Here is a 144,179-nt window from a genome sequence, read left to right as displayed (position 1 = left end):
ATGATCTCATCGCACGTGACTTCTGGGAATGCGTGATGGCCCGACCATGGTGGCCATGCGGTTGGTTCATCCCTGGGGAATAATCCTTCGACGATGCAGTCCACCCTGCCCGGCAGCGTGAGTCCTGGTATCGGTCTCCTGCCCACAAGCTTCTTGGTCACCAGTTTGTAAGGTAGGCCCCAGGGATCCGTCTCCACTTGGTCGCATAGGTCTTTCCAGCACTTCTCTTTGCTTCGCTTGATAGCTCTCTTCAGGTCCTTCTTCGTCTGTTTAAAGTTATCGCGTGCCTGCTCCTGCAGCTCCGTTGGCCTATGGCGCCCTCTCTTATACTTACGCCTGGCCCTCTTGCACTCGTCACGCAGGTCAGATATTTCCTGGGTCCACCAGTACGCTGGCTTTTTCCCCCCACGGTAATTTCCTTTCGGCATGCAACTGTCACATGCGTCCTTTAAATACCGGTTTAGGGCTTCTGTGGTAGATAGCGCTTCTGTTCCTGGTTCAAAGTGAGTCCGCTCAATGAAGCTCAGTAGTTTGGACTTGTCAAGCTTCCTCCATGACCACCTTTCCTCTACTTGAACGCGATCTGCGTGCAACGTCCATGAAACGTTGAAGTATATATAACTGTGTAGCGATCCCGTGTACTCATCCGAAACTTTCCAGTCTTTCACTACTCGGCTCTCCATTTCCGATACGAATGTGATATCGATGTGTGACCTTGATATGCCGCCTTCGTACACCCTCGTAAAGGTAGGCTTGTCGCCGGAGTTGCATACTACCATTCCGAGACTGGCCGTCATATCCATCAATGTTTTTCCTTTTTGGTCCTCTCTGTGATCCCCCCATGCTGGTGATTTAGCATTAAAGTCTCCGGCGACTATCACCATGCCATTCTTGCTTCTTATACTGCCTTCTAATCTGTCAAGGAAGTCGACAAACAGCGTGTAGTCCGTGTTGGGGGACCAATAGCAGGCATAGATCGTAATATTCTCAATCTTAACCCACCGGAAGCCTAGGTTGTCTTTTGGGCCAATTTCCTGTACCTGTATTCTCGGATTGAATGCCATGATGGCTGCTTTGTTGCCCGCATCGCTGTACCATCCGTCGTAGTCTTGCCCGCTGCGATGTGGTTCGCTGATTATCAGCACATCAACTCCCTGCTGACTCGCTGTGGCCATCATTAAATCATGAGCGTTCATTCTTCCGTCCACATTGATTTGCATAAACTTGATCATTGCTGGCTTGGATTGCCTGCCGTTGGCGATCTTTCCACAGTTAGTTGAGCCCTGAAAGTGGCTTTGTCCTTATCGCTTGCCACGCAGCCAGCCTCAAAGTGGCCTGTTGCGCCACACGCGCGGCAGCAGTCCCGTCTATTTGGCCCTTTACAGTCCTCAGAGGCATGACCGGCGACCAAGCACCTTGGGCACCTGCCGCGTCCGCGTTCTTCCCACAATCTCACCCTGCAGTTTACATACCCTACTCGCAGTTTTCCGCTGGCATGTGCTATGCTAGCTGCCTTTGTGGGTAGTGAGACCACCATCCACTTCTGTCCCCTGTTGGCCGCTATCGTGGTGACCACTTTCGCCTCTCCTGCCGCGCCTTCCGTTACGGTTGCTATAGCTTCTAGCACTTCTGCCTCGCTCGCCAATTCGTCAAGATCTTGTATCACCACCTTTTGATATTGTATCAGTTCTTTGACCAACTCATTTCCTCCCACAGCCGCCCCCAGAGCTTCAGTTAAGGGAGCCATTCCCTCTTGGCCAGGGTTTACACGCACTAAGAGGTCCCCGTTTTTAGTTTTTGTGAGCGCTGTTATTTTGTCCGCGACTGCTTTGATCTCATCACTGTTTCTTACTTTTTGGAGTACGTTCTTGTAGTCTCCTTCCTCTACGCGCACCAATAATGCTGGAGGTTTCCGCTTCATCGGCGGATTCTTCTGGTTGGTCCGTCTTGTTTCCGCGACTGCCAACTCAGCTGGTTTGTCGACTGGTTTTTCGCCTTTTCCTCTCTTTGTATTTTTCCTGACGACATCCGTCCAACTGGTCTGCTTCCCGAGCTCAGCCATCTCTTCCATCTTTGCGCTCTGTGCTTCTAGCATCATCTGCAGGTTAGCGACTGCCGTCTTGACCTCCGCGCTGTTGGTGCTTCCAGGCCTAACGGAGTCACCATCCTCATATGCTCCCGTAACCTTTTCGCTTACGCTTGCAATGGCTTCCAGTACTGCCTTATTGGACGATTCCACTGTCGTATTCAAGGTTTGTGTGAGGATCGCCACAACTTTCTTTGCGTCGACAACTACCAATTTGTTGCCTGCTTGCTGGCTTCTTGCCACTTTAAGCTCTACGTTGTTGTTCTCAATGGAGCCTATGATGCTGCACACCTGGTCGACGCTCTCCTTGAGCCCCTTTACCTGAGTGCGCTTGGCCATTTCCTTCAGGGACTCCACCTCCGCCTTGAGCATTCGGAAGAGACCCGTGACTTTGCCCTCGAGATGCTCCAGCGTGCTAGTAGCCAAGTAGCCTGAATCGCTGCCTGCATCTGACCCTGCTGGCTTGCCGCCTGGGGTACTACGGGAGTCCATGGCAAGGGGGAGGTCCTGCGACCCTTGCCCCCTTTGTTGCTACCACTTCTCCTCTCGGCAGCGGGCGGTGAAGCAGTGCAGGAACCAAATCCGAAGGTATCGGTGCCTGCACTAGCTACGGGTGCCTATGGACTCACTGTCCCTATCCTATTTCACTGTCCCTATCCTAGCTCCTCCCCAAGGGGGGGTAGGGGGGTCTAACCTACAGGAACTTGTCGGGGATCGTCCTGGTAGGATAGAGGGTTTCGGGAGGGCAAAAATTTTTTCCCGAAGCTCTAAAATGAATCCCCGCCGAGTTATCACCAAAAAACTGTATTTGGAGGCAAATTTGAATTTGCCGCCGAAGGGCAGATAAGGCCGTCGGTTGGCCGCCGACACTTGGCCACACACCGTCGGCTGGTCCCCGTCACGCCTTGTCAAGGGGGCAGTTCTTCCCGGGCGCGTTGTGATAACAGCTTGCTAAACAGCTGTTACTGCGGAATTCCCGTTTTCCGCGCTGCGGCTTTGGGCGGCCGTGTTACGGTATAGGGTAGAAGAAAAACTGTCCTACCTGGTCATCGCGTTGTCGGAAAATCACGTGTGAGGTGTCCCTGGATTCGGGACGCCGTACTTGATCCGCTGAGACTTCGCGCGCGGAAATCCGTCCAGCCGTTGGTCCGCAGAACCGATTAACACGGCGCTATAATCCGGGATGGAGGGACGGGATTCCCGGGTCCCCAATCGGCCGATTTCACCGCGCGAAGGCTTTTCCGGCTAGTGACGACCCGACGGTTCCGAATTTGTCGGCAGCGGGCCTCTAACGCGAGAAAAAAGCGCACTCCGGCGACGACTAATTTCGGCCAATCACAGCGCTCCGATTTTAGCGTACCACGAAAACTAAGTTTGCGGGCGAGCCGGTGAACCGATTTCGACGCGGTTTTCACTAATCGACGCACGGGTGCGAAACGAATCGATAGGTACCACTGTGGCAAAAAACGATGCGCTTTTTCCACTGAAAAAACACTGACTCTCGGGAGCTATACGCAAGCACGTCCTACCGTCACGACAGCCACCGCTGAACTAACCTAACCTAACCTAACCTAACCTAACCTAACCTAACCTAACCTAACCTAACCTAACCTAACCTAACCTAACCTAACCTAACCTAACCTAACCTAACCTAACCTAACCTAACCTAACCTAACCTAACCTAACCTAACCTAACCTAACCTAACCTAACCTAACCTAACCTAACCTAACCTAACCTAACCTAACCTAACCTAACCTAACCTAACCTAACCTTTTTTTTTTTTTTTTTTTTTTTCGGTTAAATCGAGGACCGGAGGAGGAACCGCGTGAGCATTACTTCCCCTCCGGACCCCATCGTTTATTGATCACAATCACAATACAAAACTTAAGTCAGTAGCGGTGAGCTAATCTCTCACTCGCTGCCTGTCACAAACAACAACATAGGTGGTATGGATTACAAATGGGGAGACTCTACTCTCCCAAAGTTGCCTTCAGCTACAAAGAATTTAACTTAACTAATTTTTTTTTTTACAAAACGACGGGTTATACGTCCGCTCCATCAGCTGGTTCTGCGGCTTGGCGGGCTCTCTCCTCGTCCTCCTTCGCTGACATGATTTCTTCGACCATCCGGTAAAACAGGCGGAACGTTTCCTCCGCGTTCGTCAGGATCGTCAGCTTCTCTGCTTGGTCTGCCGGGAGCTGGTCGAAGGGGGGACCGCACACGATGTCACCGATGTCGGCTGCGGTTGGACTGCGGCCCAGCTGAGTGGCCAGGGGGACCCGGAACGTGCTCCAGTAGGGGCACTCAGTGAGGGTGTGCTCTGCGGTGTCCTCGTGGCTCAAGCACTGGAGACAAATGGGGCTGGTGGCCCTGGCTCGCCTGTGCAAATAATACTGAAAACACCCGTGTCCCGACAGTGCCTGTGACATGTGGTACGTCAGAGGCACTAGCGGGACCGTTCTTCCGAGCCAACGTCCCACCGATGGGATGCACCGTCTGGTCCAGGACGCCTTCCTGGTGGTCTCCCATCTCTGTTGCCATGCCTCGATTGTTCGGGCCCTTTCCTCTCTTCTCACGGACGCTTTGGACGGTCGTAGCGCCCCGGGAGCCGGCTCGGTGGCGAGGCGAGACTGGATTCTCTTTCTCTCGAGGCCGAGTAGGTCCGCGGGAACCGTCGAGGCCAGTACCAGGGCGGCTTCGTCTGACACTGTGCGGTAGGCGCGGATGGTCCTCAACGCGACCGCTCTCTGCGGGCGGATCAGATTAGCTCTGGTCCTGGCCGCGACGGCTGCTTTGCCGATCCACGTGGGTGCGGCGTACAGCAGCTGGCTGTCCACCACTGTGCCGAGAAGCTTCCGCTTCCATCCGCAGGGACCGCCGATGTTCGGCATCAGCCTGGACAGCGCGGCTGCCGTGCGCGAAGCTTTCTTCGTCACCGTGTCTACGTGGGCCGCGAAGGTCAAGTTCTTGTCCAGGATCACCCCGAGGTATCTGATCTTCCCGTACAGCGTGATCGGGTGACCGCCGATCGATAGCCTCGGGGGGACGAACGCCCGTCTCCTTGACAGGATGACCGCTTCGGTTTTCTGATGAGCCAGCTCCAACCCGTGACGCAACATCCACTCATCGATTTTCGCGAGGACGGGGTTGACTAGGTCCTCCAACCGCTCGCCCGTCACGGCCGTTCCGACGACTGCCAGGTCGTCAGCAAACCCGACGAGTTGGACCCCCGTGGGCACCTCCATTGTCAGCAAGGAGCTGTAGGCGACGTTCCACAGAGCCGGCCCGAGCACGGATCCCTGTGGTACGCCGCACGACACTGTCCTTGATGACCTCTCGGCTCCGGTCAACAGCGTCCTGTCGGACAGCCATGACCTCAGCATCTCCACCAGGTACTCAGGCGTCCGCACACGTCTGAGCGCTGCGTCGATCACTGGCCACCTCAAGGAATTGAAAGCGTTCTTCACGTCCAGGGTGACCAGGACGCACAGGCTCTTCTTCCGGGGGGTGGTGGCTGCCTGGGCTGCCATGCTCAGGACGCTGTTGACCGCAGACTCGGTGCTGATGCCCTTGCGGAAACCAAACTGGTTGGGCGCTCTCCTGCAGCCTCCGTGCTCGTCCAGGTGCGTCTCCAGGCGTTTGAGGAGGAGTCGTTCTAGCAGTTTTCCGGTCGAGTCTAGCATACATATCGGCCTGTAGCTCGATGGGGCGTCCGGGGGCTTGTCGGCACCTTTCCTTAACAGCACGAGGCGGGCCCTTTTCCAGCGTGGTGGAAATGTGAGGGCGCCTAGGCAGTCGTTCATTGTCCTAAGTACTGCATGAGTCTGCGTGGTGACGAGGGCCCTCAAGATCTCGTTCGGGACGCCTGATGGTCCGGGAGCCTTTCCTGGCGAGAGTCTGCGGGCAGCCGCTCGGAGTTCCTCAGCCGTGAACTCGGGGACGCTCCTCTCGAATTCGGGTACGCCGGTTTCGGGGTCGAACATGCCGAACAGGTCACAGACGACCGACGAAGGCTCCAGGCTCCAGTCCGTGGCGGGAGCCGCCGGGAACAGGGAGTCCGCTATCTGGGCCTCTCTACCCCTGGAATCGGCTGCGGGGTCGCGGGTGCCAAACTTCTTCATCACCAGCCGGTACGGTCTTCCCCAGGGATCCTTGTCCACAAGTGAGCAGAGATCAGCCCAGGCCTTTGACTTGGCGGTGCGGATCGCGATCCTCAGAACTTTCTTGGCCGCGGAGTAGCTGCACCTGGCTTCCTGAACGCCCGGGTGGCCGGCGCGCCTGAGGCATGCCTGGTACCGTCTTCGAAGTGCCAGGGCCGATCGGCGTAGTTCGGCAATCTCGTCGCTCCACCAGTAGACGGGACGCCTGCCTGCGGGGCCGGGCCTCTTCTTCGGCATGCTAGCGTCGCAGGCGCCGAGGAGGAAGTCTTCGATTTTGTCCGCCGCCGCGAGGGCCTTCTCCACGCCTGTCAGCCCCAGTACGGGACTCAGGCGCGTGGACGCCAGGTGGAGGCTCAGGGCGTCTGCGTCCAGCTTCTTCACAGTCCAGCCTCGGTGTGTGTCGACTTGCGGCTCCAACCGCGCTTGGTCCTGGTCAGGACTCGCTGTTTGGAAGAGCACGTAGTTGTGGTCGCTCAGAGACTCGGCTTCGGACACCGTCCAGTCCGACAGGGCTACGCCTCTGTAAAAGGTGATGTCGATGATCGAGGTGGCTGCACCGCGCCTGAACGTGGGGGCTGTACCCGAGTTGGCCAGTAGGAGCCCAAGACTGGAGGCGAGGTCGGAGAGCGCCGTACCCCTGGGGTTGCTCGCTCTGGAGCCCCACTCGTTGTGCCAGGCGTTGAAGTCCCCGGCCACGATGACGGACGAGTTGCCCCTGGCTCTGATGGCGTCTTCCAGATCGCCCAGCGCAGCGTTGAATTCAGGCATCGTAGCGCCCGGGCGGAAATAGCAGCTGAAGACGGTGACGTCTTGGAGGACCATCCAGGCGAACCCGTTCCCGGAGCCGCGGAGATTGCAACTGAGGGTGGAGTGGCGGGAGATGCCCACGGCAGCCTTACGGTCGGAGCTGAAGCACCACCTGTCCTCCTGACCGTAGTGGGTCGCTGGTTCGGAGACTAGGAGCACGTCCGCTCTCTCTTCGTCCGCCGTTTGTGCCATCAGCTGCTCCGCTGCCCAATTCACGTTTAAATTGATCTGTAGGAATTTGATCATTGGCCTGCTTTGTGACCTGCCGACATCTTTCTCGCGGCGCAGGCGCCCGAGCCCGGTTTGTGCGGAACCTTCGGGAGTCCAGCAGACTCGCAGGCTACGCAGCGGTCGTCGGCTTCGACGCAGTCCTTCATGGCGTGCCCGATGACGCCACACCTCCAGCATGCCCCGGTTCTGTCGGCAGCCTTGCAATCCCGGGTATTGTGGCCGAACGCGTGGCAGCGGAAGCATCTGGTCGGGGCGAGGGTCCTAGGGCGCACTCGACACATGGTCCACCCGATCGGGACCCTGGTGATGGCGGAGGCCAGGTGCTTGGGCATTTTGGCCGTGGCGATCTGTTGGCCGGATCGGGTGCCCCATATTCGGACGTCGCTGATGGCGTCACGGTCGACCTTCGACGTCGGGTCGTCCTGCCCTGGGATGGCGTTGCGGAGGGCCTCCAGCACCTCCTGGCCTGTGGCCGCAGCGTCGATGTCCAGGACTTCAACCTCCACCTGTATACCGAGCTGGTGGACCTTGCCGATGGCTTGACCGAGCCTATCCGACATGGCCGACACTAGGTTCCTAGCCGCGGTGGTGGAGCTCGCCCCCTTTGGAAGCTCCAAAAGTAAGCTGCCGTCTCGCGTCTGCCTCATCGTGATGCTGGCCCCGAGTTCCTCCCTAGATAGTCCACAGTTGCGGACCGCCAGCACCGTGTCGCGGAAGCTCTTACCCTCGGCGTTTCTGACGAGGATGGCTGGGGCCTTCTTCGAAAACCCCGACGGCTGCGGTGGTGCGGCCGGAGGACGGTTGGCCGCAGCCGTCGTTGTTTTCGGTCTTCTTGAACGCCTACCAACGACCCTGGACCAGTCTTCGGCCTCGGTCTCCATGCCGGTGTCGGCCTCGGTGTCCGGGGGGGGAAGGTGGGCGGATGGATTCGGTGGACGCTTTTGACGGTTGGCCGCAGCTGTTCTCCTTGCAAGACTCTCCCAGTGCGCTGGGGTGAGCTCCATGTCAGTGGAGGCGTCCGACGTGGACTTTCCGGTGGTGGGTCCGGGCAGGTCCGCAACGTCGCCGTTCTTCTCCAGCAGGGAGTCGACCGTGCTGTAGGCGTCGCTGGTGCGGTTCAGGATTTTTTCGATGTGGTTACGCAGGTCTGGGTCCGAGGTCCTCTGCATTAGTTTCTTTGTGTCAGCGGCGACTGCCTTCAGGGTGGACCTGGCCTTGTTCAACTTCTCCCTCAGCCTGACACTCCAGTCGCTGCTACAGGGTGTCTGCGCCGATGCGTGGCTGGTCTGGCGGTCGTCCGCCACCTTTTGTTTTTTAGTCGTCGGTTCGATCAGAGCATTGGTGACCAAGTCAAATGCTTCCGAAGCGCTTAAGGTCGAGCGGCTGGACCCCGATGACGGGGTCGGGTCGGTAAGGTCTATCTCCATAATGGAGGGGGGGTTCGGCATGTCACCTGGGGCCAGGCCCCGGGCGCCTTGTGGAGGAAACGGCTTCGCTCCTTTGTTTTCTACAAAGTCCAGAGACCGCGATTTGGGGGTACCTCTATCTCCGCCCCTGGGGGGGATAGGGGGTCCGGGTTTGCGGGGTCTGGTCGGCGTCGTCTAGAACTGCTAGGGTTACGTCAAGGGGGCAAAACTTTTTTCCCGAACCTCTCAGACCACTTCCGGCCGAGATATCGAGGAAAAACCACGAAAAAGCGGGGTTCCGCTAGCAGCGCTTGCGTCGAGTCCGGGGACCGCGGTTTTGGAACGCCTCTATCTCAGCCCCTGGGGGGGATAGGGGGTCCGGGTTTGCGGGGCCTGGTCGGCGTCCTCTAGAGCTGCTAGGGTTACGTCAAGGGGGCAAAACTTTTTTCCCGAAGCTCTCAGACCACTTCCGGCCGAGATATCCGAGGAAAACCAACAAAACGGGGTGCCGCGGAAAAACGCGAGCGGTAGCGGGCGCTACGAAGCGTGTAAACACGTGACTAGTGCGTGTTGGATACGTGGAGCGTACGCGGAGAAGGGTAAGCTGCGATAACGGAGCGACCTGCTGCGGAGTACGTCCTCACTGAACGGCAGACACGTCTCGACTCAGAACGGCAGACACGTCTCGACTGAACGGCAGACACGTCTCGACTGAACGGCAGACACGTCTCGACTGAACGGCAGACACGTCTCGACTGAACGGCAGACACGTCTCGACTGAACGGCAGACACGTCTCGACTGAACGGCAGACACGTCTCGACTAACGGCAGACACGTCTCGACTGAACGGCAGACACGTCTCGACTGACGGCAGACACGTCTCGACTGACGGCAGACACGTCTCGACTGACGGCAGACACGTCTCGACTACGGCAGACACGTCTCGACTAACCTAACCTAACCTAACCTAACCTAACCTAACCTAACCTAACCTAACCTAACCTAACCTAACCTAACCTAACCTAACCTAACCTAACCTAACCTAACCTAACCTAACCTAACCTAACCTAACCTAACCTAACCTAACCTAACCTAACCTAACTAATCTTTGACCAACTCATTTCCTCCCACAGCCGCCCCCAGAGCTTCAGTTAAGGGAGCCATTCCCTCTTGGCCAGGGTTTACACGCACTAAGAGGTCCCCGTTTTTAGTTTTTGTGAGCGCTGTTATTTTGTCCGCGACTGCTTTGATCTCATCACTGTTTCTTACTTTTTGGAGTACGTTCTTGTAGTCTCCTTCCTCTACGCGCACCAATAATGCTGGAGGTTTCCGCTTCATCGGCGGATTCTTCTGGTTGGTCCGTCTTGTTTCCGCGACTGCCAACTCAGCTGGTTTGTCGACTGGTTTTTCGCCTTTTCCTCTCTTTGTATTTTTCCTGACGACATCCGTCCAACTGGTCTGCTTCCCGAGCTCAGCCATCTCTTCCATCTTTGCGCTCTGTGCTTCTAGCATCATCTGCAGGTTAGCGACTGCCGTCTTGACCTCCGCGCTGTTGGTGCTTCCAGGCCTAACGGAGTCACCATCCTCATATGCTCCCGTAACCTTTTCGCTTACGCTTGCAATGGCTTCCAGTACTGCCTTATTGGACGATTCCACTGTCGTATTCAAGGTTTGTGTGAGGATCGCCACAACTTTCTTTGCGTCGACAACTACCAATTTGTTGCCTGCTTGCTGGCTTCTTGCCACTTTAAGCTCTACGTTGTTGTTCTCAATGGAGCCTATGATGCTGCACACCTGGTCGACGCTCTCCTTGAGCCCCTTTACCTGAGTGCGCTTGGCCATTTCCTTCAGGGACTCCACCTCCGCCTTGAGCATTCGGAAGAGACCCGTGACTTTGCCCTCGAGATGCTCCAGCGTGCTAGTAGCCAAGTAGCCTGAATCGCTGCCTGCATCTGACCCTGCTGGCTTGCCGCCTGGGGTACTACGGGAGTCCATGGCAAGGGGGAGGTCCTGCGACCCTTGCCCCCTTTGTTGCTACCACTTCTCCTCTCGGCAGCGGGCGGTGAAGCAGTGCAGGAACCAAATCCGAAGGTATCGGTGCCTGCACTAGCTACGGGTGCCTATGGACTCACTGTCCCTATCCTATTTATGGACTCGCTGTCCCTATCCTATTTATGGACTCACTGTCCCTATCCTATTTATGGACTCGCTGTCCCTATCCTACTTATGGACTCACTGTCCCTATCCTACTTATGGACTCACTGTCCCTATCCTATTTCACTGTCCCTATCCTAGCTCCTCCCCAAGGGGGGGTAGGGGGGTCTAACCTACAGGAACTTGTCGGGGATCGTCCTGGTAGGATAGAGGGTTTCGGGAGGGCAAAAATTTTTTCCCGAAGCTCTAAAATGAATCCCCGCCGAGTTATCACCAAAAAACTGTATTTGGAGGCAAATTTGAATTTGCCGCCGAAGGGCAGATAAGGCCGTCGGTTGGCCGCCGACACTTGGCCACACACCGTCGGCTGGTCCCCGTCACGCCTTGTCAAGGGGGCAGTTCTTCCCGGGCGCGTTGTGATAACAGCTTGCTAAACAGCTGTTACTGCGGAATTCCCGTTTTCCGCGCGGCGGCTTTGGGCGGCCGTGTTACGGTATAGGGTAGAAGAAAAAACTGTCCTACCTGGTCATCGCGTTGTCGGAAAATCACGTGTGAGGTGTCCCTGGGTTCGGGACGCCGTACTTGATCCGCTGAGACTTCGCGCGCGGAAATCCGTCCAGCCGTTGGTCCGCAGAACCGATTAGCACGGCGCTATAATCCGGGATGGAGGGACGGGATTCCCGGGTCCCCAATCGGCCGGTTTCACCGCGCGAAGGCTTTTCCGGCTAGTGACGACCCGACGGTTCCGAATTTGTCGGCAGCGGGCCTCTAACGCGAGAAAAAAGCGCACTCCGGCGACGACTAATTTCGGCCAATCACAGCGCTCCGATTTTAGCGTACCACGAAAACTAAGTTTGCGGGCGAGCCGGTGGACCGATTTCGACGCGGTTTTCACTAATCGACGCACGGGTGCGAAACGAATCGATAGGTACCACTGTGGCAAAAAACGATGCACTTTTTCCACTGAAAAAACACTGACTCTCGGGAGCTATACGCAAGCACGTCCTACCGTCACGACAGCCACCGCTGAACTAACCTAACCTAACCTAACCTAACCTAACCTAACCTAACCTAACCTAACCTAACCTAACCTAACCTAACCTAACCTAACCTAACCTAACCTAACCTAACCTAACCTAACCTAACCTAACCTAACCTAACCTAACCTAACCTAACCTAACCTAACCTAACCTAACCTAACCTAACCTAACCTAACCTTTTTTTTTTTTTTTTTTTTTTTTTTTTACAGGTTGAACCGAACACTGAGGGTGGTACTGACGCGAGTCATTTCACCCCTCGGTGCCCATCGTTTATTTAATAAAATACTTAATCTTAATACAATTTACATAATTATTATTTACAGGCAATAGAGGGCCTCTAACCCTCAAGGTGTGGCCTTCGGCCCACAGATAGATATCTTAACTACGGTTGGTTAATTAGTGCTTGACGGCGCCTCTCTTCAGCTTCCTTCATTGATAGTACTTGGGTGGCGAAATTTCTGACCGCGGACCAGTTCTCCTTGGAGCGCAGCATCATTGGGATGATGGTTCGCGGGCTCACATCACATCCTAGGAATATGGCGAGATCGCGTCTTCGTGAAGCCCAGGCATCGCAGATGAATAGAGTGTGATTGGCGTCGTCACATGCGTCGCCACAGAACCAGCACTCAGGGGACTCTAACTTGCCAAATCGGTGCAAGTATTGAGCGAAACAGCCGTGACCAGTGAGGGCCTGGGTAAGATGAAAGTCTACGTTGCCGAATTTCCTCATCACCCAAGGCCTGATGTCGGGGATCAGCTGAAACGTCCACCTACCATTGGAGCAAGTGGCCCAGCGAGATTGCCAGTCAGAGAGCAACGTTTCTCGGATAGTGCTGGGTAGGACGCCAGACTGTCTTCCATTGAAGAGATCGCGGCGCTCGGCTGCGAGTAGGTCGATCGGAGGGGTATCAGCGAGGAGTAGGACCGCGTCTCTCGATACGGTGCAGTACGCTGAGACCACCCTCAGCGCAATCCTGCGTTGGCATTTGGCCAGTTCTTCGATACCAGTATTGGACATCCTTCCAGACCATACCGGGGCGCCGTACAATAAAATTGAGTGAACAACCCCTGCTAGGAGTCTTCGCTTTCTTGGAGTAGCAGCGCTTATGTTGGGAAGAATCCTTGACAAATTTGACGCCACCTTGCTTGCTTTGGCGGCCACGCTGGCCGCGTGCGTGGTGAAATTGAGTCGCTGGTCAATGTGGAGGCCCAAGTATTTGACGCTATTCACCGCTCTAATCTGAACACCGTCGATGGTAATTCGGAGGTCATTGTGCGTCCTTGTGTTGGTGATCACGATTGCCTCGGATTTCTGGATTGCCAAATCAAGACCCATCACTTTCATCCATCTGACGACAGTGTCAGCTCCTTCAGAGAGAAGTCGTTCCAATACACAGATGTCCTTGTCTTTGGCGATGAGAGCCACATCGTCCGCGTATGCTAGAAATTCGACCCCTGAGGGGAGAGGCTCACGCAATAGGCCATCGTACATGATGTTCCACAGGGTTGGGCCAAGGACGGAGCCCTGCGGAACACCACTGGTGACGGCTGTGACAGATTCTGTGCCATTTGCTGTCGAAGTTAGGTAGCGGTCATGGAAGTAGCTGTGCAGAATGCGTAAGATGGGAGTAGAAATGCCCTTGTCTTCGCAGGCGAACAGAATCTTCTCCCAGGAGGCTGAATTAAAGGCATTTCTAACGTCGAATGTCAGAATGCCAATCTTCTGACCCGCTGAGGTCTCCACACAGGATAAGAGTTTTTGGATAGCGGCTATGGTGGACCGGCCTTTCCGGAAACCAAATTGACAGTCCGCTAGGTCATCGCCTCGAGCCAGCTCCTCAGTTATGCGGTTTTCTACCATTTTCTCAAATAGCTTGCCTGCAGTGTCAAGAAGACACAACGGGCGATAGGACGAGGGTACGTCTAAAGGCTTGTCACCTTTCCTGAGAAGAACAAGTCTGGCCTTTTTCCACGCAGTAGGGAATCGGCCCTGCAGGAGGCACTCGTTTGCAATGTGAAGGAAAGGTGCGGGTTGTTTGTTGATGAGAATTTTGAGAATTTCGCTCGTCACTCCGTCTGGACCAGGGGCAGTACCGCTCTTTAGTTTTTTACACGCTGATTTCAGCTCCTCTAGGTCGATCTTCCGTGCAGGGGTCGACAATGATGGGCAAAAGGTGTTCAGGTGATTAATCTGATGTGACGGAAAGAGGTGCTGGATTATAGCTGGGAGCCTTCCTGGGAGATTAAGCCCGGGGATGGGAGTCCTTACATTCATTCTTCCCATTACAATCTTGTAGGGCTTTCCCCATGGGTCCCGTTCGACGTCGTCACATAGTTGTCTCCAGGCTTGATCTTTGGCGTTTCTGATTGCTTTAACGAGGGCCAGTTTCGCGGATTTTGCAGCAAGCTCTTCATCAGTGCAGGCGGCAGCACCAAGGCGTCGGCGCTTGCGCTGGAAAACACGACGCAGATGGTTTGCGGTCTTGCGCAACGCGCTTAGGCTCGGGGACCACCAGTGTACGCTCCTCCTTTTACCTTTATTGTCTGCCAAGGGTAGGCCACAAACGGCGTAGAGCGCCGAGTTCAGATTGATAGCCATTTCATCCACGTCAGTACTGTTGCTGAAGTGTAGTAGTTGACCGGTCGAGAGAAAGGACGCCAGAGCGGGTGCGTGGAGTCTCCGAGAGTATGTCGCGTTGACTGGCTTAATGGGCGCGGACAAGAGAGTGAACTGGATGTAGCTGTGATCGCTTAAGGTCACCGTGTCTAAGACAGACCAATTAGATATTCTGGAAGCCACACGGGGGGAGGCCAGAGTGATGTCGATCACCGAGGAGCCAGACGCCCTCTGGAAAGTGGGGGTCGTGCCAGTGTTGCATATAATGAGGCCTAGGGACTGGATGAGGTCCATCAGTGCATCACCTTTCTTGTTATTGGAGCAGCTGCCCCAGGCGGAATGGTGCGCGTTGAAGTCTCCACAAATAAGAGAGTCTCCGCTGTGACTTCTAATGCTGTGCTCAAGGTTGCTGAGAAACGCAGAGTATTGGGCGAGGTTGGGGTCAGACCTGGGGGACCAATAACAAGAATAGATGCGGAGGGTACCAGCCTGGATCCACGTGAACCCTGGTTCAGTAGGGCCGACTATGTCCACTGGGAGACCACGGAGGCATGCTATAGCCGCTTTACCGTGAGCGTCGTAGTACCATGCGTCGACCTTCGTTGGGCAGGGCTCGCTGACGATGAGGAGATCGACGTTGGACTCTGCAGCCTGCTGTAACGCCAGCGCTTGAGCTGCCTTGCAGCAGTTGAGATTGATCTGTAGGAAGGTACTCATGATAACTGGTCAGGACGCACCTCGCAGCCCCGAGCGTTTGTACCAGATGGGGTGATTGATTCACTCTTGCTGTTTGTGTCCGTGGCTGACGTAGATTCGTCAGCAGGGGAGGGACAGACTGCTACAAGATGCCCGGATTCTTTGCAGCGAAAGCAGCGACGTTTCTCTGCACCTGTGCATGCACTGGCTGAGTGCCCTTTCTCTTTGCACTTGTTGCATGCTAGGGCTCTGTCGTCCAACTGTCTGATTCTGCAGACTGCCCAACCAATTTTAATTTTCCTAGCCTCCGCGAGCTTGAGACCAGCCCTAATTGGGACCCTGACAACTGCCGATCTGATTCCACTTTTGCCCTGGCGGATATTGACAGAGTTCATGCCTTGCAGTTCAGGATCAAAACTTGCTAGAGCAGCCCGGAGTTCTGGGTCTTCAACCGAGTCTTCTATCCCGACTATGAGAAGCGCAACACTTGGAGCAGGGCGTCTGATGCCAATGTTTCCACCGAGTCTAGTCCGCAGGGCCGTAGCGAGGTTGTCCGCTTGATCCTTTCCAGGGATCTCCAGGATGACGTTACCCGACTTGGCCCTTCTTGTCGTGATGTCAGACGACGAAATATTTTCTTCGACAACCACTGCCTTGACCGAGCGGATCATGTCCGCATATGATGTTGAGCCGGTGGGTTTCTCAATTATGACGGCTTGATTTTTAGGAACTCTGATGCGTTTCCGAGCGTTTGGAAGGTTGGAAACTTCAGGCTTCGGTCTCCTAGTTTTCCGAGATACCAAGGTAAAGCCGTCCTCCGGATCTGTCGGCGAGAATTCCGTGTCTTGGGTGCATTGCGACGCAGTTGCAACGTAGCCCAGTGCGTCGGTGCATTCGGTGTCGACGACTTTAGGTGGCCCAAGCCGGTTAGTGCCACTCTGGCTCTTATCATTTTTATTTACTGGCTTCTTTTTATTCGAGGTAGTGATGCTCTGCTTTTCAGTTACCCGAGCATTACCCGAGCCTTTTCTCGCGGCTGATCGGCTGCTGGCAATCTCCTGCCGGCTTTGGAGTTTGTCGATTTGCTCTTGCTGCTCGGTTACTCTGGCATCAGTCCTGGCTATTATCACCTTGACTTCGGCGATGGCACTGAGTATAGCCGAGCTTTGGACATCAGTGCTGCCCGAAGTTTGAGAACCTACGTCCTTTGATATCCTCTCAGTTTGTGCAGCCGTGTCCATCTTGCCGGCTTTGGGCGTCTGCTCGCTCTTTGGGACGCGCTGGGTCAGGGTGTTGAAGGCCTTAATAACGTTTTCGCGACTACCCTTGAGGCCCGCGATAACATTCAGCAAATCGTCAATTGCAGTTTTGACGTCCGGGCTCCTCGTCTTGATCGACCACGCCTCCAGAGCCGACGCCTTCTGGACTAACAGCTTGTAGCCACCATCCTGTGTGGCGATACACTTACGGAGATGGATTACCGCGCTTTGAAGCGTGTCTCCATCTGAACCAGCTACGCCGCTGTCTCTTCTAGCTGCGGGTGGAGTTGCAGTCTCCGACTCGGATTTTCGTCCAGAGGTAGAGTCCTGCCTCGCAGCGCTACCAACGGACACAGTGCCAGCACCAGCTGGGGAAGCCTGCCTCAGATCTTCCACATTTCTTCCCAAATCTGCGTTTTGCATTACTTTTGCGGTTTGGCTCCCGCTCATCATTTGGCCAGTTGATGAACCTGGGTTCTTTATGTTCAAATCCATATAGTTCCCACGAGTGGGCATGAAGGTTGCGTCGCCCCGTAGCAGAGCAGCGTACCACGGGGAAGGCTAGATACTGTGGGGGGCGCCAGGTGCCCCACAGGGTCCTCGTGGACACGTTCCTACTTCCGTGCCAAGAGACCCCCATGACGAGTTGGGGGTTGAAGGGTTTTCTGTCAGGGTTGTCCTTCCCTTAGGGCATTTGCTGCGAGCGAGCAGGCTGCCTCCGACCTTGCCACCCCATCCAGCTAAGGACAGGGTGACTCAGAGTTTTTAAGTAGTGGACTCCTTACACTAGGGCTTTGCTAAGTGCTAGCAGGCTACCTCCGACCTGCCACCCACAGCCATCCAAGGCCAGGGGGGGCTCTTTTGCTCCGGCCCCAACCAGTTAAGGTCAGGGCCGGGTATGGAACCGCTTAGTAGGACCTAACTAAAGGCCCGCAAGCTCCCCCACCACGACAAGGTGGGTCCCGTCGGGGGAGAACCTAACCTAACCTAACCTAACCTAACCTAACCTAACCTAACCTAACCTAACCTACCTAACCTAACCTAACCTAACCTAACCTAACCTAACCTAACCTTTTTTTTTTTTTTTTTTTTTTTTTTTTTTTTTTTTTTTTTTACAGGTTGAACCGAACACTGAGGGTGGTACTGACGCGAGTCATTTCACCCCTCGGTGCCCATCGTTTATTTAATAAAATACTTAATCTTAATACAATTTACATAATTATTATTTACAGGCAATAGAGGGCCTCTAACCCTCAAGGTGTGGCCTTCGGCCCACAGATAGATATCTTAACTACGGTTGGTTAATTAGTGCTTGACGGCGCCTCTCTTCAGCTTCCTTCATTGATAGTACTTGGGTGGCGAAATTTCTGACCGCGGACCAGTTCTCCTTGGAGCGCAGCATCATTGGGATGATGGTTCGCGGGCTCACATCACATCCTAGGAATATGGCGAGATCGCGTCTTCGTGAAGCCCAGGCATCGCAGATGAATAGAGTGTGATTGGCGTCGTCACATGCGTCGCCACAGAACCAGCACTCAGGGGACTCTAACTTGCCAAATCGGTGCAAGTATTGAGCGAAACAGCCGTGACCAGTGAGGGCCTGGGTAAGATGAAAGTCTACGTTGCCGAATTTCCTCATCACCCAAGGCCTGATGTCGGGGATCAGCTGAAACGTCCACCTACCATTGGAGCAAGTGGCCCAGCGAGATTGCCAGTCAGAGAGCAACGTTTCTCGGATAGTGCTGGGTAGGACGCCAGACTGTCTTCCATTGAAGAGATCGCGGCGCTCGGCTGCGAGTAGGTCGATCGGAGGGGTATCAGCGAGGAGTAGGACCGCGTCTCTCGATACGGTGCAGTACGCTGAGACCACCCTCAGCGCAATCCTGCGTTGGCATTTGGCCAGTTCTTCGATACCAGTATTGGACATCCTTCCAGACCATACCGGGGCGCCGTACAATAAAATTGAGTGAACAACCCCTGCTAGGAGTCTTCGCTTTCTTGGAGTAGCAGCGCTTATGTTGGGAAGAATCCTTGACAAATTTGACGCCACCTTGCTTGCTTTGGCGGCCACGCTGGCCGCGTGCGTGGTGAAATTGAGTCGCTGGTCAATGTGGAGGCCCAAGTATTTGACGCTATTCACCGCTCTAATCTGAACACCGTCGATGGTAATTCGGAGGTCATTGTGCGTCCTTGTGTTGGTGATCACGATTGCCTCGGATTTCTGGATTGCCAAATCAAGACCCATCACTTTCATCCATCTGACGACAGTGTCAGCTCCTTCAGAGAGAAGTCGTTCCAATACACAGATGTCCTTGCCTTTGGCGGTGAGAGCCACATCGTCCGCGTATGCTAGAAATTCGACCCCTGAGGGGAGAGGCTCACGCAATAGGCCATCGTACATGATGTTCCACAGGGTAGGGCCAAGGACGGAGCCCTGCGGAACACCACTGGTGACGGCTGTGACAGATTCTGTGCCATTTGCTGTCGAAGTTAGGTAGCGGTCATGGAAGTAGCTGTGCAGAATGCGTAAGATGGGAGTAGAAATGCCCTTATCTTCGCAGGCGAACAGAATCTTCTCCCAGGAGGCTGAATTAAAGGCATTTCTAACGTCGAATGTCAGAATGCCAATCTTCTGACCCGCTGAGGTCTCCACACAGGATAAGAGTTTTTGGATAGCGGCTATGGTGGACCGGCCTTTCCGGAAACCAAATTGACAGTCCGCTAGGTCATCGCCTCGAGCCAGCTCCTCAGTTATGCGGTTTTCTACAATTTTCTCAAATAGCTTGCCTGCAGTGTCAAGAAGACACAACGGGCGATAGGACGAGGGTACGTCTAAAGGCTTGTCACCTTTCCTGAGAAGAACAAGTCTGGCCTTTTTCCACGCAGTAGGGAATCGGCCCTGCAGGAGGCACTCGTTTGCAATGTGAAGGAAAGGTGCGGGTTGTTTGTTGATGAGAATTTTGAGAATTTCGCTCGTCACTCCGTCTGGACCAGGGGCAGTACCGCTCTTTAGTTTTTTACACGCTGATTTCAGCTCCTCTAGGTCGATCTTCCGTGCAGGGGTCGACAATGATGGGCAAAAGGTGTTCAGGTGATTAATCTGATGTGACGGAAAGAGGTGCTGGATTATAGCTGGGAGCCTTCCTGGGAGATTAAGCCCGGGGATGGGAGTCCTTACATTCATTCTTCCCATTACAATCTTGTAGGGCTTTCCCCATGGGTCCCGTTCGACGTCGTCACATAGTTGTCTCCAGGCTTGATCTTTGGCGTTTCTGATTGCTTTAACGAGGGCCAGTTTCGCGGATTTTGCAGCAAGCTCTTCATCAGTGCAGGCGGCAGCACCAAGGCGTCGGCGCTTGCGCTGGAAAACACGACGCAGATGGTTTGCGGTCTTGCGCAACGCGCTTAGGCTCGGGGACCACCAGTGTACGCTCCTCCTTTTACCTTTATTGTCTGCCAAGGGTAGGCCACAAACGGCGTAGAGCGCCGAGTTCAGATTGATAGCCATTTCATCCACGTCAGTACTGTTGCTGAAGTGTAGTAGTTGACCGGTCGAGAGAAAGGACGCCAGAGCGGGTGCGTGGAGTCTCCGAGAGTATGTCGCGTTGACTGGCTTAATGGGCGCGGACAAGAGAGTGAACTGGATGTAGCTGTGATCGCTTAAGGTCACCGTGTCTAAGACAGACCAATTAGATATTCTGGAAGCCACACGGGGGGAGGCCAGAGTGATGTCGATCACCGAGGAGCCAGACGCCCTCTGGAAAGTGGGGGTCGTGCCAGTGTTGCATATAATGAGGCCTAGGGACTGGATGAGGTCCATCAGTGCATCACCTTTCTTGTTATTGGAGCAGCTGCCCCAGGCGGAATGGTGCGCGTTGAAGTCTCCACAAATAAGAGAGTCTCCGCTGTGACTTCTAATGCTGTGCTCGAGGTTGCTGAGAAACGCAGAGTATTGGGCGAGGTTGGGGTCAGACCTGGGGGACCAATAACAAGAATAGATGCGGAGGGTACCAGCCTGGATCCACGTGAACCCTGGTTCAGTAGGGCCGACTATGTCCACTGGGAGACCACGGAGGCATGCTATAGCCGCTTTACCGTGAGCGTCGTAGTACCATGCGTCGACCTTCGTTGGGCAGGGCTCGCTGACGATGAGGAGATCGACGTTGGACTCTGCAGCCTGCTGTAACGCCAGCGCTTGAGCTGCCTTGCAGCAGTTGAGATTGATCTGTAGGAAGGTACTCATGATAACTGGTCAGGACGCACCTCGCAGCCCCGAGCGTTTGTACCAGATGGGGTGATTGATTCACTCTTGCTGTTTGTGTCCGTGGCTGACGTAGATTCGTCAGCAGGGGAGGGACAGACTGCTACAAGATGCCCGGATTCTTTGCAGCGAAAGCAGCGACGTTTCTCTGCACCTGTGCATGCACTGGCTGAGTGCCCTTTCTCTTTGCACTTGTTGCATGCTAGGGCTCTGTCGTCCAACTGTCTGATTCTGCAGACTGCCCAACCAATTTTAATTTTCCTAGCCTCCGCGAGCTTGAGACCAGCCCTAATTGGGACCCTGACAACTGCCGATCTGATTCCACTTTTGCCCTGGCGGATATTGACAGAGTTCATGCCTTGCAGTTCAGGATCAAAACTTGCTAGAGCAGCCCGGAGTTCTGGGTCTTCAACCGAGTCTTCTATCCCGACTATGAGAAGCGCAACACTTGGAGCAGGGCGTCTGATGCCAATGTTTCCACCGAGTCTAGTCCGCAGGGCCGTAGCGAGGTTGTCCGCTTGATCCTTTCCAGGGATCTCCAGGATGACGTTACCCGACTTGGCCCTTCTTGTCGTGATGTCAGACGACGAAATATTTTCTTCGACAACCACTGCCTTGACCGAGCGGATCATGTCCGCATATGATGTTGAGCCGGTGGGTTTCTCAATTATGACGGCTTGATTTTTAGGAACTCTGATGCGTTTCCGAGCGTTTGGAAGGTCGGAAACTTCAGGCTTCGGTCTCCTAGTTTTCCGAGATACCAAGGTAAAGCCGTCCTCCGGATCTGTCGGCGGGAATTCCGTGTCTTGGGTGCATTGCGACGCAGTTGCAACGTAGCCCAGTGCGTCGGTGCATTCGGTGTCGACGACTTTAGGTGGCCCAAGCCGGTTAGTGCCACTCTGGCTCTTATCATTTTTATTTACTGGCTTCTTTTTATTCGAGGTAGTGATGCTCTGCTTTTCAGTTACCCGAGCATTACCCGAGCCTTTTCTCGCGGCTGATCGGCTGCTGGCAATCTCCTGCCGGCTTTGGAGTTTGTCGATTTGCTCTTGCTGCTCGGTTACTCTGGCATCAGTCCTGGCTATTATCGCCTTGACTTCGGCGATGGCACTGAGTATAGCCGAGCTTTGGACATCAGTGCTGCCCGAAGTTTGAGAACCTACGTCCTTTGATATCCTCTCAGTTTGTGCAGCCGTGTCCATCTTGCCGGCTTTGGGCGTCTGCTCGCTCTTTGGGACGCGCTGGGTCAGGGTGTTGAAGGCCTTAATAACGTTTTCGCGACTACCCTTGAGGCCCGCGATAACATTCAGCAAATCGTCAATTGCAGTTTTGACGTCCGGGCTCCTCGTCTTGATCGACCACGCCTCCAGAGCCGACGCCTTCTGGACTAACAGCTTGTAGCCACCATCCTGTGTGGCGATACACTTACGGAGATGGATTACCGCGCTTTGAAGCGTGTCTCCATCTGAACCAGCTACGCCGCTGTCTCTTCTAGCTGCGGGTGGAGTTGCAGTCTCCGACTCGGATTTTCGTCCAGAGGTAGAGTCCTGCCTCGCAGCGCTACCAACGGACACAGTGCCAGCACCAGCTGGGGAAGCCTGCCTCAGATCTTCCACATTTCTTCCCAAATCTGCGTTTTGCATTACTTTTGCGGCTTGGCTCCCGCTCATCATTTGGCCAGTTGATGAACCTGGGTTCTTTATGTTCAAATCCATATAGTTCCCACGAGTGGGCATGAAGGTTGCGTCGCCCCGTAGCAGAGCAGCGTACCACGGGGAAGGCTAGATACTGTGGGGGGCGCCAGGTGCCCCACAGGGTCCTCGTGGACACGTTCCTACTTCCGTGCCAAGAGACCCCCATGACGAGTTGGGGGTTGAAGGGTTTTCTGTCAGGGTTGTCCTTCCCTTAGGGCATTTGCTGCGAGCGAGCAGGCTGCCTCCGACCTTGCCACCCCATCCAGCTAAGGACAGGGTGACTCAGAGTTTTTAAGTAGTGGACTCCTTACACTAGGGCTTTGCTAAGTGCTAGCAGGCTACCTCCGACCTGCCACCCACAGCCATCCAAGGCCAGGGGGGGCTCTTTTGCTCCGGCCCCAACCAGTTAAGGTCAGGGCCGGGTATGGAACCGCTTAGTAGGACCTAACTAAAGGCCCGCAAGCTCCCCCACCACGACAAGGTGGGTCCCGTCGGGGGAGAACCTAACCTAACCTAACCTAACCTAACCTAACCTAACCTAACAAATATTTTACATACGGGGGAGGTAGACGGGACAATACCCCGACTTACCCCCCCTAAACATGACATTTATGGTAATTTAAATTAGTTTTGAGACTTAGCACCTTCCTTCTGTGTTCTAGGGCCGACCGGAGTCCGCCGCCCTGGTTGTCTCGTTCATCCTGTTCATCCATTCCGGTATGGTCTAGATCCCTCCCGTGGTGTCATCGTGGGGGATGAAGAACGGTGGTCGGTGACACCTCCGACGTATCGCTGTTGCGAAGTCAATGTGTACGCGAGCCGTTCTTCATCCTGCCGCTGGGGTCAATCGTGCAGCTGGTCCTCCCGCTCGTCCGCTTCTTTGCTGTTCAGAATTGTTTCCACCATCTCGACGAACTCACTTCTGTTGATCTTGGCTTGTTCCAGGATCCTCCGCCGGTGTATTGGTTCGTCAGGTAGGTCGTCGGGCCGTGGGCCGCACAGGAGTTCCTGCACGTCCCCCGGCTCTGGTGGGCGTCGAAGAATCCTGGAAAGCACGGAGCGTTCGTCCTCCCATCTGGGGCACGCAAAGATCGTGTGCTCCGCAGTGTCGTCGGGGGCCATACAGTATGTGCAGTAGCTGTCTACGGCACGGTTGAACCGCAGCAGGTAGCTGCGGAAACAGCCGTGCGCAGACAGGGCCTGAGTCAGCCGGAAGGTGAGGCTCATCGCGGGCTTCGCAAGCCAGCGTGCGACGTCGGGCAGCAGCCGGTGAGTCCATCGGCGGCCGACGGCGTCCGGGCCAGCTGCTGACCGGTCCCATCTGGCCTGCCAAGACGACATGGAGATCTCCCTTTCCTCCTTCTTGATTGCGTAGCTGGTTTGTACTTCTCCGTCGTAACCTAACCTAACCTAACCTAACCTTTTTTTTTTTTTTTTTTTTTTTTTTTGGAACCGCGAACCAGGGAGGGAACTAGGTTTCCCCATGACTGCCTCCCTGGACGCATCATTTATTGTAAATGAAATACACAACTACAATATAAAGTACAATAAACAACAAATAACAATGTATGATACAATAACTGGGGGGCCTCTAACCACCCTGAAGCGGCCGTTCAGCCCACAATAAAACGATGCTTAACTAATTGGTTATGTTGAGCCTTTGATCACCCTGATCACCGGCACGCTGTCGCTCTCTTTCTAGCTCCTCCTTGCGTCCCATTATCTCCTCCACCATGTGGGTAAACAGCTCCCTCCTTCGGTTGACTGCCGACATTATTCTACTCCTTGTTGGTTGGTCCTCCGGTAGCTCCGTAGGTGCTGGTCCGCAAAGGATACCCACAACATCCTCAGGTCGAGCAGGTCTGCCCAATGACTGTTCTAATTCTTTCCTCTCACCGCTCCAAAACATACAGACGAACAGCGTGTGTTCGGCGTCATCGTTGTCTGCAGGGCACAGCAGACAAGCTGCGCTGCGCGCTCTTCCCCTTGTCCAGAGGTAACGCTGGAAGCACCCATGACCCGAGAGAGCCTGGGCCATGTGGAACGTAATCTGCCTCGGGCCATAGTGCCACCATCTGGACAGATCAGGAATCAGTCTTTTCGTCCATGCCGCCTTGTCTTGGGTGGACTCCCAGAGAGCCTGCCAGCGTCGGATTGTGTCAGCTGTGACCTCTTTCTTGCTGAGCATAACTCCTGACTTCCTAGCCTCCGCCGTCCTCTTCCTTCCAATAGCTTGCAGGAATACTGGGGGCATCCTGGCCAGTACGAGCGAGGCTAAACCAGAAACAGTGCGGTAACACCTGGCCACCCTTAGCGCCGCACATCTCTGCGCCTGTAGAAGCGCATTCTTGGTCTTCTGCGTTTCAAGAACGCGCTCCGACCATACTTCGGCACCATATAAAAGCCGGCTATGGACTACGCCCATAAGCAGCTGCCTCTTTGACTGGGATGGGCCACCGACGTTAGGCATGAGCCTCCCGAGAGCGGCTGCAGCCTTCCTTGCGCCTGCCGCCACTGAAGTGACGTGGTCAACAAACGACAGCCTGGTGTCCAGCCGGACACCAAGATATCTAATCGCTCTCTGGATGGGGATCTGGCAGCCTTGAACATACAATACGGGAGCGCGATAGGCGTTCTTATTTGTAAGAACCACGCACTCAGATTTTTCCGGGGCGAGGCTGAGACCATTGGCGGTCATCCACTCGACAATATCAGCTAAAGTTGGATTGACTAGTTGCTCAACCAGCTCAGCATTATGAGCTACCGCCACCACCGCCACATCATCAGCAAAAGCCACCAGCCTTACGCCCTTGCGAACCGGCAGCCGCAATACTGCATCATAGAATAAGTTCCACAGAGTCGGACCCAGGACCGAACCCTGTGGAACGCCGCATGTAACAGGTATCGTCATGTCGTCACTGATTATGAGGTTCCTATTCTCCATGTACGACCTCAGGACTTTCACCAGGTAGTACGGGACGGATGATCTCCGCAACGCCTCATCAATGAGCCTCCAGGGCGCCGAATTGAAGGCGTTCCTGACATCCAAGGAGACAAGAACGCACAGATCCCTGTCCTGAACTGGACCGCGTTTGGCTGACTCGGCTGCATTGAGGACGTCTTCGATGGCACACATGGTAGACTTCAACCTCCTAAACCCATACTGAGAGTCGCTGAGGGCACCTACCCTAGCGATGTGAGTCTCTAGCCTGTTGAGCAGAACGCGCTCAAAAACTTTACCAACTCCGTCTAACAAGCTAATCGGTCTGTAACTCGAGGGGAGATCACGCGCTTTACCCTGGCCCTTGTACAATAACACCAGCTTTGCGCATTTCCACCTTGATGGGAAGACCCCGTTGGAAAGACACGCGTTGTAGCAAGTTATAAATTGCTCTGGAAACCTGCTATAGGCCACTCTAATGACTTCGTTAGGGACATGATCCGGACCCGGCGCCTTACCTGACGGTAGCCTGGCGACGGCGGTGCTTATTTCTTGAGCAGTAATGGGTGGTGCCAGATGGCCGTTGTCGAGCGTCAATGATAAATCCAGTATTTCCGTCGGCTGCTGGGAAACATTTGGGATCCGAGCCCAATCGGTGTAAGGAGACAACGGGAACAGTCCCTGGGCCACACTGACCACCAAGTCGTGGTTCAAATCCGGGGCACGACTGCCGAGTCTTTTAGTTACCAGTTTGTATGGGACGCCCCATGGATCATTTTCCACAGACAGACACAGCTCGCGCCAGCTTTCCGCCTGTGCCTTCTTTATGGCGTGCTTTAGGTCTAGTCTCGCTCTTTGGTATAACTCTCGCTCCTGTTCTCGAGGAGACGTAGACGATCGGCGACCAGCCCGCTGATAAGTCCTGCGGGCAGCAGTGGCGACCTTTCGAAGCTCCGCTATTTCGTTATTCCACCAGTACGCCGAACGCTTCCCCGTAAATACAGCCCTCCTTGGCATTGTAGCGTCACACGACTTCGTTAAGAATTCACAGAGACGATCAGCGTGAGTCTCTGCTGATGCATTTACCGACTACCTAACCTAACCTAACCTAACCTTTTTTTTTTTTTTTTTTTTTGGTTAAATCGAGGACCGGAGGAGGAACCGCGTGAGCATTACTTCCCCTCCGGACCCCATCGTTTATTGATCACAATCACAAACTTAAGTCAGTAGCGGTGAGCTAATCTCTCACTCGCTGCCTGTCACAAACAACAATACATAGGTGGTATGGTTTACAAATGGGGAGACTCTACTCTCCCAAAGTTGCCTTCAGCTACAAAGAATTTAACTTAACTAATTTTTACAAAACGACGGGTTATACGTCCGCTCCATCAGCTGGTTCTGCGGCTTGGCGGGCTCTCTTCTCGTCCTCCTTCGCTGACATGATTTCTTCGACCATCCGGTAAAACAGGCGGAACGTTTCCTCCGCGTTCTTCAGGATCGCCAGCTTCTCTGCTTGGTCTGCCGGGAGCTGGTCGAAGGGGGGACCGCACACGATGTCACCGATGTCGGCTGCGGTTGGACTGCGGCCCAGCTGAGTGGCCAGGGGGACCCGGAACGTGCTCCAGTAGGGGCACTCAGTGAGGGTGTGCTCTGCGGTGTCCTCGTGGCTCAAGCACTGGAGACAAATGGGGCTGGTGGCCCTGGCTCGCCTGTGCAAATAATACTGAAAACAGCCGTGTCCCGACAGTGCCTGTGACATGTGGTACGTCAGAGGCACTAGCGGGACCGTTCTTCCGAGCCAACGTCCCACCGATGGGATGCACCGTCTGGTCCAGGACGCCTTCCTGGTGGTCTCCCATCTCTGTTGCCATGCCTCGATTGTTCGGGCCCTTTCCTCTCTTCTCACGGACGCTTTGGACGGTCGTAGCGCCCCAGGAGCCGGCTCGGTGGCGAGGCGAGACTGGATTCTCTTTCTCTCGAGGCCGAGTAGGTCCGCGGGAACCGTCGAGGCCAGTACCAGGGCGGCTTCGTCTGACACTGTGCGGTAGGCGCGGATGGTCCTCAGCGCGACCGCTCTCTGCGGGCGGATCAGATTAGCTCTGGTCCTGGCTGCGACGGTTGCTTTGCCGATCCACGTGGGTGCGGCGTACAGCAGCTGGCTGTCCACCACTGTGCCAAGAAGCTTCCGCTTCCATCCGCAGGGACCACCGATGTTCGGCATCAGCCTGGACAGCGCGGCTGCCGTGCGCGAAGCTTTCTTCGTCACCGTGTCTACGTGGGCCGCGAAGGTCAAGTTCTTGTCCAGGATCACCCCGAGGTATCTGATCTTCCCGTACAGCGTGATCGGGTAACCGCCGATCGATAGCCTCGGGGGGACGAACGCCCGTCTCCTTGACAGGATGACCGCTTCGGTTTTCTGATGAGCCAGCTCCAACCCGTGACGCAACATCCACTCATCGATTTTCGCGAGGACGGGGTTGACCAGGTCCTCCAACCGCTCGCCCGTCACGGCCGTTCCGACGACTGCCAGGTCGTCAGCAAACCCGACGAGTTGGACCCCCGTGGGCACCTCCATTGTCAGCAAGGAGCTGTAGGCGACGTTCCACAGGGCCGGCCCGAGCACGGATCCCTGCGGTACGCCGCACGACACTGTCCTTGATGACCTCTCGGCTTCGGTCAACAGCGTCCTGTCGGACAGCCATGACCTCAGCATCTCCACCAGGTACTCAGGCGTCCGCACACGTCTGAGCGCTGCGTCGATCACTGGCCACCTCAAGGAATTGAAGTCGTTCTTCACGTCCAGGGTGACCAGGACGCACAGGCTCTTCTTCCGGGGGGTGGTGGCTGCCTGGGCTAACCTAACCTAACCTAACCTAACCTCTCCTGCCGCTTGATCGTACTAAGTGTCTCGGTGGCGTCCTGGTCTTCGCGGCGTCGGCGAATCCTCAGTCTCTCGTTCGCAGCGAGATCAGCCGGTAGCATTGACGCGAGCATTGAGGACCCGTCTGCAGATACGGTTCTGTACGCCCGTACGATGCGGAGCGCTACCGTCCGTTGCGCTCTCGCCAGCTCGCCTCGGTTCTTTGCCGTTTTTGTGCCTTGGTTGGCCCAGGTCGGCGAGGCGTACAGCATCTTGCTGCTGACGACCGTTCCGAGCAGCGCTCTCTTGGACTGCGACGGGCCTCCGACGTTGGGCATCAGTCTCGATATCGCGAGTGCCGCTGCGGACGCCTTTCGGGAGACCTGTTCGATGTGTCTCGTGAAGGACAGCCTGGTGTCTAGTTCGACGCCGAGGTACCTCATGGACTGCTTGACGGGTACGAGGTGTCCTTCGACGAGCAGCGTGGGGTTTTCGTATCGGTTTTTCCTCGTCAGCACTACTGCCTCGGTTTTGTGCGGGGCTAGTTTGAGCCCGTTGGCGTTCATCCACTCGGCTACGGTGTCGAGCACCGGGTTGAGGAGAGTCGCGGCCGCCTCGCCGTTACGGGCTATGCCCAGGATGCAGACGTCGTCCGCGAACCCTATCATCTGAACGCCGTGAGGCATTTCGAGCTGGAGTAGTTCGTCGTAGAAGACGTTCCACAAGGCTGGTCCGAGGACGGAGCCCTGGGGAACGCCGCATGTGGTGCTGCGTCTGCGTAGCGTCTCACCTACCAGTATGGATCGGTCCTGAAGATACGACCTGATGAGACGGACTAGGTATGGGGGAGTGTTCTTCTGTCGGAGAGCGGCATCAATTCTGACCCACGGAGCCGAGTTGAATGCGTTTCTCACGTCCAAGGAAACGGCGACGCAGAGGTCTCGGTGTTGGACTGCGCCCAAAGCTGCGCCGTGGGCCATCTCCAGGACTCGCTCGATGGCATCCTCCGTCGACCAGCCGCGTCGGAAGCCGTATTGGTTTGGCGATCGGTGGCCCGTGGCGTCGAGGTGCTCGTTCAGTCTGCGGAGGATGAGACGCTCGAGAAGCTTTCCGGCGGAGTCCAGCATGCTCAGCGGCCTGTAGCTGGATGGATCTGTTACCGGCTTCCTTGAGCCCTTGTGGAGGAGGACGAGCCTGGACTCCTTCCATCGCGACGGGAATGTGCTGTGGGCGAGGCAGCTGTTGTATGTTTTCAGTAGCGAGAGGGGCCTGAGGACTGCTACTCTCGCAAGAACCTCGTTTGGAATACCGTCCGGTCCGGTTGCCTTTCCGGGTGGAAGTCTGGTGGACGCGTCCCGGAGTTCCTCAAGTGTCCACTCCAGCGCAGGGGGACCGTCGTCATCTTGCTCCAGAGGGGGAGGTTCGAGCGTCCAGTCAATCTGTGGAGGGTTAGGGAACAGATGATCCGCGATCTCGGATTCCCTACCTCTGGCTTCTATGCCCGGGCGTCGGCTGCCGATGCGCTTGGTGACGACTTTGTACGGGAGACCCCAAGGATCGGAGTCGACCGCGGCGCATAGTTCGGACCAGCTCTTCTCCTGAGATTTTCTAACGGCGTTCCGGAGATCTTTCCTTTTCCCTGCGTGGGCGGCTCGGGAGAGTTCGATTCGGTCGGGTGGTTCGTGTCTCCGACACGCCCTCTGATAACTCCTCCTCAGCTTACCGCAATCTTCGCGGAGCGTTTTAATCTCCGCATTCCACCAGTGGACTTGGCGCCTGCCGGACGGAGGATTTCTCCTCGGTGGCATGCAGGCATCGCATGCGGACGCCAAGTACTCCGTGAGTTGTTGGGCAGCTTCGTCGGCCGAAGTGTGTTCGTCTGCACGGGGCAGGGGTGCTGTGGCCAGGTGTGCCGCCAAGGCGTCGGAATTCAACCGCCTGTACGACCAGCCCCTGAGTCGTTCCGGGTTCTCCTCGATTGCGACGTCCTTGTCGAGCCGGAACTGCAAGTAGTTGTGATCGCTGGCCGATTCCACTTCCTCCAGCACTTTCCAGCCGCGCAGGACCAGGGGTGGTCGGATGCGGTGGAAGGTTACGTCTATTATCGACTCGGCGTTGCATCTTCGGTAGGTAGGGATGGTTCCTGTGTTTGCGACGATAAGATCGAGGCTGGCTGCCAGGTCTGACAGTTGATCTCCTCTCCTGTCGTTCCGCATTGATCCCCACTCCTGAGACCAGGCATTGAAATCGCCACCTACAACTATGGAGAGTAGAGGGTCGGTTGAGCGAATGGACTCGTCGATGTCCGAGAGGAAGGCGGAATATGTTTCGTCGGAGTCGTTTCGGGAGGTATAGCAGCTGTAGATCCTGAGCTCGGGACTCTGGATCCAGGCGAATCCGTGGCCTGACCCGACCAGATCTGGGACGAAGTCTGCAGTGGCCGTGAGGACGACCGCGCATGTGTGGTGTTCACTGGCAACCCACCTGTCATCTCGTGCCGGAGTCCAGTTTTGCTCGGAGACGAGGAGGACTTGGGCACCAGAAGCTGCGGCAGTCTGTTGGAGGAGGCTCAGTGCCGTGGCGCTCCGATGTAGGTTTATCTGTAGGACGTTTATCATTTGCGGTTGTTGGTGGCGTTCATCTCTGAGATGGCTTTCCGTCGTGCAGCGCAAGCCCCGGAGCCGGGCTTGTGGGGTACGCGCGGGACCTTGAGGCGGTCGCAAGCGACGCAGTGGTCGGCCTCTTCGCAGGTGGCCTGGGTGTGCCCGGTGAGGCCGCATCTCCTACACGCGTGGGAGAGGTCAGGCCCAGTGCACTGCCGCGTGCCGTGGCCGTAGCCGTGGCACCGGTAGCATTTCGCAGGCTCCGGCCTGCGCGGACGGACCCGGCACTGCGTCCAGCCGACGCGGATGGACGTCAGGCTGCGGCTGATGGCGATGGGCACTGTTGCGGTGGCCATTTGTCGGCTGTCCCGAGTGGCCCACAGACCGGTTATCTTAATCTCCTCGCCGGTTCATTATCTGTAGTAATTTTTCGTGATATAAAATTAAGAACAATTTTATTTTATAATTATTAATAATAATTTACCTACATACCTACATACTTACATTATTTTTTTTAAACCGTGTTAGACGCGTTAAAAAAATTATTTTGGGAATAAATATGGGCCCCGGGATGGTTTTTGGATATCATATTTTGTTTTTGCTGGTTTCTGAAAATATTGGGCATCATCTTGGGATTCTAAGGTTAGACCTCCCGTATTAGTATTTAGCCCCCCTAAAATGTTTTACTCTTCAGACCCTCCTTATAGGCTCGTAGTTCAAACCCAAAATCCTTACGAAGAAAAAAAAATGTTTAAAATAATTAACAGGTAATGATTATTATATTATATCTCCCTATATAAATAATAATATAAAATATAATATAATATACGTGGATGTACCAAGTACGAATTTATCGTAATATTGGTCATAGTTTTCGCGGAAGAAATGTGCGTGTTGTGCATAGTTTATCTGCTTATTGCATATTAGCTTCAAGCTTATATAACCCTATAAAGCTTATATAAGCCCATCATAATATTATATATTATTTTATTATATTTAAATAGGTACCCTTATTGGCGAACCTACCTATTCTTATAATATAGTTATATTAGTTGTATCGTACTGTGTGATCAAAAGTAAAAATTCTCAATAGTTTTCAAAAGCACCGGGAAAAACTAAAATAAATTAAGGAAAAACGGTAATTTTTACGCAAAATCGATAATGGCCGTAGAATGAAGTACATAACATTTTCACTGAATGTTTAAACCTCAGCATTGTATTAGCATTTTCCTTACACGATACAATTTTCAAAATGTTTAACTTGTTTTGAGCTGTTAACGGACATTTTTAGTTTTCAATTTTTTCTATAAATATTAATAAAATGTTGTTAATTAAAAACATAATACAAGGCTACTAATATATTGTGACAATAGCAGTTGAAAAATATTAAAAATACATAAGTCACAATTTTCTTTTTTAAAAGCATTTAAAGTTCGTATTTTGACACAATACGTAAAAATGACGAAAATGTGAAAATTATTTTAAGTTATAAATTCGTAAAAATTATTCTTTTTAAATCTAAGATTTGAAAATTGAATACAAGATTGCTTATAAGTTTGTCACCTTTATCAAAAAAAAATGTCTACAATATAAGAAAGACAAATTAAATTGTTGTGAGTGTTTGAAGTATAGATACCTACTTGATTTTAGCAAAGTTTTTGTGACTATTAAATTTCAGTGACGCTGATTAGGGGGGTGTGGAGGGCCCCACGGTGTATTTTACACTTTGGTTTTCTATGACTAGCCGCTGTAACTATTCAATCCTAGTTACGCCCATGTATACGAGACTATACCCTGTTTTTTTACAACATCACCTACCAAAATTATACTTTCCTGTTATACGAGACGACGGGTATTATCGCGACTACCACACAAGACTACCTACGTTATCGCGACTATCTATCTTATGTGATATTATAGCTGAACGATATCCATAAGCTGCGATTATATTTATTATGTATTTGATTTTTTTTTATATAATTCGATTGTGGCCACCCCCACAACACATATTATTAAAAACTATATCAAAGAAGTAAAGAAAAATAAGGTAGTCTCGTATGAGATGAAAGAACTATTTTGGTAGTCTTAGATAACAGGATTGTGATGTTTCATAAAATAAGCGCGGTGGTCACGATAACGGAGGTAGTCTTGGGTGGTAGTCGCGATAACAGAGGTAGTCTCGTTAGGTTAGGTTAGGTTAGGTTAAATTTCACTTTTCTTCATATACGGAAGTACCTTATGATTTTGACCATCAGTTAGTCACTAGTCAGTCAGTAACAAAAATTCAAACTTTGAAGCATGACAATTAAATAGGTATGTCAGCAATATTACCAGTTTAGAAACATATCGCGCACCCACCCTCCGCCAAGCCATGTACTGTGACGTAGGCATTTCTCCGGTTCTCATTGGTCCACCGCTGCCCCTGCCGCTGAAGACTTCACCGCTACTCCACCGCTCAGCCTGTTGGAGAAATGCTACGTCACAGACATGCGTATCACGAGTTGCTGATATACCTATTTAATTTGTCATGCTTTGAAGGTCTCCCCTTTTGAAGATGCATATTTATGCAATGTCTTAATTCAACTTAAACGCTTAAACTATACCTCAAATTTCAAAATTCTATCTTAAGAGGAAGCCGAGATTATGAAGGTTAGAAAACTCGGTTGAAGCTATTCGTATTAAGTTACACTGGTGTAGTAAGCAAGTTACTACTTAACAATAAAACAGATTTCACAGGTACATAATTATACTATACTGTAATTTAGCTATACTGTAATTCGGCATAAATCGGATATTAGAAACGGAAATAGGATTTCCTACTGTTTAGCATAAGAAGACAGGCTCACTGAATAATATAACTACTCGGGAAGCCCTGTATACGACAATGTTTAAATATAAAAATATAAAAGAGTAGAATGATTATTTCAATTGAATCATAGATTAGCATTTTAGCAATACGCAGAATTATACTGGGAAGTCATAAAATGCGTGGGCTGGAACGATGGTCACACAAATCACATCCGTGAGCCGAGATACAGTATCTATAGGCAAAGGGTACGGGGAACTTCATATGAAAGGGAGCCCGAATCGGCCTGTTTTCAGACATGTACTACCACCCATTAGTACAAGCACCTTCACGCCACTTTGTACAACATTATTTTGGACTTAGAAAATTATCGAACAATATAATAAAATTCATGATAAACAACATCTGTCTTTTATTTATTCATCAACCACGACTTCAACATTAAATAAAGTGTCTGCGACCTGCATCTATAATAACTTGGCAGCCACTTATCTACTATTAGTACTACGATAGTAGGTACCAAGCACCAAGATTATTACACTGGCGCAGTCGAACAAAGGAGGTTCAAGGAGTTAAAGACGAGGCGAGCAGTCGAAGCGGCGGATTTAAATTTCCAAAGGCGAGTCCAGCAGTCAAGGCGGCTACATTCAACTTCGGAGATCCAGTACCGACGCAGCGGCTACACCACGTCAGCAGCTCCACGGAGGTAACAGTTAAGGTCTGATCAACCAAGGCGACTCCGGAATCAATGAATAATTCAAGACGGGCCAGCAGACAATCAAGGAAAATGAACACAGCAGTGGCGACAGCGTTGTTGTGAGTATATTAATTAAGTGAAGATAGATAATTAAATTAAAATTGTATAGCTTGAAGTCCACGTCTCACGTTGATTCATACATGTCAGCGTTTATTTTATACTTGGTGGTTGTGTAAAATATTAGGGAAAAATATTCGAATAAAAATAAATAAAGAAAAAAAAAATACAGGAAACAAGCTTGGGAAGAACTATATACGTATTTTATGATAGACAGCTGTAGACTGATCTAGGATTTTTATGGTAAATAGACGGCAAGGACCGATCTAAGATTTTTTTTTGTGATAGGCAGCAGGGACTGACCTAAGTATTTTATGGTATTTTGTGATAAACAGCGGGGACTGATCTAATAAATTAAAGTAGACGGCGATAGGCTGATCTAGGAAATTGATGCACGCGCGTAGCATTTTTGAATTATATATGGGAATAATTGATTAAAGTGAAATATTGAATTTTGAATTGAAATATAGAATATAATTGTTGAAAGAAGTTAATTGATATATATTGAAGAAAATAGATTTTGAATTAAAAGACAGTAGATGACTTTGTTAAAGTAATTGACGTCAAATTTTGAAAAGTTTTGAAAAAAAAAAGGAATTAATTATAGGAGCCCTAGGATAAGAAATAGTATAACGTTACTAAGAATAAGTTGATATTAATTAATTTTCTGCTTGTCGTGTACTCACGATTAGTGATTATCTACTAATTTTCAGAGTTGGTCAGTATCATGATACATACTTTTGAAGTATCAACATATTTGTATTATTACTGAGAAGAAATTACCATTCCACGTCAACATTATTTGATAGGCGTACAGCGTACATACAATTGTATTAAAATATCTCGTATATATTATGCTTCTAAAATATCTACAAATAATAAATATAATTGTTTAAAAAAAGTTTGTAGATATTTAATCTAGACTTCATTAATCTAAATCATGCATAGCCGTATTATAGGTACATGTAAAAATGTAATACGATTCCGATTACGCCGAAACCGGTAGCATTTTTAAAACATTCGTAGGTTTTACTTGATATAACTATATTGTTTGAGTATATGATTCAATTGTAACTATTTGCTACTTACTAGCTGGCCACAAGCAAACTATACTGGCCACAATATAATACTACTGTCTACTACTATAGTTTATTTTTTTCGGTAACAAATAGTTTTTTGAAAACCGTCATTAAGTGTTTGGCTCTCATCCTTTTCGCCCGTCCGTTTACACGTCATATATATACAGAGATGGACGCCACATCGAGAACTGTCGTATGCCAACAGTCGTATGCCAATAACGAGGGTCGATCCATAGTAGATGTTCTGGATTTGGCAGTTGACCTCAAGAACACAGCCGCGGTCGAGACATCGTTACTGCACAGCGGACACGCCGCAGAGAAGAAAACGCGGTCGTCACCGGAATTGAGAATAATAAAGTCACCCATATACCAGCAGGACGATACAGAGATGGACGCCACATCGAGAACTGTCGTATGCCAACAGTCGTATGTCAATAACGAGGGTCGATCCATAGTAGATGTTCTGGATTTGGCAGTTGACCTCAAGAACACAGCCGCGGTCGAGACATCGTTACTGCACAGCGGACACGTCGCAGAGAAGAGAACGCGGTCGTCACCGGAATTGAGAATAATAAAGTCACCCGTATACCAGCAGGACGTAGTTATAATTGCACCATCATCGGAGCCTGCTGCAACTTTTTGTGTGACATCAAAGACGGACGCACCCGGGGAAATCTCATTGATTGACGCGCTGGACCTGGCCGTCGATCGTAGGATCACTCCCACGCCTGTCCTGCAGCTACCGATACGGCGGCGCGAACATTTCCGGTCGTCTTCTGAGCTGCAAATCCAGTCACCCGTGTACGGTGGCGTGAAGTCTGACCCGCCGGTACCCGCGGAATTCCCGGAAAACCCTGCAGCGCGGTCTGTTGGTAGGCGGAAGTCTGCCTGGAAGAGAACGAAAAAATTCGTTTGGAAATCCTTGGTGAACGTGGCACGCAGGGTTTGCTTTTGTCAAACCTTCGTGGACATAGAATAATGTTCGCCAAGTTTTCCCCTACCATCACCGTTGTACGCCACAGTGGTACCTGCAGCAGTTTCCGCCGTCAGCCGCCCGTCAACCTGCAGTTTTTGGCGTACCACATGATGGTGCCAGGCCGGTCAAAACGCACCACCTGTTGTTTCCGCCGGACAATTCGTCCGACACCGTTAAAACTAGTAATTTATTATTGTGCGCGTTCGCCAGTCCATCCGACGTTTTTCGCCCCCGCTTTTAAGTCCGTTCGTGCACGCTGTTTTTCGCATACGTACTTTGTATTACATTGTACTCTGCCGTTCTCCGCCGCGTGTTTAGTTTGTCGGGCTCCGTCAGTTCTTCGAATAAATATTAAATTGTATTACTTCTCGGTGCCTGATTTTTTTTATATGTTAGTTTTGTACAGCTTTCGGCTCCTTTTCGCTTCGTTTTTTCTTGCAGCTGAGTCAGCGTCTTTATGTTCCTGTTGCAGCACTCTCAAACCAAGTTGTACCTATGTGATTTAGTGAATATCGTTTAGTAATTATCGTTCATTGCAATATTGCATTATAGTTTGCCCTCATTAAATTTTTCTTTTCTCCAGTTAATATGGCGGTCAAATTAACCGGCGATATTGTTTTTGTGAATCAACTTGTTTTAATGTACTTTGGAGACAGTGTTCCTGTCCCGGCTGCAATCAGTCTTTTGATTTATGAGTGGAATCTTCATTAACAATTTTGAATACACATTCGCCCGTATGCAGGCCGCAGGGTCAACTTGTCTTATTTTGTATAAGATTTATTATACTTACGGACCCTGGTGCGGTAGCGTGAGTTTAAAACTAAATGTGTAGTTCGACTGTCGTGTAAGTCAATTATCAATTATTCATGTTTATTCTGGACGACGAGCCCTAGGTTTATATTATTATCACGGTCCATGGGAAATTATGTTTTATTGTGTATTGTTATATGGGACTGCTGTCTAAAAACCATGTATTATAATGAGACTGCGCATTATGATTCCACACATTATGTATTATTAAATGAGACTGTTGTCTAAAAATTATGTATCATTGTATGAAACTGTTGTAAATATATATTTAGCCATGAATTTATTATTGTTTATTTGTTTATGGTAATACGCACAAAGTTTTGTATTTCGTTTTGTGTAGCTAGCGCCCTATCGGGTACATCATATTATTATACCACGGTATAAGTACTGGCATTGACTTTTTATTGATTTGTTTTTTTTTTTTATTAAAGAAGATTTTTATTATATTATGTTATTAACAAAAAATGATACAAAGTATTAAGGGAAATAATAAAAATTACCTACACCTTTAAGCTAAGCTTGTGGTGGATGAAGCGAGTCACGTAATTGAATTAAACTACACAATTAAATAAATGATAATACGAATAATAAGAACAAAAGAAAAAATATACAAATGTTTCTTATACTAGATTTTGTAATACCGAATCATAAACATAATCACTGACTTATTTCACTAAATAAAACATTTCTTGATGTTGGTATTATCAATAAAAATATTTCTTTCCACATCCATTAGCAAAGATTTAAAATTAACAGGGCCCAGATAGTTAACGAACTTTTGTCCAAAACTCGTTTTTGTATATTCCACTTTAATATTAAATTATCTTACTTCCCCGATGGGCTTATTATTTTGTTCAATAAAGAAACAACACATTATGTGTGCGCTCACATCGATATGCAATAATTGAAGTAAATAAAACAGTAAGTTCATTATTCGTATATTATTATATGACTGAACTGGACGCCCACGTGAGAACTCCAAAATTCCAGGCTCCAGCAGAAAGTCAATCTACAGTGAACGATGGATTTCACCGCCGTTAACCCTTTGTCGACCGACGGTACTTTTGAGTACCACATTACAAATAAATGTATATTAAATAATACGATGCATTTATCTTTTTTGTGACCCGTCGGTACGCACGTCGCACGAGTACCTCTTTAGTTACAAGAAAAAAATAAAACTACTGTCCAAATTTAGAAATATAACTGTGTAATATTAGATGTCAAAGTAAACAATGTACACGAAAATTCTTAGAACCAAACATGCCCACATCAGGCTGGGTTTTAAACTCGTACAAAAACTATTTTTAGCATTCTTATCCGCTAGAATTGCTTGCAATTATTGTGTCTAGTTTATAAATATTGTCATCGTATAAATATCGATATATTAAAAGAGGGGAAAAAATCTGATTATATACAATGGACTCAAAAGTACCGTCGGGCCATTAGCATTTAGCTATGTCACGTTAGTCGTTGTCGATTATGTAGTATGTACACCATCGCCAAAATATTGATATTTGTTAATCCGTTTTCGCGTCTTCCTGCAGTGTCGAGATTAATATTTTATACTTACCTATACTTATATTTGCTATAATATAATATAAGATTTTACAATATATTAAAATGAATAATCATAATACCCACGAATTGGAACAGTGGTTGCTTGAAGATTTTCCTTCGGACATTGATACTGACATAGAAATGTCTGATGAATGTATTATATAGGCACAGCAGCATATAATTAAATTGTTTTAACATATATATTATATAATATTAAGACATAAGTTTTCTGTAACTTTTGCGGTTTTATTTAAAAATGTAGTATATTTTTTTACACAATTTAAACTTTGAAGTATATATCTGAATTAAATACCTAGCCTTATAAGCACTTGAAAGTTCAGATAAGACTATTTTCTATTGGCATCATGATGGACTATTAATTTAACTATTTGTGCAGTTCAGCGAAAATGTAAATTATTTTTTTTTTATTGATCTTGAGCCCGGCAGCTGAGGCCATTAGCTATTTTTAAGTTTTTACTGTAGGATATTAAGTCGATAGGGGGAGGAACACGTATGTGTTTAGTTTGGCAGAATTTTTGATTGGGCACCTGTAGGTGTCTGGCATGCCCGGGTGTGGGATGGCGACAATTGTTCTCCGGACACCGTGAGTTGTCCGAAGAAAAACGCCGCCCATGGCCTAGGAATCGAACTCGGGTCGACTGCGTCGCAGCCGACCCCTTAGTCCGCTCGGCCACTCCGTCCCCCGTAAATTATTATGATAGTTTAAAAGCATAAATTATGTGTTCATTATTAATTGTTGTTGAATCAAAAAATATTTTAGAGTACGGAAGACGACAAAAACATTGGTTACTTATACCTAACCGATGAAAAAAATTCTTGAAACATCAGTAAGTCTTACATAGTAAGATTAATATTATTTAAATATAAGCCACGTGTATAACTGCCTCGTACGTGTCTATACTTGCACCCTAATTTGCATTGGTTCATAACCGATCAAATTAATTCAAATAAACAGATGAATATAAAAAAGGTGTAATATATTACAGAGGACAAACAAACAAATATTCATTTCATAGTATGTACATATTATAGGTATATTATATTATAACTAACTCTAAGTGAAACTCTGGGAGGGTTGGACTCGCTGAGAGTGGGTACCAATTTTGGAGACAATGTCGTTGGAATTATAAAAGTCACAAAGGCTGTAGGACGAAAGTTTAGGATTTGTGATAAGGATTAGTGATATGGATTGGAGATAAGGCTTGGCGCTTTGGCGGGAATGTTTAAAAGTTTGAGCGTCTAGCAATCCGTCACGAACGTTGTAAATGGATAGGCTAGATACGATCTCCAGGATCATCTCCCGTTTCTCCGCTGCTTTTGGTTGTTAAAATTGTTAAAAAGTGTAGAGTCGATAGGTTTATTTGATTGTCTAGCTATCAGTCATAAAATCACATAGGTAGGCGATCCGACTGCGTCGGACCGCGGACTATATGCGAAGCGTATATTATCAGGTATGCAATCCACCTGCGGTGGATTGCGGACCCCGTTAGTTGCGTGGATAGGTGAATAATCGAAAAAATAGTTGGTCCCCTTGACCGTGTTAGTTGTAAGTGAGTACCGATTTTGGAGACACATTCGAATTATAAATGTCGCACCTATACATTAGAAGGTGATAAGAATTTCTGATATGGCCTGGCTCTTTGGCGGTCTCGTTTCGAAGGTGGGAACGTTTGAAAGTCAAGATTCAGTGTCTAGAAATCTCCCATGGCCCATGAAAACCGGCAATTCAATGATGATACTATCCCCCAGCGTATGTCCGGTGCTTTTTTCATACGTGTAAGAAAATGTTAATTCGAAAATCTGCATGTTAGAGTGTCCACCAAATCAGTCATTACCCATCTAAGACAAAACAAAAATAAGCAATCCACCTGTGGCGGATAGAGTGGTATGTGCCGTCGCATGTCCGGTGCTCTTTCTTATGTAAAAAGTGTAAAGTCAAAACCCGAGTTGGATTGTCTAGCAAGTCAGCCATCTCAAGTCAAAATCGATTAACATCCAATTAGCCACCTAGGTAGGCAATCCGAATTCGTCGGATCGCGGACAATGTGCTACAGCATATCAAGTAGGCAATCCACCTGCGGTGGATTGCAGACCCGACGTTGGGCGCCTATAAGTGAAAACCCTATTACACAACTTATGAAATAATTTACGAAAAATACAAACTATAACTATACAATATAAATACAAACAATTATAATATATTGTACCTATTTATTATAATTCATAAAAAAAATAACATATAGATACATAATATTATATTAACCAATACAATACATATAAACATGTACCTGTAATGTATACATAATTATATCAAAAAAAAAAAAATGTAAACACCTGCATGTTTAAGTGTTAAGCAAGTCAGTCAGCACCGTCTAAGACGAAATCAAAATGAGCAATCCGTCGACTGCGGATAAAATGGTAGGTATGTGCCGTCACATGTCCGGTGCTTTTTCTTATGTAAAAAGTGTAAAGTCGAAACCGTGTTGGAGTGTCTAGAAAGTCAGTCATATCAAGTCAAAATCTATTAACTTTAAAGTTCGTCAGCTAGGTTGGCTATCCGACTTAGTCGACTTAGTCGGATAGCGAACAATGTGCTGCAGAAAATAAGTCTAGTATGTCTAGTTGCTATAAGTGAAGAGAAAAAATAGTATTTTCCATAAACCCAATCAACATTCGAAATAACTTACGAAAAATAAATATGATTATTAGTATAATTAGTTTGATATAATAACAATGACAATTTAAAGAAAATAATATGTGTTGAATTCCTAATAATTTAAATAACATATAGGTACATAATATATAATATACAGTCATATAATGTAAAATTAACATGTATATTATTACATTATTTATGAAATATAAAGTGAAAAAAAATGCAAAAAAGTCAATTGACGGGCGGCCGTGCCATAGAATACACGGGGTACCGTCGTTGCCGCCCAAAGAGAGCTACGACGGTTTCGAACCCAGACCTATCTATCATCCTATGTTTGGGAAACCTACGCCTAACCTATCGAGCCACAGTTTGTGATACAAATCAAGGTCAAAACTTCAATAATTAAGCTGTGTGTCTACGTATTCTATGTATCTACACGGTTTAAACTTTAATTGTATTTTATTCACTTATCTGACCGTTATTATGTATGCTCGAATAATACATTTAATTGTGTTTACGTTAAGCAATATACCAGCTACGTTATTAACCCGGCGTTAGTCGCACTAGTGTATATTGCGTAGTTAGTCGCACCGCGGTCTTTTCGACCGCGTTATAATTTTCAAGTAAATAATTATAAAAAACCGTTGTTTCATAGGTATATGTTTAGTAATTTTATTGAAACAAATCAATTTTCATATAACTTTAATAACTTATGGTTTTATTTATAAAAAAAAAATCGAAACTGAAAGTTATTTCCTTGTACATAAATTAGGTACCTAATTTTAAAAAAGTAATGTACAAATTGTATTTAAATTTATATACTATATACTATGTATGTATGAGTTATTTAAATGAATAAATGAAATAAATAATAATAACACAAATATTTTGAGTATGTAAAAAAATATGTAATACGCACTAGAAAATCACATGTATCGTGTGTCACGTCCAACTCATAAAAGAAAAATATAAACCTTATGTCTGTGTATGAACTAAAACTGATACTTTTGATAAGATAAATAAAAACCCGAAAATTATTTCTACCTTCATAACCAGACTGGCAATGTTAGTCGTAATAATAACCTAACCGGCAATGTTAGTTGTAATAATAAAGATAATGACATCATTAGTCGCGATTTGGTCGAAATGACCACAGTTTATGATATCTCACTTTTATCTTAGTTTATTTTATATATATGGAATTAAATGTACTTAGAATATTATTATATTATTTTTAATAACATTATTGAAAGGTATACTGAGTATCAATGGTTGAAATATAAAATATCAATGTTTTATTAAGCATGTAAAAAAAGTGCGGTCATTTTGACCATAGTGCGACTAACGCCGGGTTAAGGACCAAAGAATACGTCTACAATCACATAATGCAATATTTATTGAATCAAAAACAAAACAAAAAAAACAGTATATATTTATTGTGCACTTGTGCGTTGGAACGAAGACCGACTGACATTTCGTGAACGCGAATTTTTAAGTGTACAAACCGCATATTCACGGGGTTCAAAAGAAATAAACTTAACAAATAGAGCACAAACGGCAATTGACAAGACGAAACGAAAAGCAATAATAACGACCTACGCTGGCGTCGATTGCGATGGCTATGGACCGATATCGCGTACAAACCACGCGGCTTTTAAAAGAAACGAACTATATGTGAAAATGTCTAAAAGTCGAAAAACAGCGTAAAAAGCGTAACATTTTTCGAAAACGTTTAAAAACCGACCGCCACCGCCGCTGCGAAGGTACGCGATTGGCCGCGCTATAGGGAATCGACGGGAACGGTCTGGCGGACTGGGGAAACGGAGCGGTGTTTAATTTTTTCAACCATGAGATCCTCCATGAATTCCCTATAGATCAGCTGTTTTTCTTGCGATTTTATAGAATAAGAAGATATTGATACATTATATTTTTGCATGTATATACACGCACGATACACATTATGTTCGTGTCGCCGTGACATTTACGGTTTTTTATGTTTACAAATTATATAATATTATATCGTCTGTACGATATTTGTATAAAAAATGCGATCTAAATATTATAAAAATGAAAAGAATCAGTGGCGTTAGCAGTTGTTGTTGCGGTCGTCTCTCATCCGTTGTCGCGTGGAGACTGCTGTGCGGTGGTCATCTTAGTTCGGAACGTCCTAGGGCCACCGCACACTAATAAAGCAAAACTGCTTAAAGCAGACTAAAACAACTTTATTATGACTAATGAATAATAGAACATGTGTAATGTAATAGGAGCGCGCATACACAATAGTCATAGTCAAAATAAAGCATTTTTGCCTTTAGTCATTTATAGTCATGTTTCGACCAGATAGAACACGCGCTATTTTGGCTAGTCAAAACAAAAAGTTTTATGTGTTTTCGATTATTATTTTAATTAGGTATTTTATTAATGAAGAGCTACTACCCGTCGCGTTGTTGCATGATCATATCCTGTACCGGTCACGATAAAATATATAATAATACGTACTATTTTATCGAGGTAATTATGAATATATTATTATTTGTTTTTATTATTTATATTATTATTTATTTATATATACAGAAAATAATTTTAAAATAAAATATATATAATATTATAATATTTTCAATTAACAATTGACGATGATTTGAATAGTATTCAAATTAATTTCAACTATCAAAATAATTAGAGATGTAGTAGTATCTAAATATCTACATATTTAGTTATACATTAAAATAACTTAAAATAATATTTGACTGATGTAAATAAAAAACATTATTTTAATTTTAGAATGTATTTATTAAATATTTTTTTTTTTAACAAACTAAAAAGTCAACATTTATTTATAAACATTATTTCTGTACTCTGTACAAAATTTAAAAACTACACCTCTAACCATATTTTGTAACACTCGTATACATAACGCATATTTGTGAAAAAATAAAAATTTATATAATTCTTATTTTATTTTAACATTAGACACCAGAAAAGACATCTGAAAGGCTACAATATGGCAGCTGAAACTTTTGATCTGGAAACATTAATAACACTAGTCCAACAAAGATCGTCCATTTATAACTATAAAGATAAACAACATAGTAATAGAGATATTCAGGACAAATTATGGACAGAAATATCTAGTTTATTAAAAGCTCCAGGTATGTAAAATAATTTTTTTTAACTAGGTATAAATATTATACTATAAAATGTATTACAATCTTGTATTTTTTCATTATTACAACACATAAAATAAAATACTTAAAAAAATAAAAATTAATAATAATATTAATATTATAATATATTTTATTTTATTATATTATACAATTATTATAATATAATTAATTATTAATACACTTTATATCTATATTTTTATACTAAATATTGGTCTTGCCAAGGGACTGAGCCATTTTCTGAATTGAAGTAGTCCATAAATTTATTTCGTAGTTCAATAGCTGCTGTAGAACATCTATTATGATCAACAATGTTTGTAGTGTTTCTAATCCCCATTTGATCATTACTATTTTCAATTTGATTATGAACTTCAACAAAGTTAGCTTCTCTAGTCATAATTAAATTGTGAAGTACACAAACTGCCTGAGTTATTTTTGTAGCTTTTTCAGGGCCGACTAGCATTTTATTTTCTAATACATTAAACCTTTTTACCATAATTCCAAATGCACATTCAACTATTCTTCTCGCACGGGATTGTCGATAATTGTATATACGTTTTTCGTTTGTTAAATTTCTACGAGGGAAAGGTCTCATCAAATTAGGTAATAGTGGGTAAGCCTCATCGCCAACAAATACAAAGGGGAAATCTTCATTAATATTTTGATTAATTTTTTTGGGTGCTGGCAAATCTAATTTATTTTGAAATAATTGTTTACCAAATTGAGATTCTTTGAAAATCCCACTATCACTAGACCGACCATAATCTCCAACATCTATCACAATAAACTTAGCGTGAGCATCGACTACTGCTTGCAGTACAATTGAATGAAACCCCTTGTAATTGTAATACTCCGATCCAGCCCCCGGAGGGCATATAATAGAAATATGTTTACCATCAATTGCACCAATGCAGTTTGGAAAGTTCCATATTTCATAAAAATCGTTTGCTATTTTAATCCAATCATCTTTTTTTGGCGATGGTAAGTAGATAGGTGATAGTAATTTCCATATCGCTGAACATACAGAATCGACAATTATTCCAATAGTTGTAGCTCCCAAACGGAAATGGTAGTGAAGACGTTGAAAACGTTCACCAGTCGCCAGATAGCTGTAATAACAGTTTTAAAAAAAAATTAATTATGAAGTAGAGTTAAATATATTATAATATTTATATACAATATATATTTATATATATTGTATATTAGACAGTTGATTTAATACATTAAAAATACATTTAATGAATCGCAGGCTTACACATTAAATTAATTTTTAAACATTGTAATTTAATATTATGAAGTTGATACTTGAGCAGGGGCTCAATTTTCAAATATTTTAACTATCGACATTTTTTAAAAAAAAAAACAAAAAAAAATGAATAATGCCTATATTAAGCTCCGTTACCATAAAGTATTATATATTATTATTATATTGAAGCCTTCAAAATGTATTTATATTTTAGTTTCAGAATGTAAAACAAAATGGACTACTTTTCGTAATTCATTTTCCAGACAGTTACGTGAACAGAAAAAAATTCCATCAGGATCGGGTGCATCAAAAAAAAGGAAATGGTACTTATACGACAATATGGCGTTTCTGACTGACTATATGATGCAACATAAAAGCATGGTTAGTAATCTCATTGAAGATGATTTAAACGAAACATCAGATTTAAACTTAGAAGAATCTGAAATTCTAAATATTATGGAAGAGCCTTATGACGTGTCAAGCGAATTAACTCCAACTTCTATTATGTGTGAAGAAACAATACAAAGCTCAAACTCTTCGCAGATATTTAAAATACCAAAAAAAATAAAAAAAGTTATGGCAAGTGAAATGGTAGCAGAACCAATGATTAATTATTTAAAATCAAAAACCATTCAAAAAGTTGAAGATTCTCCAGAACTTTTATTTTTAAAAAGTGTCATACTAGATTTTAAAAAACTGAACGATAAAAATCAGCGGAGATTTAAAAATACTATTTTGAGTTCACTAGACAAATTACTCGATGAACAAGAAACCTCGTCTGCGTCATCAATTATTTACTCAAATAACTTTATGCCATCGTATTCAAACCAAGTACCGATCCAACAACATACACTTTATCAGTCTCAACCATCTTTGAATAATGAAACCGAAACCGACCGCCATACTACACAGTTTCACTATTCTGAAAGTCCAGAGTTTTCTTCTTCAGAAAGTTCAACATCATACCAATAACACATCTAAGTTACTTTTAAAAATAAAATCTCCTACCTACTTCAACACTTCAACAACGTATTAAACTACATATTATCTAGTGTCTTTGTTATTTTTTTTAAATAACGAACACAATTAAAGTATTTAATTAAGTACGTGATTAAAAACTAATGTTATTATAATAAATAAGTTATGTTTTTATAGTAAAAATGTCCTCAAGATCAATTTTAAAAGTGTATTTCTTTATTTCCTACACACATATTTTAAAATAAGAAACTATTATGCATAGAACACTTGAAAAGTAATTTTTGTTATAGGTTGGTATCTACCTATAATATTTGATGAGTACGTATTATAAATGCATACCTAATAAATCAAAAGCGGCAACTTGTTTATATTTAATCTAATTTATTTTATAATTAATTAAACTTTATTTAATTTAATTTTACTTACCATAGAGTGACTAATAATTTTTCATCTGGTTTAATACTCATTCTGAAGTTGGTATCAGGTTTTTGAATTTCTTCGGTTATTATTTTCAAAATATAATTAAAGGTTTCGGAACTTACACGCGTAAAATTTTTAAATTTCAGCTCGTCATTATGAAGTTCACATAAAAAAGATTGAATTAAGTTACTTTTTGTACGTTTTTCATTTAAAGGATGAACCCACATTCTTTTTGGTTTTTCACGGTGTTCAGTTTCCAACAACAAAGACCACAAAATAGGCACAACAACGTCCTCTTCGTCGGAAGACATGTTGGTGACTAAATATGATTTTACTTTTTTTGCTTTTTTGGTGTGCTACATATTATGCTGTTTTATTATGACTAAGTCAACTTGGAATAAGATTACACAAATGGCTTCAAGCAGTTTTGCTTTTCTAGTGTGCGGTAGCCCTTATTCCAAGTTGACTTAGTCATAATAAAACAGCATATGTAGCACACCAAAAAAGCAAAAAAGTAAAATCATATTTAGTCACCAACATGTCTAAATAATATTATTGAATTTACAAACCACGTTATTATACATATTTACACGTTCTCTTAGAACACAAATGAACACTTATGATTTTTGTACTTTGTGTTTGGCGCAGACATTAGCCGCCGTTGCAGTTTTCGCGTCCGCCATGATGACCGCTTCTGCCAAACCAACTGAACTCGTGCCCGCCGCCGCCATCGCTCCAGTGGCCGTTGCTACGCCATACGCTAGCTCGTTCACGTCACACAGCGTGGCCCACAGCGTAGCCACCCCGGTCGTACCGGCCGCTCCGTACGTGGCCGCCGCTCCATACGCCGCGGCACCAATGCACCATACGTCGCTTCGCCTTACGCGGCCGCACTTTACGTCGCCGCGGCTCCTTACGTGGCCTCTCCTTACGCCGCGTCGCCATACGGGGCCTCTCCTTACGGTTACTACCCGTACGCCGCTCCAGCTTACCAGCTTACCCCTATAGCCTATATATATAAGTTATATAAAATTAAAACATGACACTTTTCTTCTGGGTACACATAACAAACATTTAAATGTTAAAGAATTATTGAGAGTATTGGTTGCAGAATCAAATATTTGTTGAAAAAAAGCACTAACGCACGGCCATTTTAAACTATTTGAAGATTGAAGATCTCTTGTATTTTCACTACTCGTTACCGTACTTAATGACATTTTTAATTTCGGATATATAAAATGTCTACCATATAATATTATAACAATACCTATAATCGATATGGACTAAATAAATATCGCACACAATAAGTAAACGATTGACGATTATGATAAAGTACGATTACGGACAACGTAAGGAACTGGTCGATGCAAGCATTGCAAGCGCACTATTTATAATTCATAATATTGTATTATTGTCTACAAGTATAGACCAGCATAATATTATCAATTATCATGTATATATTATACACAACTATAACTATTTACTTTAAACGATAATTTAGTTTTCAAGTTATCTTTAGAATTTTCTTTCCAATTTTCAGAATCTGGTGGTCAGCTGTATTTTTTCTTATTGATAATAAATTATTGTAATTACTTATTTCATATTTGTACTGCAAACATCTAATACTATAAAATGACAATAGCTTATTGCCTTTCTAATAAATAAAATATAATAATATTCACACAATTATGTTATCAAGAAAAAGTACAGAAATGTTTGTGTTATTATAGTATTGGATTATTTTTATTTTATAATGATATAGTAAAATTTACGCATAAACGAAAAATTTCAAAATGTTTTTAACTTATTGGTTTTTTTTTAAATCAACTGAGAAAAGCTAAGTTATTTCAACTATAAATTAAACTAGTTAAGTTCATAAGTTAATTAGAAAACAAACTAACTAGTTAAGTTAAAAAGTTTAAAAAAAATTAACTTTTTAACTTAACTTTAACTTTTTAACTAGTTAATGCCCACCTTTGCATATAACATTGTATACTTCACACTTATGGTGAAATATTTTTGTTTTCCTAAGACCATCGACTTAACGTTTAGAAAGTTAGTATGTACAAAATCTAATTGCTTAGCTATTATTTCAACAATTTAAATGTATCCTAAACTAATTGAGAATATCATCTGAATTAATCTTTTAACATGGTAAATGAGTAGATACTATTTTACCAATCCATGGCTTAAAATGTTACCATTACCTAAATATTAATAATACCCCTACAATAATAATTATGCTGTGCCCTGTCATTCCCCTCCATACCGTGCGATACCATCACCCTCCATACATATCAGCCCACGCTCGACCCGTTCCCATCCACCCATCTATCACATGAATATCTACCCCATCTAACATCGCGTACGTAACCGATCAGATCCACCCCCTCCCATCTATCACACCTAAATCCGATGAATCCGGCCACCCCTCCCAACCTATAGTTCTATGCTATCGCATACGTGCTCGACCATGCTCGGTAATGTCCGACAATGCCTGGCAATGCCCGTCAGTTCCCTACCCATACCCCTCCCATACATACCCTTACGATGCTATACCGTAAGTGATATATATATGTATATTATATATTAACCTCACCACCACACGCCTACTATGATGCCTAGTCCTCCTAATCACCCAAAACTATCCACACGCCTGCTAACAAGCACGTACACAACCATCATGCACATCATATACCATACTATACCCCTCCACACCCATCAATACCTAATGCGTATCACACCATACCCCTACCGCGTACCATCTATACCTAGTACATACCACACCATACCCTCTCATCAATGGCCATCACTAAAAATATATTCATCATATAATTACCTCCATTACCTACACCTTGAAAATTATACTTAAATAACAAATCGATTAGGTAGGTATACTAGTATAGGTATCATACCACCAAGCATACATACATTAATAGTTTCATAAAAAATAGGTATGCATTGTAAATAATATACTAATATACCTCCCCATTACCCACACCTTGAATATTATAATTCAAACTACTATATCAGTGTACCATACTTTTAAGCGTGCATACATTGATAGCTACATAAATAGTATACATAATAAATAATATACTACTATGCTATCGCATACGTGCACGACCATGCTCGACAATGCTTGTCAGTGCCACCCCCCTCCACCTCCCATACATACCCCTACGATCCTATACCGTAAGTGATATATATGTATATTATCCTAACCCAGCGGTTCCCAAACTGTGCACTGCGGTGCCCTAAGGGCACCGCGAGCACTTTCTGAGGGCACTGCGGTCTACGGTCCATAACAAATACTTTAAAATGTATAGATTTTTTTTCGTTTTTGTTTTCGTATAAAACTTTATAACAAATTATGTAATATTTTCTATTGCATATTCGGACATTCTAATTTTAACCTTATAAGTGAATTCGTAAATGTAATTTCAGATAAAATCATATGCCCAATTACTGGGATTGGTATTTATCAGTATTGTCAACGAGATTATTGAGCACCTCAAACAGCTAAAAAATTCGTTTGAGCAATATTCAAGTTTAGCATATCGGGAAGTATTGTTGAAAGACCATGAATGGGTACTGAATCCATTCTCAGTTTGTGTGAAACCTTCAAGCTTATCTTCAAGTGATTACGAAAGCTTGATCGATTTAACTTCTGACTTAACATTAAAATCTTCTTTCAACAGCAATTTGTGTGCTGAATTTTGGTTAGGAATTGTATTAGGTTTAATAAAATTGGTTATCAATGATGAGTACTTGTTTTGTTCTGTCTTTCATATTGTTATATACAGCAGGGCACCGTGGCCAACTTGGGGTCCCTAAAAGGGCACCGCGAAAAAAAAAGTTTGGAAACCGCTGTCCTAACCTATCCACACACCTGCTATCAAGTACGTACACAACCATGTAAATCATACCATACCATCCACACCCATCAATACCTAATGCCTTTTACACCATACCCCTACCCTCCCATCAATGGCTATCACTAAAAATATAGTCATCATATAATATACCTCCATTACCTACACCCTGAAAATTATACTTAAATAATAAATCGATTATACTAGTATAGATAACATACCTCTAAGCATACATACCTTAATAGTTTCATAAAAAATAGGTATGCATAATAAATAATATACCTCCATTACCCACACTTTTAAAATTATAATTCAAACTACTATATCAGTGTACCATACTTTTAAACGTACATACATTGATAGCTACATAAATAGTATACATAATAAATAATATACTACTAATCCATTATAAATAAATAATAAGCTAATATACTTCTATCACCCACGCCTTGAAAATTATACTTAAATCTGCTATACCAGTATACTACATTTCTAAGCATTCATACATTGATAGCTACATAACTAGTATCTATACATAATAAATAATATACTAATATACCCTCAATACCAACACCTTGAAAATTATACTTCAAACTACTATACCAATTCATTATACCCCTTAACATACATAAATCGATAGCTACATAAACAATATCCTATTAATCGATTATATACCCCTATTCCCCACTCCTTGAAAATTATACTTCAATCTATTATACTAGTATACCATACCTCCAAGCATACATACATTGATAGTTTCATAAATAATAAATAATATAATATAATATTAATCAATTATAATAAATTCAATGCTTATACACCTCTATTACCCCCCCCCCCTTTTAAATTATACTTAAATCTATTATACCAGTAGGTATATCATATTTCTAAGAAAACATCAGAATTATGAAAATCTCACGAATCCCCGACTACTCCGTTTAGCCTATAGTTCTATGCTATAGCGGCTGCGCACTTCCCTCCTACCCATGCCTAACCTTGCTCGTATATACAATATATATGTATACGGAGGTACGGAGGAATTATTAAAAAAAAATATATTTATGTGTTATAAAAAGAAAAAAAATTGTATGCCTCCAGAGAGAATTGAACTCCCGACCCCTGGTTTACAAGACCCGTGCTCTAACCACTAAACTATGGAGGCTATATACCTAAAACTTACTAAATGTGAGGCATTTGCATACAGTGTCAGTCATTTTTCCAGTATTACACGATAAGTTAGAAGCTAATATTTCTAAAATAACGTAAAAAGTGATAGATATAAAAATAGTATACATAATAAATAATATACTAATACCCCCTCATCGCCCACACCTTAAAACTAACTACTATACCAGTAAACTATATTCTAAGCATACATATATATTGATAGCGAAATAAATAATATACATAATAAATAATATACTAATATTCCACCGGGCTAAGCCTACATACCTACCCAACCTTACCCCTCCAAACCCATCCATAGCTATCATTTACGTACACGACCTCAACCCTCCCCTTCCATCCATTACTTACGTTTCAAACCTCACCCCATTCCCTCTTAACCACCTCTATCACATACATAAGAACCTGAGATAGATAAAAGGTTAAGAATAAATATATTTAATTATTAAATATATTACACATACATTACATTGTTAACTATATAAATAGTATACCTGCATAATAAATAATATTCTAATCTTTCCACATTATCCACGCCTTGAAAATGATATTTCAAACTACTATACCAATATATTATCTTACCTTCAAACATGCATACATTGATAGCTACATAAACAGTATACTTACATAATAAATAATATACTATTCATTTTAGAAAATAAGAAAGTTTACACTAAATAACCTATTAGGTAAAATATATATTTTATATATATTTAATGTGTTTGCGAGGGATATGTTTAATAGTTTTACACCTTATGATGATAATGACTCTGTTACTATTGTTAGTGACTTTGTTTTTGAACATAGAAAGTCTGGTGACACTTTTAATGGTGGAAATTGGTTGACAAGTGTCGGGGGATATTTCTGAGGAGAGAGATTTTCAATACTTAAATACGAGTGCTAACGAAGCATTTGATATCACTCGTCTGCTGTTCACTTCGCCGACACTCATTTGATGAGGAATATTTCAACTGAACTTCAAGGAGACTATTCAACACATTCAAAAAATTATTCATCATCCATAACATTTTAAGTGAGTGTTATATTCTTTAAATATTACCATGTGTAACTATTTTTAATACATAGCTCATATACCATGTATTTAGCTATAGTTATTATACACTTTACATATTATATTAATTATGTATTATTAACTTATAGAATGAACGTTTTAAAGGATACGTTAACTACGCAAACAAACACCCAATTCGTATCCGTGGGAGATCTCACGATCGAAAAACCATACCTGATATTGAAGATGGTTAACCGGGACACGTAGTACGGGAGGGCAATCATATGCACACTCGAAGGTGATGGAGGGTGTCCCCTAGAAACATATCTACCCAAGTCCATACAGCTGGAGGATGAAGAAATATTGGAATTCAATGCCCGGACGAATAAAAATTTGAAACTAGTGTACAAGGGTCGGCGGGGGAGGGCTTTTAATATCGCGTTCGAGTAGTACTTAAACGCACATATTCAATCATTTGATTGATATGTATGTATGTATGTATGTATGTATGTATATGTATTTATATGAAATAAATATAATATTAATACTTAAAAATGTTTTCCAACCCCGCATATTCACCATACATTACGTATCGTCTTATTATACGTAATTTTTGATTCGATACAAACTTATCTCGCTAATACTATTACCTTCCCCTGCCGCGTATTTTCTCCCTATTACATAGTTATCTCGTGTTTTTATTTAAATCTAAATATTATATATTACAATAATATTATTGCTCAAACAACCTTATTTAACTGGCTAATAAGTAATAACAAATATTAAGAACATGGAAACCTGCTTTATTTATTTATTTATATTTGTTCAATATTATATTTTGATCTACACCTATGGACAGATCGTGTATAATTACAGTAAGTACTAAATTTCATAGACGTTTTCGAGTGAAAATAATAATAATTAATAACTATTCTTATGTTATAGATTGAAGAAGATACGCTTGAAACATCCATTATGTATTCGAAAATAATGAATGTAGTCTTGACATTTATATATGTGGGCCTATTGGTCACTGTTATTATGTTATCAAACCCTGCGGGTAACCACCAACCGATTCTGGTAAGTCACAACTGAAAATATATATTTTGTACGTCTGTAAGACAAACTTCTAGGTCCGTAGATTGCACAAACATTTAAGGGTGTTTGAATTATTGTCGTTAGGTTAGGTTAGGTTAGATCGAATATATGTGATATAGTTGTTGTCTCTTTTTATAAAAGTCGTATATTATTGGAAACACTTATATTCGATCGAGGGCAATTTGGTTTTAAAAAAATGTTCTATAGTAATTATTCATAAATTTCACCATTTAGATTATAATAATAAAAAACCATTAAATGTCCTATGCTATACAATATGTAAAAACGACATCATTACGGTCCGACGCGCATTCTGGCGGAATGCGATAATTCCGGACCACTTTTATATACACAGTTCGGCGTCCTTCCTCTAATGTTCATGATCGCATTATTAATATTATGATAGTGAACTTTTAGGCGGTAAATTAAAATAAGCCAATCAGAAGCATCAAATTGATGCCGGGTCCATAACATGGTGCAGTATGTTAAAATGCTGCCTGGCGGCAAACAGCGACGGCCTGTTTACAAACCGGACACTGCAGATGGCGGGGGTCGGGGAACAGGTGTTATATAACAATTGCATGTTCACGGAGTATTTGTAGGGCGTTGCAATAGCGGGGACGATTTTCATACACATGATACCTACATACTATAATGATAAAAGAAATGCTCAGACTTAATAATCATACAGAAATTCTGTTACGTTACTAGTTTTAATATTTATTAATTATATATGTTATGTTGGTTATGTTGTTGTTGTTATGAGTGTTATGAGTAGGGCTCGGATGTTGTTGCACTAAAAATGTTATAAAATTGATTGCATTATTGCTGTGAAAAAAACCCAAAATTGCACTTAAAAATTGCAATAAAAAAATATTTTGTACCAAAAAATTTAAAAAAATATATTAACAAATTATTTTATGAAATGGATTAAGTCATTTTATTAAGTAATATTATAAAGTTTTATTAGGTAGGTTTTAAACGAGTAGATAATAAAAAAGATTTAAATTCAAATTCTCGTCAGTTGTCATTAAAAATCTGGTAAATTGTCCGGTCTTCTTATTTTTTCAGAAACCTACAAATAATTTTATCAAAATTTAAAACTTTTTATTTAAACTATTTTTTATTTTTATTTTTAAAATTTTACCTTACCTTAAAAATTATTGCACTGTACTAGGTATAAACGACTTCTTCAGGTTCTCAAACTGTGATGACCGCGATATCTACTATATTAAATGGTTTTTCCAGTTACCGCCGACGACGACGGTCAAATAAGCCGTCACGAGTCACAACCAACAAAGCCCGACATAACCATAGATTAAACCTTTATAATCTAACAAAAAAAAGTGAAAACACAAAAAAATACATAAAATTGTATTGAAAATGACGACAATCAACAAAATTGCAATAAAATTGAAAAAAGGTCAAAAATTGCAAAAAGTTGCACTTAAAATTTTTATATATTAATTGGTACTCGTTTGAAACAAATTTATAACCTACTTAGCAACGAATCCGAACAATAGAAACAAAGTTGCAAATGCAACAACATCCGAGCCCTAGTTATGAGTGTTATGAGTGTTATGACTATTATGGTGATGGTTAATCCTAACGTTACTAGCATTTGCTCCTGAAATTTCTGAAGCTGCCGTGGTTGGTGAAATCATTGGCTTTATATTTTTCCAAATGGTTTTCATGACTCCAATATTAGTTTCATTGGAAAATGGCTAAAAAAAAAAAAACATTGAATATTAGATCTACTCGTATTTTACTGACAGTGTTGGGAATAGATAGCGAGCGCAGAGGCCCCATTTCTCCCTCTCTCGGCCTGCCGAAGACGGCCGACACGTGGACACGTACAGCCGGTCGCCGGAGCGCGCCGTAGTTTGGTGGGCCGTCCTGGCTGGTGGTGGCACACAGGTTGGGTGCGCGCGTGAATGCGCGAAAACGGACCAATTTTGCAGGCGCACGGCGCGTTCTTTCGCTGAACAGAGTATAGATAATAATGACTAGATGACTTTGATTTCAAGATAAAGATATTTGTAATTGCTTTCAAATTGTGTTATAAATTAAAACTAAAAATTAATATTGATAATATACGGCGTTTTTTCTTCAATTGTTAGTGATTAGTACATTTTGGTATGCTACAGAAAAAAGCCGTAACCAGAATTACCGGCATTTTTGACAAGTAACCTATTCTAAATAATTAAGTACGTACTTAGTATGAATATCAAAACAAGCATATCTTGGTGAATTAAAAATTTTAAATAAAATTGAATAGTTCCGTTGCATTCGAGAGTATATTTCCTTAAAAATATACGTATTTTACTTTGAAAAATATTGTATTTATGAAAATAGAACTACCAAAAACTACTAAATATAAAAATTCATTTTCCTCGAAATGCATGAAAGAACTTACTGCATTCTTCCTTAGGACGGCAGAATATCTAGATATAAGCTTAAAATAAGCCAATCAGAAGCATCAAATTGATGCCGGGTCCATAACATGGTGCAGTATGTTAAAATGCTGCCTGGCGGCAAACAGCGACGGCCTGTTTACAAACCGGACACTGCAGATGGCGGGGGTCGGGGAACAGGTGTTATATAACAATTACATGTTCACGGAGTATATTTTGTAGGGCGTTGCAATAGCGGGGACGATTTTCATACACATGATACCTACATACTATAATGATAAAAGTCATTTCCTACTCCACGATGCGGATCCACGTTTTCCGATGACCAGGTGGGCCATGCCGGCCGCGTGTGCGCCGGTGGCCTTCCTTCCAGCCCACCCATATCATCGCAAAACCAGCATATCAACATCTCCGCGGAACCATCATCGCAACATCAACATCGTCGTCAGTAGTCATGCAGTAATTATGTTTCCCCTCGTTCCCCCCGTTAAATGAACGAGCTTCTCCCGGTAACCCTGTGGGAACACCCCATGATTGATATGGTGTGCCGTCTCCTGTGGGCCGATGAGGGTTCGAGTTTTGGTCGGTTAAGTGTGATTGCCCTTGTGGCCTGGCGGTTAGCCCCCTACCCATTCACATACAACTGGCCTAAAACCCAGTTGTCCCTGTGCGTGGTAATAGGTGGCGCCGGATCACACTTACCACCAGACCATGCTTTTGCTCGCCCCCTTCCCCAAAATCCTATTAAAAAATGTGCCTGTCACTTGCCCTTTTTCCCAACTGTAATAATTATTAATTATATTTGTTATATTTGTTATGTTGTTATGATTATTATTGTTATGGTTAATCCTAAACTTAGTAGCATTTGTTACCGACGCATCAGCATCATGGATTTAGTTTAATATTGATACATACATTTTTCACTACTATGTAATACCATATAGATTTAACAATAAACATAATACTATTATATCATAACAATGAATATTTTTTTATTATTTACATAAGTCTATAAAATATAATATATAATATCACACACGTAGTTTGTAATGACCATAAGCACGTGTACGTATCCGATTGTCGTCGACAACGCGTTTATCATCGAAACGATTGAGGGTCATTTTCATAGTCTTAATCGTTTTGATACGGTGCTCGAACGATCGGATCGAAACGTTCTCCCTATACGGCGTGTACGGTGAGTAGTGATCTCTCACTACAAAGTACATATATATATAAAAAAAACCGACGTCGTCACGCTTGGCTGTTGACGCTGGTGGTTCGTAGTGTTGAAGGCGAGTCAAATAATTATAACACTTTGTAAATTGAAAATATAGTATATTTAATAAACGTTAAATAATTTGTATTAAATTTGAGGACAGAGTTTTAAGCTCTTGCCCGAGATATTAGTACAAAGTTAGAGTATAGGGGGTTTGGACTTAGAGGCTCGCGGCGATGTTATTTTGGTAGGCAACGGCCAACGACGAGTATAAGTCTAAGTTAAACTAAGTCTGACTAAAATCTAATGTTTACAGGGAGCTCTACCCGTATATATACTCAAGATGGTAGCCTAGGACAATGTTTTACAATAGGTGTTGGTAAGACGTGCGCCAACTTATAACAAATGTCCTCGGTACGTGTTAATAGCTTTATGAAACGTGTGAAACGAAAAGAGTTAATTCTAGGAACGATAGAGAGTTGTGCCATATCCTGGGTTGGTTCCTAATCGTGACATAAATACAGTAGTATGTATATCGGGCTTACTACAGGTGTATAGGTTGGAAGTGGTGTTGGGGTAAATTTGACGCCAGCAATGTTGGCGGCTGTAGCAGCGGTGGAATTCCCGTGTATCGTCTCGATGACAGATCGAGCCATCAGACGTGCATGCCGTTTCAGCTCTTCATCCTTTAACGTTACGTCGTAATCAAAGTCGTCATCATCGTCATCACCTACCTCCTCACTCTCACCGCTATCATCAACGTCATCGTCGTCGACCTCGAACAGACAGCGCTTGTGATCCTCGAACGTCATATGATTACAGACCACATACCCTTGAATCCCCTTGGCCACGAGTTTTTCGTCCCCTTCGATTTTGTACGCGTAAGATTTCGCCCGGAGTGCAATGAACTCGTACATAGTACGGCCGGACGTCTCGTCCTTGAACAGTCCGGGGATCTTCTTACGTGTAGCAACGTAGCACGGGTGTGTTACGGGGAGATTCGAGGTGTCCATCCTTTCGAGGAGTGCATGGTTGTCCACCAGATCCTGATAGAAATCATCAGTGTACACCCGATACACCAGGGAATCTATAAATGCATTACGTGCGTTAGATATATGAGTGTAAATAATTTATTTATTTATTTATTTATTTGTATAATTTAAACGGGCGAACCCAGTTACATTTACTATAGACATACGTCTACAATTATATAATATAGTAATAATAATAATAATAATAATAATAATATTTGTTATCACATGAACACTAATTTTAAAATAATAATAAGACAATTATACAGATAGTATCCATTTGGTAAATATACAGGTTTAAGTAATGTATGTGATGAGACACTTATGAAAATAATTCACTGAAAACAAAAAGGTTAAGAATACAGAGTAAAGTAGTATAACATTGGAAATCAACTTATGAGTAATTGATATAGATTATAATATTTATACAGCTAAAATATTATTTAGGTAAAAATCAAAATCCTTTAAGGAGACGCAGGAAAATAGATCAACATTTAAATAATTAACAAGTTGCATTGATCTATTCATAGGAGCACTTAGACCATAGTTTGAACGTTGGAGTTGCACATAAAAAGTATTCAATTGCCTAGTTCTACGATTTGGGATATTAAAATTCAATAAAGAAAGTAGTTCAGGACAGTTAATATACCCATTCGTTAATTTAAAAATAAAACATAGATCAAGTCTTTTCCTTCTATTGACAAGGGTTTCTAGCTTTAAATAGGACAATAATGGTTGATACGATGAGTGAGGCGCTCGTTCGATACAACATCTGAATTGAATTATACGTAAAAAACGGTTTTGAATTGATTCCATGCTTTTTGTAGCACCGATTGATTGTGAGGACCATACTATAGATCCATAATCAAGTAATGATCTAACGAAGGAACAGTAGAGTGACTTTAACGCTAAAGGATTTACGAAGTCTTTACAGCTACGATTTATGAAACCTAACATTGAAGAGGCTTTATTTTGAATATAAATATAGTGATCATTAAATGAAAGAGATGGGTCAAAATAAATTCCCAGATCTTTGTACAGATAAACTCGATCTAATTTAATGTTGTTTATATAATAATTATATAAAGTAGGTGTACGGTTTTTAGAGAAGGTAATAATTTTACATTTGTTTATGTTGAGGGATAAATTATTTTGAGTACACCAGGTGCAGAGACGATTTAAGTCATCCTGTAGCAACAAATTATCAGCTGGTGATGTAATTATACGGTAAATTTTCATATCATCTGCATATAATAACGTATTAGAGTTTAAAAATTCGATGTCATTGATAAATAAATTAAATAGAAGTGGAGCTAAATGTGATCCCTGTGGAACACCAGTGTTAATTTTAAATAATGAAGAATTAAAACTCGTGCATTTTACATATTGCTGCCTTCCAGTTATGAATGAAACTAACCAAGAGTGGAAAGGATTACGTATACCTAGATTAAATAACTTTGAGCTAAGAACACAATGATCTACTTTATCAAACGCCTTGGAGAAATCAGTATAAATAACGTCGACTTGGAGTCCAGTTCTGAAAGCTTGTAGGATGTAATTTTGGAGTACTAGTAAGTTCGTGGTTGTTGATTTACCCGGCATGAAGCCATGTTGAACATCAGAGATAATATTTTTAAATAACGGAAACATTTTTTTGTGTACAATACTTTCAAACAATTTAGGGATAATCGAAATTATAGAAATTGGGCGATAATTAGTGACCAAAGTAATGTCTCCCCCTTTAGGAATCGGTTTAATATAAGAAATTTTCCATTTATCCGGAAAAACGCCAGATTTAAGTGACATATTAAATAAGTATAATAAAGGGATAGACAGAACACATTTACAGTTTGTGAAGAAAGCATACGGAATATTATCAGGACCAGGACAAGTAGTGGATTTTAAGTTGCTTAACTCATCATAAATATCGCTTAAAGTAATGACGCAGGTGTTCAAATCGACTTTCATCGATTTAATATCATCGGGTGGTTTTTGCATAAAATTTAATTGTTTGTAAATAGTAGAATAATAATTGGCGAAACTTTCCGCGATTTTGTCACCACCAGTGACAGTTTGATTATTATATGAGATAACAGATGGAATATTAGAATTTGATCGTTTGCTATTAATATAATTCCAGAACCTTTTAGGGTTAGAGGCTATTGAACTTTGAGTTCTCTGTATAAAATTGCCATAATCAGTCTTATTAACAACTTTACATTGAGCACGTAGATTAGAGAATATATTATAATTTACATTAGTTGGCGTTTGTTTATATACTTTATGGGCAACTTTTTTTGAGAATATTAACTGTTTTAGAGTTTTGGAAAACCATAATGGATACTTTGAGGAGAACATACGTTTTTTTTGACAGTGTACATCAATTATATCGTGTAATCTGGAGTAGAATATATCAAGTGCTTCATTAATATGTAAATCTTTAAATGTGCAACTCCAATCAGTTGAGGCCATACAAGACCTAATGGCATTATAATCACAACTAATAAAATCATGAACAATTTCATTATAATATAAATTGTTTTTTGTGGATGAAAGTGGAAGTGTAATTTTTAATGCAGGATGAAATTTATAGTCTAGAGGGACAAGAGGAGAAGTTTCCAAGGAAACATTAACATTGACAATATTTGAGAAAACTAGATCTAGTAATGATCCAGAAGAATTATGTATTAAATTATTTTGCATTAAATTAACATAAGATAAGGCAGATATAATGTTTGATTCATACAAATTATTATTTGACAATCTAGGAATAATTTTGCGGTTATTAGAGACCCAATTAACATTAGTTAAATTGTAATCACCTAACACCAAAAATCTATCATTATAATATATACTCATAAGATTATCGATTACATTAACATGGCTATTATATAAATTTAAATCAGAGCGCGGCGGGAAGTACACGGATCCGACGATTAGAGAAATGTGATTTATATGTATTTTTACAAATAGTTGCTCGACCAAATCTTGTTGTATAATTAAGCGATGACATGGATATTGAACTTTGATTGCAATTAAGACACCTCCTCCTCGAATGTCGGGACCATGTATTTCGTAACGATCACATCGGAAAACGGTGTAATGAGGACAAAGTCCAAGTTCAGAGTCATTAACAGAACGAGATAACCAGGTTTCAGTTAATATAATTAAATCATAATTAAGAAGAGCTAGGTTACGTATAAATACATCTAATTTGGTATTTAGACCGCGAACATTTTGATAATATACAGATAGATTTTTTGAGGTAGTTGATGTTATAAGTTTTTTGAGATAGTAGGTACATTGTTGATGTATCTAATAAATAAATTATCCTCGCCGGCATCACTACGTTGCTTAAGTTGAGATACAATTTTAGTAAAATATTGCCGTTGCTGTGTTGTCCGATCAGATGCAATGCGAATATCCTTGAAGTTAGCAGTACTAAGTAATTTACGTTTTACTTTTAAGACTTCAAAAACATCGGATGAATTAGGTAAAGTAGTAAGCAGAGGACGAGGCTTATTTGATTGTTTACCCAAGCGACGGACAGATACAGGATTAATTTGTAAATCAATGCTTTTGAGTATTTCATCAACAGTAAGAGTGTCAGTTAACTGATCAGGTAAGGAATTAAATTCTTGTATATTAAAAAATATAATATTACGTGCTCGAGATTGACGGTCCATAAGTTCAGAGTAAACTGATTCAACGTTAGTTCCAGGAGAAGCCGCAGTTTCTAAAGTTGTTATTTTGCCTTCGATCTGCTCAATTTTAGCTTTCAAGGTTTTATTTTCAGAAATAACTTCAGCTAGTTGATTTGATAGGGTATCTAATTTCGACTCAATAATAACATACTTTTTTTCCTGAGTTTTGTTAGATTCCCGGCATGAATTGATAGATGCAATGATTTTGTTTTGGGTGGATTTAAGTTCATTCACCGTATCCAGAATTTGTTTGAGAGCCTCATTGGTATCAAGCGTTTCATTGGTTGAAGTGGACATTGTGAAAAGAATAATTAAATGTTATAATAACAAAAGTACTTAAACCGTAAATGTTAAATAAAGTTAAGACTAAAATAAATTATGATAACAAGATTAATTAAATCGTTAATTGGAAAGATAGTTCCGCGAGAACCGCACGGCACGACGTCTGAATATCGACTGTGTAATATTAATTATATCGTAAATACCTGTATCCATGTACATCAGTCTAATTCCGAGTCTAATCGAATCGTTGTAATGTCGCCGCATCACATTGTAATGATAGTCATACATTAACTCCTTGCTTATTTCCAGGACGGCGAACCCTATGTAAATAGGCTTAGAGAAACGTATGTCACTATATGTTGTAGGGATACGGCGGCCAGATTCTCGGTGTACGTGGTCACGTGTTTGAATGTGGGTTTATTAATTAGCTTACGCATTCGACGTGGGTATGAAACCGAGTTCAAATTCGTTGCTGGCCTTTTTCCTCATCTCGGTGTTTAGATTTATATAATCGGCCAACCACGCAGACTGTTGAAATTCCAACACCCTGTGAACCTATAATTATTTTTCAAGGTTAATTTCACATAATTCAGGTGAAAACATGTATTATATATATTACTTTTCCCACTATCAATCCATTAGCAATGGCCTGCTTTAAATTCCTATAGTGAACTATATACCGTTCTTTCCTTTCCAACGTGGCCATTAGTTTATTCACTTTTGAGCCTGGGGGTACGGTATTCTGAGGTAAGAAGGGGAGATCGTTGTGCTTGTCATGTAGGTTGTCGGGGTAAGCGATATCAACCTCGTAGATACGCCCAACGTTGGATTTATCAGTCATAACGTCCAGCAGCTCTAGAGAGCGATCTAAATCACCATCATACCACTTGAACCCTCCGTGGGGCATGTATTCCCCCATGGCGTACCCGTACAAGTTGTTGCCTGTAAGAAGGTTTAGAGTTACTATTGTAATTAATAGTATAAACGTTGTATATTTACAATCCTGGTAGACGAGCCATGACGACGGCTTCTCAACATCATACCCCGGCGTCTTGGGGTTGTTCGCCCGACAGTACCGTTCGCTGGCCTGGACCAACCCTCCTCTTATCACTGTTCCACAAAGAGTACCATATCGTAATCGGTCAGCAACTCCAGTGAAACGCCCGTATACCTCAACATGGCGTCGAACGTAAACCCCGGCGCCGTATAATAATACACGGGGTCGAGGTTGTACGTTGACATGCACAGGTCACGGAAGTTCTCCACCACGTCAGTCAGAAGGAGAACATCAACCTTCAGGTACAGGTCGTTGTAGTCGCCGAGGGTCGTGCACTTGAAATGCTGCCACACCTCCGTCGCATGTACGTAGTCCTCGTCACTAACGTGCTTCTCGGTCAGCATACTATAGAACTCGCGTGACGAGCGGCATGTCGGCGGGCTGGAACACCTTGGCGGTCTCGCGGAACTTTCCAAAGTCACCGGGCTTCGTGAGGAGGTTCCCGGCCAACTCAGCCAAGCTCGAGGCCATGAACCGACATGAGTCCAAGAACCTTACACTAAAGTCGGGTAAGACAAGCTTCGAGAATGAGATATAGTTCTCCTCACTGTTGGGGATTACCGTTATCGACTCCTTATCGTAACCGAGTTCGGTTTTTTATGAAACTATTAATGTATGTATGCTTGGTGGTATGATACCTATACTAGCTAGTATACCTACCTAATCGATTTGTTATTTAAGTATAATTTTCAAGGTGTAGGTAATGGAGGTAATTATATGATGAATATATTTTTAGTGATGGCCATTGATGAGAGGGTATGGTGTGGTATGTACTAGGTATAGATGGTACGCGGTAGGGGTATGGTGTGATACGCATTAGGTATTGATGGGTGTGGAGGGGTATAGTATGGTATATGATGTGCATGATGGTTGTGTACGTGCTTGTTAGCAGGCGTGTGGATAGTTTTGGGTGATTAGGAGGACTAGGCATCATAGTAGGCGTGTGGTGGTGAGGTTAATATATAATATACATATATATATCACTTACGGTATAGCATCGTAAGGGTATGTATGGGAGGGGTATGGGTAGGGAACTGACGGGCATTGCCAGGCATTGTCGGACATTACCGAGCATGGTCGAGCACGTATGCGATAGCATAGAACTATAGGTTGGGAGGGGTGGCCGGATTCATCGGATTTAGGTGTGATAGATGGGAGGGGGTGGATCTGATCGGTTACGTACGCGATGTTAGATGGGGTAGATATTCATGTGATAGATGGGTGGATGGGAACGGGTCGAGCGTGGGCTGATATGTATGGAGGGTGATGGTATCGCACGGTATGGAGGGGAATGACAGGGCACAGCATAATTATTATTGTAGGGGTATTATTAATATTTAGGTAATGGTAACATTTTAAGCCATGGATTGGTAAAATAGTATCTACTCATTTACCATGTTAAAAGATTAATTCAGATGATATTCTCAATTAGTTTAGGATACATTTAAATTGTTGAAATAATAGCTAAGCAATTAGATTTTGTACATACTAACTTTCTAAACGTTAAGTCGATGGTCTTAGGAAAACAAAAATATTTCACCATAAGTGTGAAGTATACAATGTTATATGCAAAGGTGGGCATTAACTAGTTAAAAAGTTAAAGTTAAGTTAAAAAGTTAATTTTTTTTAAACTTTTTAACTTAACTAGTTAGTTTGTTTTCTAATTAACTTATGAACTTAACTAGTTTAATTTATAGTTGAAATAACTTAGCTTTTCTCAGTTGATTTAAAAAAAAACCAATAAGTTAAAAACATTTTGAAATTTTTCGTTTATGCGTAAATTTTACTATATCATTATAAAATAAAAATAATCCAATACTATAATAACACAAACATTTCTGTACTTTTTCTTGATAACATAATTGTGTGAATATTATTATATTTTATTTATTAGAAAGGCAATAAGCTATTGTCATTTTATAGTATTAGATGTTTGCAGTACAAATATGAAATAAGTAATTACAATAATTTATTATCAATAAGAAAAAATACAGCTGACCACCAGATTCTGAAAATTGGAAAGAAAATTCTAAAGATAACTTGAAAACTAAATTATCGTTTAAAGTAAATAGTTATAGTTGTGTATAATATATACATGATAATTGATAATATTATGCTGGTCTATACTTGTAGACAATAATACAATATTATGAATTATAAATAGTGCGCTTGCAATGCTTGCATCGACCAGTTCCTTACGTTGTCCGTAATCGTACTTTATCATAATCGTCAATCGTTTACTTATTGTGTGCGATATTTATTTAGTCCATATCGATTATAGGTATTGTTATAATATTATATGGTAGACATTTTATATATCCGAAATTAAAAATGTCATTAAGTACGGTAACGAGTAGTGAAAATACAAGAGATCTTCAATCTTCAAATAGTTTAAAATGGCCGTGCGTTAGTGCTTTTTTTCAACAAATATTTGATTCTGCAACCAATACTCTCAATAATTCTTTAACATTTAAATGTTTGTTATGTGTACCCAGAAGAAAAGTGTCATGTTTTAATTTTATATAACTTATATATATAGGCTATAGGGGTAAGCTGGTAAGCTGGAGCGGCGTACGGGTAGTAACCGTAAGGAGAGGCCCCGTATGGCGACGCGGCGTAAGGAGAGGCCACGTAAGGAGCCGCGGCGACGTAAAGTGCGGCCGCGTAAGGCGAAGCGACGTATGGTGCATTGGTGCCGCGGCGTATGGAGCGGCGGCCACGTACGGAGCGGCCGGTACGACCGGGGTGGCTACGCTGTGGGCCACGCTGTGTGACGTGAACGAGCTAGCGTATGGCGTAGCAACGGCCACTGGAGCGATGGCGGCGGCGGGCACGAGTTCAGTTGGTTTGGCAGAAGCGGTCATCATGGCGGACGCGAAAACTGCAACGGCGGCTAATGTCTGCGCCAAACACAAAGTACAAAAATCATAAGTGTTCATTTGTGTTCTAAGAGAACGTGTAAATATGTATAATAACGTGGTTTGTAAATTCAATAATATTATTTATTATGACATTGTCGTCCGATTCACCGTGGTTTGTTTAAGGGATTCGGTATAGGCAACTTTTACGCCAATCGCGTAAGAAAAACTAGGAAATCGAAGAATGTAGAACCGCCGAACAACAGAACAATATTATTATTTATTAAGGCAGAAATGTTTGTCATTTAAACACATGATATGATGTGTGTGCCTATTATACCGTGTAACGATCGAGTGGATTGCTACTATTTTGTAACGGTCACAATTCAAAAAATTATTTATACTCGACTACTCGAGTGTGTCACACCTCACAAGGAACAAAAGATGAGCTCTGCACACCCGCACATATACATCATATTTCTAACGTCATCAAATTGTATTATTATTTTCTCAAAAACGGCATAATTTAACGCTCATGAAATTTAAAATGTTGTTCCTATAAATTGATTATTTAGTTTCCAGATACAATTATTGATGTATGTGTTTGAAAAGCACCACTCATCGTAAATGAATTTTTTCCTTTGATAATATAAGAAGCGAATTAAATTCACAAATGTGTAAAAACTGTAATGAATCAACAGGCTTCCTAACCGATGTTTATTATTAATTGCTTAGAAAAAATGAATTGTGATGTGTAAGTTATTTAACCAACCACCATTGGATTTAGTATTAAATTCTAAATGTCATACACGCGAACATGTCTTAAAAAGTAATTACTTCACAAAACAAGTTTGATCATCAAATCAATAGTGTTTTAGTATCTGAATATTATAGCAGTGGCATACGCAGGATTTTTCAATGGGGGAACTTGAAAATTAGTTACAATTTGATTTTTATTTTGTCCAGTTTAATAATTTCAGACGTTTATTTGAGGTATTTTAAAATGTTTGTAACTTCTCAACTTTTCTGGTAGAAGAAATGCGCTGATCATAAACTTTGATGTCCGATGTATGTTTTTGGAAGCAAATTAGATATAGTTGGTTAAGAGGTCAAAATTGAAAATGCTCAGTGCTTTTTAAAATAATTGGAGAAAAAAATGAAAATTTATTAAAATTGTTTGGTAACCGCTTGGTTATAATATCGTCCTCACTTGGATTGTATTTGATTAATTAAAAAAATTTTTTTTCTATAAATGTCAATAAAAATTATTTATCCGGTCAAAAAGCTTAAAAATGTAATTCGTAAGTTTTTAATATAGCTAAAAAATTAACAATACATAGGCATCATGGTTATTTTTTATAAGCAAATTTAAATTCAAATTTCGTCAAAACCACAGTTAATTTGTAGTTCAAAACTTATAAAATATTAAATTTGTATAAGCTAAGACTAAAAAATTTAATACAAGGTCTTTCATACAAGTAGTTCATACTTTTACTGAAAAATTACAGATAATTTTAGGAAAATTGGTATGCAAATACAATGTTTTTTTCAAAAATGAATTCATTGTGGTAAGACGTATATGCAATATACGTCTTGTTTACTATAGTTGACAGTTGAAACTTGATAAATATTTTTTTTTTAAGTAATAATAATACGGTCAATGGGGGGGGGGGCGGGCTTCAGCCCGTTAGCCCCCCCCCCCCCTGTGGACGCCACTGTGTTATAGGATTATAAATAAATAATTGCAGCTGTTAAATACTTGTACTTACGATTTTCATGATGGCGTTCATTTTTGGTTTTTATTTGGTTTGGTAGGTTGATGTGATATTTACACTGGCGCAGTCGAACAAAGGAGGTTCAAGGAGTTAAAGACGAGGCGAGCAGTCGAAGCGGCGGATTTAAATTTCCAAAGGCGAGTCCAGCAGTCAAGGCGGCTACATTCAACTTCGGAGATCCAGTACCGACGCAGCGGCTACAACACGTCAGCAGCTCCACGGAGGTAACAGTTAAGGTCTGATCAACCAAGGCGACTCCGGAATCAACGAATAATTCAAGACGGGCCAGCAGACAATCAAGGAAAATGAACACAGCAGTGGCGACAGCGTTGTTGTGAGTATATTAATTAAGTGAAGATAGATAATTAAATTAAAATTGTATAGCTTGAAGTCCACGTCTCACGTTGATTCGTATATGTCAGCGTTTATTTTATACTTGGTGGTTGTGTAAAATATTAGGGAAAAATATTCGAATAAAAATAAATAAAGAAAAAAAAATACAGGAAACAAGCTTGGGAAGAACTATATACGTATTTTATGATAGACAGCTGTAGACTGATCTAGGATTTTTATGGTAAATAGACGGCAAGGACCGATCTAAGATTTTTTGTGATAGGCAGCAGGGACTGACCTAAGTATTTTATGGTATTTTGTGATAGACAGCGGGGACTGATCTAATAAATTAAAGTAGACGGCGATAGGCTGATCTAGGAAATTGATGCACGCGCGTAGCATTTTTTAATTATATATGAGAATAATTGATTAAAGTGAAATATTGAATTTTGAATTGAAATATAGAATATAATTGTTGAAAGAAGTTAATTGATATATTATATTGAAGAAAATAAATTTTGAAATAAAAGGCAGTAGATGACCTTGTTAAAGTAATTGACGTCAAATTTTGAAAAGTTTTGGAAAAAAAGGAATTAATCACAGGGGCCCTAGGATAAGAAATAGTATAACGTTACTAAGAATAAGTTGATAGAATAATTATTAAAAAAAAATAAATTGTTAGTGTTTAGAAGATTAAATGGTAAAGCGCGTAAATTAGGAAATTAAATCATTTAGGGAAAAATTAGTAATAAGAAAAATAAGGGATAGGAAGTCGAATATTATTGGAGGGATTTACGGAGTAGCTAACCGGGGATTTTTTTTTTTGTTATAATATTCGAGCGTAGTACGAGCGCGTACGCATAAAAACATCGCGGAACATGGCGAGGGAAACGGCTGAGGGGATACCGTATCGAAATTTAACACGCGTAACATAGGTGGTCGAACGTTTTACGTTTTACGTGTTATTAGATAGGTACTCATCCATATCCAACGTACGACGCGCGTTTACGTAATTTCTTTTTATTATTTGTGCATGATAGTTATTTTATAAGTAATAATTTTTACGTATTTTTTGGTGACGGTAGTTACGTATTATTAGTTTATAAATCAATAATAGTATATACATGTAGAGTAAATACTGTTGGTAATTACTCACGCGGATAGGATATTAATAAATTTAGTAGATATAATTTATTAAAAATTATATATATGTAATGTTTAGATAAATATATGTCAGAATCCGATAGTTCAGATATTGACACTAGTTCTGCGGACAGTTCAATAAAAGTTGAAAAATATAAATCTAGGAAAGAGTTAAAAGAGGCAATTTTAAAAGACGCTGTAAAGAAAGAATTTTTAGAACAAACTAGGAAACACATAGTTAAAACTGAAAAAACTATTAAGGAAAAGTTAGTAAGAACACATAGTTTAACAGAACAGATAGGTACCGCGCCACGAAAACAAACCGTAGGTCGTTTAGGTACTAGGTCAGACTCAAGCGTAATTCACGTGCAGTTAGAGTCAGTGGTTAAGAAAAAAATGAGTAAAATGGATTTAGATAAAGCAATTGCTATGATACCTATTTGCACTGTCAAGAATGTATTGATTTTACAATGATGTGTGTTTTTTTTTAATTTAAAATTTTTTTTGTGTTCATCATCACCTATTAGACATTAAAAATGCTTAGATTTTCTTCAATTGCAGTATCTTTTCTGATAGGAAAGTGAATCTAATTGGTACTTAATAGTAATAATATTAGCTTATGCGCTGCGTGTGTAGTAGTACAACGAATATCGAGCGCGTGACCATGGACGGCGTGCGTCAATATATATATGACTACGTATATAAATAACTCGTATAATATGACGGTATAGATCTTGTGTGGTTATGTGGAATAAAACACCACAAATGCACAACAACAACACATATAATATGTCAGACATCTGGCCGTGTGCAAAGCGTGTGACAATCCCACGGTAGGCCTAACCGCAAGATGACTATGTACGGTTATACAGAATAAAGAAGGGACAGGAACTGACCCATCGAGGAGAGCTGATGGACAAGCGTTCATCAGACGAACAACCGACTAGCTCAAGAACAGTCATTAGTTAACTATAGTCACATCTCACTAGCTTCAGTCATATAATTGGACTTAAAGTATTTTTTATATCAATCACAGTAGAATAAATTAAATAAATCAAATATATTATATCATAAAACTCAAGATCTATATTATTACCATCATCCTTCTATTATTTTACTGCGGCACGTTACACCGGGCACCACGGCCTATTATTGTTTGTTCCCGGCCCGTACAGGGTCGTTATCAGAAATTTGCACCATTCCATACTAAAATCACCAATGCACTGAGTGATTTAGACCACTCAGTTAGAAACATTGAAAATATTTTTAAAAAAAAAAAACAAATTTCCTTTACCATTATATTTTTGTTAAGTGTGGGGAAGATCATCGAAGATTGCACCAAAGATCGTAATCTACCGGGTAAATTCTAAAATATTATAACATTTTAAATTATCATCGTGTGTATAAAATATAATAATGTACTTTAAAAATTGAATATTTTATTAACCTAGGTTAGGTTCCAAGGTATATTTAATATATTAATATAACGTTAACATTTTAATAGTTTTATGAATGCATTATAAATTATTAATCTAAGCCCTAAGTTAAGTACTATTTTACCTCATAACCAAACTGATTAAAATAAAATAGCTATAAAATAGAAATATCAATAGTCCACGTAAAATCAGTTTAAATCGTGTGGATTGCTATGGATGATAAATTATCGCGTTTATAATATGTACGTCTAGCACTTCGTCATAACCCTAAGATGTTTCGGTTATGCAACACATTTCACACAAATGTACTATTTTTCCTACAAACCTTCAGCACTAGTTAAAATTAAACTAAGAAACATTTATCCAATCAGATTAGGAACATTTTATATTTATATTGTTATTATTAATACGGTATCCGGTTAATTATTATTATTTGTTTGTTATAATAATTGTATATGATACAGGGTGTCCCTCAAGGATTTACCCATTGCGATTTCTCCTGAGATAATAAATATAATATCATAAATCTGTTTTTTATTAGATTCGAAGAGACACGGACTACACATGTTTTATTTATTTTATTTTTGAAACAATTAATGAATTTATTTTTCAACATTTTATTTTTATTAATTTTTAATAATTTTAGATTCTGGAGGAGCGAAGAATGTATTGATTTTACAATGATTTGTGTTTTTTTTTTTTAATTTAAAATTTTTTTTGTGTTCATCATCACCTATATTAGACATTAAAAATGCTTAGATTTTCTTCAATTGCAGTATCTTTTCTGATAGGAAAGTGAATCTAGTTGGTACTTTGGGGGTCCAAAGTAAAAAATTCCTAATAGTATTCGAAAACGCAAAGAAAAAGAAAAGAAAAATGAAGGAAAAACGGGAGAGCACTCTTATTAGTTCACCTCATTACCTCAACGATCACTGCTCAATTATTATTGACTATACTATGGAACCCGTCACACACGTCTCTCTTGTGATGGTCCAACACGACTCTATAATATATAAAAGTCACGATCACTGTAAATGTCATTTCAGGCCGTCGGCCGAGTGCTTACTATATAAACACTTATTGTGGCCTAGTGGTGCTGACTGAGGCCGACTAACTGTTGAACTACCTAAGCTAGGTTCTTCAGTTGTATTTCATTGGATTAATTGAAATTTCTAGAACTCTGTCCTGGATTTAGCGATATTAAGCCGATACTCAGCGATATTAAACAAATGATTATAACCAGTCGTTATATACAGTGGTCAATCTACAAAAAAGTTAAGTCAGAATGTTTTAATTTTTTATAAAGAAAGAAATAATCAGTACAACCAATACATAAGTAAAACGAACCATTTTTATAGAACTAAATAACAATAATAATAATAATATAAGTATAAATATTTTAGAGCAAATTTATTATAGAAATATTATAACATTATTCCTATTGTTATTTATTTATTATAAATCAAAAAACAAACATAGTTTTTAACTTTGAAATCTATTTTACCTAATTTTTAACTTATTTGTTTTGTCTTACGATTTGTTTAGTGTGTTCTAATTGTTTTTATAATGCTTCTAATTCAAACATTTCTCTCAGTGGTGAATCTAGGATTTTTCTATGGTGGGTGTTATGTTGATAAAAAAGATCCTTAGCGGACTATTCGAGGTGAAAACAAATTTATCCTATTTTTGGCAGTAGCTTACGTTTAGGTCTACGTGATACCTGAAATCTAAGTAATTTATAATTTTAAAAAAAGTTCAATATGTGAAATGGTATAGGTGCTTTATCTCCCAAGTATAACCCCCCCCCCCCTCTAATCCAGCTCTAATTTTTTTATAACATTGAATTTTTAATTTATTTTTCATAAGATAAATAATTTTGATTATTTTGATTACTATACATAGTAGCTTGACAATTATTATTTTTTCACTTTTTCCATGCAATCTAAATGGTATCTACCAGAACCTAATTGATATAATATAAAGAGGTAGATATACAATACACAATGTTAAGCATTAATATTTACAAACACAAAACTTTAGCTTGGAGACATAAGCTAAAATAATAACTGAAGGCTATAATTGTTTTTAAAAACAATAAAACAATTATTATATAACACACTTAAATATCTAACACTTATAACACTACTTTTGTGATTACGTCGTTTGTGAGTCTCTAAAATATACAAATACCACAAATTTGACAAATCACTTTACAATCTTTAAACACGAATAAAATGATTCAAAGTTACATCATCAACATTCTGTAAGCAAGTTTGAAATAAATTGAGAAATAAAAAAATGTTAATATTCATATTTGATATATTATATATTTATGTACCTATATAATATTATGTTGCAATAGTTTAGTGTAGAACTCTGCAAGCGATTTCGTAACAACATTGTATCTATGAAGTATGAACATATATTTGAACTCCTATTGTTTAATTTGTATTTCTCACACTATTTCTATGTTATTTAAAATTTAATAAGATAATTGAATAATAATTAGTAATAATGAAATATCAAGTTTTGAATAGCAGAACACGAAAAGTCCATGAATAATTGACAATGATAAAGTTCGATATTATCTGTTATCTAAGACTAAATTTTAAAACCATATACTTAATTATATCCTCTATTAAAATACCTAATAATATAATATTAATAATTTCTTTGGATAACCTTTAGATATTTTCCTGTGATAATGTATTGTTCGTCGGCTAACGCATTGAGAATTATGAAGAAATATAATATAATGAAGTTGAATAATTATTGAAACATCCATAATATAATATATTCAATTAATATACTCTCTAATGAAGTAGGGGTGTTATCATTCTTTAGTATATAATTAATAATTATTTCGACGCATTTTTATTGTAAATAGGTATGTTATATAAGAAATAAGATAATAATTTCAAGTTTGTAACGGAAACAAATTATTTAAAAATAAATGAAAACTGTGTGACACACTGACATTTTATTCTGAGTAAGAAGTAATTCTGAATTCTGAACTCGTTAGTCATTATTCTATTTAATCATAGTTAAATGTTGGTTATAATAATATGTACTACCACAGAAAAGTTGTTTGGAAAAAATCCACGACATGTAAAATGATTGATTAATTTACAGTTACAATGAAAAATGGTAGTAGATTTTTCATATTTAGGTTTTAGACATTTTATCGAATTGAAGACCGTGAGTAATAAATATAATATAAAAACATTCAAAGTTCGATTGTGTGATAATAAGGATTAAGGGCCGTCTAGTAAGATGATCTGAAGTGAAAGATAATGCTTTACACAAATCCTTGAAAAATAGAAACTATCTCACGTTCAGTTTTCAATATATAGGCTGCAATTGGTATACAATATACAGTATAAGGTATATCTTATATACCTTCATCACAATTTTCAACAAAATAAATCTTTATTTAATCTTTATCTTTAATAAATCTAAATAAATCCTTAGAAACATAGGTTGTCTTCTTTCATAAATCAATTCAACAAATAGCAAAATACAACATACCTAATTATTGAATTCAAATTGAACATTTCTATTACAGATAACCTGTATTGATTACTTCAATTACGAAGTAGATACACTCGACAATCATCACCCACTATTATACAGCTGAATGAGTTTTCCATTTTTTTCGTAACTAAATTGAATTATTATTAATTGCCGACGTATATGTTGATTGAAATCAATTAGTTATTTAAATAAAAAAATACTTTCTTGAAGGCACTGGTATTTCAATAATTTGTGTTCTACCTATAAAATGTATTTTATTTAAGTTCATAACTGTTTTAACATTGATATATTAATTTAACAAGGTATCTACAAACAAAGTTATGATAGTAATAACAGGTTAAAATTGTATTAAAAAATAAAGTAAAAAATGTTATTTTTTAATTTGAATAGCATCAACCAATGTATTGATGGTATTGATGGGTTTGATTATTTCGATGACAATTACACCTCAATATAAAATTAATCCAGTAATACTAAAGCATATTTTGTTTTTTAAGTTTTACGTTAAAAATACCAGATTTATCAAACAAGTGATAACGTTAATTTAAATAAATAAATTTATCCATACGTTTTAATCCGCAGTTCTCAGTTCATATTACCTTAGTTCGTGGCTTTTATACATAATGTCTATTTGTATATCTATATATTATAAATTTTATAATATATTGGTCCACATAAAATTGCTATAAGGGCCACACATTAGATTATAATCAATTGAATGAGAATAACAAAATTTTGGAATTTTATTAGAAAGATTGAATGACCTTCTTGCTAATTGTATTGCTGACACTCATATGAATGTTTGGAACAATGCATATCAGAACAGTGACGTAACGGTATATTTTAATATTAGAAACTATTTATAGTGCGTGGGTGGTTAAATGAACGCTGAATTGGATGAAGGTCGAGCCGATTTGATGCTTGGGTTCCAAGGCTGCTTCGGCCATTACTACATGCCATTGGACTTTTTTATAGGGTGAAATGAACTACGGAATATCGATGCTAATAAAGTGGATACTTTTGAAGTACCTAATAATGAAGACTACATTTCATATTTGTGTTAACAATGTAGATATTCAAATTCAGATAGTATTAAAATAATAAAATTATATAGGTAACTATAATATTCATTTTTTAAATCGTTACTTTTCTTAAATATTATCATCATGGGTTTACATGGCAGACCCGTCTCCTTACACTATGTATAAAATTATATAATATAATAAAATATAATTATTCTGTACGTATGTAAGCACTTCTAAGTATAAAGTAAATGTTTGTTTTACAATTTTGACAAAATTAAACATATTTTTTTTGGCAAGAAGCAAAGTTGTTAAATTTTTTTAAATTTTAAACTTACAATTTGATCCAACTTCTCCATGACATACTATTATAGGGAAGCTTAGATTTATTTGATGTATCTATAGACAATATGCATTTATCCATTTAACTTGGCCGGTCGCAATTTACACGATTCACATTAACTATACAACAGTAAACTAAATCGTTACCATATACAATATCAACACTAGTATGGTAGCAGTGTAGCACATAAATAACACCCGTTGACAATTGAAAGAGATGACCCATAATATATAGTGCATGTATATAAGCTGTATTATAAATTATGTACAGGCGATTAGGTGTGTTTGTATTGGCATGTAACAAATTTTTAGTTCGGTACTGCACTATCAGTAGCTGGTAACTATTATAATATGTACCTAATTATATATAAAAAAAAAATCAACAAGTTCAATAAAATATTTTTATTCAACGTGTTTACAGTTAATAATTGTATTAATTTGAATATAATCAGCATAAAATAGTGGACATATTATATTATTCAGCCTTCGGGTTGGTGATTAATGAGTAGAGGTCTCTGTTTCTGTTGGGCCATTTTGTATACTGTTACAAGTGCCCGGAAAAAATCCTGCTATACCAAAATCTCGTCTGGATAAAATCCCTTCCATATAAATCCCGTCAAAAAAATAACTAAATATTTAAATACGCGTTTGAACTGCATTAAACGGGTGTGTTAAAAAGTTGTTTTGTACATTTGTTTATTTAAAATTTGAATTATTATATTTTATTTATGTTGTATTATAAATTATAATTATGTGTATATATTTATTGTTTACGTTATTAAAAAAAAATACACGCATTTATACGTAATTAATTATATTTCAATGGGTAATACGCAGTGGCGGGTCGTGAACTTTACGTTCACCAAGGTCGCCTATCTGATCCAATGTTGAGTGCCTGAATTATACATGGCATTGCTCATAATTTGCAATTTAATATTTAAAATTTAAATTGAAAACAATTTGTAATTGACATGTGACAGATGACAAGGACCATATTATATGAAACCATACGGAACTTTGATAAAATATAAATAAGTAAATTAATATAAAATAGTAAAAATAAAAAAAAAACGTACCTATACGTTCGAAACAACTTTTTAACCGCGACCGTTTATTGAATTATTTAAAACGCGTATCGTTGAAATTCACTATTGGTCAGTTTTAAGACTGATGATAAAGTATGAAGTAAAAATTGCTAAGAAAAATTTAGGTTAGGTTAGGTTAGCATTGATATTTTGTCTGGTGGGATTTTTTCTTAGATTCATTATTTCTCAAAGTCGATCTGAAAAAAAGAGAAAAATTAAAATCTGTTTTCAAAATTCTTATCATTTCACTAGATTAGTTCATAGGTCCGATGAAATGAAAATATATCTAAATTCCTATGTTGCGCATGACGTGCTATGCTGTGCTGCACAAGTTATTGTTGTATTACAACTTGCATATGGTTACGTAAATGATAAATACCTACGTTTATATAATAATTTTAAATTTTAGTTCATCAATTAATAACGTTTAATTCTAATATCAAACCAAAATTATTATTTTATCATTGTACCTAAGTACCTAAATACGTAATTATTCAAAGGTTACTTATCAAGGTAATTATACCCAATATAATATTATATAAGATGCATTTTATGAATGTTACTTTACAGTAAATATTTATGTACTAAAATATTTCATACTCAGTGGCGTATTTACGAGGGGGGATCCCATTGGCCCCATAAATACCAATCTAAACATCTAATATATATTTTAATATATTTTGTTGTGAAGCTCTCCACCTAAATGTATTTGGCAAATTAGCTGGACGCCCTCCTTGAAAAATTCCTAAATAAACCACTAATCATACCGTATATTCATTTATAATGTACAATTATGTATTTATGTAGTGTGTACTAGGTATGTAAATATTACTGAAGCCCGGATTTATATATAAATTGATAATTGATATAGGTACCTGGTACCTATATTTTTTTATTATTATTAATATTAATTCTGATTATAAATATTTACGTTTCAAAATAATATGTAGATCTTAATGCTAAAAATTGTATGTAAGTATTTTTGCATCTTTTAATAAAAATAAATTATAAATTTATTTTTTTTGCTCAGTACCTAACATACAATATTTATGCATTTCATAAACATTTAAAAAAATAGCTTTAAATATATACAGAATTTTTTTTAAATACTAGACCGTCACAATCACTGACGTTTTCAATATTATAAGATGAAAATAACCAAATGTTGATACTCATTTTAAAGTTAAAATAATTCAATATATTGTAAAAGTCTATAATTACACAAACTAAATTGGAAGTTTCTTAAATATCTGAATCATATGTAAAAAGGTGGATAAGTGGATGTCGCTCTGCTGTACAGTAGGTTACAAGTGGGTCACTGTAATGGATGGTGTTAAATTTGAATTCAATGATATAATATCATTGTATAAGAAAAACGATTCTGAGCGAAAACGGTCAGTCAGCCTATGATTTTACCAAGTATATTTGATGATATTATTGTGAATAAAGTAATTTAAATATAACCTATTTACGTGGAGCCTTGTTTTAAATTTTCAATCCTTAGCCATAAAAGTTAAAAATTTATAAATTTTTAACTACAAAATAATTAATAAATTATAAATTTGATAAATGTTGTCAAAATTTGAACTTTAAATGCTTATAAAAAAAAATTGTGCCTATGTATTTTTAATATTTTTCAACTGCTATTAGAACGATATATCAGGAGCCTTATATTAAATTTTCACGCTTTTTTACCCAACAAATAAAAATGTATTGATATTTATAGAAAAAAAACTAAAAAAATTGAAAACTGACAATGTCCGTAAACAGCTCAAAAAGAGTCAAAATATTTTCAACATTTTATGGTGTATAGAAAATGCTAATATAAACATTCAGTGAAATTTTCAAGTATCTACAGTCATTCGTTTTTTAATTACAATAAAATAAGAAAATTGTTACATGAGAAATCGAGTAAATATCAAATGTTGTAAAAATATAAATTTCAGACGCTCATAAAAATTTAATTTAAATTTCTTCTAGACATTTTTTTTTTGATAAAGGTAGACAAACTTATGAGTAATCTTATATTACATTTTCAAATCTTAGATTTGAAAAGAAAAATTTTTATGAATTCTCATCAAAATAATTTGCTATTTTTCGTGATTTTTCCGTATTTTGTCAAAATTTGAACTTTAAATGCTTATAATTAAAAACTGTGACTAAGGATTTTTAATTTTTTTCATCTGCCTTTGAAACAATAACCTAGGAGCCTTCTATTAAATTTTCAAGCTTTTTTACTCAACAGATAAAATTTTATTGATATTTATAGAAAAAAAAACTAAAAAAATTGAAAACTGACAATGGCCGTAAACAGCTCAAAAAGAGTCAAAATATTTTCAACATTTTATGGTGTATAGAAAATGCTAATATAAACAACCAGTGAAAATTTCATGCATCTACGGTCATTTGTTTTAGAGTTACACCAATAACCAAAATCGATTTTGTTAAAAATCGATTTTGCGTAAAAATTCCCGTTTTTCCTTAATTTTTCTTTTGTTTTTCACATCGCTTTTGAAAACTACTGGGAAATTAAAATTTTGACCTCCCCAATGCACCAACGATATTCACTTTCCCATCGAACAAGATACTGAAGTCGAAAATCGAAGCATTATTTCGACTACTTATCGTGTACACAGACACAAAAATAAAAAAATAAAAAAAAAAACACACATCATTGTAAAATCAATACATTCATCGTTTCACTCAGAATCTAAAATAAAATAAAAAAAAAACACACATCATTGTAGAATCAATACATTCATCGCTTCGCTCAGAATCTAAAACACACATCATTGTAAAATCAATACATTCATCGCTTCGCTCAGAATCTAAAATTACTTTAAATAGTCAATAATTGAAAATGTATTAATTTTGCCTATAATAATATACACATTCTTTAGATTCAGAAATCACATCACCAGATTTTTTTACAAAATATATTTGAAATTTTGTTTGTATACATAAATTTGCATATCTAGATTTTTTTGCACATTTTCCGGTATTTTTTATGGATAATATTTTGTACATATTTTCCATTATTTTTTTTTTTAATTTTTAAGTATACTGGTTCTAGATATTATATAATATCATCACTTAATAAGAAAATTAATTTATAATAGACATGTGTTCATTAAAATAATTAAAATATATTATCCATGCAGAACTATACACATTATTTAAAAATGAAAATAATAACGCTAGGATTATTTTATTATACTTAATAACAACTCTGCATCTTACCTATTATAAATTATAATAATTTTACATAGATTATATCACTTCATTGTTGACACATAGGAAACTTTTATAACTTAATTATAATTACAATCGTTATGCAAATTGTAAGCATCTATTTACGTCAACATTTAATATGGTACTATACACACAAGACACAAAACATAATATAGAATAGATACTCTACCGAGATACTGAAGTGTACGCGTTCAAGTCACTCGTCGTGTCTTCGTGTACATTTATAGGTAGTTATTAAAGTATTTTACGGTATCTATGTTATAATTATTATAATTTTGCCGTGTTATAAAATTGGCTTGCTAGAGACGGTTGCATTGTAGCAATGTTTAGTATAGAATTATACAACAATTTAAGAATTTAAGAATTAACCCATACATAAAAATGCGGACGCTCTTCGCAACTGTATTTAGGATGGGCTACAGCCTGAGGTACACGGATCACGGAGTTCGTATTATACATGAGTATAGGTGTATGTACTGAATGTTGGACATTATATTACTCACTCTGCTCACCTTGGCTTCAAGCCAGTGTATTATTATTATTATTATTATTATTATTATTATTATTATTTTAAACGTGAAAGCAACAGTCAGCGATAAATCACTAGCTATAGCAACTATAGTATCGGCAAACGTTTAAAGAATTTTACTTTACGTACCTACCTATAATTATAGGTACCTATGTTTTTTTATTATTAGAACTTAAGTTTTAACCACGTAGGTTATGAGATTTTGATTTGCAAATCAAATCATCTTAAATATATTGTTTTAAGTCATATACATTTAGGTAATTGTACTGTTACGTCAGGGACAAAATTTCAAATTGTTTTCAGGTGTACAAGGTTTCATCTGCAAGCTTTTTCAATATTTTTCAACTGCTATTGTAATAATATATCAGGAGCCTTATATTAAATTTTCACGCTTTTTTACCCAACAAATAAAATTGTATTGATATTTATAGTAAAAAAAAACTAAAAAAATTGAAAACTGACAATGTCCGTAAACAACTCAAAAAGAGTCAAATTATTTTTAAAATGTTATCCTGTATAGAAAATGCTAATGCAAATATTCAGTGAAATAATGCTTTAAGTGAACTTTAAATGCTTATAAATAAAAACTGTTACTAAGGATTTTTAATATTTTTCAAATGTTATTATAAAAATACAGTAGGAACCTTGTATTAAATTTGCAAGCTTTTTTACCCAACAAATAAAATGTTATTGATATTTATAGAAAAAAAAACTAAAAAAAATGAAAACTGAAAATGTCTGTAAACAGCTCAAAATAAATCAAAATGTTATGGTACATAGAAAATGCTAGTATAAATATTCAGTCAAAATTGCATGTACCTACGGTCATTTGTTTTAGAGTTACACCAAAAACCAAAATTTGCAAAAACAGATTTTGCGTAAAAATTCCCGTTTTAAAATTAATTTTTCTTTTGTTTTTCATGTCATTATTGAAAACTACTGAGATATTTTTACTTTTGATCCCCCAAAGTTTCAACTAGATTCATTTTCCTATCAGAAAAGTTACTGTTGAAGAAAATCCAAGCACTTTTACTGTCCTAAAAGGTGATGACAAACACAAAAAAAATAAAAAATATAAATAAATAAATAAAAAAAAAAAAACACACATCACTGTAAAATCGATACATTCATCACTTCGCTCAGAATCTAATATATTTTATATTCATAATTTTTGTATGAGCAAATTATTCTAGAAAAAAAACTATATTTTAAAAAAGCGGATACCTGCGATTTATAAGTTTATTAAATACATCTACCAATGTTCATGTTCCATACAAAATAATTTCGATGCTTCATATCTGCCAGGCGTCCCATACGACAACTCACTTTTTTTTTAATATCCAGCACGCTTTTTGTTTGGGTAAATATTTTATAATATTTTATATTTTAATGTTAATCTAAAATGACAACTTAAATTAAGTTGTATAATTAATGGTACATTATTTCAACAGGCCAACCGGGATTATTTTAATAGTAAAGCGGTGAAACCGCATGACTGGGAATCGTTTGAGAAATTTAATATTGTTTTCTTAGGACTACGGCAGATTCATTCTATACTTATAATAATTGTATATTTGTATGCATATTTCTTATTATTATGCACATGCAAGGATCTTCTTTTACACATCAAATATTAACGTGGGTCAAGTTTCTGCTATATCCGGTCTATATATTTATGTCATATTTTTAAATTTAAAAAAACTGTTTATTCAACATTTTTGTAGTTATATAATATTATAATATTAAGATATTATAAATAAAAATAAGTACATTAAACATTGTTCATGTATATAGTACATACTAAAAAAAAATATTATACCATCAAAAAATGAAATGTAATATCAAATTGAATATAAAAATTTGGATTGAATACTGCGAGCCTGCATTAACCACTCATGAGTGTGAGCAATCGTCTCGTTTCAATATAGTGGTAGGTATATTATTAATATATAGTTTAAAGTTAAAACCAATAACTGAATGACATATCATGATAAAATTCAAAACTCGTTTTGGCATAATGCACTTACTGAAATGTTTTCAAAATTTTTCGAAGTTTTTGATTTTTTTTGTATATTTTTACTCATAGGATTACTTTTCAGAAAATTTATAAGTATGACGTAAAACTTATGACAAGTTGAAATAGCATCTAGAAATAGGATCTAGATAAGATGTTTAATCTATATATGGAGCCTTTGGAGTATTGTTGATTACAAAAAAAAGTGAGGTTACCAGGTTACGTGGTAAACCACTCGATATTTTCCACTCCAAGGATAATTTGTGAATCATATAATATAACACTAGCTGATCCTGTGCACTTAGTTGCCCGTTAAATGTACCAACTCTATATGACTCAAACTTTCAATACGTTATTTAATATTCGGTGTATGGTGTTTAAAATTTATCTTAACTTTTCTGTTGCCTGAAATTAAAATTCTGATTCGCAGCAGTATATTATCCGGAGTCGGTAAATTGCGTCCCCCAAAAAAGGTCATAGTTATATACTACGTAAATGTACTTTTAAAACATGCGTAAATTGCGTCCCGGGTATATTTGAAATGTACGTAAATTGCGGCCCGGGATGTTCCAATTTCCGGTCAGCTGTACAATTTAAAGATAACATTATATTATTAATCTTTGATTGGTCGATATAGATAATAATAATATGTTCACTTATATCATATATTATTAGCAGCTAGTGTGCATTTGATCGAAGACCTTACGCACGAGGTTTTACGTTGCTATACAGTCTACAGTCTATATGCAGTCTACAGTTTACATTTTTTTTCAATTTAATAAAAATGGACGTTATGAAAAGCGAAAGGAATAAAACGTTGAGAGTAGTTGATGGTTTCAAATTTAGTTTTCACAAAATGCTAAAAAATGATATTCAGCGCTGGTGTTGCACAATTAAAACGTGTAAGCGTTTTTTGAAATTTAATGATAATAATATTTGTATAGATAGTTTTAAAGACCACAAAAGTCATTCTAAAATTTCGGAACAAATAATAAATCGTCAGAAGCTGAATAGCAGTTTAAAAAGAAAAGCCGTTGATGATATGTTTATGAGGCCATCTAAAATTATTCATTCTGAATTAAAAAATGCTGATGTCGAATCTTTAACTACTCAAGACGTAAAGTTGATTAAACGAAATTTACACAATGCTCGAGCATTCTATCCTACCAAAATTACCAGCCACTTTTTTGGAATTACACTACATTTTTGACAACATGGAATTTAAAACAAATAAAAATGAAAATTTTTTATTAGTTAATAGTAAAGAAACAAATATAGTAGGTTTCTCTACGTTAAGCAATTTAAAAGTGCTATGCAATTCGGACACTATATTTGTAGATGGTACATTCAAAAGTTGTCCGAAATTATACCATCAATTATTTACCGTTCATTGTACAATAAATCAGTCTTATGTTCCACTCGTTTATATTTTACAACCTTCGAAGACTACACAATGCTATTTAGAGGCATTTCAACATTTAGTTATAGAGTGTAAAAAAAATAACTTACAATTCAGTCCTATTCGGTTGTATGCCGATTTTGAAAAGGCTATTCACAATGCTGCAAGATATGTTTGGCCTTCTATTGAAGTAAAAGGGTGTAGATTTCACCTTGGTCAAAGTTGGTACAGCAGCTGGGGTTAAATAATGATTACAAAAACAATAATACGGATATAAGTATTTTTTTTAAATTATTTTTTGGACTTCCTTTTTAAAGTCATGATATGGTTTAAGATTGTTTGGCGTATGATATAATGGCATTGCAACCACAAGATAATAGGATAGTACAATTTACTGACTACATATTAGAAACATATTTAACCAACGACGCAGAGTTTCCACCACAAACATGGGCCGAATTTGTATCATCAACAATGCGCACAACAAACAATTGTGAATCTTTTCATAAAAAATTAAACAGCTCATTCAATTCATCACACCCAAACATATTCAATTTCATTGACATTTTAAAAAACATGCAATGTGATACGTATATCACATTGAGAAGTCAGGGAACAAAAAGCAAGAAAATGACTGAAAAAGAAACATTTATACATGACAAAATGAATGAATTGCGAGCAAAAAAAATTACTACGTTAGACTATATATGCGAGAATTGTCTTACAAATATTTACCAGTTTCTTAATAATTACAAATTTTTTATAATAAATTAATTTAATAATACATTTTTTAACCGTACACATTTTTACAGACACAAATTGCTAATAATATATTTTTTAATTAAAAACAAAAAAACAGCAAAACCAATATTTTTAATCATACTAATATTGATACAATTATATTTACAGTCCTAAGTCTGAAAAATGAGAAGGAAAATATTGATTTTGCAAAAAAAGGCTTAGACGTAATTACTTATAAATGAAAAATATATTTGGGTAGGTAATAAAAATCATACCCAGGCTGCAATTTACGTATGTATAAAATATACCCAGGCCACAATTTACGTATGTATAAAATATACCCAGACCGCAGTTTACGTATGTACAAAATATGCCCGGGCCGCAATTTACAGCGACCCATATTATCTATCACGTAGGCAATCTACCTGCGGTAGATCGCGGACCCAGTGCTGTTTGTACGTAAGTATATGATTTAACTCTAAAGTATCAAAGTTATACCAAGTTTATTTTGATATAATATGACGGATTAATATAATCAATTAATACATAATCCTAACCTAACCTAACCGTACTAAAATCCGATGAATAAAAAAAACCAAATTTAACCCTTTTTAAATTAGTCTATCTTCTATATGTACCCAGCCCATAAACATATACATGTTAAAAATATCAACAGAAATAAATTATAAAGGTATACTATCATACACTATCAATAATATACCAACTCAAGATCATTACTCATTAGAATTAATATAATTTAACTTAATTTTAAAAACCGTTGTCCTGCGAAACTTAGTTGAATCCAAACATCGATAACTACCATATAACTACAAGAAAATGCTAAAATAAAAATCAACTTTTACTGTTTCTATGTTATTATTACATTTTTACTATAATTACAAATTAAATAATTCTATTTAATTTTTTTTTATCGATTTTCCACATAACCTGATCGGAAACTACACATCATAAAAATGCGATCGAGTTAAGACAATAACAATTATTAGGGGGGGGGGAGTGGCCGAGCAGTTTAAGGCATCGGTTGCGACGCAGCCGGCGCCGGTTCGATTCCTTGGTCACAGGTGGCATTTTTCTTCAAGCAAGTCACGGTGTCCGGAGAACAAGTGCCGCCATCCCTCACCCGGGCATGGCAGATACCTACGGTGCCCAATCAAAAATTCTGCCAAACACAAAAGATCACGTGTAAAAACCCACCACTTCAAAACCCTACCACCACCACAATACAACCCTACCAACAGTTAATGGCCATAGATGCCGGTCTTAAGGATCAATAAAAAAAAAATAAAAATTATGGTGTATTATGTTAATTGTTAATAAAAAATCCATAGTCAATAGGTATAATGATTTTTAATACAAAAATTAAATTGAAAGTTCAATTTTTTCGAACGCAAGTATTATCGTTATCATAAAACGCATTTGTTTGGTTTGTGATAAAATTTTATTATTTGGTATATATACCCATTACCCACACTCTACACGTAATTCGAATTTCGTTTGCAGATATTATATTAAATGTGGCGAGTTGTAACAGTGGAATTCGATAGACGGTTAAATTATTATTTCACGAAAAAAAACTCAGTGCGATCGTTAAAATTATAAAATTAGCATTTTTTTACGTTTGCGGTTGGTGACGTGACGATTCTATAATAACATTATATATACCTATAATAGGAATGTAATTTATATCGATCGAGTCACTCGGGAGTAACGAGGAATTCATTATACATTATATTATTATTATAGAATTTCAAACCAGAAAAAAAAACGTACATATACAGAATAATGCGGTAATAATACATGTTTATCCTGTGCAATGAGATGAGACCATATATTATAATATAAACATATATATATATATATATTAATATTTAACACTGACTGTCCGGTCTACTCCTCTGTTTAAGTATAATATAGTATTATTATACCCACTGCAGTCGTACCTACCTCCTGTTTGATATCCGCAGCGACCAGCAAGCCACGACAATGTGTGTGTGTGTGTGTGTGTGTGTGTGTGTGTGTGTGTGTGTGTGTGTGTGTGTGTGTGTGTGTGTGTGTGTTTAGCTCCACTCCGTATACCGGTTTCTGACGCCAACCGCTTATGCATGCGTATCGCCGCCACGCGGCTGAGATCGAAAGTGGTCTTATTCGCAGCATCGCGTTGCCCACTCGTCGGCAGCGGCGGCCGAGGAATAAATTTCTCCTTCTAAAGTCCTCCTCACACGATTGTCCACCAGCATAACGAACGATAATCGTGCACGAAATGGATGAACTATCCAGATATTACCAGCACCTATACCGTACCTAACCTACCACCGTGGCCGTGGTGCGATTGTTGTATTATAACACCATCGACCGCGTATTTTTTTATTTTACTCTGTTTTAGTTTTGGTTTTTCTTCTTACCAGTATTAAATAATCGAATCGTTCGAGTCTTAAAGTACCTACGTAATATTATATGCAATGTACTATAGTGGTTTATATCGTGCAAATATGAATTCTTGGACGGATACCGCGGCTAGAAGTATAATTCTGTTCCTGACGTTGTTCATGTGTTTTGTCGCAACTCGAAGTCAGATAGCTGTCCCTAGAACTGCCCATAAGCTAAACGACCCACAAGGTAAATTCATATTTAAAATAATACCAAATATGTATATATGAAAAACTTTACACAATTATTTGTAAAGAAGATTGAGTATTTTTGAAAAAATTTTTTAAGAAGATAAGTATAATACAACCTTTATTCAACATAATATTTTGAATCCTTAACAGTTCCCATAAAGCGAAATAAGAAAGGGATATTAGGAAATTAAATATTTGGAATTGGTAATTAATTACAATTTTACAAGTATTTCTAAAATCAGCCTTTATCATAATATTATTTACCTACATCGATTTAATAAAAAATAAATTTCACATAATATAATATATTCGGTTATTTTATAATTAAAATTAATTTAACATAAATACATAATTATTCACTCTCATAAGCTGGTGTCTATTCAAAATGCTATATTTAATATTGTATACAAATATATAGGTACAATATAAATATTTCAAATTCGAAGAAGTACGCAAATATGAATAATTAAAAACCGTTTTGTCTTACCAATTAGAAAATATTATAAATGAGTACTTTAATGACTAACACTTATGTCTTTAATGGTAGTGTGATAAGTCTGGTAAAAATCCGATTATCTCATTCAGCTTTCTCTCGTCCACAAGAATTTTTTTTCGATTTGACTTTCTTTATAAAACATTTCAGTCGATACTCCTGTTTAAAATGCTTAATAGCTATTATCTTTCAAGTTATTATAGCAATCAATACATTTTGTGACTAACATATTATATTGGCAAATTCTAATAAAAACATTAAACATAGTATTTACATTCAACTCGACAATTCAATTTTAAATAATAGAAATACCTGCGTGTAGCTTACATAATATTATTATGTAATTGCCGTTATTAAGTTAATATAAAAGTTATGAGACTTTTATTTTTATTGTTATACTTTTTAGAATTATCAAGTAAAATCTTTAACAGCTCAAGGATAAAGAATGTGAAGTATCCATTAAAAATAGATATAGGGAGTGAAACACAAGTATACTTAACCTATAATAGAACCTATGTCTCTTGGCCTAGGTCCTTGACAAAATGTTATAGAAATATATCGTAGAAAGGAAAAATGTTACTGTTATAGTTTATCCAAACAAATAAAAATGTATGAACGCGCACATTTGTGTGAAAATTAGTATGTAGAAAATAACGAGTTTCTTTTTTTAAATTTTGCTTTAAGCAAAGACACTAGTGCACAACTAAACAAGTCGGATATTTCAAGTCCGGATTTTTTCCAATCAAATTATGACCATATTACATCACACATTAATTTATAGTAACTTTTAAAGACGTAAATACGCGTATAGAAGATAATATAATATAATAATATTGATGTTATTTCTTATTACGTTTTGTTTTTTACAAACAAATTTTTAATCTGATCAGTTAGTAACTCTTAATAGACGTAATGGATGAAATAGGCGTATATAGGCGATAATAATATATTATAGACGTTATTACTTATTACGTTTTGTTTTTTAGAGATCAATTTTTAAATCCATGTGTCCTTAAATTAATTTATTGTAATTATTATTCTAATACGAATAAGTTCTATTATATAATTGCTTAGTTATTTACAGGCCATTATTTCTACACAAAAATAATGAAAAAGAGTTAGTAATCCTTTTAAATTTTTAATCTCTATTTTATAAATTCCAGTGGGTTATCTTTATTATTTTAAAAATTACTCATACAAATTATAATACCTATTATATACCTACGCATTTAGTATTATATCCGGAAATGTTCGTGTTGTCCATCTCATATTCTTTCGAACTTTTAATGCTCTGAATTCGATCGTCATCACCGTTGGATATTATGCTATGATAAGATTATTAAATAATAACTGAAAATAAAACATGTCCTGTAACGAAATATCGTAAGCTTTTTACAAATAACGGTCGGTATAATAAGAAATATGATATTTTATGTTTATAATAATGCGTTGTAACTCGTAGAATCCGCTTATGATAATAGCGAAAATAACTGCAAGACCTTTCTGTATAATTGATGGTTATGTCGTTGTACAGATTTATCAAAGCGAAACTGTTTTAGCACGCGCTATTATCATGCGCTACACAATAGGCGTGAAACACTATTATTGTTTGCCTACTATTATAATGTACATGATTATAATATTACGACAATCTTAACTGCAGCAAGCGTTTATTTCAAACACCGAAACGATTAATATTAAGAACACCTGTATGACGAAAAATTAAGAGTTATAATATGGTAAATCTAAAATTAGAACGAAAACGTGTATTTGTTTTTATGATTGAAATGCGGCTTCTTTCGTAGGCATCTATCTACCTATATATTATGTGTGTACGATTCAATAAACGTAGAACGTACATGGATTTGAAGGTCGTGACCAGTAATAACTTATATATATATATATATATTATGCCCAACTGTATCTTACTATAGGTACTACTAAAAGTTATAGCACGTATATAATATGTGTGTGTGCTTTGCCACTTGACTGGCTATATTGTATAATGTGACATCCAACCGGTATTAAAGAAGAACTTCCTTGTGTATAGATATGTCTCCACCTATATAGGTGGGTCTCAACTCGTCGAGAGAAAGTGGATAAAGGTACTTTACATCACACGAACCTATAATTTTGTCTCCAATCTCATTACCACGGTAAACATATCTTTGAAATATATTGCTTTAAAATACAAACATAAAAATTTATCAGATTAAAAAAATGTCCATGAATATGCTACACCGTTATATCATAATAATATTATATTGTCCATTATTAAATAATGGTTTTTTTTTTTGCATCTACCATAAGCTCCGTAATATAATTTAATAGGTACCTACCTACTCCTAAAACTCTATAACGTTGCATAAGATTATTTGTACGTATAATAATATATTATAAGTATGAAAAAACAATTTGGGCCCTACAAGTCCTTTTTTTACACACATTTTTATAATGCCACCAGCATTCAGTAGTAGAGAAAGTACCGTATAATGTAATGTAATATTATAATTTATAATGGGTACTTTTGTGAACAATGCTTATAGGTATACATTTATATGGGCGTGTAGTTTGTACACCACAGACGAGAGAATCAAATATTCCATAGATTATAAGTCAAAATTATAAATTTAAATAAAATAATGTCATAACCATTTTCCATTTTTAGAAGTTTTTTTTTATTTAATTTTATAATTTGATTTGGTATAATAGTATTGAATTAATGAAAGAAAAAGTTAGTTGCATTATCGTACAAATTCCATTATAATACTTATGGGCTATGAAGTTACTTTTTTGTAACTGATATTCGTTTATACTTTATTTATAGGTAGGTAGGTACTTATAAGTTATAACTTTTATAAATAGTTGTAATGTATAGGTAGGTATATATTATAATACAGCAATAGATGTTATTCATCAATGTAAAATTGCATGTACATTGTACAATAATGAACATATAATAAATTTTGTTAGTTATGCAATTATAAAGAAGTATTTATTAGACTTGACTTGGCTAATAATGTAATATAACGAGATACAAAAAAAATATTCGTAGGTATATCTCCAACACTATATGACAGTTATCAATAATTAATGAATTGAATATACCTAAATACCCATCTATATTTTTATTATTATTAATGTTAGTAAATTTGACATTACACCTGTAAGAATATTAAAAAAATAAGGTTTCATTCTGTGTGCATGTTGTATTACTCAACTTATAAGTTGTTTGAAATAAAAATATTTTTCTATGAGTTAAGCATAGGAACTCAATTAAATTATTAAAAAAATTATAGTATAATAATAATATATACTGCATTAATCATTATTATTAGGTGCATATTAAGGTCAAACATCAATCATTTTCATCTTCTTTTTTACAAACATTTTGGTCTCCTCTCCCCATGAGGTAACAAAATATTATATTTTTTTCACGATGTATTTATGTACACATTAAACTAGTATCTACGACCTAGTACCTTTCAACAATATATAATTTTATCTCTATTTTTATGTAGGTATTAGTGTATTACAAACATTACAATAATCAATGTTCATATTTCATATTGTATAGTCCACAGTAATATGCTTGGTTTACTACACAATAATGATGATGGAGTACCTATAATAGGCATTACATTTAAGTTAGGTTATAGTAAGTTACAAGGTAGTATAATGGTTACAACAAAATAACAATATTAACAACTATAATACATTAATACATTATGGTAGTGAACCGACTAAACCGTAAACAAATTCATAAGTATTTAACCTGTCTACATAATAACATTGTATAATGTTTATATTCCAAATTTTAAACTCAATAGTTCAAATAAATTTTACCTAAGGGGTCAAGATTAAAGCTGTAAAAAAATATCTCGTAACATATTGGAAAAAAAATGACTCACATATATTTTTATACTCAACTTTTCTCTGTAGTTACAATAGTACCTACCTATACCTACCTGAGTATATGCAATGTTTTTGTCTTTTACTGTAAAATGGTATAGGTTATCGATTTAACACGACACAGTGATAAATACTTCAAGAGTGTGCAGGATAGAATAATATAGCTCGTATAATACAATAATATTGTTAAACAGTTAAACATTTAAGAATTTCAAGATGATAGGTACATATCGGAAAAAAATGTTGTTGCGTCGATTAATGAAAAAAACACTACCGTCGTTAAAATTGTACACAGAATTTCAACAAATAATGTGCATATATATATGATATAATAGCTCTATGGCCATGTATGAGGTCTATCTACTTTTTGTCATCATAACAGCTATCCAGTAATTATATCCAGTACTACCTATCTAGTGTTCGATCACATAATACCATATACTTGGTATGTATTATATTATATGTATACCTACCTAAAAGTAATAACGATCTATATAATCAGAAAATACTCACATTATAATATATAAATTTCACACATTGTACGCATATTTTGTTGGCGTAACGAATTTTTCTTCAAACGTCGCGTAGGTACTATTTATTATTATATACCTACCCATACAATAGCGCCATAGTATGGCTAAGTACTTATTCTATACATTTCACGTACATACCTATCTCCATTCTCGTAACATAGCGTGCAATACGAACATAATAATGTAGCTGATATGTCATGATATGTATAAATGTATAATATCTAAAGTGATTCACCAATCGTGTTCACCCCCATAATATCCGTAATTTAAAGATTTATTCAAATTCAATTTTTTTAGAATCAATTATCATACTGAACCATCTTATTTATTTCAAATACTTCGAATTTGCATAAACGTAATTGATTTTTTCAAATGAAAACCTCCCTTTTTTACTGTAAATTGTTTAAATTATATTTTTTTGAACATTTTAATGTAACCTTAATATAAATCTAAATGCAAACAAGTGATTTCTAAAAATATATGTAATAAGGATAATAGTTCATGACACTATAGGTTTATAAGATATTGGGGGCTATGATTGTTTATAATTTATATAGTACCTACCTACCAAATCGATCCTTATCTATTAGCGTTTTATAATTTGTTTAATTTTTCTGATTTATGAGTTTTTACTAAATATTACATCAATAATATGGTTAATATTTATTAGACTAATTATTATCATTGACTATACCCAGTATCCTTAGTAAATAAATTGATTAATCCCGAATTACAATTTAAATTCATCAACATTTTCAAAAATAAATGTTTACTCAACTTGTAGTGAAAAAGTAAGTTCTCATTATGAATATAAATTTGTATCGAGAACCCCTAAATACCCCAACAGAAATTTAAGTATTTGTAATTGGTAAAAATGGTTTTTAAGAGGACATCAGCACGTCACGTCATGTGTTATCTCTGTCTTACAAACGTACAGTAATACAGGGTGATTCGTAAAGCGTAAAACACTCATTATCTCAAAAAGTATTAATGTCTTTGAAAATATTTTTTAACATACTTTCAAGTTGTTAAAGAAACTATGTTTTTATAAAAAATTATATTTTTAAATATTTTTTATCTATATAATTTTTTCAGTTTTTACTTTTTTGAATGACAGCATAGAGTTTTAAATTCATATTCCAAAGCAGAATATTTTTCGAAGTATTTTGATTCATAAAAATCTAATTTAGGGCGAGTAGTCTATGAGGTATAAGAATTTAAAGTTATGATGGGCGGAGTGGAGTGGTATGGGGTACCCCGCAAATGTGTGTCCACTACTCCGCTTGTCTAAACCTTAAATACTTATAACTCATTAACTACTCGTCCTAAATTTGATATTTATGTATGAAAATACTTATAAAAATATTCTGCTTTGGAAAATGAAATTAAAACTCTATGCTGTCATTCCAAAAAGTAAAAAACTTAAAAAAATTTGAGGATAAAAATTATTTAAAAATATAATTTTTTAATAAAAATGTTGTTTTTTTAACAACTTGAAACTATGTAAAAAAAATGTTTTCAAAAACATTAATACTTTTTGAGATAACGAGTGTTTTACGCTTAATAAATCACCCTGTATAGAAAATTTGCGTTCAGCAGAACAAATTTTGTATTGATAGCACTATCAAATTTCAGAATATGAATATTATATAGGTTACATCATAGGCTTTAATTTACATTTAAAATAAAATATAAAGTGTCAAGAGAATTAAAAAATTTAAATATTTTACATACCTACCTAACTATAGTTATAATAACTTCAATATTAAAGATATCGACAAAAAATTGGTTTTGCTGAAGTAAGTTGGATGCGTGTAGCGTACCTATACAAAAAAATTCCAAAAATCATAAATCGAATAAATGCATAATATAAAAATACAACAGGATTAAACACGATTGGTGAATAACCCTGTATACCTATACAATATATTATATAGTATAGCTAAGTATAGCCTTTAGTACCTTCTATTCAATACATTTCGCGTACCTACCTTGGTTATCTATACCTAACTCCGTTCTCGTAACATCGCGTGCAATACGAGCATACAACTTGGCAACCTACATAATATTATCATTATATCGGTATATAATATTATATATATATATATATATATATATATATATATGCGCATTATAAATTATATCATGTCATTGTTATTTATTGTATTTATTATTATTGTTATTATTAACATAGATATTATGTTTTTGTGCGGAGTACAACTTTTTTTTTCCAACCGATTTTTGTAACACTGGTAATATAATTGCCATAGAAACGCAAATCAACCACAAAAGAATTTTAAAAATATAGCACTCTACTCAATAATATCTTTCCTCTAAATGTAAAATCTATGAATCATAAATAATACGTTTTTGTTAATAAGGACCTTACGAAAAATTGGTCAAAAACAAAAAACGTGTATTTTGCCTAAAAACAAATTTATGTTTAGAAAAAATGTAATTAAATTCTTAACAAAATATAGCATGCTAGTAGATATTTTTCCACTACTTCATTATATCCAAAAACATATTATCTATGTTTCCTCAATTATTATTATAGTATTCCTTGCGGAGGAAAAATATCTAGCAGCATGCTACTTTTTTTTTTAAAATAATTATTGCACCGACGTGCTATCTAATATACCGATGCGAATCATGCAATGTTGTGTTATCCACTCTTGAAATTCTTGTCTGTTTGTTGTGTGTAGGTGGTGATTTAGTGAGGCAGAATAGCATTACGCAGCAAATACTGGCGCAGTACCTGCAAAAGCGTCTGAACAGGGCGGGCGGGAGCGTGCAACAAATCGGTCAGCCACAGTTGTTATTGCCGACCGGTGGAAACGATTTGACGGCCAGTATCGTCGGTATAAATAATAACAGTATTCAGAAAAATGTCGCCGAAAATCTTTACGACGGAAGTCCCGATGACGATGACGATATCATCGGAGATGCGCGATATTATCAAGGTTAGAACGTAGTCAGACAACGAAAATCGCGTTAGGCGCACTTATAATAGGCACCTATTGCTCCTATAATAATATAATATATTACAACCACACTGTGAAGTCGGCTCTGTGAGGGGTTTAGGACCTATAGTCGATGGACGAATAAACACAGGGACGAAAAAATAAGGGCAATATGCAATAGGTATAATAACTGGAAAATTAGATTTTCACGCAAGTTGCATTTCTCAAAAAGAATTTTAGTTGTTAGTGTCCACAAGAACTATGATGGTATGTATTAAGTACTTTATGTATCGCATATTTATAACAATTTGCGGATATGGGTAATCTGAAAATATATATGTAAACGAATTATTAGAGTAAATTCAAGATCAAGACAATATTATGATAGGCGTACGGTTATATTATATGGGGGTTCGTAGTGGTTGTCTAGCTCTAGAACTCGAGGTGCTATAACTGCTATAAGTATGCTAATTCGCTAATAGTACCCTTAACACCAATTCTATGTGTGACAAAGTGTATAACTGTGTTAACAGAAGCTAGTAACTCATAAGTAGTACCGTAGTGGGTATAATATATAGTACTATATTATTGTATATAAGTATAAGGACATGCTCATGTGTATTGTGCCAATCAGCCTGCTGCAGTTAGCGTCGTATTATTATTTATTGTACTACTTACTGCGTGATAAGTTAGTTAAAATTATGTAAAACCAAAAAACACAGTAGGTAGTATTACTACTGTAATAATATTTGTTACCAACTATTATTGTTGCTGTTGTTTTGTGAATTGTGATAAAGAAGAGTAAATACCTATTGGCTACTACATTGTATTGGTTCAGCGCACACGTATGTTGTGCACATTCGACTTCCGTGCATTTTTCAGGAACAACATTTGAAATACATTTAAAACAATTTAATAGGTATCGAAATTCAAATTACATTTTGAAAATAATTTAAGTAAAAATGTAATTTTATTTGTGACCATCGTTGACAAAATCTCCTCAACATCTCTTCTATTCATCGTGCATCAGTAAAAAATAAATACCTAAGGTCAGACATTCAACGGTTTAATAATATATACCTTCAAAAAAATATACGGCCACATCCATCATTAGGTAATATATATATTTACCAGTGGCGCAAATAGGGGGCTAGGGGAGCTGAAGGGGGCTAACACCCCCAAAAATATCCCTTATTGATTTATATATAAGCCCCCCATGGGTTATTTTAAATTAATAGTTTTGTTAGGTGGGCTAACATTAGGACCGCGTTTTTACTGATATAAATTATATAATAGTCCAAAGTTTGAACAGTAAACGAAGTGTAACCTAGGGGCTGTAAATACGAAATTCGTAATATATAATATTATACTGTCTACTTTTTATTATTAACAATTTTTTTTTTATGGTTGAGAAAATATAGTAGTTGAGTGTGGTAATAAATATAGAATACTTCATGCGGAAATTTTTCGTAGTAAATATTTATGGGGCGAGGACATTGGACGACGAAGTTTGCGCTTAAAAATTCGTGATCCAACCGGAGGTCAGGTCATGAAAAAGATATTTAGAGTTTGACCAAATCAAATCCTTGACCAGATTATTAAAGTGTTTATGGAATACATCATGTGAAGAGAGATAACTTATTTATAATTAATTACCAGATATATAATACCAATTTATATTATAATTACATAGTACAGATACCTATAAATTACGATATTATACGTTTGCATTGTACATACAAATCCCCTCTGCAGATATATCTATTAGAATTAATATTCAAGACAGATAAGTGTATATAGGAGCTGATATAAAGTGATGATAACAAAAATAGGCGTTCATTACAACCGTGAAAATTGTAATTGTTGTTACGTTACTATAGAATTAATAAAAATATATCGATTTTTGATATACCTATACCTATAAGTAACTATTTTATTATTTTTATTTAATATATTACTCAAACAACACAATAGATGAAAAATTCAATATAATACACCATACTCATATTATATTATACGTCATACGTACACAATGTTATAATATTTTAACAATCGTATACGTTCTAATTATTTTGATTGCCAAACTACAATAAGTACTGAAAATCTCGTTAGATGATATTATCAGTTTTGCGTTTCAAATGATATAGAACATAAAAAAAAGTAGGTAATACCCCTAATACCGTTTTAAATATTCCGCTATAATTTACCAAGTGGATCTCATCGCTATTGTTCGGTATTTTGTAACATATACCGTATAGACGTAGATACTATTATATACTGTATACTATAGTAACAATAATTTATAAAGTAACTACCTATATTGAATTAGAAAATTTGTATATTCACCTGAGTTTGTTAATAATAAGTACCAACAAACCTTGATGGTAATATTCTCGTGTAATTCTCATATATTTATATTTTAATATCTATAATTAGTTATTACATAATTAGGTATATAACATACAGGTGTGCTTCATAAGATACTCATTTCTGATTTCATATAAAAAATTATATGATTGTATAGATAATGTAGACTGCTATTAGAAGAATAATGTACCTTTCACAGTTTCACGTAATATACTACGTTAAATAATGAGTGTATTACTGTATTAGTACTTAGTAGTTTAGTAGGTATCTATCTATATCATTATTGTATTGTGTCATAAAATAGTTTTTTGTCATTTAAAGAGCCTATTCTTCATAAAACGAGTTATTCTGACTATGTAATAAATTTATGAATAACATAGGGGAATCATAATAATATTTTTATTTTCACAATCATTCTTGAAAATTGAAGAACCTATATATCTACTAAATCCCTACTACAGTAGTTATTCATAACTTGAACCTTTTTAATCAATACTTGCGTTTCGTATTACCTAAATATTAAATACTGTAAATACCTATACGGCTATAGGTACCTGCAATAAAAATAATGATTGAACTCGTACTCGTTATAGAATCAATCACGTCACCATAAAGACGTATTAAACATTGATAGATGTTTCATAAATGTATAAATGTAATATTTATGTACACAGGGACGTATTTAGAATTTTCTCTTGGAGTAGAGGGGATATGAAAAATTAAATTAACCAAAAATCATAACGAAGTAATCAACTACCTATAGTAAAGTTGCATATTTTTGTTTAAAATTATAATTTATTACCTATATGAAATCTAATTTTCTTTTTTTAAGGAAAAGTTTTCTATAACCTCATTATTTGTGGGTACCTATTTCTTCTTTTCGGTGGTATGATAACCAGGATACCCCTTACCATGGTCGTATACAGGAAGGTTATGGGAGATGGATCCCCCATGACCTTTTTTTCATATATAATATTAGCGCGGGGGCACTACCCTGCGATTTATCTCAGAAATAATGAGTAACCAAAATAACCAAAAAATATATTTGTTTGAAATTAATTCATATTATCTGATGAATCAATCGACCATCAGTTAAAGTATAGAAACTGTATATTTTTTATTGTGAAGTTGGTCGAATGTATATTTATAATTTTTGTAGATATGTGTGAACGGTCGTTCATATTTCTGTACAGTTTCCGATAATCCTTTTCTCGTGGACTTAAATACAATTAATGATTCATACCTCGCTAAAGATGAATTAAAAATTAATCAATTATCAATTATTGATTTGAGATTAAAAAATGAAAAGATCACACCATGATTTTCAAACAAAAAATGTAATTGAAATATGTTGGTGTTCGTTGACAAACACCACAGTTATCTGTGAGCTGTAACCAGGGCTATGACATTTTTGATTCCATTCTCTATCTACTACATAACTACATAAGTATCACTGCGAGTCTGTATTTTCTACAATGCCACAATGGTCTCAAAAATGATCATTCACAATAATTTAGCAATGTATTAACTCTTAATATTATCATTACAAAATAATAATAATAAAAATTATATATTACTTTATACTTCAAGGGGGTCCATGACCCAGAAAAGGTTAACAACCTATGTTATAATACAGTGTTACGAACTTACGAAGTATTTATGGTGTAGATTGTATTGATTCCATAATTTTGAACTAGTAAATGGTAAATCCTGTAAATTCTCGTGTGATACCCAGTAGGTAAATTTAATTAATTAACTATAACCACGGACTAAGATATAATATATACTAAGATATCTTAGTCCGTGACTGTAACTATATAACTCATTTTATAGGTAATCATTAATCAATATTTAAAAAAAATGTGTCAACATAGATAATTAATTAATAGTCATAAATTTAGTTTTTGATTTCATTTCACATTTGTCAATTATTTCTGTTAGGTAGATAGTACACTTTGTAAATTTATAGTACCTATTAGATACCTAAACAAAATACCTATGCCAAATGTTGACAATCTTATAACACGTAGAAAATATCTGATAAAATTATATATTTTTTTTAAATACCTATGTATTCATATTTTTTCGATCAAAAAAATATTTTATACTATTATACATATTATTATTAAAGATGGTAAATAGAATATACTAGGTATGCACGTGGTCACGCGGAAACTAACCATTATAATATTATGTATAATTTGTTTCACGCCATAGCAATTTAAATTATAATAATAGTTCTTGTCCTCTCGAAACTGCCAAAATATGTACCATATTAAAAAAATTTAATTTATATTTAAAACACTACGGACGGAGGTAATATTATAAGAATATATTAAAAGTATTTATTATTGCAATTACGAAAATGTCAAACATTTTTTATAATGTTCACGTACAGACGTTTTTGTTTTGTTTCTAAGAATGGTATACCCGTCGGTCATCTGCAGATTACATCAAGAGAGTATATTATCATGGGTATTTTATGAATTGTGAATAATAAATTTTTAAAACTAGTTATTTTTAATTTGGTGTACGTAAGTCGTTATATTATGTTATTCGAGTAGCTGACCTCGGATGCAGAAAATAATAAAACTTTTATTTGTTTTTTTTTTAAATTATTTCGACGCACCGTATTAATATGTTTTGATTAAAACTATATGACGAATATTATACATATAACACATACATCGTATACATTTTATTACTAACCCATGCATTCAATACACGTCTACATAAGGATAACCAAACGTTCAACATAATATTACATATTATTACATATCAATATATAAATCATTCAAAAATACTCAATGTACATCAATGTAGAGAGACCTAGCTAATCGTACCCATATGGCCATATGGGTATGTTATTTTTAAAAACATTTTAGAAGGTTACGTTTTAACCTTGAACCTATATTGGAGTGCAACGAGTTACAATACCTCGAGGGTCTGAACCTGAAATCAAAATAAACCTTACGGTTAAAGAATAATGTGTAATGTTGTACTAATGTAGATCGTATGATGTATAATATGTATATAAACTATATAGAGTGTTTGTGACACTAAACAAATGGATGGTATTATATTTTGACATTTTTTTTCCTCGCCAGCTATAACAGGACAAACAACAACAAAAATGTTTGAAAACATAATATCTTATGAATTTGTATAATAATTTTAATACTTACTTAATATATTTCCCCGTACATAAATTATACATACCTACCTACGGACATTATACAGTATATAATATACATCAGTATATTATATTCAGTGGCAAAGAACCAGTATTAAAACGAGTGACTAGGGAGATATTATCATTATACATGTATACCTAATCAATACCACTTAAAAGTTTATAGATGGAAAAAACCCTCTTCACAACTTAAAAAAAAACAATGGTTTATCTCTCGAAACATAATATTATTTCGTAAACAGGAACCTAGAGTCTAGGTACACGCAGGGATTATACTCCACATAATTACGCATCTATATATGATAGCCAATTAGGTATAATTTAAAATACCACTGATATACTACTGAACAACTCATTTTTTGTTTAAAAATTATTATAGACAATTCAACAATTGTTTAGTAATATTTGAACTTAAACAGAATAATTTATTTCTAACAGAAATAATATGTTCATAATTATATATTATAGTTATTTTAAATATTATAAAAATAATTGTATACCTATCTGAATAAAATAATAAGGGATCAAAATATCCGAAAAAAAGAGAAAATTTGGTTTCATTTAAAATTACCGAAAAAACTGGTTTTTTTCCCTGAAAAATTGAAGAATAATATTCTCCAATTTTTCTACGTTTTCTGAGGCTCTGGAAAAAAAACCATTTTTTCCGGAAATTTTCCAGCATTTTGATCCCTAAAAATAATATTAAAGCTTTGGATGATAGGTAGATCATAATATACCTATTCAAGTTAATTTTGTCTTATAGTTTATACCGTTAATCTAAGTTTGTTTTAACTTAAACTATTGTAATAACTATTAACAGTAGGTACTATAATTAATAATAATATTGAAAATTATTTTTTTCGGTAAAACACTTGAAATATTTGAGGTCACTCCACATCGACAATAATAATAATATGTATTACAATAGGCGATTGTTGAAAAACATTGTTTGTTCAATAATTTCTTGATTTATTAGAAATAGACACTTCGTCGGACGAAGAGCTAACTTAACCAATATATAACAGTGAATAGGTATATATAAGTTGCATAATAAGGAACCGACCTAACCACTGACAACCTTTAAAATGAGGCACTATTGCAAGACTAAAACCATATATTCGGCACCACTATGATAAAATATTATTCCAATATATCTCAGTTGAGTTTATTTTAACCACGCACTCATTAAGTCTTTTCATGAAGTAATTATTTAATATTAATTAATCATACTTTTTCAAGTTTTTCATTCATAGATATAAATATAAAGAATGATTCACCAAGCAAATTCACCAACTTTTTTTTCTGTAATGATAAATCAAGGTACCTAATTAAAATTTGATTTTTTTTTAGTTTCACTTAAGGACTAAATTTTCAACCACTTAGATTAAATATTTTTATGCCATTTTAGGAATAATTTGTGGAGATACCTACCAACCTATATTTTTTTTAAATAAGAACCATGCTTTTTCTGTTAGATTGTGTAAATTGTTATGTGTTAAGTAGGTACACGCATTTTAGAAAATGTTGATATATCTAAATAAAAATTCAAACGAGTTGTTTTTGAGTTATATAAATTTGTATAGGTAAGGATGATATGTGTCCATCGGCCATTATAATAGACTATAATAATATAGTAAATATGGCCGGCTATAATGATTTTAATATTATACAAAATATTATTTAATGATCAGATCATAAAAATTAACAAATGCTAAATGCAATTTTACATATATTTTATATTTTTGTTGGACCATCTTTAAGTAGGTACTAATTATTGGTATGATTTAAAATATGGGTGGTTATTAAGTAGAATTTGAATAAATGTATAATAAATGTAATTAAAGGAAATCATTGAGAATGCTAGGTGAACCACTCTGCATAGATACATCATTTTTGTTTTGAATAATCGGTTAGGTTAGTTAGCAATTAATTAACAATATTATGTGATTTTATGTTACAGGTGAATGCAACAATAATAATTGTGTTGAAGACAGCCCTTCCGTCATCAATAAGTGGTCACTGCCACTTTTACGATCGGGAGACAAAAAATTATACTTGGGAATATTTTTTAAGGTAACTATAAAAAATATAAACTTAAAAAAAAATCTATTTGAATGACAAACGAATACATCACCTATTTTTATTGATCTATAGGCTAATTGGTACAAAGCCGCTCAATACTGTAGATATCATGGAATGCATTTGGCTAGCATAAGTAGCCAAGAAGAGAATGACAAGTTGGAAAAATACATTAAAGACAATGGTAAGAACTTAGATACCTACTTGATAAATTATTTATCATAAACTGTGTACCTAACTGTAGGTACCTATTTAGCTTGTGGAAAGGGTGTAGTGTAATAACAGATTTTAATTATTATAAATTATTACGAAATTTTATATTATTTAGGTTTAGGACATGAACACTTTTGGACCTCTGGTACAGATCAAGCAGAAGAAGGATCATTCTTTTGGTTGGCCAATGGCCGGCCAATTGGATATACTAACTGGAATGCTGGGGAACCAAACAATTTCAAATATGAAAATGGTGAAGAGGAACATTGCTTAGAGTTATGGAATCGAGACGGAAAAGGTCTAAAATGGAACGATTCGCCATGTTCGTTTGAAACCTTTTTTGTATGTGAAATGTGAAGAACCAAGAAAAAATCATTAGGAATAATTCAATTAATAATAATTGTACTATAAAAATATTGAGCATTACCTACTATAATTTATAAATTTATCACATTAGAATTAATTTGTAAATAATTGCATTAGACAAATCTCTCAATTTAGATTTAATTATTTAAATAAAAAAAAGTTTCTAAACTGATTATAATTTATAATATATCATGTACTTGTAATAGTAAGTTGCTAGTTAAGTAAATACTAAGAAAAATACTTTAAAGTATAAAAATAGTTATTTTTAACGTTTATTTAGGAAATTGTATTAGACATATATATGAATAAGGCACTACAAAATTTTTTTGGAAATATATTCATTTAATCAGTTTTAAATACGTATATGATGGATTGATGACCACAGACCAGTTGTTCATCTTAATTATGTAACAGTAACAACAAATCGCACCTATATTTTTTTAATCAAATATAGATAAATGGTGGTCGTTAAACGAAATGTCAATCAACGAATTTTGAATTTTTTTATTGACATTTGACAAACACATGATAAATATCTTATGTTTATTATTTATATTATTATTAATATCAAATAAACCTACAAACCTACCTAATAATAATTAATGGGAATGATGATTCATTCCATTTATTTTGTAAAGGGAGATTTTTTAGCTTACCACCTATGAGCTTTTCGCGTACCTACCACTAGTTAGGTTTGACCACAATTTGAGAAACACTAAAATATAACATTGTTACTTTCCCGATACACCATACATAGTAGGAATATCTGCAATCTATATATTTACTTTTATACAATAATAGGTAACCTAAAATGCTTATTCCTGATTACATGGAAACTGGAATTTATATTGTTTTGTTTTATGAGACTGTATAGCCAATACAATAATAATATTATAATTATTGATATACTTTTATAGACGTTAGACGTGATTTATGTAGGAATAAGAAATATTTAGGTATAGACATACATACAAAATTATACCCAGGCCGCAATTCACATAAAAATTAAAAATTTGACGCAATTTACAGCAACCTCGGTAGCAGTCGTCTCTGGTGTACTATAATATCAGTAGGTATCGAATTTACCACCTCATCGTTATATTTATTATAGGTTATAAAATGTCAATAATATTTAACTCAAAAATTGTCTTTATTTCTATCAAATTAATAAATTTGTAAGGTTTTGATAATTTGATCACAATGCTGAAATTATGTACTCAAAAATATTAAGATTAATTTTTATATTTTTCTTTGTTTCAACCATATGACTTCATTCTGATCATTGCAGCGAATAGGTCCCCTTTTTCACAATGTCCGGTAACGACAACAATCATAATACCCCAAAACAAAATAAAACAAAGACTTACTCGTATGTAAATTGAAACTAATGTGAAATTAGTGTGATTAAATCATTTACCGGAAGCCCAAAGGACTTCCAATCAGTCCGCGTGTCCGGCAACTGCTGCAGGAATTAGGAAGCTGCTATGAGACGGGCGCTCCAAGAAACACGCGTTTTACTAAAATTTAAATATAAGTTTTATAAGTAACACATAGTTGTTCACAAATTCCATACCGGAAGTACCTTCGATGCGATGCTTCCGTTGTCTACGTATCAAACAATATAAAGGGTACACGGTACACAATATACCTACTGCATATGCGACTGGATTATAAGTGCATAATTAGTGCAGTGGCGAAGACAGTGAACCAATAAACGTATCCTACTAAAAATTGTACAGGGCGTCCAGTAAAGATAGTAAGTATGTACATCGACCATATATTAGACATTTGAAACTACAATTATTAAGTTATGCGTTATGCTTTTATTATCATATATATTTGTTATATTTGTAGGTATAAAATTTGACCACGTCTTTATTGGGCGTCCTGTACATATTATAAGATAATACATACACAAAAGTGGAGTCCTATAGCAAAACTACGGTCAGGCAATAATAAAAGAACTATATATACGACCTGTCAAATATTGCATATTATAAGTATAAAGCGTTGATATGAAGACCTGCTTGCACTGTTGAACCTACACAATTATGTGAAAGGCGTCCATGGAGTTAAGACCAAAAATCAATATCAAATATTTTAAATTGAAAACTTTAAGTGGCGTTGTTCTTAATCATATTATTATTATTATTATTATTATTATTATCATTATATATTCATATATGCACATTATATTTGTATAACGCTTGGTAATGTATTTATTGATCGTCCTGTACATATTATAAGATAGGTTATATGTATACACAAAAATGGAAGTTCTAGTCAAACTTCGGCCAAGTGATACTAAGCTAACTATACGACCTGACGTCCTGACTTCTGACAAATAGTGTATAAGTTTGGTACGCTGAACCTACAAAAATGTTTGCAGGGCATCCAGTAGTGAAGAGCAAATATCAACCAAATGTTATAAATGTTCAACTTTAGGTCCCGTTGTTCTTCAATAAATTATCATATATCTTTATTCTGTGTGTATAACGTTTGGCCATGTCTTGATTGGAGCGTCCTGTAGTCTGTAGATATTTAATATAATTATACAAAAATATTATATTATATAAGTGAGTCCTAAAAGACTGCTCTCAGGACCAGGATGAACTATACAACATGTCAAATAGTGCATAAGTATGATGCGTTGCCATGAGATCCACTTGCACTGTTTAACATATAAAAAGTATGTGCAGCCGTGCAATAAAGAGCAAACATTAACCATATATTATTTAAAATTGAAATCTTCAAGTCGCGTTATTCTTAAATTATCAGAATGTAGGTATCATCATTCTTTATTTATATAAGTATATAACGTTTGGCTATATCCGTATATATCTCTATTGGGTGTCCTGCACATAATAAATATATTTAGATAAAAGTTAAATTCTCTCTATGAGTACCTACTACCTAGTGACATTGTAAAACTTTAAAGTGCGCTTAGAAGGTATACTAAACAAACTATATAGGACCTGACAAACAGCTAGTGCATAAGTAGCCAGTATGGTGCGTCGACACGAACACCTACCTTCACTGTTTAACCTATAAAAAGTATGTGCAAGACGTCCAGAAAAGAGCAAAACATCGACTAAATATTTAAAATTTCAATCTTCAAGTCGCGCTGTTTTTAAATTATCATATTATAATATATCTTCATTCTAATAGTATAACGTTTGGCCGTGTATTTAGCCAGGCGTCCTGTACCTACGTATTATAATATATAGATTATAGGTAATCTATTATATAAAAATAAGTCCGGTTTTCCTCCCTGACGCTATAACTCCAGAACGCACGAACCGATTTCCACGGTTTTGCATTCGTTGGAAAGGTCTTGGGCTCCGTGAGGTTTATAGCAAAGAAAATTCTGGAAAATTCAGGAAAAATTCAACAGAAAAGTGGGGAAATCGTTTTTCACATACAGCGCCATCTATTATACATAGCATGTACTTCAAACCAATAGCAACGGTGCGTGATAAAGTGTTTGACAGATAGTCATTATTCTCTGCTCAGTTAATTTCATTTAAGCTCAGTGTAAATTATGTGGATCGTGCATTTGAAGTTAAAATGCCAAAATGCCTAGAGAACGACGTGCGAACATCGGCCGCCGCACAAGACATGCAAGCAAGCAACAAGTCTATTCAAGGAACTTAAGAGAAGAAAGACAAAATATAATAAGAGAAAATGACCGATTGAGACATCGCGTGAGCACACGAAGATCATTGGCATCATACAATCGCTTGGCATTCCAATATGATCCCACTGCGAACTACAGTGATGATGAAAATTTGGATATTGGACGAATGACGACTATATGCCGATATTGCAATGCGTTAAAGTTCAAAAGAGAAACGGTTGGATTGTGCTGCGCAAGTGGAAAAGTCAAACTGGATCCATTACTTACACCACCACAGCCACTGAAAACATTGTTTGATGGAAGTGATCCCGATTCCAGCCATTTTCTTCAACACATCCTTGAATACAATAACTGCTTTCGCATGACTTCCTTTGGAGCTAATATCATTCGAGAAGGCGGCTTCATGCCGACTTGCAAGGTAAAAGATACAACACACATAACCAACACATAATTGCAACACATAACAACTTCATATACACCACACACTACACCATCACACGATTTACAATGTATTCATGAACAAATTTTAATGATTATTTGCAATTACAGATACAAGGTCAAATATATCATTTGCATGGTTCAATGGTGCCAACCACACCAGATGAACCGCATCAATTTCTGCAAATATATTTCATTTCGTCGATGGTGGATCAGCTGAACGTGCGGTGCAATATACAGGGAGCACAACAGTTAAAGAGACGAATTATTGAACAGTTGCAAGCATTTTTTCACGCTAATAATGCTGTGGTTAATATGTTCAAAACAGCATTGGAACGAATGCCATCGGATACGCACAAATTTGTCATAAGAGCGGATTGTACTCCAACAGGTGAACATGTGCGAAGATTCAATGCACCCACCGTTAATGATGTTGCTGCAATTATTGTTGGCGATCCAACTAAATCACGAGACATTGTCGTTCAGCGAAGAAGCAATATCATGCATCGTGTAAACGAGACACATCGTTTGTACGATGCGTTACAATATCCAATCATTTATTGGCAAGGGCAAGACGGATACGACATCACGTTGAAGATGGTCGATCCAATTACAGGTACAATATTCACACACTAATTATTTCCATTATTACTTTTATTGGTTTCCATTAACAATTCATTTAATTTTGCATTTTCAGGAGTATCAACGAATAATAAAAATCTAAGCGCAATGAATTACTATGCGTATCGTATGATGATTCGTACACATGAGGAGAATGTCATTCTGAAGTGCGGTCGGCTATTCCAGCAATTCGCTGTCGACATGTATGTCAAAGTCGAGACCGAACGTTTAGCGTTCATCAGATTCAATCAGCCAAAGCTACGATCTGAGGACTATATACACTTGCGTGATGCTATTCATTCAGATGGTGATGTTCAGAATATTGGACGACTGACGGTTCTCCCATCAACTTATATCGGAAGCCCACGCCACATGCACGAATACGCTCAAGACGCTATGACGTACGTGCGAAATTATGGAACTCCGGATTTATTTATTACGGTCACATGCAATCCGAAGTGGACGGAAATTGAACGCGAGTTGGAACCGGGTCAAAAACCGCAAGATCGCCATGACATAATCGCCAGAGTATTTCAGCAAAAACTCAAGGTTATGATGGATGTGCTTACTAAGTATCGAGTTTTTGGTGACACACGTTGTTATATGTACTCGGTGGAATGGCAGAAGCGTGGACTACCGCATGCTCATATCCTAATTTGGTTGCTGAACAAATTACATTCAAATGAAGTGGATGACATCATATCAGCTGAAATTCCTGATCCAGTCACTGATCCCCGTCTACACGACATTGTGACGACACAGATGGTGCATGGACCGTGTGGTGCATTAAATCCATTATCGCCTTGCATGGCTGATGGAAAGTGCACAAAACGATATCCGCGACCGTTAGTTGCTGAAACAGTCACAGGGAACGATGGATATCCAGTTTATCGTCGGCGTTCAAAAGAAGATAATGGTCGAACTATCAAAGTTAAAGTTCAAAATCAAGAGATTGAGATCGGAAATGAATTCATTGTACCATATTGCCCGCTGCTATCACGAATTTTCGAAACACATGCAAACGTTGAGAGTTGTCATTCGGCCAAATCAATCAAATATTTGTGCAAGTACGTCACAAAAGGCAGCGACATGGCTGTGTTTGGTATTGCGTCGGAAAATGTGAATGACGAAATCAGCAACTTCCAAATGGGCAGATACGTCAGTACTAATGAAGCACTGTGGCGATTATTGTCATTTCAAATTCATGAAAGATATCCCACAGTTGTACATTTAGCAGTGCATTTGGAAAATGGCCAAAGAGTTTACTTCACTGAGGCTAATGCGGCACAACGAGCTGAGAGACCACCATCGACAACATTGACTAGCTTCTTTGCAATGTGTGAAGCAGATCCATTCGCAGCGACGCTGATGTACGTTGAAATGCCCAAGTATTACACTTGGAATCAATCAACAAAGAAATTCCAACGTCGCAAACAAGGAACCCCAGTTCCAGACTGGCCACAGGTGTTTTCAACTGATGCACTAGGTCGTATGTACACTGTTCATCCTAGAAACGATGAATGTTTTTATTTGCGACTGCTGTTAGTAAATGTACGTGGACCGAAATCATTTGCGCATTTGAAAACTGTGAATGGCCACCAATGCCAAACATATCGAGAAGCATGTCAACTATTGGGTTTGCTGGAGAACGATTCTCATTGGGATTTAACACTTGCAGATTCAGTTGTTTCATCAAATGCGTACCAAATACGAACGCTGTTCGCAATTATCATCACCACATGTTTTCCTTCACAACCAATTCAGTTATGGAACAAATACAAAGACGCCATATGTGAAGATATCTTGCATCGCTTGCGTATTCAAACGAATAATCCTGACATCCAAATAACCGATGAAATCTACAATGAAGGATTGATTCTGATTGAGGATCAATGCTTGACTATTGCAAACAAGCTACTGATTGAAGTAGGAATGATTGCGCCAAATCGATCGATGCACGATGCATTCAACCAAGAATTAAATCGAGAGCTGCAATACAATGTTGATACATTGCAGGAATTCGTTAGAAATAATGTTCCGTTGCTGAATGAACAGCAAAAACAAGTATACAAAACATTAATGCAAGCGGTGGATGCTTGCCTAAAGGCAACATCTTTGGCGGCTTGATGATATTGTTGGCAGGCGATTTCAGGCAGACGTTGCCAGTAGTTCCCCGTGGAACGCCTGCAGATGAATTCGCCAAACGAAATGTTACATAAAACGAATCTGGTGGCGGAACGGAGTTCGCCGGGTCTGCTAGTATATTATATATATATATATATATATACAACTACAAAAGTGGAAGTCCAAGCGAAAATTCACTCGGGCGGTATTAAACAAACTATACGACCTGACTTCCTCACAAATAGTACATAATTGTATTGGCCTGTTGACATGAAGACCCACGTACATATAGTTTACCTAAAAAGATATGTGCAGGCTGTCCGGTAAAGAGCAAACATTAACCTGCAACTGAAAATCTTAAGTCCTTATTATTAAATATTATGGTTATATTATTTGTTTAATTGGTTTGGTCATCTCTTTTTTGAGTGTCCTGTACATATTATGTAAAAAAGTAAGAATACTGACAAAACGGCGATCGGGCACTATTTAAAGTATAAATTATATTTGTTGAAGTACACAGATATACAGAAATTAAAGGTAAATACCTAATAATAAGATCGGATATATATAATATAATAATAAGTATAATGATACGATGTACAATAGTGTTACGAGGCGTAATATAAATCAACGACTAACTATGTATACCCGGGTTTATAATTCCAACCATATTATATGTAGACGCAATATCCATTTTGTTTCGGCCCAATTTTCACTGTCTTATACTATCGATTTTGATAATGTTGCATTTGACCGTCCGGAAAATACTATAAACAAAATTATATTCCACTTGTAATCTGTATTGTTGTATATTGGTTTATGTTCTGTACTGTGTAATGTTTATCGTTTCATTGCTAAGAAACTAGATATTGTGGCCAGAATCGAAAAGAATAAACTTATATCAATATAATTTTTTATCTTTATCTTTATATATTACTAGCTGATCCTGTGCACTTCGTTGCCCGTTAAATGTACCAACTATGACTCAAACTTTGTTTAATTCGTTATTTAATATTCGGTGTACGGTGTTTAAAATTTATCTTAACTTTTCTGTTGCCTGGAATAAAAATTCTGATTCGCAGCATATATTATCAGGCAGGCAATCTACCTGCGGTAGATCGCGGACCCAGTGCGGTTTGTACGTAAGTGTATGATTTAACTCTAAAGTATCAAAGTTATACCAAGTTTATTTTGATATAATACGGTGGATTAATGTAATCAATTAATACATAATCCTAACCTAACCTAACCGTACTAAATTCCGACGAATAAAAAAACCAGATTTAACCCTTTTTAAATTAGCCTATCTTCTTCCCAGAGATCTGCACACAAACATTAATTTATGTATAATATAGGCTATAGCTGATCCTGCGCACTTTGTGGCCCGTAAAAAATGACAACTCTTAAACAAATTGTGATTGTTCAACTCATTTTTGGTGTAACTCACTGCAGTAAGTGCAACTCAGCCACCCTGGTAGGCAATGTGTGAAAATTCGATTTGATGCATGCTTGTACCTGATCTGCCCGATTAACCAGTAGCAACCAATAATAAATAAATACTATTTCTATTAATTATTTCTACTATAACCAATAGCAACCATTTATAAACAAATATTTCCATCGTAAATCTCAAAATCCCTGTTTGAGCACTTCTATTAATTGATCGTAGCGTGATGTTATATAGCCTATAGCCTTCCTCGATGAATGGACTATCCAACAAAAAAATAATTTTTGAATTCGAACCAGTATAGCCCCTTACAGCCCTTTTTTAGTATTAAAAAGTAGCCTATGTTTTTTCTCAGTGTCTAAACTATCTATGTACCAAATTTCATTTAAATCGGTTCAGTAGTTTCGGAGCCATTCAATACAAACAATAAAATCTTTCCTCTTTATAATATTAGTATACCTAGATTAAAACGTGAGGCGATTTCTTATGACAGTTATATTTGAAGTTCTACTGGACCGATTTTCATGATTTCTTTATCTAACGCGAGTCCTCTGTGTTAGGCCATCAAAAGAGAAAAGTCCAAAATATTAATTATTTTAAGTTATTAGAAGTATTAATTTTGCCGTATTGTTACATAGCGTCATAGCGGCATTTGTTGAGTGACGACCGGTATATTGTATAACCCCCCTACTCTTACGTATAATGCAGTACTGCCAGTACTGTAGCATTGTCGTCGTCGGCGATGTACATTATTTTATTATATTTTATTCTGTGACAGTCTATAATATTATACTAATCTATGGTGGCAGTGTAGCATTGTGCACGTCATCATCGTCGTCGTTGAATAAAAACCCAATTATTTTCGATTTTGTCATTTCGCGTACAGCAGAGAACGCTGAACTCATTACAATTTGAATTATATATTATAATGTTTGTGTGTAGATTAGACCTCTAGGAAGAAGATAGACTAATTTAAAAATGGTTAAATTTGGTTTTTTTTTAATCATCGGATTTTAGTACGGTTAGGTTAGGTTAGGATTTTGTATTAATTGATTATATTAATCCACCATAGGTGGAATACGACAAACTTGCTATAACTTTGATACTTTAGAGTTAAATCATACACTTACGTAGTTACGTACAAACAGCACTGGGTCCGCGATCTGTCGCAGGTAGATTGCCTACCTACCTGAAAATATACTGCTGCGAATCAGAATTTTTATTCCGGGCAACAGAAAAGTTAAGATAAATCTAGAACATCATACACCGAATATTAAATAACGCATTAAACAAAGTTTGAGTCATATACAGTTTGCACATTTAACGGGTAACGAAGTGGACGGGATCAGCTAGTTTATTATAAGCCACGTTATTTCGTAGTCAATAGCGTAGCATGGCGCATATTATATAAAATCTAAAGGTATACTCGTATACTTGAACAAAACATTAAATGTTTAATAAATTTTATCGTTAAGAGGAGTTTCACATTAGCACCCCACGCTTCTGGCTTCTACACCATGATGGTTGACCAAATCTTCTTAAATAGTTATTAAAAAGTTAGTACTATAGTATTCAAAAACCATGTAAAAAAATAATTAAAACCATATACAGGGTGATTAAACAAGCATTCTCACCCCCATTTTTACCTTCAATAATGAATTTATTCAGATTCTGATTTTTGGAATTTTTTAATCTATTAATATATATTTTAATCTTTATGATATTTTAATTATTACAAAATCTCATAATCAACTTTTTCGATCAACTAAACAATGCTAAAAGCGCAAAATACTTCAATCTCAGCGACAAGTCTATCCTCCGACGGCTCAAGCGTGGAAGTCCTCATGAATCATGATGCCCTACCCTGTCGTATATTGCAGACAGTCGTCAAAATAATATTATTCAATATATATGTAATATAGGTGGGAATATTTTAAATTGTAAATTATTGACATAGGTTAGGCTAGCGAAGCAATATGTGCTGAGGCGACAATAATATTTTCTATATAACACCGCCGTACGCGCAGGCACGGGGTCCCGTTGTCGCTGAGTGATTCGGGGAGGACGTAGGTTCGACGTGCGTATGAAACGCCGATCGTAGTACGGCCGTACGGGCTAGGCTATCTGAATTTGCTAAGTGTTTTATTTATGTTTGTTTTAATAAAATAAAAGTGTTTCCTACCTGAAAATCCGAGTTAAACATTATTTTAGTCATTCTTACGTTATTCTTACCTTTTATAGGAACAGCGCCGAGATATACGTACTATGTGTCAATGAAGTTTTATTAAACTGAATAGTGCCAAGGTATATGTAATCTTTGAGTCATTTAAACTAGATAGGAACGAACTAAAAATTGACAAGCGCATACCATCGTACCTCAACGAGTTAACAGTGCCATTCTAATTAACTTTAGAGAGTATCATTAACTAGAGAATACGAGGGTAAGGCTTAAGCCTAAGGCGTATAGTTGGTTAACCGCGTATTGTCTAATACGGGTGATACCACAACCCCAACACCAATAAATAATTTAAAATTCAACTAAATAGTTAATTTTATTTTTATTCTATTTGTACCATTATATATTTATAGATGTAAGTTCTTGTAATTTGTTGTAAATAATTATGCATTATCAATTGTTAATTGTGTTAAAAATGTAATTAATATTATCAATAAGTTTAGATGACTTAGTCAGGAACACTTTATAATAATAATAAAAAATTTAATCTATTAATAGGACTGATTACTATACATTAGACAAATTTAAATTTTATAATTTATTAGTAGAGTATAGTATATAATATTATATACTATATAGGTACCTACTCGATACTCGATAGTAGTGTTTTTCTTATACATTTGCAATTTTGAATCGACCGTTACAATTATAATATATATAATTATATAAGAAGGTAGGTACCTGAGGCAACCTAAATGTTGTAATTTGTTTTAATAAAAATATTTTTCATTTTGGTAATGTATAGATATATAAGTGTATAACTATAATAATTAATAGGTATATTAAATGTAGGAAAGTGGGTGATTAAAAAAAAGTATTTGAACAGACAGGGGGTGTGGGGGGTAGAGCACAGTGGCATAGCTATCATAGGACAAAGTTGGGCAGTGCCCTGGGGCCCCACAATATTACCTGTACATTTTTAATTTTCACAGAGATAATATTCGTTAAAGGGGGGGGGGGGGGGGTGCTTGTATATTTACTGCCCCAGTGTCCCTATCTAGGGACCACGAGTAAGAATAAATGCTACCGCGTGCTACCCGCATGTGTGGTCTCCGTCTTACAAAATATGTACAACATGGCCAAAAACTGTTCGAGGGCAACAATTTTACTCTCTCTCACGGCTCATGTTATGTGAAAGACAGTGGCAAATATGAAGACTGTGTAGAGTACTGGAGTAAAGGAGATGACGGTTTTCATATGTGAATTGGAAAAGATAAAAAAAAAAAATATTGATACATGATTTTTTTAATGTAATTTGAAAATACAAATAATGCACTAATAATAATTATTAAATTAAATATAAAAAAAAACAATTTTAAAACATGAATATTTTTAGTTTGTCAAATCAATACAAAACATAGTAACATACTACAATGTACTCCAAAAATATTTTAAGAATATTAAATAATAATAATTTGTTGAAAATTATTTTTTAATCGGTTTTTATAACATGGCGAATAATACTGATATAAAAATATACAATGAGTGCAAATTTATAGTGAGTGTAGTTTACCAAAAAAAAAAAAAAAATAGTTACATACACCCTTATACCAAATATATTTTGTTTAAAATCCATTCAAACATAACATATTAATTACAGTAAAATACACACACAATTTTCAAACAGATTTAATTTTGTTTAACACTATATAATAGAGATAAATAAATCAGAAAATGTCACCAAACAGCAGATAATAAATTTATTACAACTCAAATAAGCATATTCGTATTATCTATACAGTTTAGTGAACACTGAAAGCACAAAATCATTTTTAACAGTACAGTCTATTGCATACTCTAATTAATTCATATGTATAAAAAAAATTAAATCTGTTCAAAAAATGCATGTGATTATATTACTAACTACCCTGTTATTACACAATTAACTGTGGACGGAATAATTAAACCCTAAATATTACATCTAAATACAATGTACAGTTTTACGGTTTATATCACAAAAAGTAACACGATTATCACGATAGAGTAAGCTCATAATACAATGTAAAAATAAGATTATGGGCAAGTTTACTTTTCATAAAAAAGACCAACTATTAATGAACGCGATCAAAATACAATGTCAGTTAAGATAATTTTTAATATTTTAAGAAATTCAATAGTTTGGTTGCTTTATACTTTATGTTTCTTATAATAAATAGGATGAAAATTAACCAATAAATATAAAATTGATTACATTAATCATTTTTTAAGAGAGCTGGAAATGTTCAAATATTATAATACAAATTTATATTTATGAAACCAACTACCTACTATGATTAAAATAAGTATTATAAAATAAAAAATAAAGCTTGAAATTTGCTATTATAGTTGAAATAAATATTGTATATGAATACATTATCTACTTATAAAGTTAGCAATTCAATTTTAAATACATTTAATATAAAAAAATTATATTTAGTAGTGCTAAATAAAAGTATAAAATCACAAAACCATTAAGTAAGTATTTTGTTCAAACTTTTGAAGTTTAAAAAAATGATAATAACTACCTACACATAATGTATAAATATTATGTTTTAAATTGTATTTTAAAACATTCAAGATAAATGCATTTAAAAAAAATGGCTTAATTAAAAGTGCAACATTATTATATAACAGACTTATTTTTTAAGTACTATACAAAACTATTAAAGTATCTTTTGTTAAATTGGGAATATTTCAGTTATGGTTTTGTTCCAAGTTGAATAATTTTAAATACACTCATTAAATGTAACTCAATTATTATTAATTATCATCAATAATTGTTTCTAATAACTGTTATTAAAGAAGTACAAATAAAAAAAAAATATATCATTGTGTTAAATTGGATGATAATCAACTAAATTTTTAAAACTTACATAAACAAAAAAAAAAAAATGGAAAAATTGCAATTTAAATAAAAATCATAAATATATGGTAAATTAGATGAAGTGTATGAAATGGCCGCTAAACAAAAATAAAGAGATCATTAATATAGTTTAAATAAAATTCATAACTGTTAAAATGTATAAAATCGTATAACCAATTACATAATTGATCTTAAAATAGTTTAAAAAATAAAAATTATAATTAGATAAGTCGTTCTTCCGGTGGAGGTTTCAGTACATTGTCTAATTCAACTCTAGGATTGCAATATTCTTGACAACTAGGGCTATAAGTACCCCGTGTAGCTCTTTTCTTTCGTGCCATCATTAACAGCACAAGTAAACTTCCCATACCACCAATAAGTAGAATAAGTAATATTGGGCCGACAATTAATGCTATATCTGCATAGTTGTGAATGATTGGCAGCTATAATAATAAAATGTTTAAGATAAATAACATGAATTTTAAAAAAAAATGATAATAGTAGGTTTTAGTAAATAAGCAATAAGTATTTCTTCAAAAATTATCGTCAAGAGGCACCAGATACTAAATATTAAAGTTTTTATTTCACATATAACCGACATTGAGTACAAATGTATTACAATTTGATGTAATTTGATATTATCTAATTTAAAAAATATTTCCAAGTTAAATAATTTATTTTGAATTTTTAAAATCTGTTTTTAAATTAATCTTTGAGCTTCAGCAATTATAGCTATTAGCATGTTGTGGGGGCTAACAGTTTGTTGTAATATATGTGCGGCAAGGATTTGTCATCAGGAACCCGGGTGGTCATCCATCCGGGACGGACGGTAGTTGACTGCAGCACACATTAGTGACTGTGGCCAACCACCGCGCTACACCAGACTTCCCCCTTATACAGTATTATCTGGATTTTTAAAAGACAAAACAAATATCAGGTATTTTGGTTTATGCTTGTACAGCAGAAGTTGAAATATTTGACAACGATAACTAAAAATAAGGTAAATAAAATAAATTGAATCTCATTGTTAATAAGACATTTTTGAGTATTGGGCAACATGTTTTGAGGTTAAAACTTTAGAATTTACCGATTTTAAAAATTCTCCTTTTTATAAGCAATAAAACTGTTATTTAATAATGTATAATATTAATTAATATTAATAAAATAATTTATGTTTGATTACCTCGGTGCAGTTTTGTCCAATATAACCATTGGCACACTGACATTCATAGACTATTACATCAGTACAATGCTCTTGACAAAAACCTCCATTATTACAAGGGTTTTCCTGATAAATAGTATAACAAATTAATAATAGCATAATTAAATACAAAATATTAAAAGTACTTACTGGTAAACAAGGATTAATCAAATCACAATAATTCCCACAATAACCTTTTTCACACGCACAGATGAAAGAACCTGGCGTATTCTTACATTCCCCACGATGACCACACTGTATATTGAGATCAAAACATTCATCAATATCGATACTACAATCATCGCCAGTGTATCCTAAAAAAAAAAATTTTAAAGAAAATTAAAGGAATACAATTTATTAATGATTTTTAAATGAATTTACCCGTGTCTGTACAATTACAAGTAAATTCATTAATACCATCAATGCATTGACCACCGTGCTGGCATTTTTGTTGATTGCCATTATCGAAACAATCATCAATATTTTGCTCACAAAGATGGCCTTTAAAGCCCAATGGACATTCACAGAAAGGAGATTCCTGTCAATTTAATTTGTATTATTTATTTATCCAGGCATAATATAAAATAATTATCTAATAAAGGCTAACATTAATACCTCTTTTTTACATAAACCATTATTCTGACATTCATTAGTATCACAGAAAGCTGTGTCACAAGTTATGCCTGAAAATCCCTCCAAACATGAACAGGTATAATTATTACCAAATTGATCTATAACATGACAAAATTATACAAATTAAAGTTCAACATTAAAAAATATTTTAACTATTTTGTAAAATACCTGGAATCTTAAAGCAGTTGGCACCATTTTTACATGGTAAATTATCGCAAGTAACAAGCTTTAACTGTTCACATGTTTTTCCTTCATAGTCATCTGTACAATTACATTCAAAATCACCTAACTGATCAATACAAATACCATTATGGTGGCATGGGTTGGATTCACACTCATTGATATCAATTTCACAGCTAAAAAAATATAATAGATAATACCATGAAGATATAATATAATACCTTATAATTGGAAGGAGACCAAACTCTATTTAGTGAAAATATCCCAAACATTTTTGTAAAACTAAATGACACAGACTATGCTGCAGTCACATGTTATGGCTTTTCAATGTAACCAGTGTAGTATAGAAATAATTTTTCAGAAAAATATATGTGATATTCCAAAAATCAGAATTTCAATAAATTCATTATTACAGGGAAAGGGGGGGGGGTGGGCATATTTGGTGAATCACCCTGTATATATATATAGGTTAGGTTAGGTTAGGTAAATCGGAATAATTTTGTAACGATTATAATAATGGTAAATGTATAAATAATAGAAATATTTAAATCATTTTTTTCCTGATCTCAAACAGTGTGTATTAATGCACATGCATAATAAGACATAGAAAAGTGTACATGAATGCGTAATTTTACAAACCATTAAACACAGCCGAAGGCTGTTTAACTGTTATTGAAGTCTTCATGGTTAGTAATTAATAGACAATCTTTAAATGATAGTTATTAAAAATTCACTTACAATGTGCCTATCCAACCAGCTTTACATTGACATGTATAATTGGAAATTCCATCAATGCATTCTGCTGAATTTTTGCATTCATTAGACAAGCACTCGTTGATATTTGCAGAGCAGTCATCAGCTTCATAACCAGGTTGACATTCACAAACATAGGACTCTGTAGCTTTTTTACATCTAACAAAAAAAAAATGTCAAACAACAAACAGAAAGAATACATTGTTTTTAAATTATTACCTTCCACCATTTTTACATTCGTAATCATAGCATAGTAAACAATCTAAATCAAAATGTTCAGTGGTTGATTTATGTGATAGCATCACAAAATGATCGGTTTGATTATTGGTATTGAGTTCAGTTGGTGTAAAATAAGGTAGCAGTAATCCACCAATTCTTATTTCTCCAAGACAACCCTATAAATTCACAACCTAATAAATCAAGATATTATATTTTACATTAAATATATTAAAATGAAATACCTTATAAAAGCCTCCTACAGAAGGTACATCATGTTGCATTGTATCTTCAAAATGCAATCTTGTGTTAGAATCAACCATATCTAATGAATTTGTATCTGCATCAGTCATATATGTTACATGTTCAACATTATTTCCTAGTATATCATGATAGCGTTCTCCGCTTCCTGAGAAAACAAATTTATAATTGATATAAAAATATTAAACATATAAACATACAAGTTATGTTTGATCAAGGCAGAAAAGAAAAAGAAAAATTTATTATTTATTTATTTTATTTCAGCATGATTCTCAATTATAATACAATAATAACTATAATAAAATTAAGAGCTGATACGTATACTAACTGAGCTAAGTTCGTATCTGGTATACGGAATGAATTGAAATTGTTTAGAGGCAACTGATAATCAGGATTATTGATACCAATTGGTACTTTGACTCAGGGCCGGATTTAATGGGGGTCTATCCACTGAGGGCTTAAGCCCGGATCTCCAAATTTTAAGGAGCCTCTTAGGTAAAAAATATAAAATTTATAACATGGGTTAGGTTACTACATTCTGTGATATATAACTGTATGAACTGACAAAATGATGCAACATAAATATTTATTTATAATTATTATAACAAAAAATATATTTTACATACTACAGTATGCAATTTTTACTATACACAACCTAGTGGCCCCAAAATCTTCATTGTCCTGAGCTCCTTAACACGTTCAACGCCGCCCGTAATTTCAGTAATGGCGGAAATAACAAAAACTAAAATCACCTATACCTTTAAATTTAGAGTTCATTGTCAATGGCCTATTTAAGTTTCAGAGTTTATTAAAAAAAAACCGATTTAATTATAGTGTATATAAAAGTATATGTTTTTGACGCATTAATGCGTAACCGGCCTTTTGGAATATATTCTGTTGACGTGTATACGTGTCAGCGGCGTTGTAAGTGTCAAGGAATAAATCCGGCCCGGCTTTGACTATTATTACAAGGCTTATTAGTTATAAGATTATTAAGAAACTGAATTATATGAAACTAGGCTTCTTCAACGATATATTTTTGAATATCGATATTGTTTTGAATTGTGAGATATTGAATCGCGATATCGAAAAAAAAATTTAGGTATCGATATATCGATATTCCGATATCTCTATGACTATCATAAATGCCAATACTCAAATACTCAATTGACTGGGTACTAGGTAGTAACTAATGGGTATTATATTAACAATTAATTGTTTTGAAATATATTATTCAAGAGCTTTGGCATGAAAATCAGTTTATCTTGATATACATCGATTATCCATATATTACGATTATCAATACTTAAATTTCTGAAAAAAAGTTTGCGATATCGAATCGAAATATCGATATTGTTGAAGAAGCCTAAATGAAACCATACAATTTGTAACAATTTATTCTTCTACATTTTGGTTGTCTAACATATTATATTAAAATATTTTATTGGATTAGTCTCAATCCCAAAACATAGTACTCTAATAAGTAGTAATAACAAACATATTTTACCAATAAGAATGGGATTTGATGTAACTAATTCAATCCAGTTGGATAACGAAAAATTTCCAGCAATAAGAAATTGATTAGTGTCATCTATTGCACCAACTAAACCACCTTGAATTTTATTATCAGCTAATTTGAACACAATAGTTGTCCACTCGGAATCTAAATGATCTTTGTGCACTTGTTTCGTACTAATGGAACTTTCTTTTTCCAATTTCCATGCGATAATAAACTATAACATAATAAAATATTTTTAATTATTATTTGAAGAAATAATTTATAATATTATTAATCATATGTATTTGAATGTCTTATTAAATTGTTATACCCGATCTTTATAAGCAATCATTGTGAAGAATGTGTATTCAGAGTCATTGCTATTTTTTTTGTTGGAAACATACATAATTGTTCCACCAGTTCTAGTTCGATAATTGACTTCAATATGAGTTAGTGGAATAATCTGTTGTCCTTTAGTAAAATTGTACTGTAAAAGTGGCTCAGTAGTATTTCGACTATCTAACGTAATTTTGGCAACACATTCATATCCATGATTTAAATTTCGACATTCACTGCCCAAAGGACAATCTTGAAGTTGACAAAATTCCATTTCTTGGCACTGTTTTCCTTTGTAACCCAATGGACATTTACATGTAAAATCATTCCAGGTTACTGAACATACTCCATCGTTATGGCAAGGATTTGAACGACATGTATCATCAGATAAGACACCTTGTGAAATTTCATCTTGATTATATGATACAGTACCAAATGCTTTAGGTACAACTAAATCTTTATTTTGAATTCCCAATGGATAAAACTCAACAACCATGGTTTGAGATCCATTGCTGATCTAGAATGTAAATTATAAATTAAAATCATATTTATAAGCAAAGGCATAGTTCTCCAACTTTATTTTTGGATTTTCAACAAGTAATATCTAATAATGTGTGCTTTATGGGACTAAGACTGCTTTATTTAAGTTAGTGGTGGGCATATCCGGATATCGAAAATCCGAATATGCTGATTAATGACTTATTTCTATATTCTAATAAATTTAATTCTATAACATATTTTCATTACAATAAAAAAAAAATTATTTTACCATACATTAAAAAAAATTATAAGTCACATATAAAGCAAATCCATAAATCCAGATAATCTGAGAAATCCGGATAAGAATTTGATTCAAATCCGGATTTAGATATCCTGATATTCAGATAATTCAGATATTTGGATTTCATGCTCATCCCTAATTTAACCCATTAACGCCGTGCGTTGCCATATGGCAACATCGATTTTTTCAATCATTTTTGAGGTATAACATATACATTTTCAAAAAAATTTTGGTTAAAATTGTAAAAAAAAAAAACTTTGGCGCCAATGGGTTAAGTAGAATAAAAATTATTTCATAATTAAATTACTTTATAGTTGATATAAATTATAGACCTAGAAATATGTTTGGACTTATTGTTACATATTATAAACTCATTTGAACTTAAGAAGTGGCCTAGACAGCAACCAATTTATTTGGACTAGAGTTAAACAACACCCCCACCAAGTCGATCTGTATTGTATTAATACGACTGACCCAATGGGTTCAATTTATAGTACTGATAATATACAAATTAATATAACATCACACTTGCATTGTCTCCATCTTACAAACAACCAACATACCAAACTTGTGTTTAGCAAGATCAATTTTGTGTATCTATCTATATAAGAGTGAATTGATATCAAACTTAAAGATAAGAAAATATGAGTTAGATATGAGTTTAGATATCTAAATTTTTTAATTAAAATATTATAAAAACCCGATGTACAAACAATAATAACATTTTTACCTTCAAGATTGATAATAGGTTATTAACATGATATTAAAGTTAACATAACATTTATACTGAATTCAAAATTGCTATGTTATAAGTTTGTAAGGAGGAGACAATGCATGCAGATAGGTAATTTATGTATAAAAGTATTCTGGCGGTTCATAGATTTATTTATGGTTAAACAATGACAAAGTTAAAATAAATATTAATGATATTAAAAGCAATGGTCGGAACTCTACTAGTGTTTTGTAGCGAGCTAACGCTACAGCTACTCCCCCCTCCCAAAAAGTAGCTGGCTATCGCTACTTTTTTAAAAATATTCTAATTGAAAACTAGTGTTTGTACTTTGTACTGATTTGACATTTGGTCACTGGACAGGACCCAGGACAAAAACTTCACTAATACACTCATCATTATCATAATATAAATAAACAAATATATTCATAATTTATATTTTAATAATCACCAATTAGATTGTAGGTAGTGACAAAATAATGATAATTTTCACTACGCTAACCGGGGATGTTTAGCGTGCTATAGTATTTCGCTATCTAAGGCGTAATGTAGCAGCGCTACATCAATCGCTACAAATAAAGTAGTGAGCTACTCTCGACCACTGATTAAAAGTATTCATTAATTATTTACATTGATATAATAATGATGAACAATAGAAACCTAAATGCAAAAACGATGACAATTACATGTTTTCATTATCTGAAAACCCAGTACCAGTAATTATTTCATTAATAAAAACATTAAATAAAGTTAAGAGTAATAAACATTTTGTAAAATAAAAGATACATTTTAGAGGTAAAGCATCCATTTACCAATTGAATATTATTAGGGTCATCCCTAAATTTAGACCTTGGGCAATGTTAATAAATAATTATAATGTATTATTAATACCTGTACATCTTGAATTATTCCTTTAAAATGAGGTATTCCTTCAAATTTATCAGCTGTTGTTTGACGAATATGTCTTTCTATAGTATTAGGACGAGGTAAAATGTTATCCATAACAATTAATGGGTCTGATAAATCACGTCTTGATGGTTTAGAAGATGGAAAACCCCCCAAGTATAAAACCTGGACATCAAGTTGACCAGTGGCACTAATAGTTTTCCTAAAATATTCTGTTCCATTGATTTTTACTTGAACCAACGTTATATTACGAACAACCTAAAAAAACATATTTTATTTAAATAATATTTTGAATTAACTTAGCGAGAATACAAAGTAAAATAAATAAGTTAAACTTTTAAAAATAGTCGGCCTTAAAATCCTAGGTTTACCTGTATTAAATGATTATGTCCATCATCTAGTTTTACGCCTCCAACAGTATATGATTCAGGAGTTGCATTAAATTGTATTCTGACTAATAGTTCACCACCTTCAAGTTCAGCTGCAATATGAGTTTCTTCAGAAAATGTAACCATTCCTGGCATAGATCCTAAATAAAATATAGCTCCTCTGGTTTGCCGTGTTCGAATAAACATTGAAATATCCACAATATTTCTAACAGCTCTTTTGGCCACAGCAAATACATTTACTGTGACTAGACCAGTTGTGATATTTTCATGACCAAATGTTGCAGCTGGGAAACCTATTTCACAAAATAAAATAAACTTATAAATTGTAACTAGACTATGTCCAGTGAGAGAACACTCCGAGATTCTAGTAAGTACAGAAAAAAATTGATTAAATCTTACTGTATTGACAAGTATTTCCAAGATACGGTCTTTCACATGTACAACTGAATGTTTTCCACAAATCAGTACAATGACCACTATTGTGACATGGATTGGGAAAGCATTGATCATTCCTTTGGCAACCGATATCAACATTAGTTAAACCTATTGTTGAACCTACTTTATCATCTGGTAAAACCTAAAAAATATTTAAACAATATTCTAGTATTTTAAATTTTAATTCAAAATATTACTTTATTTTCTTACCCATTGTCCATTTATAAGAAGATTCTCAATACAACCAGTAAAGTAAGGGGGTCCGTGGGGTAAAAGCCGCAAATTTGAAATAGTTCCACCAACATATGTAGTAGGGAAACTAGTATGTGTAGGGTTAGCTCCTTCATTCAAGTTAATAGGGTAAATAGTTTGTTCCTCGTTGGCAGACAATACTAAATGTGATGAATTAATAGCAACAAAAACCTTAATGGTAAACAAAATATATTAAAATATTTATTTATTTATTAAAAAGTATTTTGAATGGAGTAGTTTACTTTTTGCCATTGGCTGTTGTTAAGTTCAGAACCAATAAATACTCCTTCCCACTTATTTAACAAACTTGAATGCAAATTCAAACGGCCCTTTACCAATTCTAATATGTAAAATGTTGATCCACCACCAATTGCTAATAGACCACTTGGTAATGTTGTTTTAAATCTAAATGATATGTCATAGCCTTCATCTCTAGTGGTGTTGACCACAATACGAGACTCACCAGTTAATGACATAGTAGTAGTCTAAAACACAATTATGAAAATAAGAAATTGGTTACTTTTATTTAATTTTCTATTTAACTAACCTTATCACATATATGACCATGAAATCCATATGGACAAGAACAATTATAGCGATGTTCAATTTCATCAATCAAATATGGTTTACAAGTACCATTGTTTAAACAATGATGATCCTGACATCCAAATAATTCTACAGAACAATTTTTACCACCATATTTTGGAGCACAGTCACAATAGTAACCAGCACGCCGATCCATGCAAGTTCCGTGATCACAAGGTCTACAAAATAATTGATAAAAGTTAGTTTAAATTATTTGTTACTGATAAAATAATAATCATACTTGAATCGTTCACATTCATTAATTTCTGTTTCACAAAATCTGCCTTCATAACCATCTTCACATGCACAAATAAAACCATTGATTTTATTTTCACAAGCACCGAAATTGCATGGGTTGCTTTCACATTCATTAATATCAATCTCACACTTGATACCTGTTGTACCAGGTAAACATAGACATTCAAATCTGAAATATGTTTATTTGAAGTATAAGTATATGCACCATATTAACAGTATTCTGATATAACAGTTTATATTAATTAATAATGTGGTAAAACAAACTATTTGATTCAAAATAATTTCAGGTAATACTTTCTAAATAATTAAAATATATAAATAACTAAATATGTTATTAGGTACTTATAATTAAGGATGCTTTTGGAATATATATATATATATATATATATTGTAATAAATAATTAGAAAATAATGATATCATAATACCAATAGGCATTAAAAATATTATAAATATTAATTAACTACAATATACTATAGTACTATATACTATCCGAAGAGAATTTTTTTTTAACACAAAACATTTATTATCTAAGTAAATTTTAGTGTTTTTGAAAAGAGAAAAAATTGAACTTGTTGCCCATAATCCATATAAACATATTATATTGTTTAAATAAATCTGAGATAAGGTTATATAGGTTATATATAGATAGCCAGATAGATATTTAAAATAAGCTCAACTAAAATATTAAAACAAATAATTAATTCAAAATGTTATAATTTAAAGCATAGCATACAACAAAATGTATTGGAAACAGAAAAAACCCATTAAAAATGTCTGAATGAGAAAAAAATTATTCTCTATAAATGTGTGGCACCTAAAAAATTAGTTCATAAATGTTTAATAACTGCTCACAATAAATTAGCTTCTACACATCACAATACAATTAAGAGATTTAAATATATTTAATTATTAACAAATTATCATTCATAAGTAGTTAGTGTAGGATACCCTGTATCTACTATACAATACAATCTCTCCTAACGAACACCTCTCAATAGCAGGTGCTTTTGGAAACCAACTAAAAGCTTTCTACAATCCAAGTTCTCTGAATAGCGGACACCTCCAAATAGCAATCAAAATGTCAGCGACCAAGAGTGTCTGATATTTAGATTTTTCACTGTATAAGTATTTAACTAGTCTAAACTTCTCATTTAATAGGACGCTACACCCGCATGTGTTGTCTCTATCTTACAAACACATAACATGGGGAATTGTACGTTCTGAATAATTCATTTAACTCTGTTATTTTTAATATTGGAGCGTATCGACCTATTATCAAATTCAGAAGTGAGACTATTATCTAGAGAATCTCAGTTTTTTTTTTATATTTTCATTTTAAAGCAAGTTATGAGTATATTAAGATGTACAAACAATTTTAAATTTTAAAATAATCATAACTTGCTTTAAAATTAAAATATAAAAACCATATGAGATTCACTAGATAATATTCTTTCTTTTAAATTCATAACAGATTAAGTAACATTACATTAAACATAACAGAGTTAAATAGATTATTCAGAACATACAATTTGCTATGTTATGCGTTTGTAAGCCAGAGATAACATTTACAGGTATAGCGTCCTCTTAACAAATGTAGTAAAGGAAAGTTCTAAAATAAAATTTAAAAATAAACAACTATAAATTGGTAAGTTAGACAAAAACTATTTATAATTTTTTTTTTTTTTTTTGATAAATTACAAAAATGATTGTTAAAATAACTACATGAATTTAATTTACCCATGAGCTGTAGCATAACTGAACTCTTGTTGAAATATTGCTGATAAGTTATTGTTATCTTTTTGATTGTATAATGATATATTAGAATGTTCAAGACAAGTGCCTCCAAATTGACAAGGATTACTTTCGCAATCATTTATATCAACTTCACATTTTTTTCCTAATATAAATATTTTATTAATACAACAACCAAGTGTATTGTATATAATAATAATTTACTATTACCTGTATAACCAGTATAACACTTGCAAGAATAGTCTTTTATTCCATCTATACAGGTGCCATTATTCTCACATTGGTCATGTATACAATCATTTATATTCAACTCGCAATGATTTCCTACAATGAAAAAGATATACACGATTGGTTATTACATAATTATATTAAACTACTTAATAATTGTACATGCCTTCAAATCCAGTATTTGTACAGTTACATTCATAACTATTGAGTCCGTCAATACATAAGCCCATATTCTGACACGGAGAAGACTAAACCAAACATTTATTTTGAATTATTATATTTTACTTAATATTTTGGTGATTTAAAAAAATATATAAACTAACTTCACAGTCATCAATATTTGTTTCACAGAGTTTTCCTACTATACCAGTAGGACAAGAGCAAGTAAAAGATGCAATATTATCAATACAAGTAGCACCATTCAAACAAGGATTCGAACTACATTCATTAATATCAATACTGCAAACTTTACCTAATGATAAAAAAAAATTATATTTTGATTATTCGACTACAAAATATTATATCATAACAATATCATATTTTTTAATTTAAAAACAATCATTACATACCAGTATATCCTGGAGGACAAATACAATTAAAACCATTAATTTTATTCTCACATGTAGCACCGTGATAACAAGGTTGCGACAAACATTCGTCAAAGTCTACATCACAGTTATCACCAGAAAACCCTGGACGACAGAAACATTGATAACTCCCTAATATCATAATTAGGATTAACATATTATTACATATAAATATTAAATTTAAATGAAAAAAGTTTAACAAACCATTAGTGTTAACACAAATTCCATAGTTGCATACTTCTTTGTTGACTTCACATTCGTTTATATCTTGATCACAATGCATACCTATAGGTTAGGTTAGGTTAAAAATATATAATTTTAAATATTTAAGTATTGACAATGTGTTGTAGATACCTGTAAAACCAGACATGCAACGGCAAGTATAACCATCAGGATCTTCTATACAGGTAGAGTTATTTTTACAAAGATTATCTCGACAATCATTTAGTAGTTTTGAACAATTTTCTCCAGTATATCCTTCAGGGCATTCACACTCATAAGTATTAATACCATCAATACAAACTTTTCCAACTGGACAAGTTCCAGTTTTACATTCATCGATATTTCCTTCACAATTTTTACCTTCAAAACCTAAAATAAAGTATTTAAAATAATTATTAACTTAAAAGTAAAAGATAATTCTTAAGTATTTTACCTGGAGAACACTTGCAGTAATAATCTTTAAGTGATGATGTTTTATGTAAGCAAGTACCATTATTCAAACAAGGGCTAGGATTTTTAGTACAAGCGTCAAATGGTAATTGACAGTAAGCACCCATATAGTTATCAGTACAGTTACATCGAAAACCATTAATAAGATCATGACATATTCCACCGTTTAAACAAGGTTTGGAGATACATTCATCAATATCTATTTGACATGTCTGGCCTATAATAGTTTAATTTCATAATATAAACATAAATATTAAAAGATAGAAGAAATAGAATTATTTAATGTTTGATATTTTAATAAAATGTATACTCTATTCAACCACAAGAAGTAACCTTGGTGGTAACCAGTTTCAGTCAGACAGCTCACAAGCGAGCCACTCAAGGATACTTATTTTGTTGAATAGAGTATAGTTTAAATATTATTTAACATTAACACTATTTATTTCTTAAAAATTAAATCATTAATATTTAATACAACATTTTTACACTAACTTATATACTTATTTAATCACGCATACATATATTTATCTTATAATAATAAAGAATAATTTGTATTTAAGCAAATAGATTTACAGTTAACTCTTGATTATCCTCGGATAGAGTGGCACGGATAAGCAAATTCTGGGGTTAATCCCCAAAATACAAAAATTATATTAATAAAAAAAAATTATTTTTAAAATTAAATTTTAAAAAAAATAGAATAGATAAGTATACGTATTGAAGTAAAACTTCTTTCTTGAGGCGTGGGTGGAAAAAAAATCATAACGAAAAATGAAACAACACGTTTTTTTAGTTATTTATTTTGCAAGTCATGTACGGCGGCGGCGTGAACGTTAATTTTTTTATTGTATAGATTTTTCTCATTCTCTCCCTAATTCACTTATAATTTCACGGGCCCCAATACTTATGAAAGAAGTTTTACTTCTCCAGAATGTAATGGTAGGCTTATACACTCTCGTTATTTTTTTTTATTTAAACATTCATAAAATATAGTATATAAAATTTACATTTATTTTTTCAAAAATACATATGATATTGTACATAAACACTATTATTATACTCTGTCTTACGAGAGACGGAACTCGTTGCACGATGTAACTGACAACTTTGAACAACCTGAGACACTATTTTCCTCACTCAAACATTCCGAGAGGCACTGTTGGTAAAGCATTACAACTTGACACTATGTTTGATTGGAGGAAATAGTGCCCCAGGGTGTCCAAAGCCGTCAGCAGTTACATTGCAAAATGAGTTCTTTCTTTCGTGGGACGGAGTATAGTACTGTACATAGTCTTGCAGACAGTGGTGTAGCCAGGGGAGGGGCTGAGGGGGCTGCAGACCCCCCCCTCCCAAAATGTTGAGAAAATAAAAAAATTATTTTAATGGTCTATGATAGTTGCTCAAAAAGTCTTAAATTGTATTTAAAATATTTAAAAATGTACCATAAGTATTAACACTTTTCAACTATCTATCTGTGCTAGTACGTATTTAATGTGTAAAAGTTGATCAGCCCCCGCCGAAAAAAAATCCTGGCTATGCCACTGCTTGCAGAAGACCACAGATAATCGAAAGCTTACTGTTCTATACAGTATAATTTAAATTTAAAAAATATCTGTAGTCGTTTACCTAAATAATATAGTGAACAACATAAAATATAATTATCGTAAATTATGTTAACAATATTTCCCGAAAGAATAAGAGTGCGCAACTATTAGTTTTATCATATTCCCACAACTACAACTTCCACTGAAATACTTGAATGTGTGCAACCCTTCAACATAATAAGTTTAATAATTTTTATATTCATATTCTCTCACAAAATATAGATTAGGAAAATGGTTTTATAATATGACTATACATAATGAGAATTATTTCCAATATTAAGAAAGGAAAATAAAACAGTATATACATGTCTTATTTTTATTCTATTTGGCATACTTTAAATTAAATACATTGTTATATTACTAATAACATTTTTATCATGTCAAATTTATATTTTGATTAACAATTATTATGAAAAAAAGTATGCCTACATTTTAAACTTTGGTTTGTAACTTTATATTTAAATATTGTTTTAATTGATTATGATATTATTTTATTTTATTATTTTATTCAAAATTTAAATAAAAGACCAACATATATTACTTACATTTTATGATATCATAAAAAATATTTTTATAAAAATGAAAAAAAAGTATTTTTAATGTTTTTATACATTGAACTGAATTTTTATTATTACCAGTGAAACCTGGGGGACAATCACAATGGAAAGGATCAGCTTGTCCTGCTAATAGAGTGCAAGTCCCACCATGAGCACAAGTGTTTGGACTGCAAGCAGGATCACGTTGATTACATTGTTGCCCAGACCAACCAGGTTCGCATTCACAATAGTACCCACCAGCCTACAAGTGATAAAATAATGTTGGTGATATCGTAAATGTGAAGTGCTGTGATTTTAAAAAAGCACACAAATATGTTTAAAAGCAGTTACAGCTATCATACTATTTAAGGTGTTGATTTGCTTAAGGTATTAAAATGAAAAAAACATTAGACAGGATTCATTATTTTATTTAATATATTATGTATATTATATTGAATATTCTATTCCACCATATTTAATATAACTTAGACCACCATACAAGTAGTATGAGTATTATAATATATTTATCTGAAAATATCAGTATTTTAAAAACGTATGTCAACCATACCTTAACTAAATGATAGCCGTCTCTGCATAAAAAAGAATTAGGTTTTTTATTATCATATAAGTGTACTGTCAACATAAATCAACTCACATAGTCACGACAAGACACAAAATGCTGACAAGGGGTAGCATTACATTTCATAGTCATTTCACAATTTCGACCAGTAAAGCCAGCAGGGCATTTACATTCGTAATTAGATCCTTGGGATATACATGTGCCAGAATTCAGACAAGGCATGATCACACAAACATCATCAGCATGCGAACGAGCCACTATATTACCATGCTCACAAAAAGCGCCTGTAATAATTGTCTCAAAACTATACCCATGCAATATTGTGCAATATACTACTCTTTGTTTTAAATTTTCTAACATTAAAGAGTGATGGTAAACATTTTCAAAAATCTTTAATTAAAACTAACTAACAATTATATTATTATATACATATTAGTATATTACATGTATTAAAAATATAGCTTAATTGTATACAAATTCCTGAAATATATATACCACAAAAAACAACAAACTTTTATCTTTTTACATAAATAAAATAAATACCTGTGTATCCTAATGAACAAGAACAATTAAACTGGCCGTTTGGCAATAAACCACATGAACCTCCATTTTGACAAGGAAAACTACTACAAACTGTTACTTCTGAACAATTAGGAGGAACACCTAAATAACCAATTGTATAAGTAAATGAATAAATAAATAAAAAAATATTAATATATTTTTTTAAATATTAATTAATTTTCAAATAGTATAATAAATTACTTTGTTAAAATTGAATTTAAAATAAATTAACAAGCTAATGTTGTATGTACTTATTTAAATATTTTTATAATAAATTGAAGTTTTAAAAAAACTAAAAAAGTTTTTTATTCAACTTATTAGTGAACTCAAAAGTATAAAATAAAGTCTGATGTTCTTTTACCTGGTATAGTGAGTATTATGGTACTTTCACTGTTGAAGTGTGCTCAAATAAAAACATGCTGGGCTTAACTTGCTTAATAATCTGAGACCTTTATACTATTAATAAAATGATTTATGCCCAGTTAATCTTCATTCATAAATTGATGTTGGTACAATGGCACTTATTCATACTTTGTAGTATGAAGTTCATATGATCAAGTATTCTTATATATTACTATCTGGCTGAATATATTCACATCTTTAATATTGATTTGCCCACCTTTGCGCTAGGTTTTTATTTGAGCACACTTCAACAAATGAAAGTACCTTCATACTCACTATACCAGGTAGAAGGAAATCAGAATTTATTTTCTACTTTTTAGTTCACTAATAAGTTAAATAAAAACCTTTTTTAGTTTTTTTAAAACTACAATTTATTTAACACTTTTAGTAACAAAGTTAAATCTCAAACTTAAAATGGAAAGCATAAAAAGAACATTTTTGGTTAGGTTAATCGAAACTAACCATTAAGCTTCCCAGCCACTAAAGCTTGGAAGATTACAGTCTTTCCGTAACGACATTCGAAGAAAATCTAAAACCGAAAATAATATGAACCCTGCGCCACCGCCATATCATCCACGGTGTGGGCTACGCGGTGCAGCGGCGATCTCAATTGTCGTTCGAAACAATCAAAATTTAGAAAAAGCTCTTCTTCATGCACAACTATAATATAGGTAAAACTACAGATAATCCTGATTCGGAATATCTTGTTTATTTTTGTACGCTTAGCCGTTCTCAAAAAATAGCGTGACAAACATACAGACAAGATTCAAAGTTTATTAAAAACCTTTAAAAAGTATATAAGGTATTAAATAGTAAATACACTTATATTTCAGTACTTAATTTAAATATGACAAGACCAAATATTTTTGTTGAAATTTAATTGTAAATAATGAGTGGGTAACTAAAACTTTAAGTATGAATGACAAAATAAATCTAAATACTAAATAAGCCATAGGTTAAATGGCTAATAATTTAATCAAACTGTAAGCGGGAAAAATAAGAATAAAACCACATTACTTAGTAATGTTGGCATAGGGCACAAGTGTGTTAAGTGAAATTTAATTGAAAAATGAGTTGAGTAATTATAAATAATTATTTACCAGTATATCCTGATTTACAATGACATGAGTGAGATGCCACACCATCAATGCAAATTGAGTTTGTTGGACATACAGCGGATTCGCAATCGTCCACATTAATTTCACAATTTCTACCTATAAATCCTAGAGCACATCGACATTCATATGTTCCAACTTGATCTCTACACTGGCCACCATTTTGACAAGGATTTGATACACATTCATTCAATTCCTTAATAATACATACAAATAAAAATATATATACTTATATCACATTTAAAATTTGAAAAAATGTTTACTATATCACAATTGATTCCTCCAAATCCCGATTGACACTGGCAAGTATAACTTCCATAGTTATCAAAACACACACCCTGATTGGAACATGGATTTATTTCACACTCATTTATATTTGTTTCACAATTTATTCCTTTATATCTAAATGTTTATACATAAATATTTAATTGATTAATTAAAATATTAACTTAATGCATTTTTAATACAAATTTACCCAGTTTTACTACATGCACATGTATAATTATTCACACCATCAATACATACGCCTCCATGTTGACAAGGACTTGACAAGCATTCATTAATATTTATTTCACAGTCATCTCCTTTAAATCCTGCAGTAAAAAAATACATTGTCAAATAATTTATAACTATTTTTATATACAAAAATTATAAAAATTAGTTTACCTGGTGCACAACTGCATTCATAACTTTTTCCTCCCGATGTTAATTTACATGTACCATTATTTCTGCACGGATTATTATCACAAACATGTGCAGATAATTCAATTTCACAAAATTTACCTGAACAATAATTTTAAAAGAAATAGGTAATTATTAAATTATTAACAATTAAGACCATATATATAATATTAAAACAAAATACAAAAAATATCACCTGTAAATCCTTGATCACAATGACACATAAAATCATCACCATAATTTATTTCTTCACACAGACCATGCATACAACGATTGTTTTGTTTTGCACATGGGGATCCTGAAATACAATGATTATTAAATTATTATTCATACAATACAATACTAATAATACTATTTTAGATTTACCATTATCAATTTCACAATTATTTCCAGAATACCTAGGTTGACAGATACAATGGTATTTATTTTGTCTTGGAACACATACTCCATGCATCATACAAGGGGCATGTGAACAGTAATCAATACCCGTACCTGCAAATTTATAGTTAATAATATTAAATACACATTGGGTACATAAATTATTAAATATGAAAGGTACATACATGACTGACTGTTTAAGGGACAATGTCCCCAAACAACTTTATAAGCTTGATTTAAAGATGAATTAAAAATAAAATTTGGGCCTTCTAATAAACACCCTTCAAAACCATCTCCTACTCTTAACATAGATTGATCAGTAATAATTTCAGAATTTAAGATTTCTGAATTAAATGTAGAATTTGCTATAACCTAAAACAAAGAATTATAACGTATGTATTTTAAATACTGTTGGATTACTGCAATTTTAAATGCACATAAATTAACTGTTATTTACTTGTTGTAAGCTATCAACAGATATTGTTAATTCTCCAAGCTTATACATAAAATTAACATTATGCCAAGAATTATCAAAAAAATCTCCTTGGATTTTTGATTCAAAATGTTTGTTTTGGAGAAATGTAGTAAACAACAAGCCATCATGAAGAACATCTACTGAGATTTGGGTATATGGTAAGTCTTGAGTTTGAGAAAATATTTGTCCTCCGGAACATGTTCTAAAGCTGAATCCTATATGTTTATACAATGAAATGGGAGGAAATAAATTTAACCATGATGAACTATTGAAAAATCCTTCTCTATCTGCGCCTCCAGACCTCTGAGTGTTGGTACATATTAAATGCACAAATAAATTTACTGAAAATAAAATATATAATTTATTAGTTCCATACTAAAATAAAATACAATTTTTAAATAATACATACCTACTAAAAAAGTAAAAAACTCATATAAATTATAATAGGTTCCTTGCCGAATTGTTTATTTATCTACTACATTACTAGGGACATATTGATAATTCATATTTCAAATGGATTAAAATAAAATAATCAATTTACTTATTTTCCACTTAAACATTATTAGAATAGAAACTCACTATTTACTAACTTTTTAATGATTATTGTACTATATTTCCTGTTTTAATATTTTACTCATTAGAAATTTCCTTCTAGTTAACCCATTCAAGATCCAAGTCATAATAAACATGTCACCTGTCATTCTATTGTATTAATGTATTATACTATAAAAAAAATAACAAGGAACAAGCCCCTGGCTATAAATTCCTCTTTATATAACAACAACAATGAATATTATTAATTTGATTTACAATAAAATGAATAAACATACTCTATTAATCTGACCATAAATTTGTATATGAACTACATCATGTTATAAGGTGAATTAATATTGTACTAAATATTAAACTAGGAAACAAAATTTGTACCAGATTAAATTAAGTTACATTTACAGAGTTAACTTTTGATAATATTTCAGATGAATTCATTCACAGTAAAAAAATGAACAGTGTACCTAAATACGAAACCATTAAAAGTTAATATTATTCACGGGTAGGTACTTGAAACTTCTAAATTATATTATTATATAGAAATATGATAATAAACAAATAATAATAATTAAACTTAACCGGCTACCGTATTAAAAATAACAATATAATTATAATATAAAATATCCTTGGCTAACAAACAGTCTCGGCTCAGAATTGTTTTTTGTATACAATGATATCAAATCAATGAGTCTAAATTAAACACCATCCATTATGGTCATCCACTTGTAACCTACTGTACAGCAGAGCGATTTTAACTTACCCGTTTTTTTTATATTGGTGATAATGTACTATTTTTTTGCTATTTATATTTAATTTTGAAATCCTATACGTTTTTTAATATGGTAAACCGAGTAAACTAATTAGTGATAACTTATAATTTCTATTTAATCGTCACCGATGTGTAGACATAATCAACGTTATGAACGTTTTTCTCCAAAATTTCTATGGTGTATAAGTAATTGTAAATGTAAATTTAATGATATATTAATAAAATAATGTTTAAAAAACAGATAACAAACAAGTGGCTTTTTTTAAAATTTCAATTTCAATTGTTTCATTGGACAATAAAGGTAAAACTGACTTAGAACAACTTTTTGTCTTCGTCTGAACATTCCAAAAATATTTGATCAACTCACTTCAAATCAGTCAATACTTTTTTTGACACAGAATTCGAAAACCGAAGAAAAAATAACTGCAGCTGAAGCCACATTAGTGTTTTGTACGATAAGACATCACCAAAGCTATAAATGTTGTGAATTGTGATTGTTCCACTAAATTATGTTAACTCAATTTTTAATTAAATACCTACTATTAAAATAACTACCTATAAATAAAAATTAATAATATATTATGTATTTTAATATTACCTAAGTACCTATTTCATGTGTTATTTAATTATTAAAATATAAAATAACATGTTAATTAAATAAATATTAACTATGAAAGTGGGCTTTTCTTATTACGTCTATGAGTACATATTATATATTATGTTTTTTGTTCTGAAAGGCATACTTATTCAACTATTGTAAAAACTAATAAGCAATGTTGCATTAATACCTGATTTATTTTTAATATAATCAAAACCAATCGTTTTCATTGACCGAACTACCCAAGAATATAGGTATTATACACACTCACCCTCTCTCAAATACACATCGACTAAATTAAGATAAAAAAAAGTAATTAAACCAGACATTAACTGTTCAGATATTTGAATACGTTAAATGAAATAATAATCCCCAGTAAGCATCCAGGGACCATCGGTACCAATTCTTTTTCGTGTACATTAAGTAGCTACATCCCGGGACTGAACACAATGTAAATAAACGACAAAACTCAAAAGTTCATGGCAGTCGACAGACACTACTCACCGATAAAAATAATGTACCGCATTGTATTTCTTCAGTGTTCACATAGACGTAGCATAGTTTGATGGTAAACGACGTTGTATTGTTGTTGTACGTGTTGCGGGATTGTGTGCGACGGCATTCAGATGAACAGTGGCAGTGGATGTGTCCCAGCAAGATTGATAAACGTTTTTCCAGTGAATAGAATACACGCATTCAACGTACTTACAAACGATGTGTCGGTGAATGTCTCATGTAAGAAAACCGATAGCCATCCACAAAAATTACACCCCGCAACAGAACGTAATAACGTAATGAGTGAATATGACACAGTACTCTGTAATTATCAAATCAACTTGTTATTATAATAGGTACAACTACCTACAGTATGAATACAGAATAACACTATAATATAGCGATAAACGGAAAAAGATAAACATTGGAATTTTGTTTTTGTTCATTTATCAAGGAAGTTAAAAAAAACAATACCTTACAACTCCTTGGTAACGAGGAGAGGACCCACTGGTTGGTGGAGGTTTTTGATATTGAACTGAAAGATAAAGATAAGTATACCTCACGGACAAGATATCTTAATCCGTGGTATACCTTGATTATAAACCGCGGTGATATCCAGCTCGTCCTGTGGTAGGGTCAGCTCGTAGACCTATTAACAGTATTAACTAAAGTTAATAGGTCTATAATGGGTCAGCTTCACGGAATAATCATTAGGATAATCACAGAGTATTAACTAAGGTATTAACTAAGGTATTCACAGTGCACACCATAAACATATTAATAATTAATATGGGTATGATTCACACCAAGGTGTATTGACACCTTGGATGGACATCATCGAACTAAGATAATAGATATATATGTATATATCTTAGTTCGTGATAGACATATTAATACATTATTAATTATTAATATGTCTATGATTCACAAGGATACGGACCACAGACATATCCACAGATATTGAAACCAACCATAGATCCATAGACCTATGGATTGGTATAAGCCAACTACAGATAGACTCATACAGGATCAATATTCGAAATTGACAATAATAATATTGAACGTGTATGGGTCGCTTTAATAGGTGGCCATAATACATGAATGTGAATCATAGACCTATCAGTTTATAGGTCTACAATACTCTCTACTATGATGTGAATATCAGCCACGATTTAAGATAATATACGTATATCTTAAATCGTGATATCAGCTAATATTAATATTAATTGAGTAACCACTAATCAGTACAATCGTGGTATAACTGGTATAAGCACAGAATATTATCTTATTATCGTTATCAACATTAACGCTTTTCAATATTTTTTACAACTACGTGAGCCACGGGCCATGAGCATGTGCAATTTTTATTATTAAGTTGTTAAGAATTATTAATTGCCTATTTTGTTATCTATTTGATATTTCAAATTTCAATATTGTTACCTTTTTGTAATTTTAAATTTAAATTTTTCAGTCCTATTAAGTACTTATAACAGAATAAAGATTCATAATAACATAATAAGTGTCTTAAAATGCGTTGTTGTGTAGCTTCATGTAAGACTAATAAATCAAAAACTACAAAAATAAGTTTATTTGGTATACCTAAGACTGATGCTTTAAGATTTGATTGGGAGAAAGCCTTAGGTGTTTGTTTTAAAGCTAGTTCTAGAGTATGTCGTGACCATTTTAAAGAGGCAGATATAATTGATACCTGGGTGTCTGGCAAAGGATTAACCAAATATACGGTAAATATTAACAGTCATAATCATTAACCAAATTGTCCAGTTAACTTATTGAATAATTCATTTTAGATAAGCTTAAAAAAACCCACACTTCGTAAAGGTGCGATTCCTATTCCTATTCGCACTGCCTCATCTATATCTCAAGTAATTATTAACTAAAGAAAATCTTAAAACCAGAATAATACAGAATTTAAATTATTAATTATAGAATTTAGATTCAAGTGTTGCACAAGTAAAAGTACCAAAGGAATTTGAGGTATTAGTTTCAAACATTAATAATGACCATTGCTATTACTTAGGTAAAGGTAATACAACGGAAATCACATCACCATCACATTATGATACCTTATCTTCACCTGAAAGAATAGAGGTATACAATATTTATGCTTTATATTAATATTATTATTTATAGTTACAATATTTATTAAATATTACATACCTAGTATTATATTAAACAGAATGTGACATTAATTTTATAGGCACATCCAACTTTGTATTTTAAAGACATTTTAAATCAAATAGACGTATTAAATATTCCTGAAAAATGGTTTTATGATAAGCATACAACCAAAAAAAGAAAATTGATCAGTTTTCATAAATTGGGACCATACAGAGATGATTTTACTAGAAGCATAGAAAAACAATTAATTTTTACTGAAGGTGAATGTTTTAATTTTAAATTTTTTTAAATAATATGAAATTTTTATTTTTATTCAATATGAATTCATTATACTTGTAAAACTAAAAAAATTTTCAGATTTACAATTATTACTTTTTGTTTATAACAAGAAAGTCACTATATCTGACATAGGACATATTTCTGAAGTGAATACTGTTAATACATATGAAAAACTACTAAGTGTACTTAAACAATTTGATGAAACTCTAGTTTGTCAAGGTGCTTTACCCTCAAAACCATTTGATGATATTAATTCTTCATATGGTTATCAATTTGTTGAATCCTATGGAATGTGGAGACATATAAAATGCTGCACAATACTAACAAAGGATAATAGCAAAAATAGGTTATTCATTTTAAATTTAAATAATATTATTTCCTATCACCTATAGCTAACTATTTATAATTTTAAAATTTCAGTAATATTTGTGTATGGTGTAAACGTCTGTGTTATATAATAAAAAATAGAAAGTTACGCTTGAAAAATAACCAAACAATCCGGGTATTCTTTTCTCCAAATCAACAAAAAAAATTAAAACAAATTAAAGCTCAAAAAATGGTAATGCGAAAAAAATTCTTCAGAGCAACAAAAAGAATTATTTTCCTCCAAAATAAGCTAAAAGAATTTAAAAAAAAAACAAAAGAAATCTCTCAATCTAGACTTGAAGAGCTTTTAGATCAAGACAGATTAAATATGTCGATGTATCAACCTGAACTGATATATGAATCAGACGATTCATTCTGATCATCAAATTGTGCTACAAACTTTAACCATGGCCCACAAAGAAGTGCTCCAGGAATACACAAGGCTGTATTATGGTGGTGCTAAAGTATTAACTCATTTACCAGCTACTTTTGGTGGAATGTGCTCCATATTTTCTTTGATATGGATTTTTATTTACATTTATTAATATGGTATGTTTATTTATCTTATGAATCCATTGTAAACTTTGTAATATATAATATATGATATAAATGTATATTTTTTATTATTAATTTAAAATTTAATTTTCAAAAATATCAAGATAAATTCGTCGTAGAAGTAACAGACATCATATCAATACAACTTCTATTGTCTTTGGCAACATCTTTATACATTGCACAGTCAAAATCAACATTATTGAACGTTTTAAATCAAATGAAGTGTGATTTTATTTTGTAATACTTTAACAATTCAGCAAATATATCTTATAACGTTGATTGCCTTAGTTGATAATCAGAATAATATTTCAAGATTTATCCTAAATTGCTAAAGGAACATATTTAACAAAAGAACATCTAAGGAAGAAGAATTTGATAGATACATCATATGGATGAATAACGTCTGATAAGACCAGGATTATAGATTTGGAGTGGATAAGACTATTAACTACAGATTTACAAAATGTGATTATAAATTGTATTATTAATTTCAGACTTACAAAATTGTGCAAATGTTTTTTTAAAAAATTCTAGATCCTAGTGAATCTCAATGTATCTCATGATGATGAAGTCACTCAAATTATGAACCAAACAAAATCATACAATTAATTTTATGAAGACAATCAGATGCAATGTTTTAAATGCTGTAGCAAGTATTGCAATTAACTTTGCAAGGAAATTGTTACTAATTCCTATTTGTTCAAAATATATTAGATTTATATTTAAGTTGTATTAATAACAGTTTTAACTAATAAAAAATACTTAAGGTACCAACTGTAATTGGAAAAAAGTTTTAATGGAATTTAAAAGTGTTAATACTGTTATCATCTTCCTATTTAATAACTACATCTATACTAGTTGTAAGTTTATTCATAAGTTCAATTCTTAATTAAAAATAGCGAATTTTCAATTACAGTTAATAAATATTTTTTATTGGTTGAGGTGTATCAGAAAACACTTATTATTATTTTATAAATGGTCAAAATAGTTTTAGCATTGCCTTTTTGACAACTAAGTTCAACCTAAAATTGTCTATTTTAAAAAAAAGTTGATTTATAGTATATTAAATATTTATCCATTGGAAACCACACCATTGATAATTGCATCAATAGCTTCCAAAATTTAAAATTTAATAATGTCAAAATATACAATGTTGTATTAAAAAATAACTTTCATGTCATTAAATGTTGAATACAGACCATGGATTAACCGATACAACGATACATATTACCTAATAAAATGTTTCTACTTTCTGAATAGGGAACATTAATTAGTAACTATATAGTTATATTCACATGAATACAGTAGTAAAATTATAAAATAAATTACTGATCATTTATTTTCCACGTATGATGATGTATCAATTAATATTCCTTGAAACACAGGCAGTAAAATGATATACCTAATATTGCACAAATATATAGATTCGTTGTTCTTCACCAAAAAAATTATAACAAGGTATCATTATGTCTCCTGAAAAAGCCTGAATGAATGTAAAACTGAATAATAAAACTACATTTTAATTATCATCTAATTATTTATTTATTTCTGGTCAGGTGGCACTGCTGGGAGCCTTCCTTCTCTTGTTATTTTTTTTTTCTTATAATACTTACTTACTCTGTCACCACACTTACTCATTATACACTTATGTATAGATTGT

The 144,179-nt window shown here is 36.1% G+C and overlaps 8 protein-coding genes and 1 non-coding gene across 12 annotated transcripts; 4 read left to right on the top strand and 5 right to left on the bottom strand.

Moving 5' to 3' along the window:
• Positions 1 to 44,898: 44,898 nt before the first annotated feature.
• LOC132938944 (putative nuclease HARBI1) lies at positions 44,899 to 46,201 on the bottom strand. The gene is made up of 2 exons (XM_061005924.1): positions 46,188 to 46,201; positions 44,899 to 45,808 (listed from the first exon to the last, which is right to left on the bottom strand). The coding sequence occupies exons 1-2, from the start codon at positions 46,199 to 46,201 to the stop codon at positions 44,899 to 44,901; spliced, it is 924 nt and encodes a 307-aa protein (XP_060861907.1).
• Positions 46,202 to 47,952: 1,751 nt separating this feature from the next.
• Positions 47,953 to 48,535, top strand: LOC132938943 (uncharacterized). The gene is given in 2 exon segments (XM_061005923.1): positions 47,953 to 48,199; positions 48,202 to 48,535. Coding segments are annotated over 2 exon segments (432 nt in total). The 3' UTR covers positions 48,387 to 48,535.
• Positions 48,536 to 52,307: 3,772 nt separating this feature from the next.
• Trnat-ugu (transfer RNA threonine (anticodon UGU)) lies at positions 52,308 to 52,380 on the bottom strand. The gene has a single exon. It is a non-coding gene; the product is annotated as a tRNA-Thr (tRNA).
• Positions 52,381 to 63,575: 11,195 nt separating this feature from the next.
• LOC132939980 (uncharacterized) lies at positions 63,576 to 64,289 on the bottom strand. The gene is made up of 3 exons (XM_061007434.1): positions 64,160 to 64,289; positions 63,780 to 64,102; positions 63,576 to 63,715 (listed from the first exon to the last, which is right to left on the bottom strand). The coding sequence occupies exons 2-3, from the start codon at positions 64,077 to 64,079 to the stop codon at positions 63,590 to 63,592; spliced, it is 426 nt and encodes a 141-aa protein (XP_060863417.1). The 5' UTR covers positions 64,080 to 64,102; positions 64,160 to 64,289; the 3' UTR covers positions 63,576 to 63,589.
• A 2,418-nt stretch (positions 64,290 to 66,707) lies between these two features.
• Positions 66,708 to 68,918, bottom strand: LOC132939790 (cuticle protein 16.5-like). The gene is made up of 3 exons (XM_061007164.1): positions 68,845 to 68,918; positions 66,908 to 67,117; positions 66,708 to 66,869 (listed from the first exon to the last, which is right to left on the bottom strand). The coding sequence occupies exons 1-3, from the start codon at positions 68,863 to 68,865 to the stop codon at positions 66,723 to 66,725; spliced, it is 378 nt and encodes a 125-aa protein (XP_060863147.1). The 5' UTR covers positions 68,866 to 68,918; the 3' UTR covers positions 66,708 to 66,722.
• An 18,900-nt stretch (positions 68,919 to 87,818) lies between these two features.
• LOC132939562 (uncharacterized) lies at positions 87,819 to 104,610 on the top strand. Its single transcript, XM_061006803.1, has 5 exons — positions 87,819 to 88,317; positions 95,963 to 96,220; positions 103,741 to 103,853; positions 103,935 to 104,043; positions 104,188 to 104,610. The coding sequence occupies exons 1-5, from the start codon at positions 88,161 to 88,163 to the stop codon at positions 104,427 to 104,429; spliced, it is 879 nt and encodes a 292-aa protein (XP_060862786.1). The 5' UTR covers positions 87,819 to 88,160; the 3' UTR covers positions 104,430 to 104,610.
• A 3,403-nt stretch (positions 104,611 to 108,013) lies between these two features.
• Positions 108,014 to 111,261, top strand: LOC132938942 (uncharacterized). Its single transcript, XM_061005922.1, has 3 exons — positions 108,014 to 108,493; positions 108,625 to 109,129; positions 109,211 to 111,261. The coding sequence occupies exons 1-3, from the start codon at positions 108,014 to 108,016 to the stop codon at positions 111,259 to 111,261; spliced, it is 3,036 nt and encodes a 1,011-aa protein (XP_060861905.1).
• A 4,907-nt stretch (positions 111,262 to 116,168) lies between these two features.
• LOC132939316 (protein crumbs) lies at positions 116,169 to 139,794 on the bottom strand. Of its 2 annotated transcripts, XM_061006410.1 has the most exons (39): positions 139,655 to 139,794; positions 139,190 to 139,502; positions 136,752 to 137,110; positions 136,480 to 136,666; positions 136,283 to 136,408; positions 136,113 to 136,214; positions 135,902 to 136,018; positions 135,711 to 135,828; positions 135,499 to 135,637; positions 135,221 to 135,431; positions 133,701 to 133,820; positions 133,233 to 133,441; positions 132,677 to 132,839; positions 130,421 to 130,654; positions 130,120 to 130,356; positions 129,970 to 130,050; positions 129,748 to 129,897; positions 129,502 to 129,650; positions 129,345 to 129,426; positions 129,161 to 129,274; positions 128,936 to 129,095; positions 127,181 to 127,366; positions 126,902 to 127,118; positions 126,597 to 126,839; positions 126,313 to 126,525; positions 126,067 to 126,244; positions 125,650 to 125,960; positions 125,264 to 125,536; positions 122,857 to 123,378; positions 122,535 to 122,760; positions 121,012 to 121,175; positions 120,770 to 120,945; positions 120,536 to 120,709; positions 119,786 to 119,973; positions 119,600 to 119,715; positions 119,366 to 119,522; positions 119,135 to 119,298; positions 118,967 to 119,071; positions 116,169 to 118,226 (listed from the first exon to the last, which is right to left on the bottom strand). In XM_061006410.1, exons 2-39 carry the CDS (start codon positions 139,209 to 139,211, stop codon positions 118,005 to 118,007), a joined length of 6,915 nt encoding a protein of 2,304 aa, XP_060862393.1. In that variant the 5' UTR covers positions 139,212 to 139,502; positions 139,655 to 139,794; the 3' UTR covers positions 116,169 to 118,004. The 2 variants fall into 2 exon arrangements, with proteins under 2 accessions (XP_060862393.1, XP_060862394.1); XM_061006411.1 differs by lacking the exons at positions 132,677 to 132,839; positions 133,233 to 133,441 and having other exon boundaries at positions 139,655 to 139,793.
• Positions 139,795 to 140,488: 694 nt separating this feature from the next.
• On the top strand, positions 140,489 to 143,245 carry LOC132939318 (uncharacterized). 3 transcript variants are annotated; one of them, XR_009663968.1, is made up of 7 exons: positions 140,489 to 140,922; positions 140,989 to 141,063; positions 141,128 to 141,289; positions 141,399 to 141,579; positions 141,677 to 141,944; positions 142,019 to 142,513; positions 142,624 to 143,245. XR_009663968.1 is itself a non-coding variant. In XM_061006413.1 (6 exons), the coding sequence occupies exons 1-6, from the start codon at positions 140,710 to 140,712 to the stop codon at positions 142,341 to 142,343; spliced, it is 1,224 nt and encodes a 407-aa protein (XP_060862396.1). In that variant the 5' UTR covers positions 140,489 to 140,709; the 3' UTR covers positions 142,344 to 143,245. The 3 variants fall into 3 exon arrangements, 1 of the variants encoding a protein (XP_060862396.1); XR_009663969.1 differs by having other exon boundaries at positions 142,019 to 142,984; positions 143,054 to 143,245; XM_061006413.1 differs by having other exon boundaries at positions 142,019 to 143,245.
• The last annotated feature ends 934 nt before the right edge of the window (positions 143,246 to 144,179 follow it).

The sequence above is a fragment of the Metopolophium dirhodum genome, chromosome 2 (assembly GCF_019925205.1).
Source record: "Metopolophium dirhodum isolate CAU chromosome 2, ASM1992520v1, whole genome shotgun sequence".
NCBI lineage: Eukaryota > Metazoa > Arthropoda > Insecta > Hemiptera > Aphididae > Metopolophium > Metopolophium dirhodum.
The sequence above is the reverse complement of the archived record's forward strand: the minus strand, read 5'-3'. Positions and strand labels throughout refer to the sequence as shown.

Excerpts from the sequence above, each read along its gene's own strand:
- LOC132939318 (XM_061006413.1), top strand. The coding sequence starts at position 140,710 with ATGCGTTGTTGTGTAGCTTCATGTAAGACTAATAAATCAAAAACTACA. Across the intron at positions 140,923-140,988 it reads AAGGATTAACCAAATATACG|ATAAGCTTAAAAAAACCCAC; the intron begins GTAAATATTAAC and ends AATTCATTTTAG. Across the intron at positions 141,945-142,018 it reads AAGGATAATAGCAAAAATAG|TAATATTTGTGTATGGTGTA; the intron begins GTTATTCATTTT and ends TTAAAATTTCAG.
- LOC132939562 (XM_061006803.1), top strand. The coding sequence starts at position 88,161 with ATGTACTATAGTGGTTTATATCGTGCAAATATGAATTCTTGGACGGAT. Across the intron at positions 88,318-95,962 it reads TAAGCTAAACGACCCACAAG|GTGGTGATTTAGTGAGGCAG; the intron begins GTAAATTCATAT and ends TGTTGTGTGTAG. Across the intron at positions 103,854-103,934 it reads ACTTGGGAATATTTTTTAAG|GCTAATTGGTACAAAGCCGC; the intron begins GTAACTATAAAA and ends ATTGATCTATAG.
- LOC132939790 (XM_061007164.1), bottom strand. The coding sequence starts at position 68,865 with ATGAACGCCATCATGAAAATC. Across the intron at positions 67,118-68,844 it reads TGAACGCCATCATGAAAATC|ACATTAGCCGCCGTTGCAGT; the intron begins GTAAGTACAAGT and ends TGTTTGGCGCAG. Across the intron at positions 66,870-66,907 it reads CTCCATACGCCGCGGCACCA|TACGTCGCCGCGGCTCCTTA; the intron begins ATGCACCATACG and ends GCGGCCGCACTT.
- LOC132939980 (XM_061007434.1), bottom strand. The coding sequence starts at position 64,079 with ATGGGGGAATACATGCCCCACGGAGGGTTCAAGTGGTATGATGGTGAT. Across the intron at positions 63,716-63,779 it reads ATGGATTGATAGTGGGAAAA|GTTCACAGGGTGTTGGAATT; the intron begins GTAATATATATA and ends AAATAATTATAG.
- LOC132938942 (XM_061005922.1), top strand. The coding sequence starts at position 108,014 with ATGCCTAGAGAACGACGTGCGAACATCGGCCGCCGCACAAGACATGCA. Across the intron at positions 108,494-108,624 it reads GCTTCATGCCGACTTGCAAG|ATACAAGGTCAAATATATCA; the intron begins GTAAAAGATACA and ends TTGCAATTACAG. Across the intron at positions 109,130-109,210 it reads GATGGTCGATCCAATTACAG|GAGTATCAACGAATAATAAA; the intron begins GTACAATATTCA and ends TTGCATTTTCAG.
- LOC132939316 (XM_061006410.1), bottom strand. The coding sequence starts at position 139,211 with ATGCGGTACATTATTTTTATCG. Across the intron at positions 135,432-135,498 it reads GAGGAATCAATTGTGATATA|GAATTGAATGAATGTGTATC; the intron begins GTAAACATTTTT and ends TGTATTATTAAG. Across the intron at positions 120,710-120,769 it reads GAATGTAAAAATGGTGGAAG|ATGTAAAAAAGCTACAGAGT; the intron begins GTAATAATTTAA and ends TTTTTTTGTTAG.